The sequence below is a fragment of the Rosa chinensis genome, chromosome 2 (assembly GCF_002994745.2).
Source record: "Rosa chinensis cultivar Old Blush chromosome 2, RchiOBHm-V2, whole genome shotgun sequence".
Classification (NCBI taxonomy): domain Eukaryota; kingdom Viridiplantae; phylum Streptophyta; class Magnoliopsida; order Rosales; family Rosaceae; genus Rosa; species Rosa chinensis.
Window position 1 is genome coordinate 76,310,908 of NC_037089.1, and position 144,179 is coordinate 76,455,086.

A 144,179-nucleotide genomic window follows, 5' to 3' on the forward strand; every position below is an offset into this window, starting at 1 on the left:
TCTTCTAGCTAACATTGAAAAATAGCAAAAGCTGTTACAAACAAATCTTCACGAGAGAAATATTTGCGACTAAATTCTCTCATACTTGCATAGTGTAGTGCTAAGGGAGCTGCACTTAGTGTGTCGGGTGGATGCTCCAGTTCCAACTTCTTTTTCAAAATGATCTGTTTGAGCTTACTTGACTTGAGCTGCTCCAACTTTTACACTTCAGCCTCAACCTGCAGAAAGAAAGTTAATACTATTAATTAGCTCAACATATTTCTGCTCCAAATATTGCTCAAATATTTCAATGCTTTCTGGCCTATAACCAATATAAGGGATATTGTTCCAGCACAAATATAGCCAAGCCTAAATCGACTAAATGAAACTTATAAATGTCACATTCCACATCATACAAAATGTAATTTTGCTATACTAAACCCTTAGCAGTTAAATCAAGCTTCTGCCTTGGTTTATAACTCATAATTTTCAATCAAGTATAATTAAGAATCTTAATTAAAATGCGCTTGATTTCATATGATCTTAGGAAAAGAAAAGCCATTATACACCATTAACCATAAGCATGCACAGAGGTATTTTCTCTCTAGTTTTGTAAAGGCCATATGCTCTGCTATGATTATAGAGGTTAACAATATCAAGCACGCCATATTCAAGTACATATACAATGCTGATATGCTAAATCTATCAAAACCCGGGTGAGTTTGTGTCATCCACTTTACCAATTCCAATCCCAAAATTAGCATATTTCATCTAAGAGACTATTTGTTTCTTTAAATAAACTAAATTAGGATATCAAAATATGGACAAAGTTCCCATGGTAGCTAACATGATACTACCTGCACTCAAAGCAAACTTAATGTCCATATTTTGATATCCTAACGCAGTAGTTCAAACCCAAGTTAAACTTACTACACATACCAAGACCTGCTCCAACCAAGGGGACAATCAATTACAACTTAGAGGTCAAAGTACTCACAGAAGCAAGCTCCAAAGCTGAGCATTGTTTACTACTTCTAGAGCAACTTGATTGTGTACCTGAATGAACTGGCTAGGAAGCTTCCTCTGACTGCTCTTATGTGGAATGCTAAAGTAAAAACCTTGCATCTTGTTAATGTGAGTTTCAAATTGTGGAAACTGAAATCTTTACACTACTTGTTAGAAAGATTATGTATAGCTGTAAAATATAAATTGTCCAAATGTTAGCATACATGAACAGAAGAGAGAAGGCTTACATGAACAGCACTATCAATATAAGAAGCTGCTTCGGACAGTCCTTTCAAGCTCGCCTGCACACCACAAACAACTAACCATAATGGGAAGCTATATTAAAATTCGCATGCTTCTGTCACTCAAGGTATTAGAAACAACTTGGTATCTAATACTCTGATGCAACTAGCTCCACACCACAAGAAACTGAACTAAACAAAGGTGTACTGCTTGAGAATATGGTTAGTGCTTTATCTGAATCAGAAAAAAAGGCAGAAAACCTAGCTTGAAGTTATCTATTTCCCTAAGTTCTTGTTTCTTTCTTTAATTGCATAAAGTACTGTTCTATCTAAATTTTATGAAGTATTACCATTTACAGATTAACTGCGATGTTGCCATTTAAATTTTGACAGATCGACATCACTTGTCAAAGTGAGGATGAAATGATCATCTCAAAAACATCATATTGCACTACCATGGTACCATATGGTTTCAAGACATAAAAATTAAACACTCATGAAATGTAAATTGACCAATATTTTAAACTACAAGTTAAAAAAGGAAAGAGTCTGACCTGACAAAGCTGATTGTTACTCTCATGAGAAAGGAGCAACAGGATTACAACAGCATTATAACTCCTAAATAGGGGCTACTGTTTTATTGAAGAGATCTAAGTACTAAATACTTCTTACTTCTGTTGTCAACATTTGTCTTAATCTCCAAAAGGTCACGCCTGATGGCCGAACCCCTACTCTATCATCCCTACCAGTAAGACACATTCCATTTATAAGGACTGGAAATGTGTGCATGCTAGGGGAAATAACTGGCCTGCACTTCCACACTATAAAAGCGTCTTTAGTTCATCTTTCTCTCTCAAAACATACCTGTGAAGGCTGTGATATACTTGGATACAAGTACATATACAATGATAATCTTACGGAAGACACTAAATGAGACAGACAAGTTATCATGATCTGGAGAATACTATGAAAAAGCACTATACCATTTTCAAAAAAAAAAAAATGAAGAAGCACTAAACTGGGGAAGTATGCAACAAGTGATGATCTGATATGAGACTAATCAATTTGAACATAAGTATATTAATCATTGATTATGTGAACATCCATGGCTAAGCCAGATAACATTGGAAGAGTATCTCCCAATCTGTAAACTAGATGTACATATCCATGTATACTTTCGATCAAAGCCAGAGAAAATATTCAAAAATGAAGATTAAACTCTTCCCATTCTAAATTTCTAGATGATTACAGATTACACTATATAGATGCAGAATAAAAGAGCTTCATAAACCCAGAGTACCACATTTCAATTTGCATATTCATTGTCATTTTGAGTACTGCATATTGTAACATGAAGCTTATAGAGTTCATTTCAGTCATAGTCATGGCCAAACAAATCTAGCCACTGCGCTTCAGTGGAGTGTAACTTTCTTTGCCATAGTATAGTAATGCTAAGTTTGTATGGCTAGATATCAGTAATGTACTAATCTATTTGCTGATTTAGAAATGCTAAAATTATGGTCCATGTATAGAACAATATTGTATTTTCTGATGATAGATTAATAAACAAAGACAAGAAATGCTCTGAAACGTCTACTGTTTTTAGGCTCCTGTTGGTGACTCGTGTATAGAGCCCTACGATTATCACTATCTGTAACCTCAAACAAAACCAAGAAAAACCAGAACAACTCTCACATCCCAGAAACAAGCAAATGGTAAATCTGAATTAAATTTAATTACCAATCACATCAAATTTGATAAACAAAAAGCACAAAAACAAATTGAAGAACTATTGAGTATAAGAACACATAACCATAAATCGCCCAAATTTGTCATATTCATCTTCCTCTTCCTGCACAAACCAGAAGGTAAGTAAATTTCAGTGACCCACTCTCCATAAACAGCAGAACCAAAATGTAAATTCAAACAACAACAACTAATTTGGTTTCTCAACCAATTAGCAAAAACTCCAAAATACACAGAAATTTCAAACCTAGTAACCAAGCTCTAGTCTTTTTGATCCAATTAGGTAACCCGATCAATTTCTATGAACAATGTATGCGTAGGGGTCCTATTTACTTATATATATAGTTTAATTTTCTATGAATGAAATACTAACAATTAGAGAAAAGGAAATACTGAAAATACTAACCTCGAAATCCAGAGTAGGGTCCATGCCTATGGAAGATCTGATTCCAAATTCACTCTGAAACGACGACGCACAGGGAGTTCCGTCTCGGTCAGGGGCGTCGGTGGCGCGCCTCCAATGGCTCGATTCTGCACTTCACTGCCATTGCCAATCGATACTGGAATTCAAATAGCTTCAATAGAAAGGGGGGAATAGGGATTCATTCCCTATTGGCTAGAGCAATGTGGTGGTCGGAGAATCAGAATCCATCGACAAAGTAAAACATGTGTGAACCCAGGTGAAGGAGATGTGGGGATTTGGGTCGGTATATAGGAGAAGAAAGTGGACTGAACCAGATGGAAGACTGAGAGAAAGGTTTCACGAGAGAGAGAGAGATAGAGATACTAGTTGCCGGCCCACAGAGAGGTCTCCGGCGTTAGGGAGGTAGAAGGTCTTGAGGGACTATTTGAGGGGAGAGATCGATTCTCGAAGAATGTTTAGGATTTAGAGAAATTGAAGTTCTTCCGGGGCCAGATCCATGGTTGATTCAAGACAGGTCGAAGATTTAGGGCCAAAGATCAAAAAATTTGGGGGAGATTTGGGGAGGGAGAGAGAGAGACAGAGACAGAGAGAGGGATATTGGGAACGGAAGAATGGTGGGAGTCGAGAGGTGGCAGAAGAAATGTGGAGTAAACCCTGGTCGAGAGTCGAGACTGTTGATTTCAATGAAGACTACTTAAGTTGTTTAGTGGGAGACTTCAAGTTTCTCCGACAACAGAACATTAATGGACCGTTGTATGAGTACATGATTACAAAGCAAGTTGAGAGGGAAAATTTTCTGCCTGTGACTACGAATTTCATTTGAGTGAAACTTTGCCGCGCTGTGCAATTTGTTTCCATGCTCAGACAACAGAACTATGACAATCTGTTGTACAAATTTGTGCAACTTCCACTAGGTGTACCTAGAGAATTTCTCAAAGTTCATGCAACATTCCATTACACAACAGACATAAAAAAAACTGTTGTGTGAATAATTCAAATTGAGCTCCTTCTGGGAGGGAATTATGTGCTCATTTCCCTCCATCTACGCCTCACATTCACACAACGGAAACTTCTTAATTCAGTTGTGCAATATCTTCCTAAAAAAAATTTCAATTTACTTATATTCACACAACAGAAACATATTTGTACCGTTGTATGATAGAGTTTGTGTTAACACACAACAGCAGATTTTAGTTCTGTTGTGTGATGAGTGTTGTGTGTTTCGACTTTTGTAGTAGTGACAATTTGTTAACTCATTGAAACATAACTGCAAATAAATTTCATGGTATCGCTAAATAGTCTATGAAAGGCATTTTGTTTGGTTCCACTCGTACTATGAAGTTGGTTTGTATAATCATAATATTAGGATTCATCATGACATATAATCAGTCCTTTTGTTTCTTCTTTTGTTGAGTTGGCCGCAATTGAAAATTTCCTGACTACAAAAAAGGGAAAATAATTGATACTGGTCAAAGATGGAAAATTATTGGCGTCCCTACTACGTACTCATTGGTGATGGACCACCGTACGTCCAAAACATATATACAGTGACCTCACTTTTTTTTTTAATACAGTGACGTCACTTTATGCGGTATACCTATATTGTTTTTAGAAAGGGCCAAACGGCGGCCCTCCCATAACAAACCCCTAAACCCTGTAGAGTCGCAAAATGGAAGCCATGAATGGCCTTAACCTCCTGTCTTAGTTACAAAGAAAATTTAGAAAATACTAAGCGAGTCTTATACTAGAATAACCAGCTAAGCTTTCTAATTCAATTAACCTCTACAATTAAGACACGTTACACTGCATTCTTATGATGAAATACTTTTGATTCTCAACACTCTCAAGTCTTGACTATTAATTAATAAAACCGTAGAACATAAAGGGAGCGCATGCATCTGACTAGATCAAGTAACCATGTATGTGCAATTTATAGTAGGAGAACTAAGTTAGCTTTGAGGAGAGGAGCTTCAGTCTTCTTCTATGTAGCAAACAATGAAATACCAGTTATTAAAAAAAAAACAAAATAAAGCCTTTTGGGTTAGCCTAAGTGATGGAAGAGGATGGGAAGTCGTGGTCAATAGTTTAATTGCCTCCGATGTAACAAAAAATAAAGTAAATCGTGATCATCAGTCTAATATTGAAAAAAGGAGGCATAATACGAAAGCTTGCATGAACAATTCTATATACATCTTACGATTTGTTCTTTCTGCATGTACCCCATGTAAAATTATTCATCCTAAAATAGTTGTGTATCTCATCTTTTGCTCCATCACCACCAATTGATAAGTTGGTTCAATTTCTGTATGCGGTCCTTGATCCCATCGTGCAGTTAGTTCTGGCATTCTCTTTCAAGTCTAGTGTTAATTAAGTAGGAAAAAAAAATTCCCAATCTGCATGTGTTCGTTGTAGTTGGAGTGTCTTCGATAAGTTATGAAATGCTCTGTTATTCATGGAGTGTCCCAATGGACCAACATTTTTCATGGCGAGAGTCATCATTGCGGTTGTTACGACTATATAATTAAGACCTCCAATAATGTGTTTTTCTTTATTTTTCCCCATCTTTAGTAAAGTTATTTTGAGATTATGGGTGCGGGTCGAAGTTTTGTTCGCAATTGTAACGACTAAGAACATTTTCTTATACTCAAATTCTTCTTTGAAGTTGTTTGTTAAATAATAAAAATGAAAGAGAGCAGTGTACAAATAGTCGAGAATATCGCAAATGGTAAGTTTCACCGGAGGGGAGAATTGTCGTTTCAGAGTTAGGAAATAGAAAGCGATGGATTAGTAAAGTTGAAAAAAGAACAAACAATCCTTAAAGCATGCTTAGTTAATGCTACTAATCACTAATTAGTCGGTCGAAGTGGTAGTAATGTAATATGCCACACAAAACAGGCCATGAACAAAGCACAAGATGCCTCCGATGGAAAGAAAATGATGGTGTGTGAAACCACATGAAGCTCTTGACTTGTGGTTCGACCAAGTCCCTATCACCAGCATCGACAATCCAACGGCCAGAATGATCCTGATCATCATCAATCACAAACACATTGATCAGATTAAGAACGAGAAATTAACAGTGATCTAGTTTAATTAATTAATTAGAAATTAATTCTAATTAACCATATATACCAGGTGAAGACGAGGCATGCGAGTGAGAGTTGTCTATTAGGAGGAGCCTTTTGGAGCTCTTCTTGAGAGCAAATGCAATTGTTGCAGCCACCAAGCAAGTTAGCAATGACATGAGCAAGAACCAGAAGTCCTGCTGCACCTAACCCTAGCTTGAATGCCGGATGGCTTGGCTCTCTACACTCAAAGATCCATAACCTTAATTGTTTCACCTATTCAGGAAATTAAGGAAAAATTGGAATATTAGTTTGAAGTTACAAATGAGGAGTCAATTTTTTAAGCGGATCAAGCTAAACATGAAGAAAGAAGAAAATGGTTGAAAAAACAAAATTAGCCTAATTCGTATTGATTTCAAGGGTCCGAGGTGAACTTTAAAATTGACATTCTATACGTACAGTTCGTCACGTGATAGAGTAAATACAAAAAGAGATACATTTCAATATCTTAAGAAGTTGAAAGCCTAAGATAATTGTCCCGTTTGGCTACTCTCAGGTACAAACTCGATCGATAACCTTTAGATATATAATTTGATTATGAGGACAAACAGGGACAGAGATCAAAAATGGTATTGAAAGAGTGGAGGAGTCAATATACACATACCTTGTTTTGTTCAAGTTCAGCTTCGATGCCGAGAATCCCAGCTCCGATGTCCATGGCCACAATCAAGAGACAGACAAAGATGCCTCCTATTTTAACCATTCTCACGCTCTTTCTCTCCACTCTGATGTATTCCGCTAGTTTTAAGGCAAGAAACAAAGCTCAGAAAACTGGGAGCAAATTGAAGATCGAGTAAGGGGTATTTTTATATGTATGAAAAAGGGGATGTAGTAAAGCAAGGAGAGAATGGATTGGCTTAGCTAGGTGGGATAAGTGGGAAGAAAAGCTTCTTTTGTCAACACAGTGCTCAAGCTTTAGCTTTAGTTTGCTTTTGGGTCTTCTTTCTCTTCTCTTCTTTTTCGGTGTTGGATTCCTTTGATGGAGGAGCAAGGAAAGTAGAGTATAAACCAGCTCATGGAGGAGCGTGCCTAAGCATCTCTATATGCCCTAGCCCGCTGCCCAAGATGAATATCGGTGGGTAATTCTTCGATCCAGGACCTAGCTTTTTGACTTATAATATGAAAGCTTTTAATCGAACACCATATATTCATTTGGATTTTGCACCAACAGGTCTTGTCTCATCATTTGTTTTCTGTGCAGGCCTCAGAAATTGTAGTCGCGTTTTCACACATTAATGTACATAGCAATAGTACGTAGACCAAATCATTCAGATAGACTAAAAGATCGAGTTCGATCTCTCTAGTCGATCTCAACCCACACTCATGCAACCTTAACTTTAGCCTTTAGGGCATCCATCGGATTCTAATCATTCTATAGAGGAACGTGTTCCAAATTTTCTGACCTTGGAGAAGGAAAGAGAATTCGATTTTATAATAAGCAATTAGTCGAATCCCGAGAGGTACTAACTGGGGATTTCCAAGTGCATATGAGCTATGAATTATAAAAACCTTAACCTCGAGATCATCCTCCTCCCTCTCAAGAACGACTCACTCTAAGAGAGAAATCAATCATGGTTGACGGAACTAAAAAACGATGACAAAAATTATTTTTACAATTAATTTTACAAAGTCAGAAAACAATAAAATTCATTGAAAAAAATTTGTTTGATGTTTCGGTGTTTCCCTCAATTTGAACACATTCTAAAAAGCATGCTCTATAAATGTTGAGCTTATGGTACAAGAAAAATCTTTTGACATTCCATTACATTCTACAGTTGTTCGTATGTCATGTTTCTTATTCTCACCATTGGTAAAGTATGATTTTTAGAATGTGTTTCAATTCAAAATAAACTTTTTTACATTTTTTTATATTAAAATCTCTAATTGTTTCATCAGCAAACAGTGTTTTCTAATATATATTTTTATCAATAAAATAGTTGTCGGCCATCGTTTATCTTCAATATTTTTTTTGTGACTCGGCAGTACAGATTTATCATGCTGGCGAAGTTGTATAAGTGGCTAAGCATCAGTCCATTTCTATTCTACAATGATTCAATGAAGATTCAACGGCTTGAGACCAATCTATTTTCCTTGGCACTTGGGCAAAAAGTCAAAGTTCTTCACAGTTTGTCAAAAATGACTGCCAGAAGAAACCAAAATATTTCTGATACAAACGCGCTGGGGACTCGATATTCTCAAATCTGCGAGCATTAGTTGGGTTTTCCAAGTTTGTGAATCCACCAAATTGTAATATGGGCTCATGTGCAGAACATTCTTCGATCTTTATTAGGCCCAGATGAATCCTAGAAACTGATGACCCAGCAAACTGGGCAAGGAAAAGATTGCATGATAGGCCCATTGAAGCCAAGAAATAATGAGGTCCCCTAAAAAAGTGCATGATAGGCCCAAACACATGGGAAAACAACATGGAATTAAAACAAGTGTGAACTTGGAGTTGGAGGGATTCAAATTTGCTCACCACCAATTCTTTGGTGATGATACCACCACTCAATACAAAACTGCTATGTGTTATAAAACATAATTATAGTTTATCATGATGTTTTATTAAAAAACTATATTTTAAATATTTAATTAATTTTACATAACGTGACAAGTTTTAATTGAGTTGTGATATCACTACAGAATAAAAATTGTGAGTAAATTTGAATCCAGAGGCCAAAACACAGAAATAGTAATTAATATTAATTCTTCATAAGATCAGCTTTTGTTTCTCTTAGGCCAGGGAAATCAAGATCAAGCACAATGTCACCATCACAGAACCCATAACCAAACAAGACAAAATTTCTTACTCGCAGTTTTGTAATTTCTCAAAATTTTCCAACTTCATTTCAAATTTCAAAGCAAAACTTGTACCTAGCTGCTACTTCTGCTGCCCCTAATATGCCTTAGGTACCCAGCTATAGCCTAATACTCACTAGTCACTACCCAAAAAGGGCCAAAACCAGCAATTTTTCTGTCCATATCTGATTCTGATCCCACTGACTTACGTACCAACTTCAAAAAGTAATTATTAGTCCTAATAGAAAACCTAAACCCTGCAGATTGCAGCAAAATTAGCAGAGAGGCTATATAGTTAATCAAGCTTAATTAGTGGTAGAGGCAGAAGCAGAAGAGTCAATGAAGCTAGTAGTAGTAGTAGGATAGTAATGGCCTGAAGCAGAGACCATGGCAGACCTGATGACGCTCTTCTTGTTCAGCAGAGCCAGCTGCTCCACCGAGAACACACACCTCCCGAGATCCGACATCCTCATCTGCGCCACCGGCGAGTTCACCGCCACTTGCAGCATCTGGCTCCGGCTCAGCGTGGACAGCACCTCCACCTCACCGCTGCCGCCGCCGACGCCGCGTGTCAGGACCGGGAGGGAGCCGGCCGAGTCGGAGGCGACGATGGGCATGGCCTGGAGGGCGGCGACCTGAGCCTGGAGGAACCGGACGTAGCGGTGCGCCGCCTCGAGCGTGGTGGCGTTGTCCATCTTCTTCTCCCACGGCAGCAGCTTCTGCAGGCACCGCATCTTGTCGCTCAGCGTCTGCCGCCTCTTCCGGGCCAGGCTGCTTCCACGTGGCACCACCACGGGAGACGGCGGAGATTCGGCCGGCGTCGGGTAGAGCTGGTAGGAGGAGGCCAGGGTTTGGTGGTCGAGGAGGCGAGGGCGCTTGTAGGGAGAGTGGTCGAGGGAGAGGAGGTCCGGGAGGTGGTTGAAGATGGAGTAGTAGTCGATGAGGGACGACGTCTGAGCCGAAACGGCACCGTATTGTGGTGGCTGGTCCTGGTGGTGGTTGTGAAAGAGCGGCGGTTCGGTTTTGGGAGCGGAGAGGCTGCAGTAGTTATCGGCGAACAAGGAGAGAGGGAGTAAGGGCTGGGTGGTGTTGGCGGCGAGGATGGAATGGAGGTTGACGGGGAACATGCCGGTGAAGGTGGCCTGAGTTTCCTCCGGCGACTTGCTGCTGCTCTCCTGATGCAGTGACATCAAGATCTCTTTCTCTGTTTTCTCCATTTTTTATTTTGAGAAAGAGACAAAGAGTCACAGAAATGAAATGAGCTAGGCTGTGCCTAATTCCTATAAAGATTCGTTATATATAGCCTCGAGAACAGGGACGTTATTCATAGCGAGGGCACACGTGTTGCGTGGGGACTGGCGAGGGTATTACTCAGTGGCTAGGGTCCGTACTCCTACTGGGCTCTTTTTCAGGCGTAGGCCTCAGACCGTCCGGCTTTCCTTGTCGACCGTTTGTCTCTTTGGCTGCTAACGTCACGGCACGTGATAATCTCGTGGAGGGTGTACGAGCTTAAGGGCATTTTGGGGAATTCAGGGCCCAGACATTTTCTGATGAGCAAAAGAGACGATGTGGGGACTGGGCGTGGCTCTGCGTTTTTTTTTTTACAGAACACAGAAATGGCCTCTTGGAATTTTTTGTCTTGTAAGGAAATTTGGCTGGGTATCTGTTGGTATCCAAAAATTATTGGCATTCCACCACCAGCCACAAAACTCTTCCACATTAACCATGTCAAGTCCAAAAGTGATTTATTTAATTAATTCCTTGAGAAAAGCTGTTGAAAGCATGTGTGGTGCTTTGCTTTTTAAACATGCACTAGGAGACCAAGCAAGCATAAATTGTTTAATTGCTTTATGGAGATAATGCTGTCAAGAAGAATACAAGCTGAAGAATATTGCAGGTCATGGTGTGCTCTTCCTCTTTACTGTCGTCCACTTTCATCTCCTTCACATGCACAACCTTGCCGTCCAAATCATGAACTCGAAAAGCAAGAAGAATTGTTTAATTATATTAGTGTTGGTCTTGTTGTCAAAGATCGATCAAGTCTGAAGAACAATATCAAACTCTATTAAGGTGGCCTTGTTCATCTTTATGGAAACCTTGCGGTCGAAGATCAAAGTGGGAGACAATTGCAGCTGGGTTTCCCATCTTAGTTTGTTGTCTTGCCCAAACATAAGGCCCTACTCCAACCAAGCTTCGAGCGACTTTGACAGAATGGAATTCCTTCTTCCTGCTATATATACATGGCTACTCTGTTTCTGTTTTTGCATTGAAATAGTGTTGAGTTTCAATCCTTTGGTTGTAAAAGAGTCGGTCTCTTTGTTGCTCTGTTTTGTTCCATGTTGAAAACAGTTTGTAAAACAACCAGTGTGTCTGTCCAGTAAGGATTGCAGCAGTCATTGCAATCCCAGAGTTAAATGTGTAATCTGTTTTGATTAGTGAATCATTGGGTTCTCAAGAGTCACTGAGTTACAGCCCCGCAGTGATTTTGATCTCAATTGAGGTTTTCACTGCATGACCAATGTTGTTATATTATGCATATTCTCTGTTCTTGATTATGTAGAGATTATAATCTGTCATTCTTTCTGGAGCCTGTACATCCTTGTATTAACAGTATCTCAGTTACTCGCTGCTCCCCTTTCCAGGTGACTTCCGACGAGATCAGTAAAACTTCAATTTCCCACAGATAGCTTAAGAATGTGCAAGGTTTAGTGAAATGATTGATGCTAAACCTTCGAGATTAAGCGTCAATGTTCTATGGGATGGTAAAATTTTCATAACTAGCGCAAAAGATTACAAGCTGTACAGTCTCACACACCAACTTTTGCCCGAGCGTCGGAGGCAGAATGAGAATGTGGCTTCCAGTGTTCTAGATATCAGAATGGAGATGCAAAGGAAGCTGGTAAACACAAGCTTAACTCGGAAACCAGAAATCAGAATGGGAATGAATGGAGATCAGGAGATGCAGATGTTTTTCTGGACTGTAATTGACCTTGAGCTTGGTGTTACAGAGAGTGTGGATAAATCAATGGAGTTTATTTCACAATTTACAGGCCCCAATTAGAGGATTAAATTGCACCAAGTACTTTTCAACAGAAGAAAAAAAAAAACTAAAAACAAAAGCTAATGCCATGGACTACCTTTTCTATTTCTTTCTAAAATTAGACGGGACCAAAAACAAATGTTCTACCGCTAATAATGAATTACAGATTACAAAGATGAGCTGTACACAAGAATGAGAAAGCAGCGGAAAGGAATCATGTTTTGGAATGACTACCAACTACCCACATTTATAAGGGGAAGCTGTAAATTAAAACCGTAAATCATTCCAGAACACAATTTACAAAGCGTTGACCAGTTATCCCGCTGCCGGTTCCTGACGCTTGCAAAACTTCACCGATCCCACATAGCTTGATATATTGCAGGTCTGTGCTTTAACCAATGCAACATTTCTTTGTCCAAGAAAGAGTTATTCACAACAGCATCTAGCATTGGACTGCCAAGAACTTTTGGGGAGCTATTAAACGACCATATTCGATCCTTGGGCCAAGGTTTTTGGGGCTGCTTCTCCTGAAACATACCAAAATAGCCGAGTTAAACAACCAACAATATTAAGCAGAGTTAAACAGACACAAGTTTCCACCCGACTCCTGAATCCAGCAAAAGAAATGCTTTCCCGCTAGTTAAATCCTTGAACAGATAAAATTAGACAAAATATCACTTATCAACCAAGTCTACACAGCATGTAGACACAAACCGGAAAGATTATGTTGAGTAATAAAACATTCTAGACAAGATATTTAAAGCATTCTTTCCAACATGTATCTTACAAAATTTGCATTCCAGAAAGTCTCTAAACTGAAGACTTGACGAAAATTCCACAGAAAGTCTAAGTTGGTCAACAAAAACGGGTACACAATCTAAAAAGTAACTCTTCAATACAATTGAAAATGTAAATAAGGGCAGTGTTCAACATGGTATTTATCACAAGCGAAATCGGGTCAAGAAAATGATAAGACGCAAAAGACTCACTAACTAACGCATAAGACAAACCATTCTCTGCATTAAAAGGATCTGTTCTATTAGTTACAACGTTCACGCGTAGGTTGAGCCCCTAAGCTACCAATAATCAGTCTACCCTCTATTTATTTACATGTTCGGATCCTTTTAAACAAGTGGTCCTGGAGTTTTATAAGCAATGAAGACAAGCATTATAGAAGATACCTCTTGACCAAGGCATGGTTAGGAGTGGGGTTGATAGCATATTATTTCAAGAACTGAAAAGCACCAAAAAGTAAAAAAGACTCACCATCCTTGAAAGCATAAATTTGACAGCCTTTGGACCATAAACACGCTGCCGTGTAGGTTTCGAAATCTTGGCATAGAAGGAACCGATATCAGGTAATGATAAGCAACCCCTACTTGCTCTAGCCATACTACAATCTGGCTCTGCATTAGACTGATTATACCAAAAAAATAGCTGCCCTAAACAATAATTCTCCCCGTAAGTCTTGCAATACTCCTGAAAATCTGCCCCCGATTTGTTAGTGTAGTTGGGGCCCAAGTCAAGTGGACTAATGTAAACCGGCGGTGAAGTTACTGATTTGTATTCCTGAAAGTAAAATGAAGTATGATTTTTAGTCAGAACAGTAGAGCACAACTGAGTTAGAAACCTGCGAGGTTCTCATTAGAAAACCTTACCCGTATTCTAACGTAGCACCTTGTGTATGCATAAATATGGATCAAGTCAGCAGCAGCGTCATGCCGAGACTTGTATGTACATGGAAGATTCCGGACCTCATCTCTCAACCTTCCAAAGAAATAAAACCCATGAAGACAGCACCGCTTACAAGGTAAAGATTCAAGGCATTGCAAGAGAAAAGCATCCACTTACCATAGTAACGATCTTTTAAGTTCTTTCCAAATGTCATCTGAACTCGATGGATCATGAGCAAGCATCTTGGACTTGAGATCATTTAGCAATTGTTCCTCCACATGAGGAGCCATGCTCTGAAGGAGTTCCTCAACAACTGATCCTTCTCCCTTCCATACAAAGCCAACAGCTTCTTCTGGACTTAACCTCTCCAGTGGAGGTGGAGCATTCTTTGGGTTGCCAAATACGGAGCTCATAACATACCTCACCTGTAAATTTCACCAAGCAGAAAGTCATAAACACATAATACTGTAGATAAACCATAAAATAGCAAGCCCACCCAATAAATTCTTTTTATTATATACTTAACAAAAAAATAGGCAAAAAATGATGATGGGCTAGTTTATATAAAACTGAAAACAGCAATTACCTTGTCAAGAGTAACAGCCAAATTCTGAAGCCTTTGGTTGAACACACCCTCAGCCTGTGTCAAGCAATAAGCAATAATAACCCCATGTCACCCACAAGAGAGAGAGAGAGAGAGAGAGAGAGTCAAAGAAATTCACCTGAACCTCCGCGTCACTCTTCTCAACCTCAAGACATATATCTGAGAAATACTTCCTCTTTTCTTCTAAGTTGTGCTTTAAAATCACCTCAGGAAGCTTTGTTCTTTCGAAGTTTATGAACCTCACCTTCAAGCAAAATGATAGCAACAGCAAAATAAATGATTGTTGATTTCAAAATTAAAACCAAGCGAATTAGGAAACAGGAGGGAAACATACCAAACGAGCTGAATATGCAATCACCCAATCTGGCAACCCACCAAGCAAACAATTGCCTAAACCAGCTCTTCCCAGGTCAAGATAATCCTCCTCAGATACTGAATTTAACTCGCAAGCTTCCAGCATTAGATGATGACGATCCAGAATTCCATGCCAATCCTTCAGCACCTGATGAATAGCAAGACATTGATAAAAATTAGAATGAGAAACATAATGGAGATAGTGTACCACTAAAACTTCACACTGGTTGCACCAGCTATCTTTGGGCACCAATATAACGAGGTTAAAAGAAAAGCTTAATTCCCCTAACAGGTGCAGGTTTAACTTTCTAATACCTTCAGGAATGCTCCTTCGCCTGTCAAATTCAGGTAACTTCCCCGGCAAACTTGACTGCCACACAAACAAACTGATGCTTCATATTCTTCCTTACTCTGTCACAAAATAGACTTCAATTGTCAGATACAGTCATTTCTAGGAACACATGAGACCCATAGGCAAAAGAGTCAGACCTCCGTAACAGAGTTGTAGTCAAATGTGATCTCTTCACCATATTGAATTTTACGTACAGTGTAGATACCGATCTGGTAACGACCATCGACAGCAGTAACTCTGCACAAGAAACAGTAAATGTTTATAGAACTAGTAAAATTTGGCAGACTAAATTTTAGCATTATAATGCAACTGATTACTATAGGTACTTGTACCCTGCAAAAAACATAAAGAACCGCTAATAACACATATCTTGATGGCATACATCAATCTACTTTTTATTTCCAGCGTTTCCTCAGAGACTTAACAGCAGTGCTATAAAACTTATTGAAACGTGTGCAATCTAAAACTGCATATTCAGAAAATAAATATGCTAAAATGGCAACTTGTTCTTAAACCAATATATAAATAGTCTAAACATCATAAAGTACAAAAGCTGTAATTACGTACAAGCTAAAAGGTAACGTAAAACACAAGTAGCAAAAAAGAACTGTCAACTCGATGCAGCACCATATATCATGGGGATGTAACAGTTACAACACAAAACCGCAATTTCGGACTGCTTTGTAAAATTCCCTATATGCATGGTGAGACGAGCACGGTAAGGTGACTAACAGAACAAAAACAATAGAACTTACTTTGCTTCACAATTAGGTCGGCACGAGTGACAAATTCTACTTGCATAGTTTGCTTTATGCATGGCATCAACAACAACTAAATCATACCCATCAGCATCACCCTGCCAAATAACAATCAACGATCAGGTACAAATCAGCAAAGCAAACAGTAACTACCTATAAACTTAGGCAACAATAAAGCACCTTGGGCCTTTCAAGATAAATGTTGTAAAATTCCGGAGCTGGATCTTTACTGTTTTTCTGCAGAGAACGAATCCCATCTTGCTTCTCATACCATTTCCAAACAGGATATACCTGTAATTAACATTTTGAAGTACGGTAAGAGGGAATTTCATCAACATAGAAGAAGCTTTACTCTAAAAGAATAAACACAATAAAACAGTATCACTACACGTTATAAGAACTTTCCCATAACAACATCAAGGATTGCAGTAAAGGGGGTTCTTAGCAAAACATTGGATTGTCCACACCAAAAATTCACATCAGAAGAACTATTAAGAAATCATTTCATCTATAATATTAAGTAATAACTATCATAATTGATAAACACAATGAACATCAGATGCCCCCGTAACAAGATCAGATCTTGCACATGGTACATAAAACAGGACAAGGAAAGAATCAGTGAGAACCATGGCTTGCCTAAAATGACTCATAATTGCAGTTTCCCACCCACAAAACCAGACACACGTGATAGACTTTAGAAACCATGTTATTTTCTTTTTAGTAGTGACTGGGTTGAAATTTCAGGATAACAACTGGGAATGGATACACTAAAAGCAGTTCATTATAAAATGAACAAACTCAATAAGGAAAAAGAAATCCATTAACAAACATGCAGCCATACCTCCCCCAAAAATTCCACAACAAAATCTTCTTCTCCAAAACCTTCTTCTTTGTTGCAAACAACGCCGAGCCCCTATGACCGTAATAAGTTAATATCACAGAAGATAAAAGAATCAGCGTCAACTACAGGCATGGGAGAAATCCAGGAAGTAAGAAATCAAAAGGCAGGAAACAGCAATGGATGATGTGCATTTACCTTTCTATAAGCAACATATTTATCATCAGGGCGACTGTCTATGGCCTTCAAAATACCCTGGCACATTCTCACAGTTCGAATATCACTATCCTCTTCAGCAGTTTTCCGAATATCTTCAACAACGGGCCGCAAAGGATAGATCATGGGAGTAGTTCCGGTACCAGTAAAGTGTCTAACTTCCTTATTCAGGGTGCGAAGAAGCACATCTTCTATAAACAGATGCTTCTCTAAAAGAGGCCAATCCAACTCCTCTGGCATGGAATCAAGTAAAAGATTATGGCTGTAGGGATCAATTCCATAAACCTCTTGCTCTAGAACCTCATCTCCAAGCATTTTCCTGGGCTTGTAGTCCTTGACTTCAGGAAGTTCCATATCAGACTCCTCAGTTCCATTCTTCTGCGAATAAAGCTTCTCAACATAGTCATCCGGCAAAGATACCTGCATCTTCCGCTTTACATCCTCTTCATGCGATACAATAACATATTCATGAATGACTTCATATTTTCTCGTAACAGGAGGAACCAAGCTTGATTTGGTCATGCGAGCTCCCCACTCACGATCATCAGTCACAGAATCCGAACCCTCATCATGAGCTAAGCATCCATCTGCTGTTGATTGCCCAGGTTGACTCTGTGACCCAGATTCCAAGTCACTTTCTGTATCCGAGGCAGTACTCTCGGTATTGCTCTTGCTATCTTCAGATGACCTATCAAGATCATCAGATGTTTCACTTTCTGAATCCATAGATTTTTTATTCAACTTGGATAAACGCCTTCTGATTTCTCGATCAGATGCATATTCTCCATTATCCACACTACCATTCATAAAGGAACCATTACTCCTCAACTTCCTTTCAGACGTCTTATTGAGCTTCTTTTTACTCTTGGAGGCAGAAGAAACCCCTGCAAATGTATCATCTTCCCACGACTTGATCAGCTCATCCCTTGCATCAGAAGACTTGGAAGCCCCTTCCAAACGTGTGGCAAGTTGTATAAACAAATTAATAATGTGATTCAGGTGATTAATATCTCCAGCTTCACCACGATTCTTTGCTCTGAAAACAATAGAGTATATGTGTGTGAGAGAGAGAGAGAGAGGAGGGAGAAAGAATGTGAGACTTGTATCACTTGGGACAGAAATTGAAAAGAACTTACTTAATTGCATCCCTGCACATTCGACTGATATCCTCCTTCACAGAACTCAATCCTCGGCGAATGTAATACCCATTTCTCATTCTATCTTGAATTTCAGCAACCTGGTCAACCAAGAGAAGAAAGAATACATTTAATTTTTTTTAAGTACACTGGACATTATCAACTACATCCAAGAAAAAGATAAAAAAATATTATAAAAAAAAAGCGACTGCCAATACCTTGGGTACAAAGAAATCAGATGTATTCTCCTTCATGATGTCCTTCAGACTTGAAGCAACAAATTCCTCCATCCTCTTATAACCATTTTCTGATTTCTTAATGGACAACCGCCTCATACGAGCATCCCTAGATAGAATGGATGAGGACCGTCTAGCATCAAATAGTTTTGAACGTTTGTATAAACTTCCCCGGAATGATTGATTAGCTGAGTCTCTCTTATCCACACTATCAAAGTACACTTTGAGTTCACTAAAATCATCCATATCATTACCCAGAACCTTACTTCTCGAAACATAAGAAGATTTCTCACTGATATATTTCAGACTCCTTAATTTTGAATTGGATTCATCATGTATCTTTGTACCACGTGAGCTTCGGCTCTTAATCCAGTTCAGGTTCTGAAATTTAATGACCAACTCACCAAACTGGTTGCAACCCCTAATATCTATGGTAGATAGACAAGGAAGTGAACCAAGAATCTCTTCAAGAGTGTGGGGAGTGATGTTTGTGCAACCAATTAGAACCATAGAATTAATCTTCTCTTTGCCATAACCACTCTGCAAGCACAAAATAACATTAAATTCAAGAGGAAGTGAATATAATTCCAGCATATGCAGTGCCAAAAAAGAGCAAAGCTTACCATAATCTTCACAATCATGGAGTCGGTGCAGTTGGGACCCAAGGATGACAAGTCTACCTGTCTTGAAATATCCTTGTAAAAACTGACCGCAGCTCTCCAGTGCTTACAAGTCAGAGAAGCAATGGTAAGAGATTTCATGTCCAATCTTAAAAAATGAAAGACCCGTGCCAGCACATGTCCATCCAATAAACCCCAGCTTGCCATCTCTGATCCATAACTCAAGCTGTCTTCTCTGAAGAAAGAAGCATTACCAATTAGATCCTCAAATGCGGAATCATCCTTTTCTATTGTTTGCAAGTCCTCTTCTGCGTCATAGTCTTCTTCACTTTCATCAACCAGCAACCGAGTTCTTTTAGAAGAACGTGCATCACCATCTGCAGTTATCACAAGTAAATTAATGTGGATAGAATGAAACTTCATATTGAATATCAAAAGAAGATGAAAGGAAATGTAACTACAAACAAATCATATGTACAGGATAAACCTATGAGAGTATGGGTCAAAGGAGACAAGGCAAGAAAGAAGCGCAATCAATATATCAAAAATGTGCGAGTATGCGGGATGTAAATGGCAAATTGGACTAACAAAAACAAATATGTCTATATACAAAACTGTCCATGACAGTCCTCAACAGAAAAAGGTTAAGATCAAGCACGATCGTGACCGAAGAAAATAGTCTTCACCTTTAGAAAAAGAAAACTTGCATGAAATAAAGTACAGAAACAGAAACAAAGACAAAAGGTACATCAAATAATAGCTATGACTACATTACATAGCACACAAATCATGCTATATATTATGGATCACCACCTGTCACAAGGAGATATGAAAAAAAAGAAACATAGATGTAACTAAATTAGTTAAAATTTTAATAAGCTGCTGCACCAAAATCTCTTCACAAGTACGCAGCGAGTCAATAATAGCTGAATGGAGGCCATATACAATTCTCATTTTAGTTTCAACTTCTGTATCCTAGTACCATACTGCATTTCTCTAATGCAGAGATGTAGAGATGTTCACACAAAGCAAAAGACAAACAAACAATCATATGTCCATAATTACTGAGCATCAAAACATGATAAAAACTCCAAATTACTATTACCTGAATAAATTTTGCTCAGAAAAAGCAAGAGAAAATGGAAAGTTTTAGTGGTAGCATACCTGCTTTCCAGTACATGTGCTTGTCCAACTCTTTTTTTGGCTGCCTTGCATTAATCCATGGATCTAAAACCTCATTTATGGCTGCAGCAAACTCCCGACTTTTATAAGATTTCATCACCAATTCATGAAGCTTTCCACATGTATAACCAATGAACTGAGGGTGCAGATTCTGCAACCAACTCAAATTTGTTTTTGATTCTGCAAGTGTAGCACTTTGAGATTGCCCTGAAAAATTACTTGAGGTTCTGTTCTTCTCCTTATTCATTTTGGTAGCATCAGAAGTCTCAATGGCAGAGGTAACTGGAACCCAGACTTTATCAAATTTCCGGAACACACTGCTATGTTTCAGGATCACTCCTTGATCAACTAAGGCCTGTAGCTCAGAGAATGATGAAGGTCCTCGTTCATGCCCAGCACCATCAAGGTAGTACCAGTCTCCCAAATGCAATTGCAAGTCATCAACTGTGCCAATACGGTCTTTGGGGATTTTAATGGAGGAAACGCATTTGGAAGATCCCTTTGAGCCTCGGTCACCTACTGGTTTCATTTGAGAATCACCATCGCCAGATGATCTCTTGCCATCACTACTTGCGGAATATGACCGAGCAGACCTTGAAGGATGCCTTTCCATTCCTCGTGCTTTTATCCGCGGCTCAGAAACAAATGAACCGTGGTCTTTTACAACACATGCATTTATCTTGACTACCGGAAGGATAGTTCCTTTTACTCCTTTTATAACAGTTGGCTTACTTTGAGACACTCTATTAGCATCATCTGGACATGAAAAAGCCCAAGTAGGTAGATCAAGCCTTCTGTTCTGTGAAGGATAATACAGTTCATCTTTTCTTTGCCATCGAGGGTCTTCATACCCAGATTTTGACATCTGGCATAATGGGAAACCATCATTGACAACAAGTTTCTTTCTAGAAGACCTATCTTGCACACCTTCTTCGTTCCTTTTCCAATCACCACCCTTGCATGACCATCGACCAGAAAACCAGTCACCGGAATCACCACAAGAAAAAGCATCTTTGTCAGAGGGTAAAGTCAACCCTATTTCTGCTGCTTCTTTCATTTTAATGTCAGAAAATCGTGGTTCCTCAGTTTTCTGATCATTCTGTTCACCGATATGACCTTGAGAGAGACCTGAATGTCGTGAAATGCATATGTTCAGGCAAAAAGATAAATGCAAATTCAACAATTGTACATCTCATAACTTGTGTAATTCCAACTGTAAATATTTCAATCCAAAATGTAATTTCAAGTCCTATTTAACTCACATATATAGTGTCAAAACATCAATTTGTCATCCCACTTAACTTACATGTGCTGTAGTCTTAGAGCTTGTCCATAGAAGTATGAATATATAGGAAGATAAAGAATTGAACTTGGAAAAGAAATATATATATATATATACACACACACACACACTAGTTTTCTGCTCACATGCTCTCTGCATGTGTAAAATTTTTATAATTATTATATTGAGAAAAAAATGGGAAGTTATCTGAAATTATGGGTGGTTATTGCAGATATAGGTAGTTAACTATCTGAAAATTATTTATTTTATTTTTTACATAATTTTTAATTGTGCCATTTACCATACTACCCCTCAATTATTAAAAATTATCTAAAATTAATATAAGGTCTAAGGATTTTTTTTGTCTTTTCACACTAACTTTGGCTAACAAAGCCAAGATCTTCTCTTAATAATAGTATAGATAAAATAATAATATAAAATATATTGCAAATCCTCTTCTCTTAATAATAGTATACATAAAATAATAATATAAAATATATTGCAAATCGATGAGTAAACAATTCCAATCTATGCGTACCTTCACTGTTTCCCCATACTTCCAGTTGAGCAGATTCAAATGACATTTGCAGAACTTCTGCAAAATGAGAAAAAAGGTATAAGCTTTCACAACATAACCTCAGGAGAACGAAATTCACACTCCATAATTTGCAATCAACACTCCTTTCCTTTTTTGGTTGAAATTCTTATAAAAGACAAAATTTAAGTTACTAAAAAGGGAAAGATAGAGTGTGGATTGTAAAATGATAGTCAACAGTTTTCTTGTCTGAAAAAAAAATAATAATAATAATACTAAGGCATACCTCCAACAGCTTCAAGTTCCCTGCCAGGAATAACTGTTAAACCTTCCATCAGAGCCCCAACCCTTTCTTCAATGTGCAAATCTTCTAGAGGCTCAGAAGCAACATCTGCACACAACCCCGGTAAACTCCCACTCTGAGTACCATAGTGCCCAGTATGTCCAATATCTGCCAATAGATTGCCAGGAGCTTCTGGAGGGCTTACTAGTCCAGTTATCGAGTCCGATACAATGGATGGAAAATTTACGGTAATCAATGGCGAAACTGCATTTTCAACAGTTACCCACCTATCACTGTCTGAGTGCTTGACCATGTGATCGGACATCAGAGCTCCTTCTTCAACAAGTGCTTTAAGCTCACATAATTTGGAAGGCCCACATTCCACACCATAATAATCAAGGTAAAACCATTTCCCTGTGGATGAATCAGCAATCACTGGGACATGTGGTGGTGTGTCGCATATATCCATATCTTCTTCCATAGAAGGCAGCTCTTCAGGAGGGGCTGCACTAATATGAGAAGTTTCTTTGCAATTTATATTTGGACTTTGAGACGGTTCTTCTTTGTGAGACTCAGAATTGGTGTTTGTCTCCACAGTTCCATTAATGTCAAGAACACTGCTTCTATCCTGACATTCTTTGGCAGAGGAATTTGAGTCCGTTCCCGTGGGATCCTTCTGCACCAGCTTATCTTCGTGCGCTTTATATTGGGAGTTGCGCCTATCACTTGCTCCACTTTTGCGGCCTGTACCTCTATAACTAGAAGCTCTACCCCGGTCACCACGTGGTGACCGCTCCAAATAGTTTGGGGTGTGATCCCTGCGATCATGGTACCTAGGTCGATCTTGTGGAGACAAACTGCGGTTTCTGTGATCATAATTACGGCTCCGTTCGTATGGAGATCTCTCCAGAACATAAGGAGATCTGTCACGAACATATGGAGATCTTTCACGTCCATATGGTGACTTCTCGCGAGCATATGGAGACTTGTCGCGAACATATGGAGATCTGTCACGAACATGTGGAGATTTATCACGTACATACGGAGATTTCTCATGACCATATGGAGATCTCTCACGGCCATATGGTGATTTCTCACGGCCATAAGGGGACCTCTCTAGATCATATGGAGATCTCTCACGGCGCACTGGACTCCGGTCCAGGTGATCATAATACCGGGACCTGTCACGTGGGGACCGCTCAGAGAGACCTGGACTTCGCCCATGCCTGTCATAAACCACTCTGGAAGACAAAGTAGGTTCATAGTGCCTGGAAGAGTACTTGTCTGATGCTGGTCTAAAAGAAGGATTTCGATAAGATCTCTCCCCAGAACGGTGTGAATAATGCTCAGAGTGAGCAGAGCGATTACTTTCATCAGAAAGCTTGCGACTTTTTAAACCCGCATAATCCCCATAATCTCCATAGTGCTTCCGCTCACTACTATTTGAATCAGGACCATACCTCTTCAACCGATTAACAGAAGAGTAATCCTTTGCTTGATACTTACCATTGCTGTACTCACTGCTGTACTCATTCTTGTAGACACCCTCATCATCAACAATTTTGGAACTGATCCTCGTATTCCTCTCCTGGCCACTATCCCACCTGAAAGTACTCTTGCTGTGCTGACCCCCACCTCTACTATATTCTTTCCTTCTAAACCCGTCATCATTTGGATACTTGCCAGAAGGGGACTCAAATTTCCAGCCCCTTCCCCTGCCCCTCCCACCCATATCGTACCTGGCGGGCATTTTTCGGTTACTGTAGTCATCTCTGGCCAGCTCTCCTTTTTGCCATCTATCTGGAATATACTCACCTCTTTCAATTTCATCCTTGGGTGGTCTCCACGAGCCGAATTCAGCTTCACTATTTCTACTCTTCTCGGGATATATATCTGCCTTCTCTGCATCACCTCTACGCCATTTCCCAGAAAAAGACTCTCCCTTCTCCACCTCGCTTCTCCTCCATTTCTCACCCCCAATCTCCTCCTTCTCAACCTCGCTTCTCCGCCACTTGTCCGGAACAAATTCACCATTCAAAGTCCCCAATTCACCCTCTTCCACTTCCTCCTTCTTATCCTCACCATTATTTTCGACGTTCTCAACTTGCTGAGCAGCACTGTTCTCAGCTTCCTTCTCGGCTGCTTCCTTGGCACCACCACTGTTCTCTGCTTCCTTAGTAGTATCACTCTTCTCACCTTTAACCAATCCCAGCTCACTCTTCCCCGACTCTACGTTACTGTTGCTTTTTGCCTTGGGCTTCCTGACAATCCTCTTCTTGATCTTCATTACCTTCTTCTTAACAACCGGCTTGGAATTGAAGCCATTGTTAGCGGTGGTGGTAGTAGTAGTAGTAGCATTAGTATTAGTATTGCCTCCGCAAAGCGTAGTCTTCTCCGGAATTGGAAACCTGTCCATGATATTATGCTGCAAAGGCATGCATGCGACTCCTCCATCGCCCATGGAAATCCCAACCTCTTGGCCGAATTTCAAAACCCTAATTCTCCCCTTCCCCGGGGCTATCGATGCTCATACTGCAATTCGCTTCGTCTCCGCTCCGGCCCGGGAATCCCCGCTCCTGTTCAAAACCCTATTTTCCACAAATTCAACAAACCAATCATTACCACCCCAATGTAGGGTTTCCAATGTCAAGGACACTCATCCATAAAACCAAACCCAGGGATTAGCCTCTGAATCCATTAAGCTTCGGAAATCAAAACCCTATCCCGGAAACTCGAACAGAAAAAAGAAGAATTGAAATCCAAGGGGGAGGAAATTACCGTGAAATTGAAGGAGCTCAGTGAATAGATCGGCTGCGAAATAGAGCTGCGAGGCGAAGAGGCGCGTGAGGAAATAGAGTGAATGAAGATAGATCGAGAAAAAGCGACAAGGGAAAAGCTCGGACCCAATTTATCTCTCTGAGGAAAATCTCTCTGGGCTTTCTCTGTCTCTGTGCGTTCGTCTCTCTCTTGTTGCAGTTCTCGGTCTGAAGGAAAGACGAGGACCTCTCTCCGTGCTATTAATTTTTTTTCTTCTCCTTTTTTCGTTTTAATTTTATAAAGTATTGTGAATTTGTGAGAGAGTCGCGTGAGACTTTGCCAAAGTACTAAAATAGCCTTGGCCGTATTGGTCCACGTTTCATGAGGTCGCGAATTATGGATATGCGGATCGGGCAACGGGCAGCACTGGGATGGTAAATTAGAAATTAGAAAATATTATAATTATAATGAACATGCCTATAGCAAATTATCAATAAAACCATTTTTTTTAACTTTGAAGTCCAATGTTATTCAACTAGGTTCTTTTACAAAATAATATATATACAATTTGTATAGAGCCTGTTTTTGAAAAAAAAATTAAAAATGATTTTTAAAATAAAAATGAAAAAACAAAATTGTATTTTTTTTAATTTTAAATTACATACAGTAGTTTAGTGTCAAAAAAAAAATCTCCATATTTTCTAAATTGAGAGAAAGAAAAAGTGAAAAAAGTCAAATTAGTGTTTTCAATTTCTACGAGTAAACTGAAAATATTTTCTATTTTTATATTTCACGTTTTGAGAATAGGTTGTCAAATGCATTCTCACCCTATTTTCAAAAATGAAAATATATGATGAAAATGTTATTGAATACCACCTTGCTTTTTTTGTTTGATAACGGTTACTCTTTCTTTTTTAATTTTTATGTAATCGTTAGACTTTGAATTTAAATTTTTCGTGATTGAATTCATATTGACGAATTGATGGTCTTTATTAATCTTCCTATTATTCAATATTATTTACCAATGAAGGAAAAATGAAAAATTTATTGGGCTTAAAAATCCGGAAATTATTATTGAGTGAAGTGACCACAACTGTTGAATTGAGCTATGAGTTTAACTTTTTTTAATGTAAAGCTCTCAGTTGCTCACCCTATTTTTCGAGAACATATGAATTTACTTAGATAATATCTCTTATTGCTATCCTAAAAAAATGTGTAACATCATGTGTAAATTTGACTTTTCATATATTGTTGAATTTCCATAAAAATAAAAATGAAGATAAAATAAAGTTTTTAGATTACATTAAAAAAATAAAAACATCAGAGGTTAGCTTCTAAAAAAAGGAAACTTATAAACCCTTGTATTATCCTCCAAGAAAGTTGCAAAATTACTGCAATATGTATTTACTGTATGCAACATGGGGTATATGAGAAGGGTGTAATTGTCTTTTTGGTCGAACGGTGGGTTATCCATACGGGTATAGAATCTTACAAACAGCCGAGCAGGGTTATTTTGGTAAAGGCGGAAGGTTTTGGCGCTCAACTAGACTTGCGCGAAATATTATAGGATAAGTGGGGTTTGCAAATCGGAATGGAAGGTCAAAGTTGTTTTTAGGGTTGAGGCTTTCAGTTTGAGCAGTTTTAGCCCCGGTACAAGTGTACAACTTATTAAAATGGTTCACGTCCAAAATTCTTGGAATTTGTCAAAGGCCTCTCTGTCAAATCTTTAGGTTATTTGGGATTTTCTGGGCTGGAAACTAGGATTATGATCCTCCAAAACAATTCAGGCTCATGCATCATAATCCACCATAAAAATAAATCCAATCTCATTTGTTTCAGAAATTAACTTGGAGGCCTTGATAATTTTCCTAAGCATAAACAATAGAATCAATTCATCAAAATTGACATTTAGAGAAGGGGCATTATCCTCATCTTTATACAACAATTGCAATCGATAATTTACCTAAAAATCAGTTTTTGATCAAAATTTATACAACTAAAGAAATTCTTAAGAGTATATGTTTGTTCGAGTCAAAATTGGCACCACTTTGACGCACATCAGTACCACAAACACCAGCTCCACATCACTTTTAAAGAACCGGGGCTTTTGCTGCTTTGGTAATGATAGGATTAATGGTAAGAAGAGTGGTAAAAAAAAAAAAAAAAACAAAGAGGTCAAAAAGAAATGCATTATTATGTGCCTCAAATGATGATACCTAGTGTCGTTGACCAAAGAAAAAGATAAAATTATTTCTAGTTTTAGAAAAAGTGAGGGAATACACTTCAGACTATAATTTTGCAATGATCGTATGGAGTAGCTCTTTTTTTTCAACATTGATCTTATTAGTTATAACTAGTTCGCTACACGCAATTGTACATATGGACCTATGGTCCTATGGTCCAAAAAAAAAAAAAACCAGAAAAGTAATGGACCTATGGGGGTAGGTTGGTTGGGGCCCTATATTGATGCCCAGCCTCAATGCTTAGTTGCTTACCAAAGCCTAACCCAAGCCCAAAGAAGAACCAAAGTCCCAAAGCTATTGACCGGAGACCAGATCATGCATATCTGAAAAGTTTGAACTAATAAAACTCAACCAGATCGATATCACCTCAAACCATGAGTTACTGAGTTACTTTAATGGATTTGGATCGACTGCTCAGTGTCGATTTCAAGCACTTCTGTAGCCTTTGACGAGTTGCAGATTCGCTGAAGGAGGAAAGTTCCATTCTCAAGGCAACTGAAGGACTTCGCCTGAAGTTAATCCCACTACAGGCCAGCAGTCGCTAGGAAAAGAAGTCGGAAAGCGTCAGGAAGCAACACATCCCAGGCGAAATTACACTAACTGGTGTTGGAACGCCAGCAAGATGGACAATTTGCTGCTTGTCAAAAGCACGTCAAACACTTTTAACAGCTGAATGCTTGCAGGGAGGAAGCTTTGATAGGATTTTTAAGTTGTGCAATCATAAAACAAAATCAAATAAGTGGACACCTCGCCTTAGACGTTGCAGATGCTGAGTTATGTGCGGAGGATACAACCGAAAACGCCTTCAATCAAGAACATTACAGCTCCTGAACAGATGCATATATAATTATATACCATATCAGTTGAAGCAAAATCTATTCTTGATATATTCACTGATTGGTTTTGAAGCCATTCAGTGACTGACTTCATGAGAGAGGTCTATGAAGAGTTGGAGCCCCAACAATCACGTAAGAGGAAGATAACTCAACTGAATAATGTGATCTCAAAAACTAAAACTTCAACAATGAAGAAAAACAAAGCAATTTGAAACACAGTTGGTCTGTTGGTGCAATGCCCAATTCTATTGGATATATTACGTTCACGTGTTTCAAGCAAACCCACAGAGCAAGATCAATTGAAATAACACAAAGCAATAGCAAAACAATCCAAATGACTCCATCAGAATCATCAATTACTAAATCTGTTAATTACCTTCCTAATTAGGTGAGGAACGGCCTAACCCTAACCACTCAGACTTATATCTTTGTCATGCATGATATGGTCCTTTGAATTATGGATGCACTTCCACAAGATATTTTGAAGAAATATGGTTTCATTTGGATATTGAACATAGAAAAGACATGCATTTGATTGTGACTTTTGCGATTTTTACTTTAGGACATCGTTTGGATTAAATAGTAAAAAAGTAATTGCTTAATGACGGTTTGATTTAACCTTGTGTATGTTTTGGCTTTTGCCATTAACATCAATATAAAACATTTCCATTTGCATTTTACATGATGTATATGCCGGTTGCTGGATTAAGCTTGATAGCACTGTCTCTAGTATTTGAAATTATAAAGGAGACTTCTATTCATACCTCTTAAATTGGTATTTAGACCTCCTATTCTCAAACACAAAACTTCCAATCTTGCCCTTTTTTGTATCTACACAATTTTTTCCAATACAAGTCTACTAATAATGTCTTTTTTTTCATCACTTAAAACTTAGTTCATATCCATGACTTAACAGTTAATATCATTCACCTTGTAAGTTTGGATACTCTTATGAACCTCCTCCAATTTCTTAATAAAACATGTAATTTACAATACCACAGGAGAACTATTATCAAAATCAATTTCCCTAAACCCAAATCAAGCTAGCAACACAGTCTACTCTAGCCAAAAAAAAAAAACACTATAAAAAGATACCAAGATAACAATTAACGATCAACTCTATGAAGTGAAGCAATTAAACCAAACTAGAAAGAAACAAAAAGAATAGGAAATCGAAATTGTTTTTCGATCATTATTTTCTCGATTGTTTTTCACTATATTTTTTGTCCTTTATTCCATTTTACAATCTTTAACATTCTACCTTAACCAAAGTTGCCGAATAATCCTCATGTATGGATGTAAGAGAATGAGGGAGGGGGAAGGGGAGAGAAGAGAAGGTGCACATTTTATTTAATCTTTTTTATCTTTCATTTGTTTATTTTTTAGAATGGCAAAGTTGAATTTAAAAACTTCCAAAAATTGTTGGAGGTCCAAATATTATTTTAGGAAGTATGAATAGAACTTCCTAATTATAAATTCAAAAAATAATTATGTAAACTTTTTCACTAACAACTGATTTAAAAGGGTCGCCCGAAATAACTTATATTCATTAAGCTAAATAATACATATCAAATCTTTCGAGTTTACCCAAAACGGGCGACAATAAGACCATAATAATGGATTCGAGATCCGACCAGTGTTCACCACTAGCCTAGATTTGATTCATCTCTCAATAACTAAACTAAACAGTAAAAATCAAATTCACCATAAAAACAGCAAAGGGTTAAAAGTAAAAATTGCTTCATCCTTTGTGCCCACAATGTACAACTGTACAAGTACAACCAACAAAACTATGTGCATACAGAACCAGCGGTAAAACTGATCGCCGCCCTAATATTTATATATCTCCGGACGGATCAGAACATAAACGGCGTCGCCCAGTAAGCCGACGGAATCATCACCGGCGCCTTGACTTGGTCAATGCTAGCAACACTGCGGGACTTGGCCACTGTAGTCTTGGATGATGATCTGCCTTTAGAACTATTAGGAGTAGCATCCCCATCCTCCAAGATTGCGTTGAGAGCCGGCCGCCACTGCGTACCTGCAGACGACTCCAATTTCGGGGAACTCAACCTCCGCGAGGGCGGCGCGTGATCAGTACGCGCCTCCTGAGCAGGAGAAGGTGGTCGCCGCTTCGACGTCCCCGCGCGGTAGCAAGAGCGGAAATCAGAGAGGAGAGACTTCATGATGATTTTTGGGCTTGATTTGGTGGTAATGATGAAAGTAAACGTCTTATGGGTTTTGGTGAGATTGGTGTAACTTGTAAGATCTTTATATAGCGACTGTTCTTAGAATTCGATGAGGATGGGGTTATCCTTATCCGAAGCGTTTTCGGATTGAGAAATAAAGACGGTTATAGTTAGTCTTTATGAGCTGTAAATGTTAAAAGCCGGTTAGCAGGGGGAGGGGGAGTTGTAATTTGGGACCCATTTACCTTTTTTTACTCCGTGACTGATTTAGAGGGTAATCCTTATGATCTTATCCAGATATATATATCCATAATTATTTGATTCTAGACTTTTGGGTTGAGCACGCAATGAAACATGTCACCATCACTAGACTTGTAAGGAGGGCAAACCAACTCTACATCTTTCTTCGATGATCAAACACAACAACAAACTGAAATGACCTCTTAAAGCTTGTGATTTCAGGCTTCAGATGATGATAAGAATTGTCCCAACGTTAGATTAAATTTTTATTTTCCGTCAGAATTTTTTTTTTTAAATAGATTATTAGGTGATATTAACACCTCGTTAGCGGTCACTGTACAGAGTGCTTACCCACCCCATAAAGAGGAAGAGACCACTACATCCAGAAACCCTCAACCCGTCCCTCTATTTAAGTTTAGGATCATTAACCCAAAGCACTAAAATTGGTCAAACTTAACTTACTTATCCTTGTTTATTGAATAAAAAAGAAAAAGAAAAAAAAGTTAAAATCTATAGAAAATTACACACAAGTGTCATTCCGAAACTTTAATTAGTCATAAGTGTCATTCCGAAAATTACACACAGAGCCTCTCTCTCTAAAATCTAGAGAGAGAAAACAAATCTGAAAACACCATCACCCCTCCCCCTTCTCTCTTGCCCAGATCTTGATCCCTCTGGATCTAGATCGTCGGCTTGAGAGTTGGGGGTGGTCTCTCTCTCTCTCTCAGCTCGCTCCCTCCAGTCTCTCCGCCCTCAGTGGTGTGTCTCCACCCTTTTGTGGTGAGGTTTTCTTTGAGCTTTGGTCTCAGTTTTTAATCTTTTCATGTCTCTTTTCCATTTTATCTCTCCTTGTGCTTGCCCAATTTCTCATCAGATTTCCAGATCTATTCTCAAACCTCCCATCCTCCTCCATCTCAGACACCTCACCCTCTCATCTTCATCCGACTTTTCTCTTTTTCCACAACCCCATCTTCACTTCCAACCCTTGGAGTCTCGACAGGGATATGTTCCCTTAACTTCACACCTGATGATTGCAGCAGTACCGGCAAGCCACCGCAGTGTGTGGACATCGCCGGACCAGTGGTGTTGTGATGCATGGTGGTCTCCACCTCCACGACTACCTTTACTGAGTTCTATGTTTTTCTTGTTTCTTCCTGTGCATGCAATTTCAGTGTGGAGAATGATGGTGGAGAGTTATTTGGCCTCTGGAAGTCAAGCTTCTGTCGGAGCTCATCTGGCCATGGTGGCACCCACGGCGGCCAGCCTGTGTTGCAGCGAAGACTTTGGTTTTAGATCTAGGTTTTCTGGTATTTTGGGCTTTTGGGCCTCGACTTGTCAGTTAGTTCTAGTTTAGGTTATGGGTTGTCTATTGGGTCTTCGGGCCTAGGACTCCTACTTTTCTGTATTACCTTTGTAATATGAGTTTCATCTAATGAATGAATTTATTTGACCAAAAAAAAAAAAAGTCATAAGGCCACTTAATCTTTTTTGTATACATAAGGCCATTTAAGGCTTAAACTATTTTCAACCATGACAATTATACCCCTTCACCAATATGAGAAGAAATTTTTCTGATCTCTCACTTCGGTGATTTAGATCCATTCTCTCTCTCTCTCTCTCTCTCTCTCTCTCTCTCTCTCTCTCTCTCTCTCTCTCTCTCTCTCTCTCTCTCTCTCTCTCTCTCTCTCTCTCTAATTCCCAAATTGAGCCATAGATCGAATCTGTCTTCACCAATGCTCACCGGATCTCATTTCCCGAGCCATAGATTGAATCTATCTTCACTAATGCTCACCGGATCTCGTTTCCCGGCACTCTCGATATGCCGGAACTGAATTCAAGTGAGGACTCGACTCTCATCCTCGTCAACGTCACCGCCATTTAGGTTTTGACACCTTACTCATCGAGCTTCGGACAGTTTCGGAGTGGCTACGATAAGGTCATATTCGGGAGGAGATGCCGGTGGAATCGCAATCTAAGTTTTGGTTCAAATCAGTCAAGAGCTATTGTGTCTCGTAAGCCTCTGTCTCTCTCTCTTGAATGATCATGTTTTTAGTGCAATTTGTTTGTTTGGAGTTATTTGATTTGCAACTGTTTAGGATGATTCACTTAGATTGGTGGTGGAATTTAGGGGATTTTGATTTTCTAGGGTTTTGAATTTTTTGATCGGATTAAGAGAATGCCCATGGATATTGTATCATATAATAGTCATGAACAGAGAATGCAAGAGTTCTCAATTAAGAGAAGCTGGTGGTGCAATGGCTTCTCGAATATGAATATTGTATAGATAGGAATGGATCAGTAATATAATCCTGAATAAATGTCGAGTAGTTTGTGCAGATACTAATAAAATACCAATGAATAAGAATGAATGATATTAGGAAGACATTTATAATAGGCTGGGCAACTACTTGATTAAGCTTAGCATTTGATACAATATTCATATAGTTAGAATTTTAATCTGTGTTCTTTCTGTTAGTTTCTCATGGTGATTTGGGCATATTGTGCAGGCTAATTACAGGAGCATCAATGGACCCAGGGAGGAGATTGAAGCTCGCAAAATATGGATGATCCACTCTTGCAGCTCCTCATTGTGATGTGAAGCTAACAGTGAACCTTCGCTCTCTGTTTCTCTTCACTTTTTCAATCTTTTGGCCAAGTTGTACATGTGATTGAATCAGAGTTTTATTTAGCTGAATCTGAGCATAACCAAAGCTTTGTTTGGCTGATTTTGTGCCTAATCCAAGTTATGTGCCTATGTTTGTTCTGTTTGACTGATTTCTACTTTTAAGTTCTGTACCTATTTATTATTACACAGTGATAATAGCTTTTCTATATCTATGTTAGTATCTTTTCAAGCTAATGTCAGTATCTTCTGTTTTCATTTTAATGGATTTCAAGTCAATAGCTCTCTATAACTGTTATAGTGATTTTTCAACACAGTCATAGTAGCTTTGTATGTCTATGTTGGTATATTTTCAAGCTGATGTCAGAAGCTGGTGTCAAGCATGATTCTCAATGAAATTCAATTTTCTTTTTGTTGTGATTTCGTATCAGAGTAGCTTTTGTTGCTTGTGACAGTAGTTTTTGTTGTAAGCCTTCGACATTCTAAATTTATAGTTGTTTTAATGTTTCATAGTAGTTTTTGTGTTGGTTGGTAATAGCTTTTTCAGTCGGTGATAGTAGTTTTGTTAGTCCCTGGTAGTATTTTTTCAATCTTGCGAATAGATTTTGTTTTGCGTGGTAGTAGTTTTTGGTGTTGCTGTGAGTAACTTTTAGTGATGGTTAAAGTAGTTTTTGATGTTGGTAAGAGTAGTTTTTGTTGATATTGGCGAGAGTAGTTTTTGTTGCTGGTGACAGTAGTTTTTGTTTCTGGTGACAGTAGTTTTTGTTGCTGGTGATTGTAACTTTTGTTTCTGATGTTGGTGAAGCAGTTTTTGTTGTTGGTGGGAGTAGCATTTAGTGTTGCTGAGAGTAGTTTTTGTTGCTGGTGATAGTAACTTTTGTTGCTGATGACAGTAGTTTTTGTGACCTCACCGAAGGACTCATCAGAGTAGCTTTTGTTGCTGGTGACAGTAATATTTGTTGTTGGTGGGAGTAGCTTTTAGTGTTGGTGATAGCAGCTTTTGTGACCTCACATAAGATCGCCGGAAATTTCATCAGAGTAGCTTTTGTTGCTAGTGACAGTAGCTCTTGTGACCTTGCCGGAGGTTGCTGAAAATCTCATCAAAGTAGCTTTTTTTGCTTGCGACAGTAGCTTTTGTTGCTGGTGACAATAGCTTTTGTAGTAGCCGGAGACTTGCCTGAGTTGGCTGGAGATCCGCCGGAGTTGACTAGAGACCTCGCCGGAGAGAAGAGAGAGAATGATTGTTGACTTTTTACTCTAGTGGCATTTCTGTAAATATGTTAGTTTTTATATCTAAAATATAACACCATTTTTAATCTAGTGGCCCTATGAGGGAAAAAACTAGTTGGTGACCTTATGGCTAAAAAAACATTCAAAAATGCATTTAAATGTGACAGTAGATTTTTCCCTGAATCGTGGAAATAACTTCTTCATTATTGGATTGGTCAGACCAGGTCAGTCAATGAGAAGATGACACGTTAGGCATTATATGTTGTATTTCTATTGGATGGCCTGACCAATCCAATTGTCAGACAGCCTGACCAAAATCTTCTCCAAAATTATTGATAACCAAATCCAATGTTCAAATCGTTGGGCCTCATATGCCTAATTTCCACAGTTGGACCTCATACCTGAAAGAAATAAGTTGGGCCATGAGAGGTGTCCAATTTTCTTGAATTAAGGACTTGTTCATGTCGTTATACTACTGTAATATTGTATATTACACACGAAATGAAGTTCGATTTTGTAAACACGTCGTATGAGATCGATGGGTGAAAGGTACCTGTGTGTTTTCAAATTTGTAGATATCCTTACATGACAAGCATATAGGAACCAATTTGAATTTTGGAACTGAAGCGTGGGTGAATTTTCCTATGCTTAAAGAATTTTTATATATCACATCCAAGTTAGCATCACTGGCTACCTAGCTCATTGTTTTGACGTGGCATAAATGCTGTCTTACCCTACTCATTTATCTTTCAAGGCAACTAATTTCATAATTAAGAACACCAAACATTCAGGAGTTAGCATATATCGATCTCTTTGCCCCTTAAATAATTCAGCAACAAACAAATTAGTGTTCAAGGGTGCTCCATTGGTGTCCGCATATATTGTTTAATGCATGGTTTTCATATATTTGGATCGGAGCATTAGTAGATATCCCCATTCTGCATGTACCCAATCGGATGCTTCACTTGTTAGTGGGGATATACAATTTGTTCGCGATCGAATCGGAATTTCTGATAATCAATAGGATTTCATATTACGTCAACTACGCTTACTGGCTATAGTTTTTGGTCGACCTAATAAGATGTTATAAGTCAGTGAGCGGTGACATGTTGGTTAGCTAGTTTAACTAATACCGTGGAGGTCATAGATTCAAATCTCACTAACATCAAGGATAGAGTGGGCAGTTACATTATCGTTCAAAAAAATGTTGTAATTATTGTATGTAAACAAAAATTCATGATCAAGTAAAACCAATTATGTATGCAATTGCAAATGATTAATTAGTTCAAGTATACACTGGCGGATCTAGGTAGAGGGTGGGGTGGGCTAAAGCCAGTCCGAGATATTTGGGCTTTAAAAAAAAAATTAGATGTGTATATATATATATATATATTTTAATTGGGTATAGTCCATAGTGAAGCCCACCCGAAGTACTCTCGAGTCCTGAACTCGAAGTTTGGTATGGAGACTACGGCCTATTTGAACGCGTCATTCTCTAGTCTCTCCTCCTCCCCCTCTCATCTTCTGCGGCTCTGCCCCTCTCCACTTCTCTCAAAGATCAAGTCATATCTACTTCTCTTACTCACCCTCTTCAATTTGGGGCAATGAATTCAATGTAAGTTCAATTTTATTTAATTGAATCAATCCAATTTGGGGCAATTTATAGGGTTAAGAATTGATGTGAAATTCAATTTTTTCTGTTGTAGTGGATTGAAGAATGAAGGTTGTGGTCAAATTCTATTGCTCTAGTTGCGGTCAAAAGAGGGATAGTTGTTGTTGTGCTATCCACAACCATGGTAACTCTCTCTCTCTCTCTCTCTCTCTCTCTCTCTCTCTCTCGACTGAAAGTTCTTCGAGTTTTCACTAAATCTGTGGCAGTAAAGGCTTAAGCTTCTCTTGAGCTAGAGCTAGGATTTGATTCAATTAGTGAATATAGAATTGTTTTGACGAATTTAGTTCAAATTGATTTGGTGATCTGGAAAAGTTGTGTGTTTCTAAGAAATTGTGATTGTTTTTGTTGCAGACTAAGAGAACAAAGAAGGCTGGAATCTTTGAGAAATACGGTACGTTCTATTGAATTTAGAGAGATTTAAATGCTTTTTTTTTGTTTTGTGTATTTTGATGGCTTCATTGGCTTTGTGATTGTTTGTGCTTTTTCTGTTTTGTGATGCCTTTGTGATTGTTTGTGAGAAATGTGTGGGCTTTGTAGAAACTAAAGAGTTCAAACATGGAGAATTTTCAGATTATATATTCTTCTCACAATAGAGGCAAATATACAAGTTACAGCCCTATACAACAAAGCAACTACATCAATACACTAATTACAGAATAAGTTAACTAATCCTAATAGGAAACTAATTACAACTCAATCTCAATCAAACCTCAAATCACGTCATTCAACACTCTCCCTCAAGTTAGAACATAGATGTCAATCATGCCCAACTTGTTAGTTGATTCTCTAAATATTCGTCCACATACACCTTTTGTAAGAACATCGGCAAGTTGATCTTCAGACTTAACAAAAGGAAACCGAATGATCTTTCTATCAAGGTTCTTTTTGATAAAGAATCGGTCCACTTCTACATGCTTAGTACGATCATGTTGTACTGGATTATGCGCGATCTCAATTGCTGCTTTATTGTCACAATGCAAGTCCATTGGTTTTGTAAGCTTGTACCCCAAGTCTTTCAATACATTTCGAATCCATAACAATTCACAAACTCCATGAGCCATACCCTGAAATTCAGCTTCAGCACTAGACCTTGCAACTACCTTTTGTTTCTTACTTCTCCAAGTCACTAAATTTCCACATACAAAAGTAAAATAGCCAGAACTTGACCTTGATTAGTCTGATCTCCTGCCCAATCTGCATCTGTATATCCTACAGCTTCCATCTCACCTCCCTTGTTGAACAAGATACCTTTTCCTGGAGAGGTCTTCAAGTACCCAAGAATACGATACACTTCATTCATATGTTCTTTACTAGGATTATGCATGAACTGACTGACTACACTCACGACATATGCGATGTTTGGTCGAGTGTGAGAAAGATAGATCAATCTTCCCACTAAACGTTGATACCTCCCTTTATTAGTTAAAATTTGGTCAGGAAATTCACCCAACCGATGGTTCATCTCAATAGGTGTCTCTACTGGCTTGCAATCAAGCATTCCAGTTTCAGCAAGAAGATCCAATATGTACTTCCTTTGAGATAGGCAGATACCTTGACTTGATCTAGCAACCTCAATACCCAAAAAATACTTCAATTGACCCAAATCCTTCATTTCAAATTCACGTGCTAGATAGTCCCTCAGTGCTTTCATGTCTATCGGATCGTCTCCAGTAATAACCATGTCATCAACATATACAATAAGGGCCGTGAGTTTCCCTGATTTGCGCTTTATAAGCAAAGTATGATCAGAGTTGCTTTGCCTATATCCAAATGCCTTCATACTCTTCGTGAACCGTCCAAACCAAGCTCGAGGTGATTCCTTCAGGCCATATAGAGACTTCTTTAGTCTACACACCTTCTCGGATTCAGAGTTCATAACTCCGGGAGGCACATCCATGTACACTTCTTCTTCTAAATCTCCATTTAAGAATGCATTCTTCACATCAAATTGTTGTAGCGGCCAATTATGATTAGCTGCGATAGAGATAAGAATTCGAATAGTGCTGATCTTTGCCACTGGAGCAAACGTATCTTGATAATCCACTCCATACTTATGAGTATACCCCTTAGCAACTAATCTTGCCTTGTATCTGTCAATACTTCCATCAGCATTCAACTTCACAATTAAAATCCACCTACAACCAACAATTGTTTTTCCTCGAGGCTTATCAACAAGCTCCCAAGTAGAATTCTTCTGTAAGGCACTCATCTCTTCATTCATGGCTTTCTTCCATTGTTCATCTGATAACGCTTCCTGCACATTACTCAGAATAGATACAGAGGATAATTGATTCATAGTGCAGGTAAGTGATTCAGACAACCTATGGGTAGACACATAATTACCAATTGGGTATTTAGTTTTGGTTGTAATTTCAGGTTCGTATTGTTTCTTTGGGATACCTCTATTAGACCTCTGTGGATTATCAATAAGGTTAGGAGTAGGATTAGGATTAGGTAATCCCTGAGATGCGACATCCTGCGACAGTTCTTCAGTTGGCGGTGTTAGAAAGATATTGGAATCATGGGAAACCTCTACCATTTCAGGTTCATGATCCACTATAATTTGCTCTTCGGATCCTGATTTTCCAGTTTGATCTCCCCCTATCGACTGACCAGTTTCACTTCCTGAAATACTTGGGCTTCCAGAATCGTTTTCAGGTGAAGAGTCAATCATTATGGTGTCATCTGATCCGACCGGTTGAGTCTCAGTACAAGTTTGAAGTCTATTTTCCAAGTTTTCCAATTCTAGAAACTCCTTTTCAATGATCGGGGACTGCCCTTTAACTTGATGATTCTCCCCCTGAAGGGTAGAACCCGTGAAATATGCATCCGACTCACGAAAAGAGACATCGAGAGAAATATACACCTTGTTTTCCTCAGGACCATAACACCGATAGCCCTTCTGAAATTCAGCATACCCAAGAAAAATACACTTGCGAGCACAATGATCCAGCTTGCCTCGTTGATGTTGAGGTATATGAACGAAGACGACACAACCAAACACACGAGGCTCTAAGTTTGGCATTGCAGGAATGGTGAGAAGATGATGCATCTTGTGAAACGGTGTTTGAAACTCAATGACTTGGGACAGTGTACGGTTGATCAAATATGCTGCAGATTTCAAGGCTTCACCCCAATATACAAGCGGTACATTCATTCCAAAGAGAGATGCCCAGACAACTTCCAACAACTGCCTATTCATCCGTTCAGCCAAACCATTATGTTGAGGAGTATAAGCATTTGAAGTTTGGTGTTGGATCCCATTACTCATAAAGAACTCCGACAAGACATTATTAACAAATTCACCACCATTATCAGACTGAAACACATGTATCTGCTTGCAGTATTGGGTAGACACCATACGGTGAAACTTATGGAATACATCACAAATTGCACTTTTATGGGTAAGAAGAGATATCCACACCATACGAGTACATTCATCTATAAACGTAACAAAGAACTGAGCACCTGACAATGTAGGGATCCGAGCAGGACCCGAGACATCAGAATGGATGATACTAAAAGGTTATGAACTTTTAGTAAAACTTGGGGAATATGTAATACGATGGCTCTTGGCCAGTTCACAAACATCACACTTAAAATCTGAAACAATACACTTGGAAAATAAAGAAGAATTTAACTTCTGAAAGTAGCCGAAGGAGAGATGTCCCAAACGCCGATGCCATAACCAAACAGTAGCTTTTGCTTCTTCTACCCCTCCAACCTTATTTGCCTGATGAATCCTCTGTTCCCCATGCCACTACTTGTCAGGTCCAAATAGTAGAGATTGCCCTTTCTAACACCATAACCAAGAACCTGCCTAGTCAGAATGTCCTGAAACACACAAAAGTAATTCCAAAAAGTCACAATACATGCAAGTGCTAGAGTGATTTGACTCACTGATAAAAGGTTATAGTCTAGAGAAGGAACAATAAGGACAGAGTCTAAAGTAAGGGATTTAGAGAGATGGATAGAGCCCTCCCCGATTACTTGGGAAGAACCACCATTCGCAGTAAATATAGAAGTTTGAGATGAGGGTTTAAATGATGACACAATACTAGAATCATTAACCATGTGATCAGATGCACCAGTATCAATTAACCAAGTACTATTCGAAGAATTTGCCGAAAAAACTTTACCTTTACCATCCATACCTAACTGAGCAATGCTTGCAGAGGGGGGTTCTTATGTAGTGACTGCAACACCTTTACTCTTCTTCGCAGCTATATTCTTCCGTGGCTTCTTGGTGAAATCCCACCATTCCGGATACCCAACCAGTTCATAACACCTCTGCTCAGTATGCCCATTGTCTCCACAATAAGTGCACTCCAATGGGGGAAGACCAGTGCGGGGAGGCCGAGGTCCTTTAGGAGGATTAGAGAAACTCTGTGTTTGCCCTTTCGGATGATTAACAACCATGACAGAAGAATCAGTCACAGGTGTAGGAGCTCCCATCACCTGTTTATGAGTGAAAACCCGACGAACAGTTTGATAAGATTGCTCTAGAGTAAGTGGTGGATTTTTTCGAAGAATCTCACCCCGCACTCGATCATATATAGCATCCAATCCAGAGAGAAACATATGAACCAGAAGGCGACCTACATATTGTTTTAGGAGACCAATGCCTTCAGCACTTCCAGCTTTCACAGTAGTGCATTGATCAATCTCTTGGAAAACAGCAGCCAACTGATGCGCTCAAAGCAAGCGCACAATTTAACCCTGAAATATCGTTAGTAGTATAAGCAAATAGGGATCGTTCTATTCCGGGGATTGAGGGTACACCTGTAATTGTGTAACAAATAAAGAAAAGTATTATTTACAAAAATAAAATAAAGAATATAAATATATACAATTGTATAAACAAATAAAGAATTAAAATAATAAAGTATTATTTACAAAAATAAAATAAAGAATATAAATATATACAATTGTATAAACAAATAAAGAATTAAAATAATAAAGTATTATTTACAAAAATAAAATAAAGAATAAATATATACAAGTAAACACAAATAAGGGGGGGGATTAGGATTCTTAAAATTAAAATTAAAATAAATAAAATAAAGAAAACGTAAAAACATATATACAAGGGTGAATCGCAAGGAACAAAGATCAAAACCACATCTATATGCAAGAAATCCAATTACAATTCCTATAGTTGATTTTAAATGTCATGAGAGAGGAGTTGATCATGTGAAACATTCGAAAGCAAATGAGTTCCCATATTTTACTTTTCAATGCTAATTAACCTAAGCGAAAGCACCTAGATTAATCCTATCAAACATGCAATCAAGCCCTAGAAAGCTAGTCAATCATGACATGTTCAACGCATTAGACATAGAGAAAGGCTATCAACTCAAGTGTACAACTTAGTATGGAAAAGTCCACCTAATTGCAATCCTCTTTAATTAAATTCGATCTTTGCACAAAACCTTTACTACTTTGATTCAAGTTTACACAAAACGAAAAGTCGATTTCATGTTCTTAAACCTAGCACCAATTATATCAAAACCCTAAGTGTTTGCAACCACATAAGATTAAAATACAAAAGTTTTCTATCATGCAAATTTAATTAAACAAACCCACATAAGCAACATAAAAATCAACATATAGAAATCACAACTTTATCTCAAAACATATAAACGGGCTTTAAACTTTGCCCTTAACATTATTTGTTAATTAGAATTCATAGTTCTACAAATCTAAACAAAGAAAACCAAAAGAAATTACAAGGAAAAAGATAGAATTACACCATGAAGGGAGTGGATGATGAAGAGCTTGAGACGTTGATCTTGAATCTTTAAAGCAAGACTTCACTATCACGGCACAAGGTGGATGATGACGGCTAGGAGGCTTCATGGCTTCTTCTTCTCTTCTTCTCTTTGCTTAAAAATGCAGAAACTTAAAACTAGAGAATGGAGAGAAAAATGGAAAGGAAATGGAGAGACAAAGAAGATGAGATGGATGAAGGAAGATGTGTAGGATGAGAGGAGAAGGTGTTTATATAGGGAAGAAAAAGAAGAGTGAAATGATGAGTGGAAGAAAAATAATGAAAGTGGAGTATGAAAGTGATTTGTAAAATATGGAAAAGAAAGAGAAATGATGAAATGAAAGCAAAGCATGAAGGTGCAGCAACATGGAAGTGATGATGATCTATTAAAGAGATTGTAGAAAAAATATATCCAAGGAAAAAGAGAAAAGCATCTAGCTTTCTTCATGTGGGTGGGAAACATGAATATGTGGTGTTGAGCTGTTTTCAGGTCAGTTTCTTCCCCTTTATTCCTTCAATTATTTCTCCAACAAGACTTCATTATATTCCTTCGACTTCTTCATATGAAATGTTCCACTATGAGTGTAGATCATCTTGACAAATTTTCAGAGCTTCAATCCATGTGGTTGGGCCGGAAATGCTGCTGGACCTCTTACAGGTCCAGTTTTCCGGTTTTGCTTCTGTAGAAAATTGGGCTGATTGTTTGAAGGCCTTCCACTCATATTTTTCTCTGGTACTCTTCATAAGAAATGATCCTTTGGGTGTCTAGAATGGATCTGGAAGGTTTCAGCTCATTTGAAGTTCATTTGGTCAGGCGGCCGCTCCTTCTTCTTTGCTTGGCTTGGTTTCTCCTAGCCGGAGTAGGAATATGTGTAAAATTGATCTTTTAATACATTTCCATTTTTCTCCATCATTTCCAGGTAATTATGGACCTAACGCTCATTTCACCTTCATTTACTCCAATGTACCTAAAAATAGAAATTGAATTAAAAATCGATTCAGTTAAGGAATTAACTAAGCAAAATGTGAGGAATTAACTATTAAAATATCACATTAAAATGCTCCTATCACCAACTCATCGTAGTAAGTTGCAAGAGATCGACCATTCTGTTTTGTTGAAAAACACTTTCTATGCAATTCAAATATCTGAGTTTCATCTGAGGTGTCAGTATACATAGCTGCAAGAGAATCCCAGACTTCCTTTGCAGTTTCTAGACCAACATATTGATTCATTAAGGTTGTGGTCATTGAATCACACAACCAACCTTTTACCTTGTCATTTTCAGAACACCAATTTTCAAAATCTTCATTATCCTCTGCTGGCTTTGTCTTAGTGTCACTGATATACCCCCACATATTTCGACCATTGATTCGCACCTTCATGATCTTGGACCAAATGGCATAATTGTTCTCTGTCAACATGGTGCCAGTAGGGAAAGGTGAGTCGATCTGATTCGTAACATAGTTATGAACAACTTGAGGAGGGGTTGCACTTGATCCAGTAATTTGTGGCACGTTGTCTTCAGATTTGTTTCCCATTGAGCTTCAGATTATCTTCACTCTTCACAGGTATTGTGAAAAAAATAGGGTTCTTCGATTTGGGCTACGCAGTGGAATTTTCAGATTGTGGTGTGCTACTTCAATATGCTTTGCTTCGGATTCAATTCGATTCGCTTCACTTCGAGAGAGCAAGGTACGATTAGGAGTCGTCCTGCTTTGATACCATGTAGAAACTAAAGAGTTCAAACATGGAGAATTTCCATATTATCTATTCTTCTCACAATAGAGGCAAATATACAAGTTACAGCCCTATAGAACAAGGAAACTACATCAATACACTAATTACAGAATAAGTTAACTAATCCCAAATTCCCAATAGGAAACTAATTACAACTCAATCTCAATATATCTTGAATCCACCACTGCGAGTATACATGTATATATATATTCTGAAATGCATTGTGAACATTAGTTTTGCATGTTTTGGTACATATATTAAACACAAAACTGATGCCAAACGTACAGACATGGATTGATGAAATTATCTATAAATTTGAACTTTACTTAGTTTAAAGTTTAAACTATAATTATCACTCGCGGGACGATAAATATATAATTTATGATTATGGTTACGGGCATCTACCTGAATGTGATTTCTGCATGATTGAATGAATCACTTATGGTCCGGATATGGAGACAAAGGCTTTAGCACTGTACATTATTAATTATATACAGAACAATTCCTTTACCAAGAGTAAAAGAACGTAAAATCTAAATCACACGATTTTCGATTCGTCGGGTCGTCGACATCTATAGGAGTAAAGTGAGAATGACTTGTCTTACGTGCAGGAGGCTTTTCAGTAACAAGTTATTCAGAAGATATGTAAGTTCCAGAGTTGCTGACATTCATGAATTATGAATCCATGATGGTTCAAATCAGAAGCCGAAAGAACTCCATCTTGCCCTTTTAAGAAGATAGTCTAAGTATCGTAGTTAATGCATGAAGATTAAATCCCTTCTGCTGCTCCAGGTTAAAGTCATTATTGACATCTTAAACCGATCATTGCGGCAACTCAAGCATCAAAAGCAGTTGAATGGGTATAGTAAAGTTACATATGAACATAAAGATCGAGACTATTCACTGTTTTGTTCATTTTGCAAGAATCATGCTGCGGAAAATATCAATTATATTCGCCTTTTGTATCTAGTATGTACGTTTCGATGAGTCACTCAAAACTGCTAGAGTGCTAGTATTGATATGCAGTGTATAAGCTTGGATGAGTAACTGTTTTAATTTTGTCTAATTGATTAAGGGTTTTCTTATGGAAGGTCGTTCAAAGCGGCGGAACTAGAATTTAAAGTATGGGGGGGGGGGTCCAAATAATAAATCAAAATAAAGAATCTTGAAAATAATACTTAGAAGTATAATCAGTTAAGTAAAATATTTCCTTTCTGATATATTTCATAACTTTTCTTTAAATTTTGGATGGTTCTTTACTTAAAGATGCTTACGGTAACTTTATTAAGTTTCTCCATTTGCCATTGCATGGATTTAGATTGGTGGGAGGGGTCCAATCTAGTTAATTGCATCAAATTTCCTTCTAGTTCTTTGGGAGTTAATGAGTGTTAATTGCATTAGATTGTGTTTGAGAAAATCTTTGGGGGGGGGGGTCCGGACCCCTTCTACTACTATAGTAGTTCCGCCCATTCGTTCAATGAGGCCGTACTAGCCATGGTTTAGCCAGCTAGTACAATATACTCTATTCTTGTAAACCATTCTCATCTTATACTATCCATGGTTATAATCTTACCGAAATTCTCAAAATTTTGGGGAATTCTCAATTCTATGTATTCGCCCATTCTTGTAATCATTTTCACTACTCCTGTAATATGAAAAGAGAAAAGCAAAGGTAAATTTACCGTTCCTAGTTACTCCATATTACAGTCACTAACAAAAAAAAAATACCATACAAAACGACAAACATCCAATATTCTATACTCTATAAGCCTCTTCAATATGCTGCAGCTTCGTCTAGCTAGTTCTATTCTCTTGAAACGACGACTGACCAAGAATGTTGTTCTTTACTTAAGAACTTAAAATAAGCAAACAACACAACTAATTATAGAGGTTTATGCCAAATATTATTCTGCGGTCTTTAACCCATATAAGGGTGACATCTTTGTGAGCAAACCAAACTTTGTCCTATCGTGGGGAAGAGGTCTAATTTGTCTTTTCCTGTGGCTTCACATGCCACAAGAAACCAAGCTGAATAGTTCATCGTGTATGTGGAAGGATGGGAATGAAAGGTAGCCATCACAAAGCTCAGAGGCAAATCCATTTCCTAATTAAATTAGTATTATGATTCTGTCTTAAATCGCATTCCATGAGTACAAGTTCGACAAAAATTTGGCCGGCTAAGACAGCTTCTTTAACCTACTCTTCACTTTCTTCATCTAATGAGATTAATTTAAGGTTATGGTACATACGTGCGAAGTAATTAGGAATGGGCCAAATTAGCTTAGGGCCTTAATTACGAAGGACTCCTATATTTGCAATTTGACGAATAGGACATGAGCGTCACATGTGGTAATTAATGACGAATGTAGAAGATTTTTTTTTTTTTTTAAAGAGAATGTGGTAGATCTTTTTATTGTTCCAGCTAGTATCCAAACCTACGATGCTATTTCAAATTACTATTGAAATTGTACTAATTCATAATCATCGTTTATACCAAAACTGTGATTGCATAATTGTTTTTATAGATAGAAAAAGTTATATGAAAACTTCCTGATTCATCACGTTATTGCTTTAAATTTCTATACAACTACATTAAGCTTTATAAAAATTGCTCAAACTACTTCGTTTTAGATATAGACATAAACTTATAATAGCTCGGAAATTCAAAAGAATTAAAGGATTCTATATTGTATTATAATCACTAGAATAACTGATTTGTGCAGTTTTGCATCTGTAGCTCTATATATCGATTAAATTTCACACACGTACAAAACCTATTAAATTAGTTCGGACAGTTCAAGAAAAGAAAAAAAATTACAAACTAGCTACGTACAGTCAGTCATTCGTGCAGCTAATCAATCAATGTACTCTTGTCATTTTACCATTCCGAATTCGTTTTGTGGTAAATAAATATGTATGTGGATAATTAGGGGATTAGGGATTCACTCTCTGGCCAGTGCTATATATATGGTTCAAGTAGCTACCACATAAGCTAATTAAATACATAGCTCTCAACTCAATGCCTAGCTCTGAGCATGTCTCAGAGACACAGAAGCCATAAACAGATCGATTTCTCCATTACCCAAAAGACCTCATATCTCTATCTCTTCGACCTGTGAAATCTCACAGACCAACCAGATAAAACCCTAGCTCGATCTTCAATAATCCCTCCCACCAATAATTACAGGCCGCGTGTCCAGCAGCTGGCTAGCATCTATTACTCTCCCTCTCCATCTTCATTTTCCTTCTTCCCTGAGCCCCAAATTAACCCTAATTTTTGTTCCCTTTGATTTCTTCCAAAATAAACCAGAGCCATGAAAACTGAAGTGAGAGTAGGAAGTAGTACGTCAATTGCTGCTTTACAGAATCCGAGTCTCTTGATCAACAGCACCACCTCTCAGGGCTCCCTTACCGGTGCCCTCAGAGGGTGCCTCGGAAGCCTCGATGGGGCTTGCATAGAGAAGCTATTGCTTCACTGCGCGAGTGCCCTAGAGAGCAACGACGTCACTTTAGCTCAGCAAGTGATGTGGGTGCTCAACAATGTCGCTTCTTCTGTTGGTGACCCTAACCAAAGGCTCACCTCCTGGATCTTAAGGGCACTGATCTCAAGATCCTCTAGAATTTGCCCGAGTCTCAACAATAACGGAGGCGGCGGACCTAACCCTAGTACTAGTACTACTAGCACCATCGCGGCGGAGAGGAGGCTGATGACGGTGACGGAGCTAGCTGGGTACGTTGATCTAATCCCATGGCACAGGTTTGGATACTGTGCATCCAATAGTGCAATTTTCCAAGCAATTCAAGGGTGCTCAAAAATTCATATCTTGGACTTTAGCATTACGCACTGTATGCAGTGGCCTACTCTCATAGATGCTCTGGGGAAAAGACCAGAAGGCCCTCCTGATTCACTTAGAGTGACTGTTCCCTCTTGTAGGCCTCTAGTCCCTCCTTTGCTCAATGTGTCAATTGAAGAAGTCGGTCTTCGTTTGGGAAATTTCTCTAGGTTTAGGGATGTCTCATTTGAGTTCAATGTCATCGAGAACTCCTCTTCTTTCGAGTTGTTATTGAGCCAATTAAACCCTACTTCGTTAAATCTCAAGGACGACGAGGCCTTGGTAGTAAATTGCCAAAATTGGTTACGCTATTTGTCCGATGATGAGGGTAGCACTAATAGTGCTCGTAACAATTTTCTTAACATGATTAGATGTCTCAACCCCAGAATCATAGTCGTAGTGGACGAAGATTCCGATCTAAGTTCCCCGAGCCTCAGTTCGAGAATCACCACATGTTTTAACTACTTGTGGATACCCTTTGATTCCTTGGAGACTTTCTTGCCCAAAGATAGTAACCAGAGGATGGAGTATGAGTCCGACATTGGTCAGAAGATCGAGACCATTATCGGTTTCGAAGGGGTCCAGAGAATAGAGAGGCTAGAGTCCGGCGTGACAGCATCTCAGAGGCTGAGGAACGCCGGTTTCTTGAGCTCGCCGTTCTGCGAAGAGACCGTCGGGGAAGTGAAGACCTTGCTCGATGAACATGCTAGTGGCTGGGGCATGAAACGTGAAGAAGATATGTTGGTCCTGACGTGGAAGGGGCACAACTCGGTTTTTGCCACAGCTTGGGTCCCAAATCAAAACGGGTTAATGTTGGAGGATTAAAATTATGGCCGGTGTAAGTTGTGTGTGGCCCTCAAAGTGTCTCAGGGGCATGGACAAAGAACAAAGCATAATGGTTTGCTTTTTCTCTTCGTCAAAAGCCGCAAATGATTGAGCACAAGACAAGAAAAGGCAGATGATCATCATCTTGCGTTGAATAAAATTGTTTTTTCACGAGCAGTTTGTATTGAAGCCCTTGGAAAGCTAGCTATGAAATATGATCACATGAAAGGCAAAGAGAGGAATGGACGTGTTTGTCTTCGGTTATTATATGAGACAAAATGTGGCACTTTAATTTGTTTGCCCATCTGTACATGTGCAGGCTTTTGTTTCTTGAAATAGTACTACAATGAATTATTAAGTTTACTTATTTGCTTGATGGCTAGTCCTTTCTTAATCAAAATATATGGGAACGTACTAATTACATTAAAAAAACATTCTTGCACTTCATAGTGAGCGATAATGTAATTTTTTGTTTTGTTTTAGTGTAGTAATGAATTTTGTTCGAGAATTATCAAAAGTGTAAAAAAAAAAAAGAAGAAGAACCTAGCTCTTCAACTCCTTCGAAGAGAGCAGAGGGACGGCACCGGTGGTGCCCCTTGGGTTTCCTCCGTTTTTTCCCGTCGGACGTAGCAGACAAGACTCTTAGTCGAGTGGAGAGAAGCGGGGTTCAGGGGGGCTGATTCAGGAGGTTTGAGTGCGTGACGATTCGTCATTTGGTCATCTAGCTTGGATGCCGAAAGGCTTTCTGATCAGGACTCTTTCCATGTGAGTTGTGATCAAAGTTCGGTGAGGTCAAGGCAACAGATCGGCTTCGGGGTATTGGGTGTAGAAGATCGGAGTTTCTTTTCCAAATTCCGGTTGGTTTGCCGCAGGCTTGGTTCATAGAAGGTAAGTAGCGGAACTTGAAGGGGATGCAGTGCTAGAACGGCCAGCCGCATGAAACCTTGGCGGTGGCGGCGATGGATTGGCAGAAGCTGATTAGGGCTACTGCTCTTCTTGCTCAAGTTTGATTTGTTGGGCTTTATGTTGTGGGCTAGTAGGGAGGGTGTCTTGCCACCCTCATTGATCACTTAGTGATGGGAGTGGGCCTAGCCTAAGAGGTTGACACTCTGGGCATTTGGGTCGGTATATGGTTCAGGACAAATCGTTTTCAGATCAAGACTGCTATTGGAATTGACAATTATCTGGAATAAGATTGACATTTTTTTCAAGCGACTTATGGATAAGGAATTACTCATATTTGTTTGCTAGGAAGCGGCTCTATGTTGGTACCGCAATTGCGCGTCTGGCTAATGGGGATGCTAGTTAACGATTTTGCCCTAAAAGACACGAAGTTGTTCTTTATTTATGAGTTCGCTTTACAAAGCCGACTCAAATTGACTTGTAATGAGTTTACATTACTTAGATAGGAGTTTGGTCGTTAACCGGCCATTTTTCTGTCTTTAAGTGTATGTTAGACTCTGACTTGTTGGCTAGTTATCTAATGCTTACTTCAAAAAAAAGCATAACCAAAGTATTATTTAGTTGGTTGTGAGCTGTGATCTTTAGTTAATTATAACTGACATCGAGGAGGTTATAAATTCAAATTTTATTGAAAAAAATTTGTTGTTTATACTAAAAAGAGAGAGAGGATAATTTGGTTAGTGATATAAGTCCTCCTTTTGTAAGTATGAGGTCATGAATTCGACTCACAGATTAGTAGCTATTAATTTTTTTGTTATGAAATAAAAAATAACCTAATCATCGCTGAAGCATTCAGAGCAAAGAAAAAACATCGATCAAGGCCAAATGCAAAGACCAAAGTTCTCCTTCCTAGTCACCCAAGATGAGTCACGATAAAAGATGGCCGGTTGAGATCAAAGTTCAAGCGACCAAACCCGCTAACAAAATGTGAAACAGTCGGTGATCTTGATATACTTGTGCACCCGCAATGAGGCTACTGGCTACACCTCCCCACGCGCAAAGCCACAGTTGCAAAAACAAAATTGCATCATGACCAGTTGTCTCTAATCCAAAGTGAGAAGCAGATGAACAATATTAAGGGTACCGCAAATCATAAAGCCCAGAATAGATCTTGACATATCGTCAAGTCAATGTTGTGGCTCATACTTTAGCTAGTTTTGCTTGTTCTTCTTCTAGTTCTTTATTTTGGGGTTTAGAGCCTCCAGATTGTATTGTTGATGTACTTACTAAGGAGTTTACCCCCTAATTAATCTGAGTTGACAATTTCTCTAAAAAAAAAAAAAGATCTTGACATATCGATCAAGTCCCTATATATATGATTATAATGCTCCTTAATGACTGCTATTTAGGTAACTTTTATGAGATCACGATGATAAAAGTGGAAATAGTATGAAAGTAATAACACAGAAGCTGGCTTAAAGCTCCAACTCAATTAGTTTAGTAGTAACAAAGCACCACACAGTGCGTAACCTCGTGGAGCTACCAAATCTTGACAGCACTAAAAATGCAAAAGAAGGAATATTTAAAAAAATAAAAAATTCCGACCTACCGGATTCGAACCAGTGACCTAAGGATACCTGTCTTAAACAACTACAGTCCTCCGCTCTACCAACTGAGCTAAGGTCGGTTTGATATTAGGGGTGTCTTTCCTAATATATATAACTCGATTTAATCTATAGAACATGATTGGGCTCAATGCTTGGGCTTGTTTTTTTGGAAGGGAAGCTTGGGCTTTTTAGAGAGTATGGAATTGCTATCAGACTACCCAAGTTTGAGCACACACATATATGTAAGTTAATTTCTTTCTTTCAACCTTGTACGTATTAATAAATCTCATTATTGTATTTAAAAAAAAAAATCTCATTATTGTCTCTTCTAATATCCTAGTCTTATAATCTAAAATGTTATATGATAATATAAACACCGAAGATATCTTAAAAAATCAACAAAACACAAAATTTTTTTTGTCGTAACTATCAATCGTTTGAGAATCCAAATATTATTAACACAATTTGAACTTAATCAATGTTTCGTATATATGAACTTTTAAATACTAAACTCAACAAAAAACTTGGATTAGAAGGGTGAACAGAGAAAAAAATTATTATAGCTTGAGATTGTCATATTACATTTAAAATAAGAGCAGGAAGAAATAGGTCTCTGCATTTTTTTTTTCAGTAAACAATTTGACGTATAAACTTGGAGGGAATTAATCAATAGTTTTCAGTCATGTAGTTAGAGCTATGCTCCCATATTATATAGTTTGGCTGCTTTTTGTGTGAGTAACTTGACTTAATATTTTGATGGAGAATGAGGCGTAATTGGTTTACTTCTAATTTTATGAAGGATCTAAACTTGATGGAGTGTGATGCTCTTCTCTTTGTCTGGTGTGTGACAGGATTTATTAAGTCCATTTCTTGATGGTTAATTCTTTTCAAACAATAGATGAAGTGTTCTCTTTAATAAATAAATAAAAAAGGCTTGGAGAGTTGGAGGGAATTAAAATGTCATGATCTTTTGTGTGCGACCCGGCATTCAGAAATGAGGGTCCACACCCAAACACAAACGTCCAAATTTCTAACCCAAATCACCAGCAAGAAAATCTGATAAAGGACCCGAAGTGGGCATTTCAGTCAATTCAGGAAACCTAGCTTGGGAGGAGAAGATGGAATGAAGTCAGGGACTTGCAGCGAAGAACGTGGAATAAACCCATGGAGGGAAAGCGAGCACCAAGCTTTACTTCCAAGCTCAATGGTCTCCCCCAAGAATTAAGAATATCAAACATTAACATCAATATTTTACTTCCACTTTTACCATTTTTCCTGAACTGAGATTCATTTTCTCTGGGAATGTCAGAATGGGGGCAACTACTTGTATTAGTCTAATTAATTAGTAACACACACTTCAACTGCTCTATGGATGCATTAGTCAAATATTATATATCACTCTTTCCTGTCTTTATACTCTTTGTTATTTCACACTTCCTTTAGATCCCTTGTCTCTCTATACCCCAGTTAATTGAGGCCCGAACCAATAGTACCCATTTTTGCATTAACCAAAGAAGCCCTTCACCTCTTTGTGTTTGTCCTCTTGCCCACTTCAGAATATATGACCTTGTGTCATCTTCTTCCTCCTCCACTTCACTCCCAATCTGGCCCCTCTTCATTTCTTTGTCTTTGTTGGGTTGTTGAAAAGTTGCTTTCTTTCTCTTCTGGTTACAATTTCCCAGAAAAGACTCCTGATTTGAGGTGTGTTTGGGGTGTTTTGATCGTTTGGGTACAATGGAGGTTTGTTGTGATCTTGAAGTGGATGTTAATGGTGAGGAGTCTTTCATGGTGAACAAGGTGAAAACTTCTGAAATGCTTGCAAAACCTACTGTATATTTTGCATCTTTTGCAAGTTCTGTGCTTTGTGTATGTTCTAGTAGTTTTTTTTTTCATGGCTAAATTCCATGTTACCCACCATTTAATTTTTCATCTGCTCTGCATTGATGTGGGTCATGGTCACCTTCAGCTTTCATGCTTCTGTTCAGTCTTTTTTTTTTGGAGGAGAACTAGACGTTGAAATGAAAAGGGCAGCAAAATGCTTCTCTTTATTTTCCTTTTGCCTTCCTTCTCTCATAGTCTCATTTAATGGTGGTGTTTATGGCGCTATGGGCCTGGAATGTTCCCCCACCCTTTCTTTCACGAATTTGGATCGCTCGATTTAACATACATTTATTGCTCAAATTATTTCTACCCTTCATTGAAGGGATGACCCCTGATCAGTCGGCACACTTCTGGGTTGCCCTCCCCACAATTTATGGCCTAGAAGGACCTCTATTTGGTCTTTTCTTTCTTCCCAATTCAATGTGTTCATTCTCTTGGTGGGTTTCCGTCTATTCTGAATTGAGATTTTTTTTTTTTTTTTTGGTTCTGTTTGTTTCAGAAAGCCTTGATATTGCATAGCTTTGTGACCCATCTATTAGCTCTCTATGAGTTGCAAGTGTTATTTACTTTTTTTTTTTTTTTTTTTTTCAGCTAGCTAGTTCTCATCCAACACTGGCTTTTGATGACTATTTCTGCAGAGAGTTATTGCTTCCTATTCGGGCAAGTTGAGCAAGTTACTTGGCAAATCAAAAGGTTCCACAAGAAATCTTAAAGTTGTCTTCCATGACTTTCCAGGAAGGGCAGAGAGTTTTGAGCTCATTTCAAGGTTCTGCTACAACAATGGCAGCATTGACATAACTCCTTCCAATATTTCCCTCCTACATTTTGCTGCCATTTTCATGGAAATGAACATTTCTGTTTCCGGAGCACGCAATTTGTTTGAAAAAACCGAGAAATCACTTGAAGAGATGAGGTATTGGACTTGGTCTGAGCTCTTGATTGCTTTGAAGCAGTGCCAAGATTTACTTCCGGCAACTAATTGTTTGCCTCTACTTGAGAAATGCTTGGATTGCATTGTGGGAAGACTGGCTTTGGCCAGTGAAGCAAGTCCATGTCCTTCAACTTCATCCCCAGATAGCTCTGGCATTCGGTTTTCGTGTGACACTAGAAGCACCGAGAGCTTGAAAACCAGCTCCTCTCGCTCAACATGGTGGTTCGAGGATCTTCTAGTTTTAGGTCCCAATTTGGTTGAAATGCTGGTGAAGTCCATGGTTACTCGAAAGTTTGATCATGTTACTATCAGTAGGTTCCTCTTTTATTACCAGAAATCGAAGTTCTACACTGTCGAATCCGATGCCAAGCGCACTATTGCAGAAGCAGTCATTGATATGCTTTACATTCTTGATCAGAGCTCTGTTTCTTGCAAAACTTTGTTTTGGATTCTTCGTGTTGTTCAGAATATAAACATAAACAAAAGCAGCAGGAATAAGTTGGAGAGCATGATTGGCTCACAGTTGGATCAAGCATCATTGGATAACTTGCTTGTTCCTTCCCCACATGGGATCAATCACTTGTATGATGTCAATCTTGTTTTGAGGTTTTTGAACTCATTTCTGCTCGGAGGAACAGCAAAAGCGTCTCCTATGAGATTGAGGAAAGTTGGAGTCTTGGTGGATTTGTATATAGCAGAAGTAGCCCCAGATCCTTGTTTAAGGCCTTCAAAGTTTCTGGCTTTAGCCATGGTCCTGCCAGATGCTGCTAGAGACTCCTATGATGAACTTTACCGTGCCATCGATATGTATCTAGAGGTATTGCATTTATCTCAATTTTTTATTTATTCAAGTCATCTAGTTTCAATTACCTATAATTTTAGCCGTGTACATAAGTTATGATCGTTGATCGACATATCAAATTTGACAGCTTAGAACATTGAGACTAATTTTAGATTACTGTGTATGAAACTTCTTATGGATTGAACCGGTTTGTTATAGGTACATGGAGGATTGTCCGAAGAGGAAAAGATGAAACTCTGTTGTTTATTTAACTATGAGAAGCTCTCGGAAGAAGCTTGCATACACCTTTCTCAGAATGCAAAATTCCCATCAAAATCAGCAGTCCAAGCTCTCATTTCTCAGCAAGTCAAGCTTAAGAGCTTAGTTCATGCCACTAACAATCCCAAGTCCTATGGTGACTCCCCTTTTAGTGTCGCTGAGGTAGATAATGAGGGAAGGAATGATCATGATTCCAATGAACAACGCGTGCTTTATGCTGGAAAACTTGATCTCTCGGCTGACAACGAGAAACTGAGAGAACATTTACATGGTATGCAGTGGAGGGTCATGGAGTTGGAAAAAATGTGCAAGAAAATGCAAACCCAAATGGCAAAGTTCACAAAATCAAGAGTGTTATCAAGCCACAGTCATGCAAGATCTTTGCCCAAACTTTGTTCATGATAGTTTTGCATTTCATTTATTTTTATTTTTATGAAGTACCATATCTCATATATGTATAGCAAAAAGGAATGGGTGGGGGTTTATGACTTTTTGTGTTTCTAACAGTTTTCTTTCTTTTCTGCATAACTAAAGGTGAACTCTTGGTTGTATACAGTTACAGAAAGAGAACTGCTGTTGATTCATTTTGTTATGACTAGTCCCTATTGATTTTTCTGTAGTGGTCTTGGTAGAACATGGGAATTCAAGGTTAAGTCATTTTCCTCAAGTCACTCTCACATTGGGGCATTCTCTAATGCAATGCAAGCTGGAAAGCAGCTTGATGTCAAATTTGAGAGGGAATGAAAAGCTGAGCATAATTCATTATACTTTTCCATTCAAGGGATAAGCTGCATATTTAGCACATGAACTGTTCGCCCTTTTCTTAATCATCATCATCTACAATGTCCTCTATGTGAAACCCAAACGTCAACCGGTTATCCTTTCCAACTATTGACCGAATTTAATGGTTGGAATTTGAAGAGCTAATGTTCTAGAGCATTGTAGAATTTTTTACCGCATAAATTAAAGATTAAGGTTTCTTTTGTCTCAATTATTTGTCAACTAATAAAACAGAGAATAAAAAGCTAGTAGTAAGATATTATATACAAGTGGTAGTTGTTGTTGACTTGCCCCAAAAACAATCGAAGTAGGAAACTGAATGACAAGGTTCACTTATTGACTCCAAGTCTTCCTTTGCATTATTGACTGCAAGCCTATACAGAAAAACACAAGTTGACATGTACAACTCTCAACTCTTTGTTCTCTTTAGCTGTCAAAGAATCTAAGAAAACTATTCCTGAAGAGTGAAAACTAGAATGAACCAACTGTTAAAAACTGATTATTGTTATAGTGTATAATTATATAAGTAATTAACTAATTATTGTTTAACTAATTATTTTTATTTTTTTAATTTTAATTTTATTTTTATAGTGTATAATTATATAAGTAATTAACTAATTATTGTTTAACTAATAAAGAAAATATAATGCGTGATGCTTATTGAATTTCTGATCATGCCAAATCAATCAACTCGTATATTAACTTTTTTTTTTTTTGGGCTGAAATATGATTGGAGAGAGCAGAGCCTCCCAACCCGATTTATTAAAAGAGCTGGATGATACAAACAGAAGAAGGGAGGACAACGCCCATACCCCTAGCCAAAAAACAGAAAAACTATGCTATGCCATAGTCGATCAACAGATGAAAGCAACAAGAAAACTACAACTCAAATAAACCGAAAATTGGGAAGACTAAGTGAGTCTCGTCGACAAAGATCCAGAAGAAAAGGAGGAGCCTCATTCCACCACACCAAGCCTGACGATGACAAACCAACATTAGCAAGCGCATCTGCCACCTGATTTCCCTCTCTAAAAATATGAGAAGATTTTAATTGCATTTGCGAGATACGGTGCAAACAATTATCCCAAGCAACACGGAACCTCCATGGAACAAGATGGGGTGCACGAAGGAAATTAAGTACCATAGCTGAATCAACCTCAAGCCAAATGTGCTTCCACTCCCTAACCCAAGCAAGCTCAATTGCCTGAATAACCGCCATGATCTCCTCATCGACGGAACTAGGAATCTCAAGATTAGAAGCAAAAGCACCCATAAAAGAGCCCTGATAGTCCCTAAACACTCCCCCGCAACCTGTTCTTCCCGAAACACGTTGCCATGCACCATCTGTATTAATCTTCACCCAGCCCATAATTGGAGGAATCCAATTAACCTCAATAATCCTTGGAGACCGACGAGGACGACAACTAATTCCAAAAAATTTTAAGATTTGAAGCTCAACCACTGAATTAAACATACTTCCTGTGGCTAGTTTACTAGCAGCTTGAACATGACCCATAATTAACCTCTTCGTGGCCTCCACAGTAACCACACAATTATCATGCTTCATTTTGTTTCTAGCTCTCCATATAAACCACAAAGTAGTGGTAAAACAAATAAGCCAAACTTCCTTTACTTGGGAGCTACGACCAACACACCCCAAGTTTAATAAATCCAACAATGAAGCTGGCATATAGGTCAAATTAAAAACTACCACCCAGCTATCCCATAATGAAGCAGAGAATGGACAAGTCATAAAAATATGAATCAAAGACTCTTCATTTAAACCACAAAGAACACAGCGAGAAGCCAAACAAATACCCCGACGCTGCAACAAGTCCTCTGACAACACCCTACCCCGTAAGACCTTCCACACATGAAGAGAGATTCTAGGAATAATAAATTTTGTCCAAATAAGCTTACCCCAATCTGTGAGCGGAAGATGTGGGCGTAGGAAGTGAAAAGCCTCCTTCGCTGTTAGCACACCAGAAGAGGATGGAGACCAAATCAACTTGTCGGGTTTGTTAGGAACCATAGCAATAGGCACCGCTCTAATTAACTCACACAAGTCAGAAAAATGATTGTGGAGTAACGCAGGAAGACGCCAAGCTCCATTATGAATAAAATCTGCCACCAACCAATCAGCAATAGTAGACATATTTGTGTGAGGCCCAAAAAAATGGAGAAGAGGCTTTCCCAAAAAATTGTCGCGCCAGAAAGAAATTTTCTCACCCGAGCCAATAATCCACCTTGAGTTCTCCTGAATTAGATCCCAGAAGCGCCTCACACCCGGCCAGATAGAGGAACTAGCATATGAACGACGCAAAACTCCATTACGGCAAAACCGACCTCGAAGAAAAGAACTACCCAATGAAGGAGAAGAAAAAACCTCCCAACTCCGCTTAAGAAGCAGAGAGCGATTCAGAACAATCAACTGCTTAAGGCCTAGCCCACCCTCCTCAACCGGTGAACAACAAGTTTTCCAAGCAATTAAAGGGATACCACGCTTATCAATAGAGCCAGACCATAGGTAATTGCGACACCAGACTTCCATCCGACGCAACAAAGAAATAGGCCATTCATACACTTGGAAACAATAAACAAGCATGCTGTTAAAAACCGATTTCAACAATTGAAGACGGCCTGCCATAGAGAGTAGAGAGCCCATCCAACTAGAGAGACGCACCCGAATTTTATCCACCAAAGGCCGGAAATATGAGACACGAGGCTTCCCACGGAAAATAGGCACACCTAGATAAGAGAAAGGAAACTCCCCAATAGGAATGCCGAGAGAACTACTAATAGAATGCCTTCGGTAAAGAATGTGTCTGCTGAGAAAAGCGTGAGACTTAGACTTGTTAATTCTTTGCCCTGAATTAAGCCCATACTCCTCAAAGAAAGTCATAACCAACTCCAAACTGCGTTTATCTCCTCGACAGAAAACTATCACATCATCAGCAAATAAAACATGTGAAGGAGCCAATGCCCCCCTTGGGGAAGAAATAGGGTGCAACCGACCACTACTCAACAACTCAGAGAGACCCCTACTAAGAACCTCTTCTGCCAAGCAGAAAAGAAGAGGGGACAAAGGATCTCCCTGGCGCACTCCACGACCACAGGAAAAATAACCCACCGACCTCCCATTAATTAACAGAGAGAGTTTCGCCGAATGCAATAACACCTTAACCCAATGCACAAAAATAGGGTGAAAGCCAAAGGCCTCCAAAACCTTCAAAATAAAATCCCAGGAAAGAGTATCAAAGGCTTTGGCAATATCCATTTTAATTGCAACATTTCCACCATGACATTTGGAGTCCAATAGATTAATACACTCTGAAGTAGTAATAATGCAGTCCGCTATGTTCCGCCCTGGAACAAAAGCATGTTGTTGAGGAGAAATAATCCGTGAAGCAATGGAAGCCAGCCGGATAGAGATAATCTTTGGGATAATCTTGAATACGAAATTGGCCAATGCAATAGGCCGAAATTTCTTAATAGAGTCTGCATGATCCACCTTGGGAATAAGAATAATCAAGCTTGAATTAAAAGAAGGTGGCAATGAACCATGCTCGAAAAAAGACTGAACTGCCTCAATTACACAAGCACCCACGATCTCCCAACAAGAAACAAAGAAATGTCCATTAAAACCGTCAGGTCCAGGTGCATTGTCTGGGTCCATATTTTTCATTGCTAAGAAGATTTCCTCTGGTGATGGAATAGCTGTTAGAGCCTCATTTTCCTCGATAGTTACTAAAGAAGGAATGACACGACTAATGAGACCCGAATCATAACAATCTGCATGATTAGCAAAGAGGTGCGAATAAAAATCCACAATATGATTCTGAATAGTAAGAGGATCCTGAAAAACCTGATCACCATCTCTAAGTAGAGTGATGGAAGAACAAGAGCGTCGCACCCGACACATAACATGGAAGAAAGATGAGTTACGATCGCCCTCTGAAAGCCAACGCAACCGAGATTTCTCCTTCCAAAACATCTCTTGTAAACGCATGGACTCAGTCAAGTTTGCCTGAAGCTCACATTCCTTGGTAAAATCTGCATCAGACCCCCCAGTAGTAGAAATATGTTGTTGAAGAGCAACTAAATCTGCAAGGTCCGAGTCAACACGCCTGTGAACATTACCAAAAACTTCCCAATTCCAAGACCGAAGTGCTTGACGCAAAACTCTCAATTTATGTTGTAAAATTGTAAGAGGGTATCCGTGCACCGTAATTGCATCCCAACATTGCTTGACAAACCCATGAAAGCTACCATGCTCTAACCACATTCTCCGAAACCGAAATAGACTTTGATGTGCCCCAAAAGCATTAGAAAAAGACATAAGTAGTGGATTATGATCAGAGCATATCCGTGGTAAGGTGCAGCAATCAAACGTATCCCAGCTATCCATCCAAGCGAGATTTTCTAGACAACGATCAAGTCTTACCTCTACATTCCCCCTAACACCTCTCCGACGAACCCAAGTAAATTCAGCCCCTTTAGTGTCAGTATGAAAAAGTTCACAGATATCAGACATAGCTTGAAACTCCTCACAAGATCTCTGACAAACTGGCGCACCACCCTTTTTCTCATGAGCCCCAAGAATTGCATTGAAATCACCAAATACAATCCAAGGTCCAGAAACAAAGTTATTCTTAATAGAAGCAATATCAATCCAAAGACGACGCCGATTCTCCATACTTGTACGAGCATAAACAGAGGTTAGCACACAATTAACTGAATCAAAAGTCACCTGAATAGAGACTTGTTGATCAGACCTAGAAAGCACGTTAACCACATGATGTATAGAAGATTTGCAGAGAACCCACAAATTAGGAATAGAAGAACCCCTGTCATTTGTACACACCGCTACCAAATTCAGAGACCTCCAAAAACTAAGCGGAACCGAATCAAAAGAGACAAAAGGCTCCGAAATACACAACACATCAGGATTATTATCCATAACAAACTTTCTAAGAGCATTTTGAGTGGGGTCATTAGAAATACCCCGCAAATTCCAATAGAGAATCTTCATTGAGGAACACTTTTAGAACGATTAAGATAGGCTTCTCTGTTAGAAGCCAAAGCCACTTGTCTCTTCTGGTTTTTCTTTTGAGCTTTAGACTGAACCACTGTAAACTCACCCTCATGAACATCCCGTTCAGTTTCATCAAACCAACTATTAAGTAGAGTTCCCCCTCCCGTGGCTCCTCTTTATGGAGAAAAACCTCCGGTTTCCTGAAGATCACCAACCTGGGGAACCACATTATCCACCACCTGCAGCGTTGCACCCTCAATAGGTACACTCACAGTACTAACAACCAGCTCCACCCCACTAGCCTCATCTCTCATGCAACCTTCGGGAGTGGCCTCTTGCTCAAGAGGAAGCTGCAAAAGTGAGTTCACAGCTGACCTAACCTCATTAGGTTGTGCTAAAATCTCATCACACACTTATCCAGGCCATCCGTATCATGATTTTCCTGAACAATTGGCGACTTCTGCACAAAAGAAGGGCCTTCACCATCGTCCATAATCGGAGTAGGAGTGGCCTGAACAATAATCTCCTTACCGGGGCGCTGCTTCGGAACATACACCTGGGAAACAACCCTCCGTCGGGACTGTTTAGCTCCACGCCTTCTAGAGCGTCCGCGAACATACCTTGAATCAGTAGATTCATTGGCAGAGGGCTTTACAAATTTGCAATCCGTGACACGATGTCCCACATTACCACAATGGGAACAAAGGTCAAGAAGCTTCTCATAATCCACCGCTTGCACAAAAATTTCTCCATTCTTACGCTTAATCACAACCTCCAAAGGAAGGTCAACAGAGAGATCAACGTCCACAAGAACCCTAGCAAACAGACCATACTTGCGTTCCAAAGTGTTGGGGTCAATTTTCACGGGAGCGCCAATACCACTAGCAATCTCGGATAACGTCCGCGCTTCCCAGAATTCCAGCCCTAGATTCCAAAATCTAACCCACACCTGCGCATTCGTGTTCTTTTGACTCGCCGGGGAAAAATTCGGAACCCATTTCATAAACCTCAACGTACCAGGCTTGAGAGCGATAGCACCCTGCGCCCAAACCCTAGCCAGTGAATCTGCCGAGGCAAAATTGAACGAGTAATATCCCTTCCCCATTGGGATGATCGTCCAACTACCTAGACCGCTCCAAATAACCCCAAGCTTACGCTGCAGATCGGGTGGAGAATACGGCTTATCCCCGAAGGCCAATTGCAGGCGACCAAGCAACATGTGCTTACACTTATCCAGCCCAGACTGATAGGCTTCCTCAGATATCATAACAGTAGTTTTCCCATCCTGTACAACCGGCGTTGGTAAATCCACAATGGGAATGGAAGACGGGCGAACCACATATGTGTAGGATCTCTTTATTGAGGCCCCTTCATCCAAGAAAGTCCAAGGACAGATCACAGATGTGGCAGCCATGTGAAGTGCAGTCAACGAAACCCTAGATGGGTTTTTCTCTTAACATGCATGTACTCCCATTGTTTATCGAGTATCCAAGTCCCAACTCGTATATTAACTTCACCAAATCAATCAATAACAAATCAATACATCAGAATAGTAGCTACAACAGTTTCAAATCAATACACCAAAGGAATCAATTCCAAATCAATACACCAGAATAATAACTATAGTAATTTCAAATCAATATAAACCAAATCAATGCACCAGATTAATAGCTACAGTAATTTAAAATTAGTATACCGAATCAATCAATACCAATTTAATACACTAAAATGGTACTCATCCATCTCCTTCTTCCCACGACCCAAACCCCCAAATCCAACTTCAGAACGCAGACGGAGATGAACCATTGATCATGAGAGCCACCCCTAGGACCCATGACCCAACCCATAGAGATCGCTCTGGCACTGCAATAGTCCGCAGATCAGGACAACTCGAACGATGCCTCGTAACTAAACACCGTCAAAACAACGCTCGTCCTCGATTTTTGAAGAACAACGGCGAACTTATCGACGTCGTCGTCGTCGTCAGTGGCTTTGAAATACAACGATAATGAAGAGGAAAACAAAAACAAAAAAGCTAGCCTAATACAGCTAAAACGACCGCCAAGAAGCATTGCCTAGCATAAAATCGACTCGGAGAGGTGACGCCCAGCGCCTAGGCAGCCTCCTCAGCCGATTTTTAGAACACCGCCCACAACAGGTCTAAAATGAAAAACAGTTTAAATACTTGTTACTCCTCAAACGTTTCCCTGAAAAACAGTTTAGTCCCTCGTCTTTCAAATTAAACTGGATAGTCCTTATTCTCTCTAATTCTCACACAACATGTCTAAAATGACTATTATACCCCTCAGTTCCTTTTTTAATTTTTTAATTTTTTTTTAATCTCTCTCTCTCTCTCTTCAAGTTCGTATCCGACCTCGAGTTTATCCACTCGATCCACCGCACTCACTACCACTCCGCAGCGCTTGGTGGGCCCCCCTGCACCCCTCATAGAAGCTCCGTTGCCACAATTCCATCTGAACCTCTGTCGTTGTCCCCACTAAGCTCAGCCACCTCTCCTCCTCCTCATCCTCCACCACTCCCACCAATAAACCCCGCCACAACTGCAGCTTCCCAACCTAAAACTGCGTTGTGACGTCACGCCATTGGCCGTCGGAGCTCTACCGGGAGCTTCTATCTCTTAAAAGATCTAGTCCTACACCTCCCTCAAGGACCTCCTCCCCTCCTCTTCCTCCTTCGTCGCCGTCTAGTCCCCTACGCCCAACTTGACCACTAACTCCAGCTACGAGATCTCCATCCACAACTGCCTTGTCAAGCAGGTCGCCTAGGCCTATCTCCAGCCCGTGTCCTCCACTTGCGACGCACACTTGCTCCGCCGCCTCTGGCTCAAGTGCACCCCACCCCCTGCCTCTCCTTCATCACCCACCACCTCCTCCCCTTTCTCTCTCGTACTTCGTTGCCTTCAAGCTCAGCGCCGCCATCATTTGGGAATTTCATTTAGAGAGAGAGAGAGAAAGGGGCAGAGACAATTCGCTAGAGTGGTTGTTAGGTTTGCTGTCGGATCTTTTCCCCAATTGGGTTTTTCTGGAAACTTAACCGAAGGAGCTTGAACTGAAGCTGGAAGTTGTGGCGAAGAGACGAAGCCAGAGAGAGATGGGAAAGTATAGAGAGTAGTGAGGAGGACAAGATTGATCTGTGAGAGAGGGAGAGAAAGGCAGAAAAAATAAATAAAAAAAGAGAGAAAAATTAAAAAAAGAGAGAAAAAATTTAAAAAGGATATCAGGGGTATAATAGTCATTTTAGACATGTTGTGTGAGAATTAGAGAAAATAAGGACTATCCAGTTTAATTTGAAATGTGAGGGACTAAACTATTTTTCAGGGAGGAAAATTATACAATGTGTTAACGTATGACATGCATACAATTGCCTTAAATATAGTAAAATGAGTCATCAAAATAGTAATATTAGTCCTCAAAGTAGTAACATGAGTCCTTAAAGTGGTAAATTTTATTAGTTACCACATGAGTTCTCAAAATAGTAATATTAGTCCTCAAAGTAGTAACATGAGTCCTTAAAGTGGTAAATTTTCTTAGTTTACTATATGAGTCCTGAAAATAGTAATATTAGCCCTCAAAGTGATAACATGAGTCATTAGAGGGATACAAATAGTTGATGTATGAGAAATGTTAACATATCATAGCTTTACCGTTTCAGGGAAAAGTTTGAGGAGTAACAAGTATTTAATCCTGAAAGGAAATTGTAATTGAAGGAATTAAAACATGAACATGGCTTTTACCTTACGGTGCGTTTGGAATTTGGATGAGAAAATTATGAAATCCGTAGGAATCTATAAATGATAGAATCTTTAACTCCATCAATCTAAAATTCTATTAATTGCAATTTCTATTGTTTGATAGTATCTATTTAGGATTTGAAATGTGTAATAAATTAAGAAAGTTTAAAATGAATAAAATAGAAAAAAAAAAAACCTTGTTTTGGAAATGAAAATTGAATACTGCAAAGAATTTCGTAAATAACACATATTTTGGTGGAAATTGAAGTGGAGAATTTAATTAATGAATTCATTCGTTTTTTTCCACAGAGGAATTTAAAATTTCCAATCTGATAATGCCAAACGAGAGAATTTAAAATTTTCAATTAAATTCCATCATTTTTTTCCCTCATCCAAACACACTATTACAAAACACAAGGACTAAATGAAACCAAGCAATGTTAAATATTCATGTCAACCTTCATAGGTAAGTTTAAATAGGTAAAAAGGCCTAGATAACATAAAAATGTAATCCACGGAGTTGAAGCATGAACAGGCAGGGATTTGCCCTTACAGAACGTACAGAAGGATTCAAAAGAAAGAAACCTATTAATGTTTCCACCTAAATAATCTCAAGTAAAGCAGCAATTTCAATCATGTGAAATCACAATATCAACTTGCCTCAAACACTTAATTATAAAGAAAACATTTTCCATAAGATATTCTCCCAACAAATTAATGAATCACATTCTAATTCCGAGTTTCTGACTTGCACGCTTCTAAGTTCTAACGAATATTCATACCAAACCCTGCATTGGGTCTAGTTCTAGTGACTCTCCATTGTTACTATACCTACTCTCACTAATAATATGCAAATGATCCCCAACCAGGCATTTGTGTTCAATATTTTGACTAATAAAGAGGAACAAACTTTTGCTAAATCCATTATTGTCACATCAAGTTTTGTATGAATATAAATGTTTGACATCAGTGATCAAAGTTGTAAGCATTAACACGAGGATTAAAAATTGCAATTCGACAAAAACACAGAGACCGAAGATCATTTAAACCTTCTGTAAAACAGAGTTGATCGAGCTTTTGGTTTCAGCAACTAGACTCGATCCTTCATTGACGTAATAATAACATGGCGTAAGATGGAAGGAGATTCACTATTCACATGGACCTGAATTGTGTGTGGATATTAAAGGTTGGTTTTCCGGGTCAATCTGAATCTTGATGAAACCAAGATATAAACATGAATGGAATCCCATAAACCCTTTCCTTAGACGCCACTTTCTTCTTCTGCAAGTTCCCATGCCAGGTCCTTCTTTCTTAAATCCTTTATTGTTGTTACTTATAGATTGATCGATCCGCATTATAATATAAGCTAACTTAGAACTAAAGCATAAAGAGAACATACCACATTGATCAAGTTGAGGATTTCAATGAGGAAATGACTACGTGGCTATATTGATATAGTTAGCAACTAGCTACCACTGTATATATAGTTGAATATCATGAGTCCATGAGACCATGACCACGTCCACAGGAACCAAGCTTCTCATTGAAGCAACCTTAAGGTTAATGACATATTTTAAAAAAATACTTTTGTATTTCATATTTTCAAAAGGAGTTTGTTATAACAACAAAATATATAAGAAGTCGGTACTGCACTACTGCCTTGGTCTTGGGGTCATTGTGAAATATCTTCCTCGCTAGGTTTCTCTGCTTGCTTGCTGGCATTAAAGAATCAAAATTTGACAAAAGATGAAACTAAAAGAGAACTAAAGAGGGAATGTGAACAAGATGGATCCGATATTTGCCTACAAAATTTGTACACCCAGGATTAAATGTGGTAAAACTAGGTCTTGTACCCTATCCTTCCACCACCTAATGGGCCTGGCTCATCAGTTGGATATTCAAGTGGCCACATAATCGAGCTAGCAATAGAACTGAATGACGAAAATTGTTAAGATGAGGATCACACACACAATTAGCGATGTGAAAATCAGCACTAGAGGCAAAACAATGTTTCGAAAATCAGTGCCATCACTAGAAGGTGGTGGGGAGAAAATGGAAAAGGAAGAAGAGAGGCATATTAATGTGTATTTGGTCTAAGAGATCGAGATTTATCCATGTATATAAGGTATTGGGCCCCTTAAACAGTTGAACATTCATCGCCACTGCTACGTTACTAGGTGATTTGTGTAGACGTTTTTTTTAAGGACTAAATATTGTTTAGTCCTTGAGCTTTTGACCATAAAACACATCAGTCCGTGACCTTATAATTTCACACGTTTAGTCTCTGTACTTTAAAATTTCAGACCAATAGGTCCTTGCCGTCTAAAAGTCGCGGCGAAATGTCTATTATGCTCTCAGTTTTTTTTTAAAATAAATTTATTCCTTTCTCTTTTTTATTTATTCTTTTTTCTTTATTTTATTTATTCTTTTTTTTTTTACAAACAGAAAGAAAAAAGGGGAAAAAATATAAATTAATTAATTAATTTAAAAAAAATTGAGAGCATAATAGACATTTCGCCGCGACTTTTAGAAGGCAATGACCTATTGGTATGAAATTTTGAAGTACATGGACTAAATATGTGAAATTAGAAGGTCAGAGACTGAAGTGTTTTATGGTTAAAAACTCAAGGACTAAACAATATTTAGTCCTTTTTTTAATTAGCATTTGCTAGCCTTTAGTTCAGGATCATTATTAATACAATGATTTCCTCACTTAAAAAAAATAAATTGTCTTTGTTTCTTCTTACCTACAAATGCATGCAGTTAGGAGTTCTTTGAGTTTACTCATGGTGTTTGACCACCTGCGAACATTTTTGTTTTTTTTTGAGTAAGAGATAGAGATAGGGTGAGTCTAGTTAGACATCCCAATTTGCTACTTAGACCTCCTCTAATTTTTATAAAAATTTAATCACTTTTTTTCCCCTCTTCTAGAAAATACAAGATTTTGCCTGTCATATATCCAAATAAAAAAAATTACAAGTGAATATTGCAGCCGTTTGCAATCCCAACAGAGAAGTTCCAATGTGACATGTTTACACTATTTATTTGCAGATTCAATATGTTTTCTCCGTCGTCTCTCTCTCTACCAAACTTAAGGAATTACGAATTAATTTATATTTAATCTTTCATTCAGCAACTATAACAAAAGTAATCCAATGGGTTAATAAATTTGATGAGCAACAGAGGTAGCGAAAATCAGTATTCTACAATCCTTTATTAAAGAAATATAATTTCTATTATCATTATCAACATGCAAGCTTTGTTCTGCAACCAAAAAATTAACTCAAACAAATTCCTGCTCATTTGTTTTTGGGCTTGCGCCACCTACCAAATCGCAAAAGCTTTGCAGTCAACCTTAATTGGTACCCGGCATTTCGGCAACCAACTTGAGCTGAAGATATAAATGGATGGAATAGGAGGTTGATAAAATGGAATTCAAATATGTAAAATACAAATACGGGTAAATTAGGAAATTTGATGGACAAAAATAAAGAATGAGGTATAAAAAGCAAATTGGGAGGTCTGAATAGAACCACCCATAGAGGTATCATTCATCCCAAGGCCAGAACGGCCCTCACAATGATTTCCTCCACTCATTATCTGCCAATACATGTAGATAATTGTCTTTGTTTCTTCTTACCTACAAATACATGCAGTTAAGACTTCTTTGGCTGTGATGATTAATTTTACAGCTTTATGCCAGTCCTGCTTCAGAAAGTTGTGATAGAGAGAGTTGTCTTATAAAAAAATAAATAAATAAAAGACTTCTTTGAGTTTACTCTAGATGTTTTGACCATCTACAAACATTTTTTTTTGGTAGAAGATAGAGATATGATTCATCCCAAGGCCAGAATGACACTTATAAAAATTTCCTCTGCTTATTATTAGCCAAGCAGGTTCGGAAAGACTAGTACCATCCACTATTACAATAAAGCTCACTTATTCAGCAAGCCTACTATGATTACCATTCTAACACAAAAATAAATTTTAACGAGAACGTACTTCTTCGCCAATGCACTCTATTGTGATGCTTCAAAAATCACTTCAATTTGTTGCAAAACACGGCATAGCAGTTACGCTTTAAAAAGAAAACTTAATTCATCTTCAGCACCAAACACGAATTCAATCTTCTTGATTACCAAGCTAGCATGAAGTTTGCTAGCACAAGCCACCCAAACAAAAGCATGATGTATTAGACCAATTCCCTAGGGTCCAAAATTTGATACAAGCCCATCAAGCTAAATTGGGCCCAAAACCCAATAGCAGCTCATCTAGGAACATTGATTTTTTTTTTTTTGGAAAAAAGAAATTACAAGGAGAAATCTCTTTAGTAGTTAATGTGGCATCCACATATCCATGTCATTTAATGAAATTTTTTGATCGATTAAACTTTGTGCTATATTCACATAAAGTAAGATACATATGGTACCTTAAAAAGTGGTTCAACAAACATTACTAAAAAATAAATTATAAATATTAAAACATTGCAAAAAAATAGATAATGCTCAGGTGAGTTTTTACAACAAGTGAAAGCGAGGGTCTTGAGAAGAACTTCAGTACTTTCTCGTTGAGAAATATTATTGCTAAATTGATCATGGTACACCCAGACCCAGTTACATCCTCAAATCTTATGTCGATAAAATTTATTTAACAAATTTGAGAAAAGAACTTAATCTTATTCTCGTCAACAAATTTATTTGACAAGACCAAATTGATGTTCTTGGGAATTTGGATAATGTATAAAATTTAAAGGTGGGACTTTATTTTGAGCCAAACTAGTTGGGATTAGATATGTTTTTCCCCCAAAAGACATGAATAGAGCTCCATTCCACTAAACGGGTTGTACAATCACTGCTAGGATCCGGTTCTTTACTCTTTTATCCGGGGCACCAATCCCGTCTCCATATTGGTAGATACATTGGGCAATTCGAGCAAGGTTTGTTGCTGCTGCTACAAATTCTTTTGTGAATGGAGAAGAAGCACTATTGGCACCAAATATTAGTCCATCTTTGTTCATCTTCTTCCAAGTACTCTCAATCAAATTACTAATATATTTGTGAGCAGATTCCTCATCAGAAACAACACCACCACGTTTGATGCTGGATATTGAAGTTGCAGTTTCACCTCTCTCTAGTTCTGCCTACAGCGTAGCGCATTACCAATATGTTAAAAGCTAGAGAATAGATAACAAAGATGGAAATGAAGAGCAATTAATTGAAGGCAAACCTTCGAAGTAGCCAAATCATTTAAGAGCCGAAAAATAACAGATGGCCAACGCAAGAGATCATGGTGATTCTCTAAGCATTTAAGTGCTTCATCTGAGATATTTTGATTGAGTAGAAAGTAGGTATGGACCAGAATGACCACCCCGGATACTGATATCCATGCATTGGCAAGATATTCGTCAAATGTAGGTGTGTACTTGTTGTGACGCCACTCTGCCTCCGTTAACCAAGATTTGCACATATCAGCCCACTAAGAATCGATATGCAAGCAAGATGTTAGAGCACAGATCATCATCAACATATGGCCAATGTTGAAAAAAACTTGGACAATCACAAGACTCTAAAGCTTAAATATGTTCTTAAGGAATTGTATACATGTACTTACAGCTTTTGTCAGGTAAGGAAGAACGTTCACTCCTTGCTCCTTCAAAGTTTCGTAAGTCATTTCATTCACAGTGTTATAGAGAGCAAGGAAACAGAGCTTCAGCTGGTAGTCTGAAAGAATTTCCACAGCATTCACATCCCATCTGAATTACCACTAATTGGGATTAATATATAGTTATATACACATAGTTTAGCTCATTATATATAAGTGTATGACTAATGACTTGCTAGTTTACTTTTATTGCCCTTTTGGAAATTAGTCTAATCAAAAGATCGAACTAATTAATTACCTTTCAACAGCAGATGTGAATAGCTGTAGTTCATCCAAAGTACCATAAACATCATAGACATCATCAATAGTCGTTATTAGAGCACTGGCTTTAGTTATCCCTTTCCTAACATCGCTGAATTGAGGTTCAGACACTATACCAACTGACCAAAGGAACAACTCCATCAGTCTATCTCTGCTGAAGGACAACTTCTTTGCTAACCCCGTATCCTTCCACCACCTATTTAATGGAATGATCATTAAGGATTCTAAGTTAGTCTGCAATATTATGTACATATATAGGATCTACAAGGACCGCCATTAGGGGTGCCAAGTGAGGCAACCACCTCGGTCGGCCCCAAATTTTTTAAGAGCTCCTGCTCAATTCATCCCCCCTTCAAAATGCATGTTAGCCTGTCCTGCAAGTTAATTAATAACTAATAAAAATAGAACTGATAGGTACTAGTATAATCTATAGGTTTTATTTTTCACCTTGAAATATCTTTAAAATCTCTTTGGTATGTTTGTTGCACCATATTGTAATCTAGCTTGGCAAATTCAAGTAGCACCTGATTTTCATATGCCTTTTTACTGTATACCTCAATAAACCATCTAGCTTCTAATCTTTGCATTCTGTGGTGCAATGGCATCTCCAATGCATGACTCACTTGCTCTAATACACCTTTGTCTTGAGTAACATGCAATCTACTGAGGTTCTTTAGGTGCAGGCTGGTGAATGCAAGAGCCTCATCCAAGAGGGTTTCTCCTTCAATACCAAGGAATGAAGCTTCATACAGACTTAGCATGCCTTTGACATCTTTGCAATGGCAATCCTTAAAGTTGCCGTCACAATCCATGAAAAATTTGAAAACATCTGATGGGTAGCATACAAATGCATGTTAGAATGAATTGACATGTGAACTGATCAAAATCTACAGCAGTTTGTGAGATCAACCTAATTGAAGGGGAAAAAAAGGTTAGAATTAGATTCTACAGTCTGACATGTTTGAATGTGACTAGAACATAGATGATTGATAAGACAATAAGAAGAATGATCTAATTAATAGGAAATAAAAGTTTATGGGTGAGGATTCCACCCAATGGCGGTCTCTTTTTTCGAGATTCTGTGTAGGCACTTTGCATAAATGATAAATATATTATCTTATGAAATATCATCAATAATACATATATGTTAATTTCTGAATGAAAATTTTGTATCTATATTTTACCTCAACGATAAATCATATATATGTGACCCAAAAGGTAATTAAAAAAAAAGTCTTCGTATATTAACGGAAATAAGTTTCATAGAGTAAAATATATAGACCTCATTTACTTGTATGCTTGAATTCTCATAATGATACTTGCAAGAAGGTCATACATGAAAGTGGAGTAAAAATATCCATAAATGTGAATAAAATAAAGGCAGAAATATCAATTTGGTCATCGAACTATGGCTCGCTCGACACTTTGGTCATCCAACTTTTAAAAACTTCATTTTGGTCATCGAACTATATCATCGCATATCACTTTGGTTATTCCGTCTGTTTTCTCTGTTAACTCCAAGGGTATTTTGGAGATTTAAAGATTTACTCGCCATTTTTGTAACTTAATTCAACTTTTCCCGCCTAAACATAAAAACTTCATCCAATTTTGCCAACTTTTCCCTCTTATAATTCCTCGATTTATTAAAACAATATTTTTCTTCCTCTTATATTCCCTCACTTTGAATCATTCTCTTACTCGATTATTTTTCTCTATTTTATGCTTTGATTACTGATGATGAATGCATGAATAAAAGGAGCGAAAAGTTGGCAAAATTGGATAAAGTTTTATGTTTAGGCGGGGAAAATTGGATTAAGTTATAAAAATGGCGGGTAAAACATTTCATCTCCAAAATACCCCTGGAGTTAACAGAGAAAACTGACGGAATGACCAAAGTGATATACAGTGAGATAGTTCGATGACCAAAATGAAGTTTTTAAAAGTTGGATGACCAAAGTGTCGAGCAAGCCATAGTTCGATGACCAAAGTGATATTTCTCCCTAAAATAAATATTAACTAAGATATTATCCCAATTAATGAAGGGCATCTCCGAGTCTCCTACTCACCAATTAATGAAGGACACTTCAATGTACTGGCAAATATCTTAATCACATGCATATGATCTATTTTCTTATGTTATCACTTCAACAACTCATGCAATAGTTAGGAAAAATTTATTGTCAAGGCATTATATATTTGTTTGTATATCATGCATGTATTAACATATTATAGAATTTTTCTTTAATATAATATCTTTAATGTTTCTCATGAAGATATATAGAAGCATGATATTAGATGAATTGTCTCAGTTAGGTTGAAAAAGTGACATGTTGATGTACAAGTTTCTTCATCTCACCTACCGCCACAAAAAAAAATGATTTCTGGATTAATTGTCATTAGTTAGTTCCTAGCTACTTACCTTGGGAGACTTGAAACCCATGATGTCTGAGGAGCCTAAAGCTTAGAGCAGTGAGGTGAAGATTTGGAGTATCCTCGTCTGTTATTTGGTCAAGATTCTTTAAAACTCTATCAAGGGTTTCTTTTATACTGGCTTCAAATCGGTGTCCCAAACCTAGTCGATGGATGTCATCAATCAATTCAAGTGTAGTCTCTAGTGACTCTGCATCAATCATATTTTTCAGATCCTCCTCCATCAACTTCCACCTATTATCTCCGTAGACTTCTTTCTGCAAAATCAAACATATACTAGTTAATTAGTTGAGTAATATTGAAAATAATCACAGTGTGCATTGGATTGTAAACTTCATACATACATGATTACGATCATCAATCTGTAACGACTGAAGAAAATCGCAACTCCAAATACTTGGCTTGTAATTTGCTGTTAGTCTTTTAACATCCAGATGTGAAGTTTGAGCAGCAGTGCGACCGCTGCTCGCTAAGCATTGGTTAGACATTTGAAGAGCTTTAGATCACTCTCTACTATATAAAGGAGTGATGTTACTCGCAAGCGCACGAATCAATTGCAGCACAGAAGTGCAAGAGTGAGGTCGAACCCACAGAGACTATATGAAATAAGAAGAACTAATCGAACCAAAATTAATTTAACGCCAACCTAGTTGAAAAAAAAGTTGAATGTGATTTAGCTAAACTTGTAAAAATTAAAACAAAGCAAACAGATAAAGTATACCTTGATTACGAAGTAACTAAGGTATCGGATTCCACCACATTGCTCAATAAATTTCTAATAATCTAGAAATCAATCTACTCCTTGATCAAAATTTAACAATGAAGCAAACATGAAATGGCTCTAAAGTAGACTTTTCTTTGCTTCTTAATTATGAATACCAAAGCTTCGCATGTGCATAAACTTATTGAAACTACTAAAGATCAAAGTGTGTGCTAAGCATCCGATGTGAAACAAGCTCATTTGAATGACAAGAGATTAGAAGAGTTCATATTTAATAGTTTACAAAGTCAAGCATGGATTACTAAAATTGACTTCCAAACTACCAAAAATACATGACAGTAGAGGTGAAAGGAACAAAGATTTTATTAATTCGATCATTTTGAAGCAAGAGTCATCGGCATGAAAAAACATAATTATGGGAATCAATAGATAATTAAATAAAACTTATTTCATAATGTGGTTTCCTCCTTAACTTATTTAAGAAAATTAGCAATAAATAAATTGAAAACATGCTTAAAACAATATCATACATCATATAAAGTGTACCTAAAGAAAGGGAAGAACAAAGATCAATAATGTGTCTATAATTCTCTTCTCTCTCGTGCTCTCTTCTATTCTCTTCAAGGAAGCTCTATTTATAGTACAAGCTTGTCTTCATTGCAACATCATCCACGTGAAATTGACTTGCCTCCTTGATCTTCATTGCAACATCATCCATGTGAAATTGACTAGCCTTTTGTCCAAATTCTCAAGCTTTGATGGCACATGTCTTTAAACATAGACTAGACATGAACCTTTCTCTTTCTCTTTCTCAATTGCTATATTGATTACGATATTTTTTACACTTATTTTCCATCTGCAAGGGCGACAATGTACATACAACATTTGAATGATTGAAGAGTTGGTCCCCCGGTTCATGCATGCAAGCATGTGTCACACATATTCCATGTGGAAGAGCAACAAACTACGCACAATAATTGATGACCAAGATGAATACCAACACAACACAATTAATGGCATGGAAAACATTCCATCAATTTAAAATGTGCATATGGAGGCTACACGTGCTACTGAAACAATAAGGGGGTGTATTGTATATGGAATTAGTGGAACTTTTTAAGAAATCTATGGAATTTAAAAGTCTGGCTGTATTCAATATAAACTTTCAGCAGTCCATGAAAGTTTTAAGGTATTCGATTAGGATTTTTAAAAACTTTATGAATTCCACAAAAATCTAGGGGTATTCAATTAAGACTTTTTAAAATGAATAAAAGTTCAGAGGTATTTAAAATTTCATTCATACTTATGGAATTAGAAAATCAAGGATAATCATGGACTTTGTAGTATTAACTATACATATCAAATTCCAATAATTTTCTAGCCACAAGACCAAAGATTTGAAAAAGTCTATCAAAGACTTTATTTTTTATTTTTTATTTTTTTAAATCTATCAAAGTTTTCTATCTGTGCACAAAGAGGTTGGTTATCTATCGTCTCTCTTTCTTGTTTCTTCTTATCTTTTCTCTAATCTTTCATAATATCAATATTTTTTTTATTCCTAACATGTTCATTGTAGTTGTTGAATGTGATTTTTTTTGTTCAATTGTGATACTTGGAACCCTAATAGCAATAAAAAATGATTTATGAAACCCTAAGACCCAAATATTGTGGTCTACCCCTAAAACCTTGAATAGTGTTGCTATGAAATACTAGGTTTTGTCTTATTAAATAATTATTCTCATCGATTTGAATTTATATCATTGTTCAAGGAAAGCTTGAATAATTGAATTTCGATTGATTGATTATAGATCAAGACATTGATCAATATTTTTATGATATATGTTAATAGGTGAAAACAAAATTGATGAGAATAATTAACCATAAGCATAAAGTGATCTCTATTGTATCTTTAAGTTGATTGAGAGATTAGAAATGAGAACAAACTAGCTAGACAGAGTAATAATCATTTCATTTGAGTCAAGTTCTACTAGAAGATACTCGACCGTTGAATAGGCAACGAGTTATTATCTTGCTTTGCATTTGGATTGCATTGGTTGTGTTCTTTGTTTTTTTTTTTTATTTACTAGAAAATCTATAGAAGTCATTCATAATAAAGTATATAGATTTTCAAGAATGAATAAAAAGTTTGTTGCTGAAATCAATGGTTTTAAAAAATCAATGGCAGTCTATCAACTTTTTAAAGAGTCTATGGATTTTTCAAAAAGTCTGTCAATTAAAAAAAGTCTGCACAAATCCAAATACAATACACCCCTCTAAGAAATTGTGTTGCGCTTATTCATCTAATGAAAGGGAAAATGACTAATGTTAAAACAAGGACTCTCTTCATCCTTCCCTTTCTTCGTCCTTTCTCTTCTCTATACAGTTTTTGACCGGCCACAACCTACAATTTTATGAAAACACCATATCAAAACCATTGTAATTTCTTATGGAAACTTCATTTGGGGACATGGCTTACAAATTACATACCTTGTGGCTTGATTGACGTTTGATCTTTGCTGGGTAGAGTGAAGAAGAAACCAGATACAGCAAATAAAATGTTTGTTGAGGCCTAGAACAACCTAATTGGAATTGCCTTAAAGAACTAAACCCACCATATATAAAAGTTAAAATAGGGGCAGAACTACTCTAGTACTAGAAGGGGTCCGGACCCCCAAAGATTTTCTCAAACACAATCTAATACAATTAATACTCATTAATATTGGCGTGAGTCATACTTACCTTATTTATATAGATGTTCTATAATATTTTGTGATCTATAATATTATGTAATATTTGTAGCATTATTTGATTTACTACTTGCCTTAGGAATAGTACTTGTCTTATTAGGCACAATTGTAATTTGTATATAATTCATTCTTGTAAGGTAAATGAAATAGAGAATTATTCAGCCAAAATTATCTCTAGTTTTTTTGTTATATTTTGACTTGGTATCAGAGCACAGATCCGATCCTGGACTCTGACTCATTGTTCTTTGATCCTTGACCCATGTTCTTTGTGCTTGAATTTGTTCCTTGTCCTTTGATCCTTTCATCACTGTTCCAAGTACTTTGTTGTTTTTCCTTCCGCTGCATATTCACCATGGCTAAAGATCAAGACATTTCGACAGTGATCAAGCAAGATGGAGATGGTGAGACGTCTCATGGTTCCAACCAAATTTCTGTCTCCGTTAAAGATGATTCAACTGAAAGTTATGGAGGTGTCAAGCTCAATTGTTCTAATTACCGAACCTGGAAGAAGATGCTGGAGGCTCACGTCTGTGGAATTGATAAGGTGGGCTATGTTGATGGTTCAATTACTGAACCACCAATTGCAGCCAACAATTACTCAAAATGGAAGACTGCAAATGGCTCAGTAACCTCTATTCTTTACAAATCCATGATTGAAGATGTTTCATAGATGATTATGGGATGTAATACAGCTAAAGAAATCTAGGAAAACCTTAAGGAGATCTACATTAACAGAACAAAATTTGCCGAGGTTTATGAGTTGAGCACTCAAGCCTCCTGGATGACACAAGTTGGAAAACCAGTTGTCATGTATTTTGCAAACCTAAAGGGGATTTGGCAAGAAATTGATCTGATGCGTCCATGTCGCATGAAGTGCCCGGATGATGTCAAGATTTATAAGGAGGAGCAGGATCTCATGAGAGTTCATGTTTTTTTTTGGCTGGCCTAGATCCAATATTTGAGAATGCAAGGAGTTAATTACTTCGCCGGACTACCACACCAACCTTGCAGCAAGCCTTTGCTTATATTCGCAAAGATGAGACCCAGATGGCTGGAACTAGAGCAGTTACTTCAGAAGTTGCAGGCCTTGCAATACAATCGAAGCAATCTAATCCCTCAAGTAATCGGTCACTCTCAGGCAATTGGCCTCCTTCTTCGCTGCGTACCTCTCCTCAAGAACCTCCTCCCGGGTTCTCCTCCAATTTGACTTGTAACTACTGCAAGAATCCAGGTCACATCAAAGAAAATTGTTACAGGTTAGTTGGTTTTCCAGCAGGCTAATTTAATAGGCCCCGACCTCAGAACAACAAACCCAAGGGAAAGGTTGTCGTTCATCTTGTTCAAGACCAAGATTACTATGCGGTGACAGAACCAGATCACACCAACTTGGCTGGTATGGATACCGCATTAGTAAGTCGCGGTGGTAATGGTAAGATTGGAGTTGATTTAAAAATTTCTAGCTTTACTGGTGGCAATACTTAGATAATTGATTCTGGAGCATCTGACCATATGACCTATGATCGTAGTTTCTTCCTTTTTCTCAATCCACCCTCTATTTCCTCTATTTTCAATGCCAATGGTGATTCTTTTCCTGTTTTAGTCATAGGGTCTGTTCGTCTCACCCTTTCTTTGACACTACATAATGTTCTTTATGTCCCTGATCTCTCTCATCATCTCATATATGTGCCTCAGCTTAATACTCAATCTTGGTGTTCTGTAATATTTTTTTCCTTTATATGTGATTTTTTAAGACCTCCTCACTAGGGAAATAATCTGCAGGGGTTATCTGAGGGGTAGACTATTTCATCTGGATTGCATGTTCGCTGGAATGATGCCGGAGAAGGCAGTTCAAGCAGCTTTGATTTCGACTGGGGTTACTAATCAAGTTGAAGAATTATGACTATGGCATCGGAGATTGGGACATCCTTCCTTTAGTGTCATGAAGAAATCTATGCCATCCTTGTTTCTGGGCATTGATAAGTCTAAGCTGCATTGTGAGTCATGTGTGTTAGCTCAAAGTCATCGTACTAGTTATCCTTTAAGTACTACTAGGAGTTTTTTTCCTTTTAAGCTTATTCATTCTTATATATGGGGACCTTCCCATGAGTCAACCTTGTCTGGCAAACATTGGTTTGTTTTATTTATTGATGATTATACCCGTCTTACTTGGGTCTCTTTATTGAAACACAAATATGAAGTTTTCTCTGCCTTCCAAGAATTTTTTGATCTTGTTCAAAATCAATTTGGAGTCAATGTTAAAGTCTTTCATTCTGATAATGGGGGAGGAGTTTGTCAATTCTCAGTTTCACCAATTCTTTCGTTCTCATGGGATTGTTCATCAAACTACTTGTCCTTGAACCCCTGAACAAAATGGGGTGTCAGAAAGAAAGAATCATCATGTTCTTGACATAGCTCGGTCTCTTCTATTTAGTGCTCATATGCTGAAGTATTTTTGGGGAGATGCAATTCTCACTGCTTGCCATCTCATCAATAGGCTACCTTTTTCTGTTCTCAATGGTCAAACCCCCTATACTGCCCTTTCAAATCATGTGTATGTCCCTTCGTTTTCTAATCTCCCTGCTCATGTCTTTGGGTGTGTAGTGTTCGTCCATGTCCCTAAGAATCAACGGTCCAAACTAGATGCCATGGCATTAAAGTGCGTATTTATGGGCTATGGTGTTAATCATAAGGGCTTCAAGTGTTTTCATTCTCCTACACAAAAAGTTAATGTTACCATGGATGTCACCTTTTATGAGGATGCATGTTATTTTTCTTCCACCAATCCTTCACTTCAGGCGGAGAAACACACTTTTTTGGAAGAGAAGTCTTGTGAGATTAAAATTCAACCAATTGAAGATGATGATCATGTAATTTCGAGTCCAACAATCAATCACCAGAATGCCAGCGATCGATCACTAGACAGGTTCGAAGAAGACAGTAGCCAAACGATCGATGGTTCCATTCCTAGCGATCGATCGCTAGAAGAACCAGAACACGACGTTCAAAATTTAGCAGTCCAAGAAGGCCAAGGTCCTCCACCCCTCTCAGATACAGATAACCCTTATCAACCAATCCCCGAGGAGCTTCCAAATCTTGAGGTTAGTGGTGTTTTTCTAACTCTGATAATAGTGATAGTGTGTATGTTTTGCCTCTTAAGTCCACCTGTGGTAAACCACCTCGTCAATATGAACCAAGTTTAGATGTTAAGTCTAAGTATGCCATGGCTAACTTTGTATCTATCCATCGATTATCAAAATCTCATGCTTCATTTGTGAATCAAATATCCTCTGTATGTGTTCCCAGTAAAGTGCAGGATGCTCTCAAGGATCCCAAATGGTCTCAAGCGATGAATGAAGAGATGGAGGCATTGGAGAAGAATAATACTTGGGAGTTGGTGCCACCTCCACAAGAAAAGAGAGTTGTTGGATGTAGATGGGTGTTCACTATCAAACAGAATGCAGATGGTTCAGTGAACAGATATAAGGCAAGACTTGTTGTAAAGGGATATACTCAAACATATGGCATGGATTATGAGGAGACCTTTGCTCCAGTAGCAAAGATTAATACTGTTCGAGTGTTGATGTCTTAGCAGCTAATCTAGATTGGCCTTTGCAACAGTTTGATATGAAGAATGCCTTTTTACATGGAGAGCTATCTGAAGAAGTCTATATGGATCTACCACCAGGATATGAGGCAAGCACAAGAGGAAGATTTGTGTGTAAGTTGAATAAGTCCTTGTATGGACTCAAACAATCACCATGAGCTTGGTTTGGTAGATTCTCTCAAGCCATGTCTCGTTTTGGGTACAAACAGAGCAACTCTGACCATATGTTGTTTCTGAAAAGCCGTGAAGGTAAATTAACTGCATTGATTATTTATGTCGATGATATGATAGTTACTGGTGATAATTCAGAGGAGGTTGAAAGATTAAAAGATCTGCTTGCATTAGAGTTTGAGATGAAAGATCTTGGTTCTCTTAAATATTTTTTGGGGATTGAGGTCGCCAGGGGGAGTTCAGAAATTTTCTTGTGTAAGAGAAAATATGTGCTTGACTTGTAGACAGAGACAGGAATGCTAGGTTGTAGACCTGCTGATACTCCTATTAAGCATAATCATAAACTGGCTGAGTACCCTAATCAAACTCTTACAGAGAAGGCTTGGTATTGGAGGTTAGTTGGCAGATTAATCTATCTCTCACATATTCAGCCAGACATTGCATATGCAGTTAGTGTTGTGAGTCAATTCATGCATAATCCAAGTGAAACTCATATGGAAGCTGTGATCCATATTTCGAGGTATTTAAAGTCTACACCTGGAAAAGGCTTGATGTTTTCAAAGCATAATCATCTGGATGTTAGTGGTTATATAGATGCAGACTGGGCAGGTTGTGTTATGGATAGAAAATCCACTTCTGGTTACTTTACTTTTGTAGGTGGTAATCTTGTTACTTGAATAAGTAAGAAACTAAAGGTTGTGGCCAGGTCAAGTGCTGAAGCAGAGTATAGAGCTATGGCTCATGGAGTTTGTGAGTTACTTTGGTTGAGAAATTTTCTTCGTGATCTGGGATTTAAACCCAAACGAGCCAGAAATTTGTATTGTGATAATAAGGCAACGATGAATATTGCTCACAACCCAGTACAACATGACAGAACTAAGCATGTTGAGGTCGACAGACATTTCATTAAAGAGAAACTTGATGCTAAACTTATCTATTTTCCGTTTGTCAACTTAGAAGAACAGTTGGCTAATGTTCTCACTAAGGCAGTATCGAGTAAGGCATTTCACGACTCACTTGACAAATTGGGCATTTGTGATCTGTATGCGCCAACTTGAGGGGGAGTGTTAACGTGAGTCATATTTACCTTATTTATGTGGATATTATGTAATATTCTGTAATATCTGTAGTATTATTTGATTTACTACTTGCCTTAGGAATAGTACTTGTCTTATTAGGCACAATCGTAATTTGTATATAATTCCTTCTTGTAAGGTGAATGAAATAGATAATTATTCAGCCAAAATTGTCTCTAGTTTTTCGTTATATTTTGACTATTAACTCCCAGAGAACTAGAAGGAAATTTGATGCAATTAACTAGATTGGACCCCTCCCACCAATCTGAATCCATGCAGGGGAAAATGGAGAAAATTAATAAAGTTATTGGCTGGTAAGCATCTACAAGTAATGAACCAGCCAAAATTTAAAGAAAAGTTATGAAATATATCAAAAAGGAAAAATTTTACTTAACTGATTATACTTCTTAGTATTATTTTCAAGTCTTCTATTTTGATTTCTTATTTGGACCCCGCCAAACTTTGACTTCTAGTTCCGCTAACTGAGTTAATTATAGATAACCATTAGCTTTTAATTTAAACTTCCTCTTTCTTATCAAGTTTCAATTGAATTTTTTTTATTGAATTTGTATTTATGTTAAAAAGTTATATCTAGAAATACCATATATATATAAAACAATTGAGATACTGTATATATAAAAGTCATGAATTTAAATAATATATGAAATTTTATTATTTTCTACTATTATGAATGATATATTAGTTATTCGGGTTAGCCATGTCTCGACCTAGTAGAGCTCTGCTAGGGTTGGGACAGCGCCGCCTTCGGGTTTGGCCTCTCTGTACCTCTCTCCACCCTGCATGGAGTGCAACTACGTCGTCTCTTTTGGGATCGCCCAAATCAAGGCGGGGTATATCTGTGGCTTCTCTGTCGCAGAATTCTTCTGTGCCATCGTTGCTAATAGGACTGAGGATCTGGTCTTTTCTGGAGCGATTGCCTCTTGCTGTGCAGGCCTGTGCAACCTCAGGGGAGTGGAGTTATGGTGGCTCGTCTAGGCCACGGCTTGCGCGGCTCAAAGGATCTGAGGTGCAGGTAGATAGGGTTAGAGCATGGAAGTTGTGCTTGAAGAGATGGGTTTTGTACGGGTCGGGTCAGTTTCTATTCAAGTCTCTCCATGGATGGCGGCACTCTCAACATGGTTGTCTTCCGGCCGACCGGCTTCCTCTGGTATGGGGGCAATGTCAACTTGCGGCTCCAATTTCATTTTTCCGGGTTGTCGACGTTGGGTCTAGTCTTTTGGACCCCCGTCGTCAGATGTCTGGAGATACGGTGTGGAGGTGCTTAGGGGTCAGTTACCGACGTTGGCGCAGATTGGGTGGTGGTGCAGGTGTCAGTGGCGGGCAAGTCAAAGACTCTGTTGAGTTGATTGCAAGGGCAAACCCTAATTGGGGTTGGGCTTTGCTTTGGTTTTCTGATTTGGGCTTGGGACTTGATGGAATGGCTAGGGCTGCAGTATGTGATCCAAGTGGGTCTTCTCTATTCTGGATCCGGGAGACTTTTTTTGGGCTCCAAATTTTTCTATATGTTGGAATTGCTTCTTTGGTTACTTAGGTAGAATATTGCTCTCTATTCAGCGCATTTTTTTGCGTGGAGTAGGCAAGATCGGTCGACCATATAGAATATTGCTCTCTATTCATGGGAAAAATAATGATGGAAATAATGACATGTGCATGGAAATGATGGATGAAATTTCCAAAAATTGACGACTGCCTTTTACACGTCCGAGGTAATATAGTTGCGAATCTTTTAGTGCCCCCTCATCACATCAATGTGCTTCTTCTATTATATTAAATTTATCTATTTATACAGTTACGAGTTTTTCTAGCACCTCTTCATCACATCAATGTGCCTCCCCCATTATATTAAAGTTATTTATTTGTACAGCTATGAGTCTTCTAGTTCCTTCTCATCACATCAATGTGCCTCCCCCATTATATTAAACTTATTTATTTGTACAACTATGAGTCTTCTAGAACCTTCTCATCACATCAATGTGCTTCTGCTTCTCCCATCATATTAAACTTATTTATTTGGAGTATTACTAGTATTGAACAACATGTGTCAAAACAAAAAAAATAAACACCATGTAAAAAATAATATCTTTTCCTTTGTGTGTTTTTTTTAACTAAACAATTCTCATTCAACTCAACTCAGAATAGCACGGATCCTTGCCATCTATGGGCAAGTCTAGGACGTGGCATGCTAGTACTACCCATTAGACAATTAGTGCTCACATATTCAAAAGCGAACCTGTACACTATGAAAAGAATACATAGTAAATAGGCTACATTTAGATCTAAGATAACCATAGGTGCATTTAGTTGAATTAATGATCCTCCAAGATCCCAAATACGAAACCCTAAAGAAACATAGTGTATATGTGTGGTCCACAAAAGAGCCTAATTCCAGCAGGTACACACAACAGGTTTGGGCGCCCAAGCCCATTTGAATTTAGCCCCCAAACTGATTTGGGCTATCGAATCCTTCTGGGCTCCCAAGATGATCTGGGCACCTAACTTGCTACACCCTTGCCAAACGCAGCAGACGCTGCCATCTTCTCATCTCCGGTCACCTTGCCGGCATGCTCTGCATTCACCAAGGCCTGGCTTTCTTCCATCAATGCATCTGCAAAACGATGCACGACGACTATCTCCTCCACTCCCACAGATTGGAGAACAAAGATTCGCGCCGCCATCAATCGGATTCGGGTCTCGGCCCCCACATCTGCAATCGGAAGTGCAGCGAGCCATGATGCTCTGTTTTGGTCACCAAAAGCAAGCCTCTGCCATGGGTAAATCAGAAGACCGTCAAGCCCAAACCATCGAGTTTTCAAGTCATCAGGAGGTTTGAGTCGCCCTCTCCTCGGTCGGATCCTTATCCCAAAATTCCAAGCCCCCTATTTTGAATCTCACCTAGATCGATTCAGTGAGATATGATTCTGGGTAAAGCCACCAGTAGTTGGATTTTATGGGTTGTAGTCGAGAGGCATCAATGTTGGAGGGCTGCATGCCAACAACCTGATATGGAAAGACCAAAAGAGAACCTCCACTTAGAGAGGAGACCGGCACCGATCTCCACAATTGGAGCACCACACAGTGGCGGCTAGGTTTCGAGAGCCACATGCTCATTTCGGTGGTCTTAGGTTTCAATTATCTTTTCCTTTGTGTTTGTTTCCTGAACAACATGCGAAACTCTTTTATGGCCAAATAAGTGTTATAATTTAAAAAATTGATGTCTTTCTCTCTGACTCTCGCGAGAGAGGGTTCCCGACGGCAATTAGATTTGGCTGGTAATACACATCCTAATGTTTTCCCTAATTAAATAATATAACTCAGTCCATTGATGGACTATGTCAAATATGGTGCATGCGTGCCTTGCAAGAAATCAAAGATGAAGTTCAATTCAGTTCAGATAGAAGGAAAAAGTGAAGGACTATTGATGCATGTATTGAGAAATAGCTAAATTGAAAAATTAGAAATTCTTAAAGTTTCTTAATATGTAGTAGGAATTTTTTATGTGCCATTTCTTTTATGTGTTTCATCAATTATTTATATATTCACAGGGCCTAAATTGATGTCTAGAAAAATTATTATTTTGTTAAAAAGTATTGACTTACTTTGTAGAGAGTAAGAAACGTATAAAGAGAGATGAGGGGAAAATAGAGAAGTGTCTTATTCAGTCTTAGAGGCCTCCCTTATATAGAGGTAGGGTTTACATGATAAGTGTTTAAACTATTGATATATTACATGTAGGTCCCTAACTAATAACGTGGACAGCCACATAAGAAATAATATTTACAACACTCCCCCTTGGATGTCCACCAATTGATGATGGCATTGGACGCGCTTATTGTTGCCTCGTTAAAAACCTTGTCAGGTAACAAAAACCCAGTGGGATAAAAATAACCCTGGTCGAAGGACAAAAAGAGCACAACACGCATATGTCCTAGGTATCATGTTTCTTGATGCTCCCCCTGATTGCAATCTCCCCATGATCTTTGCATGCGTCGCTTGATAGCTTCGAGAGTCGTCTCAATCCGATCTCTTCCACTAACTTCTGGAAGTACACTTAGGTAGAGATTTGGTGAATAAATCAGCCAAGTTTTCGTCGGATCGAATTTGCTTCACTGCAATTTCTTGATTCTTTTGAAGCTCATGAGTGTGAAAGAACTTTGGCGTGATATGCTTAGTCTTGTCACCTTTGATGAATCCTTCTTTAATCTGAGCAATACAAGCAGTATTGTCTTCATACATGACTGTTGGTTTGTCAGTTACTGAAGGTAAATCACAGGTGCTTCGAATGTGGCGAATCATGGATCTTAACCAAAAACATTCTCGGTCAGCCTCATATAAAGCAATTATTTCTGAATGATTAGAGGAAGTTGCCACGAGTGTTTGCTTAGATGATCGCCATGAAATTGCTGTGTCTCCACAAGTAAAAACATATCCTATTTGAGAGCGACCTCTAAGCGGATCAGAGAGATATCCTGCATCAGCATATCCAACAATCGTGGGATTATCAACAGATTTATTTGTGTAGAATAAACCCATATCTGTTGTACCACGAAGGTAGCGTAAAATGTCTTTTATGCCTTTCCAATGGCGTGATGTTGGAGTAGAGATATATCTTGCCAATACACTAACTGCAAATGCAATGTCTGGTCTTGTACATTGTGCCAAATAAAGTAGGGCACCAATAGCACTAAGATATGGTACTTCTGGACCAAGGATAATTTCGTCATCTTGTCTTGGACGAAATGGATCTTTCATAGTGTCAAGACTCCGAACAACCATTGGGATACTCAGTAGGTGAGCCTTTTCCATACCAAATCTCTTCAGAATTTTTTCTGTATAAGCAGATTGATGGACAAGAATCCCATTATCCAAATGCTCAATTTGCAGCCCAAGGCAATACCTTGTTTTTCCAAGGTCTTTCATTTCAAATTCTTTCTTTAAATATTCAGCAGTTTTTTCAAGTTCTGAAGAACTTCCAATCAGATTCATGTCATCGACATAAACTGCGACTATTGCAAAACCAGAATTTGATTTCTTAATGAACACGCAAGGGCATATAGGATCATTGACATATCCTTCCTTAAGTAGATACTCACTGAGGCGGTTGTACCACATTCGTCCAGATTGCTTCAATCCATATAAGGATCGTCTCAGTTTGATTGAGTACTGCGTGGTTTTGTAGTTGCTTCAGGCAACCTAAGTCCTTCTGGGACTTTCATGTAGATATCAGTATCTAACTCACCGTATAGGTATGCAGTAACAACATCCATAAGTTGCATATCAAGTTTTTCCGAAACTACTAAACGTATTAGATAGCGGAATGTGATAGCATCCATTACGGGAGAATATGTTTCCTCATAATCTATCCCAGGCCTTTGTGAAAAACCTTGCGCAACAAGTCGCGCCTTATATCTTGCAATCTCATTTTTCTCATTACGCTTTCTCACCGTGGGGGCAGGAGTGAAACCCTTTGATCCTCTTTATTTAAAAGAAGAAAAAAAAATACCCATTTATATCCAACCGGTTTGACATTGGGTGGTGTTTGGACAACAGGTCCGAAAACACTGCATTTTTCTAGAGAATTTAATTCAGTTTGGATTGCATCTTTCCATTTGAGCCAGTCATGTCTCTGTCTACATTCATTAACAGAGCGAGGTTCAGTGTCATCGCCTTTTATTATTTCAGTAGCTACTGCGAATGAGAATATATTGTCTATAATCATATCTCTACGATCCCACAACTCATTGGTGTACACGTAGTTTATGGAAATTTCCTTATTTTCAGGTACCTGAGCCTCTTCATGGGCTGGTGTCTCACTGATGTCATTTTCCTCTTCTGTAGTCACAGAATCATGAATTGTGGATCGGACATTAATGTCTTGCCCAATATTCTCTTCAGGGGCTATTTCATTAGGATTCAGATGTGCCTTTGTTTTCCTCTTTCTAGGAACTGAATCTTTTGAACCTACAGGTCTGCCACGCTTCAGGCGTGCAGCAGATGGCTCATTGGCCGCCACATTATTTTGTCCAATTTGGACATTAATTCTTGCCGGTGCATTTATTGCTGGGATATGTGATCTTGTCACTTTTGGTGTGTCAGTGAATGCATCAGGCATTGTGTTAGCAATATTTTGAAGGTGCAGAATCCTTCGTACTTCAATTTCACTTTCTTTAGTACGAGGATCAAGATGAGATATAGTGGGTACAGTCCACATTAATTCACGACGTTCATTTGGAATAGTCTTATCTCCCCCTAACGGCGGGAATATTGTCTCATCAAAATGGCAATCTGCAAACCGTGCGGTGAAGGTATCACCCGTCATCGGTTCTAAATACCGAATAATAGATGGTGAATCAAAACCAATGTAGATTCCCAATCGACGTTGAGGGCCCATTTTTGTTCGTTGTGGCGGTGCAATAGGCACATAAACAGCACAACCAAATGTTCGAAGGTGGGAGATATTGGGCTGGCTCCCAGAAACAAGTTGTAATGGGGAATATTGATGGTTGGCTATGGGCCTCAACCGAATTAAAGCTGCTGCATGCAAAATTGCATGTCCCCATGCAGAAACTGGCATCTTTGTTTTCATTAGCAAAGTGCGAGCTATTATTTGAAGTCTCTTAATAAGAGCTTCTGCCAAACCATTTTGTGTATGAACATGAGGAACTGAATGTTCAATTTCAATTCCCATAGGCATGCAATAATCATCAAACGTTTGAGATGTAAATTCACCAGCATTGTCTAAACGAATGGACTTGATAGAGTAGTCCGGGAATTGAGCTCGTAATTTAATTATCTGAGCAAGTAGTTTGGCAAATGCCACATTACGGGTAGACAAGAGGCAAACATGTGACCATCTTGTAGAGGCATCAACTAGGACCATAAAATATCAAAATGGTCCACAAGATGGGTCAATAGGTCCACAAATGTCCCCTTGAATTCTTTGTAGAAAAGATGGGGATTCGATATCTATCTTTGCATAAGATGGTTTAACCACCAATTTCCCATGTGACCAGGCTTTGCAAGGGTTGCTTGGCAAAACAATATGTTTAGTCATCAATGGATGTCCATTGGAATTTGTAATGATCCTACACATCATGGTGGATCCAGGGTGACCCAAACGATCATGCCAAAGCATAAATGTATGTTGATTTTTGAACTGCTGGTTCACAACATGGTATGCCTCAATTGGTTGAATGGTTGTGTAATACAACCCAGATGATAGGGCAACCAATTTTTCCAATATATGCTTTTGGCAGTTTTTATTGGATGTAATGCAAAGATATTCCACATGATTATCATTCGTGGTCTCAATGTGGTATCCATTTAAACAGATATCTCTAAAACTGAGGAGATTTCTTCTGGATCTCGAAGAATATAAGGCCTCTTGAATGGACAATTGAGTTCCATTGGGTAGCCTAATGTGGGCTCTTCTGGAGCCTTCAATCAGGTCTGCAGGACTTGAGATAGTAGTCACATTGGCTTTAGAAGGCGTTAAAGTGGAGAAATAAATCCGATCGCGAAGGATCGTATGTGTAGTGGCACTGTCAGCAAGACATATTTCTTCTCCATCCTTCATAAGTTGAGAGCATCCAAAATCCATGTTTATGCCTTCATAAAAGAAATAATAATAATAATAATTAATTAGTTTGATTAAGGCAGTAAAACATGATATTATAGATCATTTATAGATAAAAACAATTTAGTCATTCATTTGGGTACGAGAGAAAAATATATATATATATATATATAAATATATATATATATATATACCCATCATAATTCCTTGACGTAAAAAAAAATAGATGCATCATAGACCACATGCAATTTAATTAATGAGCTCCAGAAAAAAAAATAGGGAGGTCCCTTATGCAAATTAATGCATCATAGACCACATGCGTCATAGACCACAAAAACATATGCAATTTAATTAGATGCATCATAAACCACATGATAGAGCAAAAAATATCCAGAAAAAAAAAACTTCTTTTTATTGCCTTGCAAAATAGCTAGGAACAAACCAAACTAAAAAAAATCAGAGGCCTAAACAAAAGGTGACTAATGTAGGAAGAAAATTAAAAAAAAATGCCTAAACATAGGCTGACAACTAGTAGTCGTCAAGAATTCCACCACTGGTCATATCATCAAAATTGCTTCCATTGTTCGCAAAAAAATCTGAGACATCGAGCGGAGTAATGTCTATAGGCTCAGATGAATCCCAAGGGTCAGAGTGGTCAATGTAGTTTGTCTCCACATGTTTCTTTTTCAAGGAAGCTTTGTAGAGGGCCACCAAATGGTCTTCTGCACGACAGGTGTTTCGAGTACATCACGCCATTGAAACATTGATATGATGCCGTATATCTCCATAAACCCTAATATGCATAATTGATATAGATTATAAATAAACTCATAGATCATGAGTTATAGTTAAGAGCAACAACGTTGCACTATAAACTCGTAGATCATCATAGAGTTTTAAGAAAAATAGCAGAGCGTGCTGATAACGTGTTAAAAAGTATTGACTTACTTTGTAGAGAGTAAGAAACGTATAAAGAGAGATGAGGGGAAAATAGAGAAGTGTCTTATTCAGTCTTAGAGGCCTCCATTATATAGAGGTAAGGTTTACATGATAAGTGTTTAAACTGTTGATATATTACATGTAGGTCCCTAACTAATAACGTGGATAGCCACATAAGAAATAATATTTACAACATATTTTAAGCATTTGGCGAGGTTATTATTTTTGTACACTAGCCTGAGTTAAGACTAGATGCATTTATTATTTAACCGAGGTTATTAATTTATCTAACATTTGTTTATCGAGATTTTAGCGCAATGTCAAAAGCACTTGTAGATGGTTGTGTGTGTATCAATACTTGTAAGCTAAAAAGCCATATTAGTATCATAAACTTTCCTCAGTTGATTTACCTTATTTTGAGATATCAATTGACTTTGGTTTTTCGATTTTCAGGTCTTTGTTATGGTTTGCTTCCCCTAGCTAACAGCAGCTTTAATCCAACCTCTATCGATCGAGTCAAGGAGCTCCAACCTTGTCTTGTGAAAATCTGTTACTGCCTGCAAGAGGGTAGCTTAATTGGTTAAACCAAGGTGTGGCGAATTGTGGCTATTTGCATAATGTGTTTGGTTTTTTGTGATCAGATCTGATCGACTATCTAATCTTCACGTCAGGCGTTGGTGGTAAGGATGAGATCGACTTTGCTCAAGGAGACGAGGTACCGCAAAGTAGACATCGGATCGGGGAAAAAAAGGATAGAATTAGATTCTACAGTCCGATATATTTGAATGTGACTAGAACATAGATGATTGATAAGACAATAAGAATAATTATCTAATATATTAATATGAAATAAAAATTGATGGGTGAGGGTTCCAGCAAATGTTGGTCTCTTTTTTCAAGACTAAGTGTAAGCACTTTGCAAACATGATAAAACATACTATCTTATGAAATTTCATCAACAGTACATACATGTTAATTTCTGAATGAAAATTTTGTTACAATATTAACAACAAATTGTTCATAAACATGTAACAATGTCCTAAATTGAGTAATCATCTCAAACAAAACTAAGATTACACTTAATTAAAATGACTCATATTACCAAAACTAACATTTGTTTTCATATTTGTAAATGTGTATGTGACATGCATGTAAGTACTTGAGAATTTCCTGAATTGAGATTATTTATTTCAAGGTATTAACGTAGTGTTTCTATTTCTCGCAAAGTTTTATGAAGTACTGTATCTCATATATGTATAGCAAAAAGGAATGGGTGGGGGTTTATGACTTTTTGTGTTTGTAACAGTTTTTTCTTCCTTTTCTGTATAACTAAAGGTTAACTCTTGGTTGTATACAGTTACAGAAAGAGAACTGCTGTTGAATCATTTTGTTATGATTAGTCCCTATTGATTTTTCTTTAGTGCTCTTGGTAGAAGATGGGAATTCAAGGTTAAGTCATTTTCCTCAAGTCACTCCCACATAGGGGCGTTCTCTAATGCAATGCAAGCTGGAAAGCAGCGTGGTGTCAAATTTGAGAGGGAATGAAAAGCTGAACATATTTGATTACATACTTTTCCATTTAAGGAATAAGCTGCATATTTAGCACATGAACTATTCCCCCTTTTCTTAATCATCATCATATATTGTCTACAATGTCCTCTATGTGAAATCCAGATTGTCAACCGCTTATACTTTCCAACTATTGACCGACTTTAGTGGTTAATGTTTGAAGAGTATTGTTGATGTCATAATTTGGTTCGACAAATACTTTTGACTTTTCAACCCATTCCACGCGGTACGCGTTGAAATGTCAAAGAGTCCACGTAGGACTCTGACCTTTCAACGCACTTAAACCTTTCATCGAGAAAGAAAAAATAACTCTAAGATGGAAATAATCATGACTAGCGAGATGCCTCACTTTGGTACTCCAAGTCTTCAACCTTGGATCTCTACCTCTTAAGTCTTGGACGGTCACCATGTGATTGACTCACCATCTTGGATGGCAAGGCAAAAGCATATCACGACCTCACTACTAGAATAGCACAGTCCAAAGGAACCAAGAGTCTCAACCCCCAAGACCAAGAGTCCGACCCCCAAGCTTAGAAGCCTCGACCTCTAAGGATCATGACCACGAGCTCCAAGGCTAAAGCCTCGACCTCCAAGCTCACGCACATGTAATCTTCATGATAAGACATGGAGCACCAATCAAGAAGCAAATCTTACCTAATTGGACAAGTGTCACAATCCCATGACCAGCATGGCCACGAACGTGGGTTGAAGATGATGTTATTAGAAGAAACCATAAAATGGTGACATCTGTCACCCACTCTGCCACCCACTCGACCAAACCCATGCTGATGGCATGTCAGAAAAGGAGCTGACACCCTTATTTTCGGGGCCAAGCCCATACTCCAACAGTGTACCTCAACCACCTCCAAGCCCTATAAAAAGAAGGTCTCTTCCTTCATTCGGGGTCTCAGAATCACTTTCCAAAAATACCAACAAAGCTTCTCCTCCTTCTTACTTTCTGATTTGATCATCGGAGCCTGATAGGCCAGCACCATGTTGAATCGACCAGTCAACCCTATGGAGAGAAGATAAACCCCACATCTAAGATCTTACCCTACTACCCCACCTAGGACTTCAACTTTCTCTTCTCTCTGAAAGCTATGCCAAAATGCATAGTCCTTTCCATAGAGCTCCGCCAACATCAGGTGGAGGAAGCCCAACATGAGGTGGAGGGAGCCCAACATCAGGTGGAGGAAGCCCAACATCAGGTGAAGGAAGTCCGAGATGAGACTATCAGTTTCACCCAACAAGGAGCTTGGGAGCCCAACATCAGGTGGAGGAAGCCCGACGTGAGGCCATCAGTTCAACCCAAGAAAGGAGCTTGGAAGCCCAACATCAGGTGGAAGAAGCCTAACATCAGGTGAAGGAAGTCCGAGACGAGACTATCAGTTTCACCCAACAAGGAGCTTGGGAGCCCAACATCAGGTGGAGGAAGCCCGACGTGAGGCCATCAGTTCCACCCAAGAAAGGAGCTTGGAAGCCCAACATCAGGTGGAGGAAGCCCAACATCAGGTGAAAGAAGTCCGAGACGGGACTATCAGTTTCACCCAACAAGGAGCTTGGGAGCCCAACATCAGGTGGAGGAAGCCCAACATCAGGTGAAAGAAGTCCGACACGGGACTATCAGTTTCACCCAACAAGGAGCTTGGGAGCCCAACATCAGGTGGAGGAAGCCCGACGTGAGGCCATCAGTTCCACCCAAGAAAGGAGCTTGGAAGCCCAACATCAGGTGGAGGAAGCCTAACATCAGGTGAAGGAAGTCCGAGACGAGACTATCAGTTTCACCCAACAAGGAGCTTGGGAGCCCAACATCAGGTGGAGGAAGCCCGACGTGAGGCCATCAGTTCCACCCAAGAAAGGAGCTTGGAAGCCCAACATCAAGTGCAGGAAGCCCAACATCAGGTGAAAGAAGTCCCAGACGAGACTACCAGTTTCACCAAACAAGGTAGCTTGGAGACTCAACATCAGGTGAAGGAAGCCCGAGGCCATACCTTCAGTCATAAGTGCACGACCAGGGCTACTCACGTAGTCAAACTAATCGAAGGAAAAGATAGGCCAACTTGAAGAAAACAACCCCACCGCTTTACACTTGGATTTCAACGGAACTTCCGTTGACTCGTTGATGCCGAAATTGGCACCAACAAGTATTAATATTTTAGAGCATTGTAGGATTTTTTACCGCGTAAATTAAAAATTAAGATTTCTTTTATCTCAATTATTTGTCAACTAATCAAACAAAGTATAAAAAGCTAATAGTAAGATATATTTTTTTTAAATAAGCTAATAGTAAGATATTATATACAAGTAGTGTAGTTGTTGTTGACTTGCTCCAAAAACAATCGAAGTAGGAAACTGAATAACAAGGTTCACTTTGTAGAATAGCTGTAAATCTTATGTAATTATGATTCTTATTTATTTAGGTTATCATGTAATTATAGGAATGATTGTTTCCTATTAGGGTTAGACTACTTCTCTTGTCCTTATATATATACCCCTTTGTGGGATGAATAGTATTATTATTGAAAACCCTAAAATCAAAGTATTCTTTTCTACTTGGTATCAAAGCAGGTTCAATCCTTTGAACTTGCCTGCATCCTTTGAATCCTAAATCCTAAATCCTGAATCCCAAAGCACACCACAAACTGCTGCGTACCACCACCATTAAAATCAAGCCATCCCTGAATTTTTTGAAACCCTAGAAAAACCAAACCTGAAAAAAAAAAAACAAACAAACCCCAAATTCCTCAATGGCCGTTCAACGCCGACTAGGTCCTCCTCCAGGCTTCTCAGGTCCTTCTCCACGCCGTCCTCATGACAAACCAAACCCATACGCAAACAAAAAATGTGTTGTCTGTGGGGAAGTAGGTCATACCAAGGAGCGGTGCTATGAAGTTATTGGCTACCTTGATTGGTGGTACTTCACCAGGAAACCGCGAAAGAATCCGGGCAAGGCGGCTATTGCTACTACAGAGGAAGAGCATCTCGACAATGCCTCCGCTAATGTAGCGCAGTCAGGTATGAAGGGTAAGGCTACTTTGAATAATACATGGATAATTGATACAGGTGCATCTAATCATATGACCAATGACCCTAGTCTTGTGAAAAACCTTAGACGTTCCTCTCAAAATATTGTCTCTATTGCTGATGGTACTCCAACTCCGGTCACCGGAGAAGGTTCTATTGTTGTATTTGATACCTTAACCCTTGAATCTGTCCTAGTTGTTCCCTCACTAGCTTATAATCTCCTATCTGTTGGTCAGATTATTTTAGCACTTGCATGTATTGTGACCTTCTATCCATCTTTCTGTGTGTTTCAAGACATTCTGACTCGGCGGATTCTTGGTTATGGTGTTAGAAGGGGAAAATTATACTACCTGGATATGACAGAGACTGGAGAAAACCAGAAGCATCTTTTGGGGCAAGCTAATCAGATTAATGGGTAGAGAATGCAAAGGAAGCAGTATGGTTATGGCATCACCGTTTAGGTCATCTATCTTTTAGTTATCTTAAGAAGCTGCAACCTCATTTGTTTTCGGTTGTCAGTGATTTGGATTTCCATTGTGACATTTGTGAACTGTCCAAGAGCCACCGTATTTCATATTCACCAAGTCTTCATAAAAGTCCTGTTCCTTTTATGAAAATTCACTCTGATGTCTGGGGTCCTGCAAAGATTCCTTCTCTTTCTGGAGCTCGGTATTTTGTAACGTTTATTGATGATTGCACTCGCATGACATGGGTGTCATTCCTGAAGAATAAGAGTGATGTATTTGGAATGTTTATCGAATTTCACAAAATGGTGGCAACTCAGTATCAACAATCCATCCGAGTGTTTCAGTCTGACAATGGTAGAGAGTTTGTGAATGGCCCTATGATTGAGTTTTGCCGGTCACATGGAATTCGTCATCAAACCTCCAATTCTTATACTCCTCAACAGAATGGGTTAGCAGAACGGAAGAACAGGCAGTTGATGGAAGTTGTTCGTGCTTCCTTATTTGGCATGAATGTACCTCGGTCCTATTGGGGAGAAGCAGTAAAATCTGCAGCATATCTTATCAACCGTACTCCTTCACGGGTGATTGAGTTTCAGAATCCTCATCAGAAGCTTCATACATTTTTGACCAACCCTTCTATGCCTAATTTGGAGCCCCTGGTGTTTGGGTGCACAGCCTATGTTCATATTCCCAAGCCTTAACGCAACAAGCTTGATCCCCGTGCCCGTAAGTGTATCTTTGTTGGTTATGCTGACTTCCAGAAGGGTTATCGATGTTATGATCCCCTTACTGGCACTTTACATGTCTCTCTTGATGTTGTTTTTCGTGAATCCGAGCCTTATTACTCAGGGGGAGCTTCTCAGTCTTCCCTTCAGGGGGAGAGAGGTTGTGAAGGAAATCCTCGTTCTATTATTGATTTTGATGTCTTTGAAGACTTGGAAAATTTGGAGGATACATTTTAGGGTAGAAAAAATTTGGAAACAGAAAATGCAGTTGTCGAACAGAGCATTGTGAATTCCGAAATAGACAATGCGACTGCCGAACGAAGTGTTGCGAATTCCGAAACAGAAAATGCCACTGCCGAACAGAGTGTTGTGAATTCCGAAACAGAAAATGTAACTGCCGAACAGAGTGTTGTGAATTTCGAGACAGAAGTGACGACTTTTCTGGATAGTTTGAATCAAAATCAAGACGTATCTGAAGCTCACACACAAGATATTCCCCCTTCTACATCACCAACTGAAGATCCCGGTCAGAATGATCATCCTCAGGTACCCCTAAACTTTAATGAATCTTCTGGGTTAGAAAGTGTCGAACCTAGGAAATCACAAAGGGTTACCAAGGGAATTCCTAAGAAACAATATGAACCAGATATCAAAGCCAAAGCTAAATATCCTATAGCTAATTTTATGTCTAACCATAGGATTTCTGGGTCACATGCACTTGTTATTGATCAATTATCTACTGTATCTATTCCTAGTAACGTGCAGGATGCATTGACGGATCCAAAATGGACAAAGGCGATGAATGAAGAATTGGAAGCTCTTCAAAAGAATGCAACATAGGAACTAGTACCTATGCCGGTTGGAAAGAAGACTGTAGGGTGTCGTTGGGTATTTACTGTGAAGCTTAATGCAGATGGAACTATTAATAGATACAAGGCGAGGTTGGTTGCCAAAGGATACACACAACGTTATGGGATTGATTATGAGGAGACTTTTGCACCTGTGGCAAAGATCAATACTGTTCGGATTCTAATCTCACTTGCAGCAAACAAAGATTGGCCCTTACACCAGTTTGATGTGAAGAATGCGTTTCTTAATGGGAATTTGGAAGAAGAAGTGTACATGGATGTGCCCCCAGGTGTTAAGAATTACCCAAGTGAAGTTGGCAAGGTGTGTAAATTGAAGAAGTCTTTGTATGGCCTGAAGCAATCTCCAAGAGCCTGGTTTGGGAGATTTTCAAAGTCCATAAGAGCCTTTGGGTACAGACAGAGCAATTCTGACCATACCTTGTTTATCAAGCGCAAGAATGGTAAGATTACAGCTCTTATTGTGTATGTTGATGATAAGATTGTTACAGGGGATGATCTGAAAGAGATGAATGAGTTACAAAAGTATCTGTCAAAGGAGTTTGAAATGAAGGATCTGGGGCAACTGAAGTATTTTCTGGGTATTGAAGTTGCGAGGTCTAAGAAGGGAATTTCACTGTCACAGAGGAAGTATGTTCTTGACTTACTTACTGAAACGAGGATGCTGGACTGCAGTCCAATTGAGACACCCATTGAGATGAATCACAGACTTGCCATTTATCCTGATCAAATTCTAACTGATAAAGGAAGGTATCAACGTCTTGTAGGAAGGTTGATTTATCTTTCACATACTAGACCTGATATTGCTTATGCTGTGAGTGTTGTCAGTCAGTTTATACATTGTCCTAGTGAAGAACATATGGATGCAGTTTTTCAGATTTTGAGGTATTTGAAGATGGCGCCAGGTAAAGGATTACTGTTTGAGAAAAAGGATGAATTGGAAGTTTGGGGATACACATATGCAGATTGGGCTGGTGATAAAACTGACAGGCGTTCTACATCTGGGTACTTCACTTTTGTAGGAGGGAACCTTGTCACTTGGCGTAGCAAGAAACAGAAAGTTGTGGCCAGATCAAGTGCAGAAGCTGAATTTCGAGGTATGGCACATGGAGTCTGTGAAATGTTATGGATTCGTAATGTCCTGAAAGATCTAGGTTACAAGCTTAGACAACCTATGGATTTGCATTGTGATAATAAAGCTGCAATTGAAATTGCACATAATCCAGTTCAGCATGATAGGACAAAGCATGTGGAGGTTGACCGTCATTTTATTAAAGAAAATCTTGACAGAAAGGTTATTCGTTTTCCATTTGTAAACTCAGAAGAGCAGTTAGCTGATGTTCTTACTAAAGGAGTGTCCAGGAAGATATTCGACAGCTCAGTTGACAAGTTGGGCATGATAGATATCTATGCACCAACTTGAGGGGGAGTGTAGAATAGCTGTAAATCTTATGTAATTATGATTCTTATTTATTTAGGTTATCATGTAATTATAGGAATGATTGTTTCCTATTAGGGTTAGACTACTTCTCTTGTCCTTGTATATATACCCCTTTGTGGGATGAATAGTATTATTATTGAAAACCCTAAAATCAAAGTATTCTTTTCTACTCACTTATTGACTCCAAGTCTTCCTCTGCATTATTGACTGCAAGCCTATACAGAAAAACAATTCTCAATTCTCTGTTCTCTTTATCTGTCAAAGAATCTAAGAAAACTATTACTGAAGAGTGAAAACTAGAATGAACCAACTGTTAAAAACTGAGAGCAACCTTTCATGGGTAAGTTTTGAAAAGATAAAAAGACCATAGGTTTTAAAAAAGAAATTGTAATTGAAGGAATTAGAGCATGAACATGGCTTTTCCCTTACAGAACACAAGGACTGAATGAAACCAAGCAATGCTATTCTACATTATTGACTCTAAACCTAAACCCTGATTCAATTCACTGGCCGTTAAATATTCATTGCAACCTTCATGGGTAAGTTTGAATTGGTGAAAAGCCCTAGATAACATAAAATTGTAATTCAAGGAGTTAAAGCATGAACAGGCCGGGCTTTGCCCTTACAGAACGTACACAAGGGTTCAAAGAAACCTATTAACATTTCCACCTAAAAAATCTCAAATAAAGCAGCAATTTCAATCATGTGAAATCACAATATCAACTTGCCTCGAACACTTAATTATAAAGAAAACATTTTTCATAAGATATTCTCCCAACAAATTAAATAAATCACATATTCTAATTCTAAGTTTCTGACTTGCATGCTTCTAACGAATATTCATACCAAACCCTGCGTTGGGTCTAGTTCTAGTGACTCTCCACTGTTACTATACCTACCCACAACCTACTCTCACTAATAAATTGTAAAATATGCAAATGATCCCCAACCAGGCATTTGTGTTCAATAATTTGACTAATAAAGAGGAAGCTAAATCCATTATTGGCACATCAAGTTTTGTAATATAAATGTTTGACATCAGTGATCAGAGTTGAAAACATTAACACGAGGAATAAAAATTCCAATTTGACAGAAACACAGAGACTGAAGATCATTTAAACCTTCTGTAAAACAGAGTTGCGCTTTTGGTTTCAGCAACTAGACTCGGTCCTTCATTGACGTAATAATACATGGCGTAAGATGGAAGGAGATTCACTATTCACATGGACCTGAATTGTGTGTGGATGTTAAAGGTTGGTTTTCCGGGTCAATCTGAATCTTGATGAAACCAAGATATAAACATGAATGGATTAAGAGTCAATAGAGACAAAATCCCATAAACCCTTTCTTTAGGCACCACTTTCTTCTTCTGCAAGTTCCCATGCCAGGTCTTTCTTTCTTATATCCTTTATTGTTGTTACTATAGATTGATCGATCCGGATTATAATCAAGATTCTAAAAAACGCTAGGCGCTAGTCGGGCGGTAGTACGGGGCCTAGCGCCCAGGAGCCTAGGCGAAAGCCTAGGCGGGGACTAGGCGGTTTTCTTTTTTTTTATTAATTTTATTTTTATAACACATATAAATAAATAAGTGTTAATTAATGTGTGTGTGTTTTTTTTCCTTTTAAAACATTTCTTTTTTCTTTTGGTCTTAATTATCTCCACTCTCTCTCCCCACCGAATCAGTCTTTCTTTTGGTTTAAACTTTAAAGCAAATGTCAGATACTTCTTATCTTATAGTATATAAGATAATATATATTTTTATTCTTTGTATTTGAAACCAGCATGATCTTAATCCATTAGTGTTGACCTTATCTGCAAAGCATATTTAAACTATTTACTATTTAGATAAACATAAGAAGAAATAAAGAAAAACCAAACCTCATTAGCCTGGGCTCTTCGCTTCTGAAGATTATCAATCAAACCCAGCACCATCAAGCTCAAGCTGTAAGCTCCAAGAATGTCTGTAATCTCTCTCTCTCTCTCTCTCTCTCTCTCTCTCATTGGTTGATTGACAGAACCACCACCGTCCGATCAAGACAGTACCTTTCTTCTTCATTGCTTCTTCAATTTTATTTTCTGAGTTTTGGCCTACCATGTCGTTGCCTGAGAGAGTGAGAAACTCTGAAACTGAGAGTCTGAGAGAGAAGTCTGAGATTCCCATACGAAGTCGAAGCCGAAGTCTGAAAGAAAAAAAAAAAAAAAAAAGGCAAAGCACCCAGCGCCCAACGCCCAGCGCCTAAAGCCTGCCTAATGCCGCCTAATACCGCCTAGGCGGCCGCTGAGATGCCAAACGCCCAGATGGATCGCCTAGCCTCTAATCGGAACGGTGAAGCCACGCCCAGCGCCTAGGCGCCGCCTAGTCGGCCGCCTAGGCCGATTTTTAGAACATTGATTATAATACAAGCTAACTTAGAATTAAAGCATAAAGAGAATTAATTAACATACCACATTCCATGATTTCAATAAGGAAATGGCTAGGTGGCTATATTGATATTATTAGCAACTAGCTGCCTCTGTATATATAGTTGAATGCCATGAGTCCATGACCACGTACACAGGAACCAAGCTTGTCATCGAAGCAACCTTAAGGTTAATGGTTTGGACCCTTTTCTTAAAAATACTTTTGTATTTCATATTTTAAAAGGAATTTGTTACTGCGCCCTTACAAGACATAACAACACAATATATAAGAACTTAAGAAATCGGCACTACTGCCTCGGTCTTGGGGTCATTGTGAAATATCTTCTTCGCTAGTTTCTCTGCTTGTTTGATGGCTTTAAAGAATCAAAATTTGACAAAAAGAATGAAACTAAAAGAGAACCAAAGTGGGAATTTGAACAAGATGGATCCGATATTTGCGTACAGAATTTGTATACCCAGGATTAATGTGGTAAAACTAGGTTCTGTAGCCTATCCTTCCACCACCTAATGGGCCTGGCTCATCAGTTGGATATTCAAGTGGCCGCATAATCGAGCTAGCAATAGAACTGAACATAATCGAGCTAGCGATAGAACTGAATGACGAAAATTGTTAAGATGAGGATCAAACACACAATTAGCGCTGTGAAAATCAGCACTAGAGGCAAAACAATGTTTCGAAAATCAGTGCCATCACTAGAAGATGATGGAGGAAGTGGAAAAGGAAGAAGAGAGGCATATTAATGTGTATTTGGTCTAAGAGATCGAGATTTATCCATGACTCCATGTATATTTTTTTTTTTTACTTTTTTTTAAAGAGGATCAAAAGATTTCACTCCTATTGTGACTCGAACCCATGACTTCGTAGATAGGTAGTGGGCCCCTTAAACAGTTGAACATTCATCGCCACTGCTACGTTACTAGGTGATTTATTATCAAGTAAATGTTGAACATACGGGGTTAAATAGCTGAGATAATTTAGCTGATTATAGAAAAATCTTACAGTTTGTTTAGTGAATTGAAATTCGAAACATTAGTGACTATTACATAAAATTATATAAGGAAACTCGAAATAAATAAAATAAATTTAAATTTATCATGATTCTCGTCCAAAGTATCCAAATTTCTTACCAGTTGAAAAAACAAACAAAAAAAACTCTAAAACAAAAGTCACAAGGTTCAACTCTTGAAGATGTGGATCGAATCTCATCAGGATTGCATTTTTTTTCCTCTGCAAACAATATCGTTATGTTGTTAGATGGTTGGACCTTCTTGCCTTTGCGTTGTTTGTCATTCAAGAACAATAGAGTTATGTTGTCGTCAATTCCAATAGTTGCACACAAGGAATCCGCCTAATATCAGGAAACATACGACACCTAATACCACATATGTACGAATATCGTGTCCTGTCATAGCTTATCAAGAGAGAGAGAGGCAAAGAGCGCTAGAAAATAAAGTATAGCATTATAATTGATTGATTGTCTGACTGTTTGTATATCTTTCGAGTTAATCTTCTTCTTTTTTTACGAAAAGAGGTCAGCTCATTATATATATTCAGAAAGCAATACAAAAACGAAACACCCCTATGAGATCGATAGAAAGAATCGTTCCTTAGGGAACCCTAAAACCTATTCTGGAACAAGAATAAGATTCAGTAAACCCCTATTACACCCACCTTTTAGGAAATCCACGCACCATTATTTCAAACAAAAACCTAGAAACTCTTAAGCGAGTAAATTAAAATGATCCTCAGAGCAATTGGTTTTTGCGACCTAAGAAAAATTTAAACAGCACTTTGGGCCATAGAGACCCAATCCATCCAACCCCCTAGCAAATAGGTAGACCAAACCATGCATAACCCCAGTCAAAGCCCAAGGATGAGGCTCTCCATCCAGTTTGAGGCCCAAGTGGCCCAAATACGCGAAACCATCGACCACGTAGGAAACTTGAGAATCCCCAGTATCCCTGCAGTCCTCTGCTCCGCCGGCCACCATGCCACCGTTACGAACATAACCTCCGGCATCACCCCAAGGAAGACGCCCTCAGCCAGCCCATTGTAGCTAGTCACAGCTACACCAACATCACAACCAAATGTCATCTGAGATCCATCATAACCACCAACACTTAAAGAAGAAAATTTACTCCGACCACCGTCAAACCTATTTGCCCAAAGTCGAGGCTTTGCGACCTCATCCGATGGAGGTCTAGCACCGCCGGCTCTTGTACCCACTTCAGGTCCTCTTACCGAATCCGCCTCAAAAACCCGAGAGAGGGTCCAGTCGGCATCCCAAAAACCAAAGCCACCAGTAGCCGCCACCACTGGATCGGAGCCCATAGCCATAGCAGGTCCGCAATTCAACATGAGCAGGAAAAGAAGTCGAAACCCGAGTTCGACAGGTTCAGAAGCACGTTGACGAAGAGGAACTCCGCCTCCATCCTTCCCAGGCTGACCAGTGAGAGATGAGAATCCATCCACCCAGGCCAGAAACTTGGCGCCACCACAAGCAAGCCCTAGCGAAGCCATATTCTTCTGAGTTAATCATGAACTTGTCACCTTCTTTATAGAAGAAATACTTTTTCAAATAGGGACAATATTTTTTTTCCTGATTTGTTTTAGCACACCTTCTTTTGAAATTACACTAAAATCTCGATAAACGAATGTTCGATAAATTAATATTTTAATAAATGAATATTTAATAATCTAGAAAGAGTTTATGTTTTTCCTAGTTGAATTATATAACTTAGTCCATTGATGGACTATACTAAGAGCAACTCCAACAGCTTCCCTATAATTTTTGTATTATAGAGAAGCAAAAGTCAAACCTTTAGCCTATTTTTCTTCTCCAACTCCAACAGATTCCCTAGTTTACAGTAATCTATAAAATCTCTATATTCTTCTTCAAAATTTTGGAGTTTGCTGTAAATATAGAGAATTTGGTTTTCTCTCTCCTCACTTTCCCTAAAATAGAGATAGTTATAGGGAATCTGTTGGAGCAAAAGAGGCTTATTTTTCTCAATAGAGAAAAATCAAAATATAGGGAATCTGTTAGAGTTGCTCTAAATAAGGATAATGACCATTTACACAATTTGAGCCAAAAAAATTTCCACTTACTCCACAAAGAGTTTTTTACTCCAATTTACCCAATCTAACATCTATTGACAGTATTGCCCTCATTTTAATTTATAAATTACACTCATATCTCTCTCTCCTCCCCCCTCACCGATTTCTTCTCTCACCGGAGACTTCTCATGCCTCCTTCCTTCCTTCTCCCCAATCCCACTTCCTTCTTCCTTCACTCTGGTGAGTTATGATCTTCCGAAGGCGGTTCCGATCAACGTCAACAGAATCCCCATGGCGGCTGTCGTCGGACATGTCTCTATTCCTGATAAGTTGTCGTTGCAGGTGGTCCAGCCGGTTTTGGCACCGGGTTTGCTGATGAAAATGCGTTTTCAAAAGAGCTCAAGGCTTCCCAATCGATGGTGTCTCCGACTTCGGTGATCGCTTTCGATCGGAGAAGCGAGGATGACATGACGAAGGAGTTGGAAGGGTTGGAATCGGCGACAGTTTCGCCGACATCGGTGATTGGATTGGAAGAGTGAGCTGAGGAGAAGGGGGCTAGGTGTGCCTTGTCCAGAGAATTGAGTAGCTCTGGAGGGTTGGAATTTGGGTCCAGGCTTTGCTCCAGGTCGGGGCTCTAATGCCGTCATTCAGGCTTCTCTTCTTCCCCCCCCCCCCCTCTTTCTGGTAAAATGCATAGGAGGCCTCCAACATCGTCCATGTTGTTGCGGTGGTTTGTTTCTCCAAAAAATTGGCTGATTTCAATATGGGATGTTGCTAGTAGTGATTGTTTTGTTTATTATGATCTGGTTGAGCAATAATAAGATTATTGAGGGGCGAAAAAACGATTATTGGAAGGCAATAATAAGATTATTGGGGGGCAAAAAAATAATTATTGGGGGCAATAATTAGATTATTGGGTGCCAATGAAAAGATTATTGAGGGGTAATAATAAGATTATTAGGGGGCAATAAAGTTAGACGCTGGATTCCGGTCATCGATTCGATCACCAAAGTATGGCGGCTGGTCACCGAAATTTGGTGGTCGGTCAACGGAATCCGGCTGCCGGTCACCGGAATCCCGCCACAGCCCACCGGAATCCTACAAAATCTCTCTCTAAGTGATAAAGGAAGAGAGGGCAAAATTGTCCTAAAAATAAACAAAAAAGAATATAAAAAAATAACTTAATTGGGTATTAGGACAAAATATATATATATATATATATATATATATATAATATTGTGTAAGTGGGCAATCTCTTAGAGTGTTTGGGTAAGTGAGGTTAATTAACCCCAAAATTGTGTAAATAGTCATTATCCCTACTAAATATGGTGCGTGCGTGCCTTGCAAAAAATCAAAGATGAAGTTCAATTCGGTTCAGATAGAAGGAAAAAGTGAAGGACTATTGAAGCATGTTTTGAGAAATAGCTAAATTGAAAAATTAGAAGTTCTTAATGTTTCTTAATATGTAGTACGAATTTTTTATGTGCTATCTCTTTTATGTGTTTCATCAATTATTTATATATTCACAGGGCTCTAAATGATGTCTAGAAAAATTATTATTTTATGCATTTGGCGAGGTTATTATTTCTGTACACTAGCCTGAGTTAAGACTAGATGCATTTATTATTTAACCGAGGTTATTAATTTACCAAACATTCGTTTATCGAAATTTTAGGGCAATGTCAAAAGCACTTATAGTTGGTTGTGTGTATATCAATACTTCTAAGCTAAAAAGTCATATTAGTTCCATAAACTTTCCTTAGTTGATGTCACACCCCGAACTTGAGGCATGACTAAAGTGATGGTTTAAGTCGAAAATATAAGTTCGCTGGAATTTTTTTTTCTCAAGCTGAAGACTTTTAGAAAGAACCAAAAATGTAACCACCAAAATTTTGGTTGGGTTATCTTTAAAGGAAGAATCATTTTGTTAGCAACAATGAAATGGAACTTGAGAATTAGAAATCACATGAAGTTCAAATATACTTTCTTTTCAAGTATCTAGAAGAACTACACCAGTAATACACCAAAAAGATGCAAAAAGCTTTAAGTACAACTTTCTTTATTTGGTACTGCTGCCTTCAAAGTTTCAAAGTGAACTATACAATCTTAAAAACATAATACTAAACAGAGCATTTCATTTTGTACAAAGGCAAGTTTAGTTTCGAAATCATCCATCACATATAGCATCGAAAGCTTCACCAGGTTATCACTTCATAGCCAGCCAAACTATTGTACCACTTCATAACATGATAACCACAAACTCAGTCTCTCAAATCAAATTTGACAAGGGATCCCTGCCAAGAGAACAAAGGTATTTGATCAATAAACAAGGCATAGCCAACGCACCATTACAAAGTAAAACCAAGCAAACTTCCACTCAAGAAAGCTCCAGAATATCACTTAAATGTCCACTCATAGTCTCATAGACTACCTGAAATAAAACAACAAGAGCGTAAGGAATGAGCTTCACAAGCTCAGTAGGTACGACAATAACAATCCTTATAACTAAGATTCTAGCCCAGCATGTACCAGAAAGCGAAGGACAGAAAACATGCTTTTATTTTATTCTTTAGCGTAAGAAAAATAACTACAAATTGAGGTTAAAGCTCAATAGTTGCTGCTGTACTTGTGAAAGAAAATCAGAGATCCAAAGTAATATAAAATGACAAGGAAACACTACTCAAATATAACATTGCAGCTAAAGATGTCAAAGATTTATCAACTTGAATAAGTCACTTTGCCATAAATACCCAAAAGAGAAGAAGGCTGAAATTAGAGACCACTTGACAGCAAGTCCAGTAGATAAGGAATACTCATTTGAATCCAGATAGGAATAATTCAAAAACCATAAAGCCTTTTTCTCTTCAAAGAACTCTTCAGGAATTTTCTAAAATCCTTTCTCTTTCTCGTTTGTAAATTTCCAGAAGTAAACTTTCAAGAATGGTTTCCAGAACACTGAAACTTGAATCCTTGAAATCCTGGTTAGAGCCCATTGCTCGCATTAAGGCCACCGAGCACACCTTGTACAAGCAGATCCTGATCAAGTTTTGGGTCTTTCACCCTAAGGAGGCACAATTCCTACTTAACTTTTTCCCGGGCCTAACCAAATAAAAATCATTACGAATTCAATCCTTTCTTTCCCTGAAACCTTTTTGTTTCTCCAAACCAAACGGACCATTCAAAGGATTTTCAATAAGAACTTGAAATCCCTTTTCAAACTGTAATAGGAAGCTGCCAAGAACTGACACTTTAGCTTAACTCTGTTTTCTTTCAAGAAACAGAACTTTAATAGATCAAATCTTTATGTAAAGATCAAATCAATAAATACAGATAAAAGATTGGACTTTATAGGAGCAGCTGAAATTTATTAACAAGAACACATCTTCAATGAGGTATACACATGAGACTAGTCGGAGAATGGAACTTTGCTTCAAAATAAATTCATAAATGAAGTTGTTTTCAGGACTTGGCGTGAAGCATGTCGGAAACCATATTTTCGATAGCAAAGCCGAAACATGTTGTAAATATTAATGTATGGTTTTGAACAAAGCCAGCAGCAAACAACTTAGGCTTTCCAAACTGTCGGAATAGTGTTTACAATAGACAATAACCAAAGGGGGAGAACTTGACTAACAACGAACCAGCAGTAAAAGCATTTACACAAAATCGCAATGCAATGCATTGAAGTATAATAAAATAGGAGTAGCCTTTTTGAAAAGAATGTCAACGAATTATGAACATCTTTAAACAACGATCAAGTGGTAAGGAGTGAACTCAAGTGCAGCCACACAAAGATTGATTTGAAATCATAATTCCAAATCGTTTGAAGCATATTGGAAACAAAATAGACTTTTGGTATTGAAAGGATGCATAAATTCTCTTTGCTGTATTTTAGAAAAGGCACAATATAGGAGCTGTGCAATACTCAACAGCTTGTCCAAGTATGAGGGGATATACATTGAAAACAAGAGTAAATCAGTAAATCGATTGTTAAAATCCTTGTATGGAAAGGAATGAAACTGTTGAGACAAAAGTGTATTTCAAGAATGAAGAATCAAGAATGGAATGGAACTGTTGAGACAAAATCGATTGTTAAAATCAAGAATGAACCATTTGATTCAAAATTTGACTAGAACAGTTGAGACAAAAGTGTATTTCAAACCAACCTTTCCAAAGTTAAACTCAAATTCAGTCCCACAAATCACTCTTTAAATGAAGGGCTAAATACTAGTTACTACCCTGTGGTTTATGTCCAAAATCAATTCAGTCCCTGGACTTCTAATTTCATCAAAAACACCCATGCACTTTCAATTTTCATCTAATAGGTCCAATTTGTTAATATTCTATTATGAGTTCAAGTTATAGTTGGATTATTTGTTAAAAAACTATTTATTTTATAATAGAACTCACTCCTAAATTGACTATGTAGGCCATCTCGACACCACATCATAAAACATAGGTCATATATGAGCCACGTTAACAAGTTAAATAACTTCAATTATTGGAAAACTAACAAATTGGACCTATTATTTCAAAATTGAAAGTGCAGGGGTGTTTTTGATGAAATTAGAAGTTCAGGGACTGAATTGATTTTGGACCCAAACTACAGGATAGTAATCAGTATTTAGCCTTTAAATAAAAGCCTTTACTTATTGCAAACAGGACTTAGAAGGTCAAATTATTTTGTGGCAACAAATTTAGTGAAAGGAGAATGTAACAAACATGTGATGTGGACAGAGTTTAATGAGATACATGTCTCAGTTGATTAGAGCATAAGTGGTTATTCAAAGAATTAAACTTTATTTTAATGAGAATTAATAAATAAAAAGCTGATTCAGTTTCCCTCAAAGCTTGATGAGGAAATCAGTATTTTCATTTGAAAATCAAACAAACGATACAAATCAATATATATATATATATATATATATATATATATATAGGGCCCTTCTAGTGAGGGATCCCTTTTTTTGGTCTTTTATAGGGATAGACATTATACTAACTTTTAGATCATATTTTCACATCTTAACCGTTCAGTTTTTAGGTCCTAATGTATAGATCACTTCTGCAAATTTTCAGCTAATTTGGTGATCGTTAAGGCATCCAAAACTGCAATTTACCATTATAAACATGAACAGTTCCAGTTCGACAGATTCGGTCCGTTCGTGTAACTTGCAGTTTTGGATGCCTTAACGATCACCAATTTGGCTGAAAATTTTCAGAAGTGATCTATACATTAGTACCTAAAAACTGAACGGTTAAGATGTGAAAATATGATCTAAAAGTTAGTCTAATACCTATCCCTATAAAAGACCAAAAAAGGGATCCCTTAGTGGAAGCCCTCTATATATATATATATATATATATATATATATATATAGATCCCTATAAAAGACCAAAAAAAGGAATCCCTTAGTGGAAGCCCTCTATATATATATATATATATATATATATATATATATATATATAGAAGCCTTCCAATGAGGGATCCATTTTTTGGTATTTTATAGGGATAGGCATTTTACCAACTTTTGGATCATATTTTCACATCTCAACCGTTCAGTTTTTAGGTCCTAATGTGTAGATCACTTCTACAAATTTTCAGCCAAATCGGTGATCGTTAAGTCATCCAAAACTGCAATTTACACGAACGGACCGAATCTGTCGAACCGGAACCGTTCGTGTTTATAATGGTAAATTGCAGTTTTGGATGCCTTAACGATCATCAAATTGGCTGAAATTTTGCAGAAGTGATCTACACATTAGGACCTAAAAACTGAACGGTTGAGATGTGAAAATATGATCCCAAAGTTGGTAAAATGCCTATCCCTATAAAATACCAAAAAAAGGAATCCCTTAGAGGAAGGGCCCTGTATATATATATATATATATATATATATATATATATATATATATATATATATATAAAAGTTCGTTGCAGCAACCAAAGTTTTGGAAGGAGAAAACGCAGACCCATCTGGTTTCTTATGGATGCTTAAACTATCCAATATAGTCACAAGTAAAGGAAATTGGCTTTTTATTGAGCGGAACTGAAGATGGTGTAAATATTGAAGTATAAAGTTTCTTTGCTGCAACCAAGTTCTTGTAAGAGAAGAAAGAAAGAAAAGAAATGGATGTGGCTACCTGTTCAGACTTAAAAATAATTTTCAGCAAGGCTAGACAACAATAAAACTTTGCTTTAAGAGACTTCATGAGTGGGAATTCCTTTCAAAACTTAATGAAGACATGTTTATTAAACATCCATATCTAAAGACTCCTTTCTACATAGAAAACTTGATAAGAAAATTCTACTAAAGATGAGAAGAGGATAAGAAATAAAAATTATGGACCAAATCTGCTGTACATGCTTTGTGAGAAGAAAACAAATTAAATAGTAACAATAGTAATAGTTCTTGGGCATGCTTTGAAAAATTTCAGCAAATTATGATTCAAAAGCTAATTCCAATGTGCTGTCAAAAGACTAAGGTGATATATAATCAAGAAGAAAACCCACTTTTGATAGGCAAACCCAGACATGACGCAGCAGCTATATATATAAGTTCTTTGCTGCAAACTAATGATATAGTTCTTGTGAGAGTTCTATGGTAATGTCCAAAGACCAAAACAAACAAACAAATAGTAGGAGCGTCAAATATATTGCTGATTGACCATTCCATAATTTCAGATTGTGAACAACACCAACATTCCAAAGAAGAACACTTTTACCCATATGAATTCGATCAAAACTCAAACTTGGTAAATCATTGTCTATACATATAGTAAATCATTGTGTATAGAATTATAGAGAAAGCATCTCAAACAATTGCACCAAGCATATACCAAGTTAGAATCTAAGCAATAAAGAAAGTTCTGTTTTCCCTCCCTCAACCCTTCAAAATCAGCAGCCAAGAGAACCAAGCAAAAGCAAACCAAGCTCAACACCCAGCTTGTACCTTAGCAATCCAAGTCCCGTAATTGAGATTCATGATGCAAATCATACTTCCATTTATTTCGAAAGAGCTGAATCAAGATGACTAGTTTGAGAAAGACAAGGAGGTAAGAGAAAGATTGATGGACAGAGGGGAGATTAACCAAAGTGTCTCATAGCAATTTGGGTGGCTGGATGCTTCTAATACTACACCTAAAATTTAACACATGTGTTGAACAAAGCTAATAACCCAAACTAAAAATAATAAACTCAATTTTTAACAATATGAGCAAAACACAAAAACATAAGAGAGTAAGGAAAACAATTTTCCTAATAAAATTTAATTAAGACTAGGTCATCACAGTTGATTTACCATATTTTGAGATATCAATTGACTTTGATTTTTAGATTTTCAGGTCTCTGTTATGGTTAGCTTTCCCTAGCTAACAACAGCGTTAATCCAATCTCTATTGATCGAGTCAAGGAGCTTCAACCTTGTCTTGTGGAAATCTGTGTACTGCCTGCGAGAGGGCAGCTTAATTGGTTAAAGTAAGGTGTGGCGAATTGTGGTTATTTGTATAATGTGTTTGGTTTTTTGCGATCAGATCAGATCTGTGATCTAATCTTCACGTCAGGCGTTGGTGGTAAGGATGAGATCAACTTTGCTCAAGGAGGCAAGGTATCGCGAAGTAGACATCGGATCAGGGAGAGGTGTCTTTGGTTTGCACCTTGGTTGTTGGATGAGGTTGCAGAGGAGAAATGGCCAAGTTTTGCTAAATGGGTCGCCCACCGAGTGATGAGTCTGCAACATGGCAACATTGTCAGCCACCATCTCAACCAGCGCTAGGATGGCGGTGCATATGGTGTTGGCAGGGCCTGTTAGATAAATGGCAACTCGGGCAGAACAATAGGCCTTTTAGATCTTTGTTGGCCTTGGGCTTGCTTGGTCGGGCCAGGCTATTTTGGAGGGTGCCTTAACACCCTAATTCATTACTTAGTGTATAGCATCTAGGGTGGGAGGTCTCTCTAAAATCCTCCCAATCTAATTTGTACTACAGAAAGTCTTCTATGAGTCTTCTTAGAAGTATTAACTATTTCTCATACTGCAATCGTGTGCTCGATGTGAGGTACTGGGTAGCACCATTTGCAGATGAGTTGGTTTTTTTTTTTCGTAACTATAAATCCTGTGTGCATCATTATTCCTATAATGAGTAGTATTGTTATTGGTAGATTCTACTTGCTTCTAGAGTTTGTGAGTGGTTTGTGTACAATTCTAGCCTTATCATTATTAATACAATGATTTCTTCAGTTAAAAAAATAAAATTGTCTTTGTTTCTTCTTACCTACAAATGCATGCAATTAGGAGTTCTTTGAGTTTACACAAGATGTTTGACCACCTATGAACAATTTTGTTTTTGGAGTAAAAGATAGAGATATCATTCATCCCAAGGCCAGAGCGGCACTCACAATGATTTCCTCTACTCATTATTTGCCAATACATGTAGATAATTGCCTTTGTTTCTTCTTACCTACAAATACATGTAGTTAGGACTTCCTTGAATTTTTTTTTTAGTAGAAGATAGAGATATGATGCATCCCAAGGCCAGAATGATACTTACAATGATTTCCTCTGCTCATTATCAGCTAAGCAGGTTAGGAAAGACTAGTACCATCCATTTTTACAATAAAGCTCACTTGTTCAGCAAGCTACTATGATTAGCATTCTAACACAAAAATAAATTTTAACGAGAACATACTTCTTCGCCAATGCACTCTATTGTGATGCTTCAAAAATCTCTTCAATTTGTTGCAAAACACGGCATAGCAGTTACGCTTTTTAAAAAAAAAAAAAAAAAACTTAATTCATCTACAGCACCAAACACGAATTCAGTCTTCTTGATTACCAAGCTAGCATGAAGTTTGCTAGCATAAGCCACCCAAACAAAAGCATAATGTATTGGACCAATTCCCCAGGGTCCAAAATTTGATACAAGCCCATCAAGCTAAATTGGGCCCAAAACCTAATAGCACCTCATCTAGGAACATTGATTTATTTTTTTTTTATTTTTTTTTATTTTTTTTTATTTTTTTGGAAAAAAGAAATTGCAAGGAGAAATCTCTTTAATAGCTAATGTAGCATCCGCATATCCATGTCATTTAATGAAATTTTTTGATAGATTAAACTTTGTGCTATATCCACATAAAGTAAGATACATATATATGGTACCTTAAAAAGTGGTTCAACTAACATTACTAAAAAAATAAATTATAAATATTAAAACATTGCAAAAAAATAGATAATGCTCGGGCGAGTTTTTAAAACAAGTGAAAGCGGGGGTCTTGAGAAGAACTTCAGTGCTTTCTCATTGAGAAATATTATTGCTAAATTGATCATGGTACACCCAGACCCAGTTACATCCTCAAATCTTATGTCAATAAAATTTATTTAACAAATTTGAGAAAAGAACTTAATCTTATTCTTGTCAACAAATTTATTTAACAAGACCAAATTGATGTTCTTGGGAATTTGGATAATGTATAAACTTTAAAGGTGGGACTTTATTTTGGGCCAAACCAGTTGGGATTGGATCTGTTTTTTTCCTAGAAGACATGAATAGAGCTCCATTCCACTAAACGGGTTGTACAATCACTGCTAGGATCCGGTTCTTTACTCTTTTATCCGGGGCACCAATCCCGTCTCCATATTGGTAGATACATTGGGCAATTCGAGCAAGGTTTGTTGCTGCTGCTACAAATTCTTTTGTGAATGGAGAAGAAGCACTATTGGCACCAAATATTAGTCCATCTTTGTTCATCTTCTTCCAACTACTCTCAATCAAATTACTAATATATTTGTGAGCAGATTCCTCATCAGAAACAACACCACCACGTTTGATGCAGGATATTGAAGTTGCAGTTTCACCTCTCTCTAGTTCTGCCTTAGCCGTAGCGCATTACCAATATGTTAAAAGCTAGAGAATAGATAACAAAGATGGAAATGAAGAGCAATTAATTGAAGACAGACCTTCAAAGTAGCCAAATCATTTAAGAGCCGAAAAATAACAGACTGCCAACACAAGAGATCATGGTGATTCTCTAAGCATTTAAGTGCTTCATTCGAGATATTTTGATTGAGTAGAAAGTAGGTATGGACCAGAATGACTACCCCGGACACTGATATCCATGCATTGGCAAGATATTCGTCAAATGTAGGTGTGTACTTGTTGTGACGTCATTCTGCCTCCGTTAACCAAGATTTGCATATATCAGCCCACTAAGAATCGATATGCAAGCAAGATGTGAGAGCACAGATCATCATCAACATATGGCCAATGTTGAAAAAAACTTGGACAATCACAAGACTCTAAAGCTTAAATATGTTCTTAAGGAATTGTATACATGTACTTACAGCTTTTGTCAGGTAAGGAAGAACGTTCACTCCTTGCTCCTTCAAAGTTTCATAAGTCATTTCATTCACAGTGTTATAGAGAGCAAGGAAACAGAGCTCCAGCTGGTAGTCTGAAAGAATTTCCACAGCATTCACATCCCATCTGAATTACCACTAATTGGGATTAATATATAGTTATATACACATAGTTTAGCTCATTATATATAAGTGTATGACTAATGAATTGCTAGTTTACTTTTATTGCCCTTTTGGAAATTAGTCTAATCAAAAGATCGAACCAATTAATTACCTTTCAACAACAGATGTGAATAGCTCTAGTTCATCCAAAGTACCATAAACATCATAGACATCATCAATAGTCGTTATTAGAGCACCGACTTTAGTTATCCCTTTCCTAACATCGCTGAATTGAGGTTCAGACACTATACCAACTGACCAAAAGAACCACTCCATCAGTCTGTCTCTGCTGAAGGACAACTTCTTTGCTAACCCCTTATCCTTCCACCACCTATTTAATGGAATTATCATTAAGGAGTCTAAGTAAGTCTGCAATATTACGTACATATATAGGATCTACAAGGACCGCCATTAGGGGTGCCAAGTGAGGCAACCACCTTGGTCGGCCCCAAATTTTTTTAGAGCGCCTGCTCAATTCATCCCCCCTTCAAAATGCATGTTAGCCTGTCCTGCAAATTAATTAATAACTAATAAAAATAGAACTGATAGGTACTAGTATAATCTATAGGTTTTATTTTTCACCTTGAAATATCTTTAAAATCTCTTTGGTATGTTTGTTGCACCACATTGTAATCTAGCTTGGCAAATTCAAGTAGCACCTGACTTGCATATGCCTTTTTACTGTATGCCTCAATATACCATCTAGCATCTAATCTTTGCATTCTGTGGTGCAATGGCATCTCCAATGCATGACTCACTTGCTCTAATACACCTTTGTCTTGAGTAACATGCAATCTACTGAGGTTCTTTAGGTGCATGCTGGTGAATGCAAGAGCCTTTTCCAAGAGGGTTTCTCCTTCAATACCAAGGAATGAAGCTTCATACAGACTTAGCATGCCTTTGACATCTTTGCAAAGGCAATCCTTAAAGCTGCCGTCACAATCCATGAAAAATTTGAAAACATCTGATGGGTAAAATACAAATGCATGTTAGAATGAATTGACATATGAACTTATCAAAAGCTACAGCAGTTAATGAGATCAACCTAATTGAAGGGAAAACAAAAGGTTAGAATTAGATTTTACAGTCCAACATGTTTGAATGTGACTAGAACATAGATGATTGAAAAGACAATAAGAAGAATTATCTAATTAATATGAAATAAAAGTTTATGGGTGAGGGTTCCAGCCAATGGTGGTCTCTTTTTTCGAGATTCTGTGTAGGCACTTTGCATAAATGATAAATATATTATCTTATGAAATTTCATCAATAGTACATATATGTTAATTTCTGAATGAAAATTTTGTATCTATATTTTACCTCAATGATAAATCATATATATGTGACCCAAAAGGTAATTAAAAAAAATAGTCTTTATATATTAACGGAAATAAGTTTCATAGAGTAAAATATATAGACCTCGTTTACTTGTATGCTTGAATTCTCATAATGATAATTGCAAGAAGGTCATACATGAAAGTGGAGTAAAAGCATCCATAAATGTGAATAAAATAAATATTAACTAAGATATTATCCCAATAAATGAAGGACATCTCCGAGTCTCCTACTCACCAATTAATGAAGGACACTTCAAAGTACTGGAAAATATCTTAATCACATGCATATGATCTATTTTCTTATGTTAGCATTTCAACAACTCATGCAATAGTTAGGAAAAATTTATGGTCAAAGCATTATATATTTGTATATATATCATGCATGTATTAACATATTATAGAATTTTTCTTTAATATAATATCTTTAATGTTTCTCGTGAAGATATATAGGAGCATGATATTAGATGAATTGTCTCAATTAGGTTGAACAAGTGACATGTTGATGTACAAGTTTCTTCATCTCACCTACCTCCACAAAAAAAAAAAAAAGATTTCTGGATTAATTGTCATTAGTTAATTCCTAGCTACTTACCTTGGGAGACTTGAAACCCATGATGTCTGAGGACCCTGAAGCTTAGAGCAGTGAGATGAAGACTTGGAGTATCCTCGTCTGTTATTTGGTCGAGATTCTTCAAAACTCTATCGAGGGGTTTCTTTTATACTGGCCTCGAATCGGTGTCCCGAACCTAATTGTTGGATGTCATCAATCAATTCAAGTGTAGTCTCTAGTGACTCTGCATCAATCATATTTTTTAGATCCTCCTCCATCAACTTCCACCTATTATCTCCGTATACTTCTTCCTACAAAATCAAACATATACTAGTTAATTAGTTGAGTAATATTGAAAATGATCACAGTGTGCATTGGATTGTAAACTTCGTACATACATGATTACGATCATCAATCTGCAACGACTGAAGAAAATCGCAACTCCAAATACTTGGCTTGTAATTTGCTGTCAGTCTTTTAACATCCAGATTTGAAGTTTGAGCGGCAGTGCTACCGCTGCTTGCTAAGCATTGGGTAGACATTTGAAGAGCTTTAGATCACTCTCTACTATATAAAGGAGTGATGTTACTCGCAAGCGCACAAATCAATTGCAGCACAGAAGTGCAAGAGCGAGGTCGAACCCACAAGGACTGTATGAAATAGGAAGAACTAATCGAACCAAAATTAATTTAATGCCAACCTAGTTGATAAAAAAGAAAGTTGAATGTGATTTAGCTAAACTTGTAAAAATTAAAACAAAGCAAATAGATAAAGATTTCCTTGATGATGAAGTAATTAAAGTATCGGATTCCACCACATTACTCAATAATTTTCTAATAATCTAGAAATCAATGTACTGCTTGATCAAATTAAAAATGAAGCATACATGAAATGGCTCTAAAGTAGACTTTTTGTTGCTTCTTATTATGAATACTAAAGCTTCGCATGTGCATACACTTATTGAAACTACAAAAGATCAAGTGTGTGCTAATTAAGATGTGAAACAAGCTCATTTGAATGACAAGAGATCAAAAGAGTTCATATTTAATATTTTACAAAGCCAAGCATGAATTAATAAAATTGACTTCCACACTACCAAAAATGCATGACAGTAGAGGTGAAATGAACAAAGATTTTATTAATTCATTTCAAAGCAAGAGTCATAGGCATGAAAAAACATAACTATGGGAATCAATAGATAATTAAATGAAACTTATTTCATAATGTAGTTTCCTCCTTAATCTTTGTTAAGGAAATTAGAAATACATAAATTGGAAACATACTTAAAACAATATGATACATGATACAAAGTGTACCTAAAGAATGGGAAGAACAAAGATCAATAATGTGTCTATAATTCTCTTATCTCTCTCTCTCGCTCTCTTCTATTCTCTTTAAGGAAGCTCTATTTATAGTACAACCTTGATCTTCATTGAAACTTGATCCATGTGAAATTGACTTGGGCCAAATTCTTAAGCTTTGATGGGACTTGTCTTTAAACATAGATATTTCTAGACATGAACATTTCTCTTTCTCAATTGCTTTACTGATTATCACATTTTTACTCTTATTTTCCATGTGCAAGAGCAACAATGTATGTACAACAATTCAATGATTGAAGAGTCGGTTCCTAGGTTCATGCATGCAAGCCTATCTCACTCATATTCCATGTGCAAGAGCAACAAATTACGTACAATCATTGATGACCAAGATGAATACCAACACAACACAATTAATGGCATGGAAAGGATTCTATCAATTTAAAATGTGCATGGAGTCTACACATGCTACTGGAACAATAAGAAATTGTGTTGCACTTATTCATCTAATTAAAGGAAAAATGACTAATGTTAAAACAAGGACTCAATCTATTATATAAAAATAGATAAATTGTTTCCATATTTTTAACATTTTATTGATTTAAGACAAACACTTATAAAAATACAATAACAAACTAAATAACCCAAAATAATAAAATTAAGTTACTAACAAATATAAATTAGGATATTAACATGATATAAAATGCGCTCATCAAGGAGAAATTAGGCAACAAGAAGTAATTTTTGGTGTAAGCGTACTGATCATGATCAAGTACTACTTGCAAATCTAACATTTTTTTTTCCTTTTTAAAAGAGGTAGGATTTCACTTCTACCTCCATGGTGACTCAAACCCATGACATCGATCTTAGGTAGTGGGTGCTCTTACCATTGAGGTAACACCACTTCATCCGGATCTAACATTTAATAGTTGGGAATTTACATATATATAGACAAGAAAAAATCACAAAATCCCTGAGATTTAAGTCATTCAATACTTTAGTACCTCAATTAATCTTTACTAAATAACTTTCATACATCCCTTTAATAACGGTGTTAACTTCTTTGCCATGGATATTTTTGTTTCATGTATTCTACTATTCCTTGACCCTTATCTAGGGTTTACATTTAAGTGAAAAATTTATACTCAATAAAGGAAGAAAGAAACATGAGGAAAATCTTAATTTAATTCCTTACTAATGTAATTTCCAGATCTATTGAAAATGTTTTGTTCTCCTTTTCTGACTTCATTTCCTCTCCTCTCACAATGGTTTTGGTTTTTAAGGTTCAGCAATCTTTTATGCTCAATTTGGGATTGAGATTCATAATTTAAGGCTGGGTGTTCCATTAAATCTCTCAGATTGACAGAATTAGCCATACCCATCAATCAATTTGGCCATAATTCAATAATATTTGAATGATCCCCAGTGAACGAAAAGAAGAACACATCACAACCTGATTTGTCATGTTGTTGGGTAGGGAAGATTTTTCATGATTGATTTTGGAGAAGAACGAGAAAGAAATGGGTCAATTTGATTGATCTGCAGAGAATAAGAAAGAATAGAAGAAAGAAAATAAAAGGAGAAGATGGCGGAGAGGAAAATAACAACACATTGGGGAAAAGACAAAACTTATAAGACATAAAAACATTTCAGATGTGTTGTAGACCATTAGATCTAAGATTGCCATGTGTCTTAATCTCCTTTATAGCTTAGGAAACTCAGCTAAAAATAATTTTTAGGAGAGGATCCTCTCCCGCCTAAAAGAACTAAATCCACCATAGCAGTTAATTACGGATAACCATTAGCTTTTAATTGAAACTTCTTTTTTCTTATCAGGTTTTAATTAAGACTTTTTTTTACTGCATTTATATTTATTTTTTTTAGTAGAAGGAGGTCTGCCATTTTATTCAATAAGAAAAAAGCAATATTACACAGTGACCCGCCCCTGTGGGGCCGTCAGAAAAAGGCACTGCTAAATGCAGTACCACTCCACCACTCCACCTATTAAGTGAAGCTCAGGAGGGAGTAAACTAATAAAATACTGACAATAAATTTTTTCCACAGCATCTATCAGTAGACTAACTGACAACCTCAGACCAATAATCCATGCAGTTCCTCTCGAGTATAGATCCCAATAAAAATAAAAAGTAAGGCATCGAGACGAGAATCGACCTGGATCCCAAATTTTTATAAGAAATCCACTGGGATCCCAAATTCAGATCCAGAACAGAATAAGCCCACAAGCTGCCACCTTAATCAAACCATTAGGGCCCAAGTCCAAGTCAGAAAAATAGGCCAAAGCCCTAGCCCAATTAAGGTTGTCCCTTTTAGCCAAAGCCAAATTGTTGGTGATCCTACCGCCGCCGCACCAAACTACCACCACGCCTCCAATCACCCTGTACCACTGAACCAGAGATCTCCTGACCCCCGTACCACCAGATGACCCATGCAGAGAAAGGACGCTGGCATCCACCGTGCCATCAATCTGTGGGCAACGAGGGTGTGAATCAATCCATCCATCCAAACCAGCGTCGACGTCTCGGAAGTCAGACCTCCCAATCAGTTGATCCATTTGCCGCCAGACAACCAAGGGATGCTGGTAGCCAGAAAACGTCCTCGATGGGGGTGCCTTTATATTTATGGTAAAAGTTATCTCTGGAGTTTCAATTAAAAAAAAAAAAGGATTAATTTCAGTTTACCCCCCTGAGGTTAGGGGTCGTCATCATGTTAGTCCCTAGAGTTTCAATTTAATCAGTAACACCCTTATACTCTCCAAATTCATCAGCCGTGTCCAATTTCTACTATTCCGTCCAATTTGGACCGTTAAGTCTGACTTTTGAGGGCTAAAATTGTCATTTCAAGACAAAAAAAAATAAAAAAAAATAAAAACAAAAAAATTGTTTTTTTTTTTTTTTTGCATTTTTTTTGTATGTTTTTTTTTCCATTTTTTTTATTTTCTTGTTTTTTTTTCTTTTTCTTAGCTTATTATTATTATTATTATTATTATTATTATTATTATTATTATTTTAATTTTGTCTTCAACTTATACACCACAAGTTATAATAGGTTTATAAAAACAAAAAAAAAAACTCTAGGTGGTCAAAAGCCGCTCGCTGGTCTACAATATTTATGATATATCTCCGACAAAGCAAAGAATTTTAGGATATATCTGTAAAATATAATAGGTTTATAAAGTGAAGAATTTTAGGATATATCCCCAATAAAATGAAGAAATATCTATAAAATATGATTAAAAAAATAAATACATATATTTCTTCACTTTATTGGGGATATATCCTAAAATTCTTCACTTTATTGTGATATATCTCCGATAAAGCGAAATTTTTTATATTTTAAATCTATTATAGGGTTTAAACCTATTTTATATTTTAAACCTATTATATTTAAACCTATTATATTTTAAACCTATATTTTAAACCTATTATAGGATATATTTTACACCTATTATATTTTATAGATTTATTTTACAAATATATCCTAAAATTTTTCTCTTTATCGGAGATATATCACAAATATTGTAGACCAGCGAGCGAGTTTTTAACCACCTAGAGTATTTTTGTTTTTGTTTTTACAAACCTATTATAGGGTTTATTTGTAACCAGCCAGCGAAAAATTTTAGGATATATTTGTAAAATATATCTATAAAATATAATAGGTTTATAAAGTGAAGAATAATAGGATATATCCCCAATAAAGTGAAGAAATATTTGTAAAATATAATTAAAAAAATAAATACAGATATTTCTTCACTTTATTGGGGATATATCCTAAAATTCTTCGCTCGCTGGTCTACGATATTTGTGGAACATCTCCGATAAAGCGAAGAATTTTAGGATATATCCCCAATAAAATGAAGAAATATATGTATTTATTTTTTTAATCATATTTTATAGATATTTCTTCACTTTATTGGGGATATATCCTAAAATTCGTTGCTTTATCGGAGATATATCACAAATATCGTAGACCAGCGAGCTGCTTTTTGACCACCTAGAGTTTTTTTTTTTTTTTTTATAAACCTATTATAACTTGTGGTGTATAGGTTGAAGACAAAATTATTTAAAAAATAATAATAATAATAATAATAATAAGTGAAGAAAAAGAAAAAAAATGAAAGAAAAAAACAGAAAAAAAAATGCAAAAAAATAAAAACGAAAAAAAGAAAAAAAAATTCTTTTTTTTTTTGTCTTGAAATGACCATTTTAGCCCTCAAAAGTCAAACTTAACGGTCAAAATTGGACGGAATAGTAGAAATTGGACACGGGTGATGAATTTGGAGAGTACAAGGGTGTTACTGATTAAATTAAAACTCGAGGGACTAACATGATGACGACCCCTAACTTCAGGGGGGTAAACTGAAATTAATCCAAAAAAAAACTATCTCTAGAAATACCGTACATATCTAAAACAATAGAGATACTGTATATATAAAAGTCATGGATATGAATATTATATGAAATTCTATTATTTTCTGCTATTATGAATGATATATTAATTGTTCGATATTCAAATATGTTATATTTTAATACAGATTACAATATCAAATAGGGAGATTTTATTCATATCTCCTAAATTGATATTTGGACCTCTCATTCTAAAATTTACACAAAATTTTCAATCTTGCCCTTTTTTGTATCCACACAATTTTTTCCAATACAAATCTACTAGTAATATATATTTTTTCAAAAATGCTTGAGATCCCAAATAATTATACCAAATGATGTGGCAGGTGCCATATCATCAAACTATTTTTAGCATGTATTCTTATATTTTATTTTTATTCTTTAAAATGGAAAATTCTTTAAAATGGAAAGATCAATAATTAAAAGTTATTGTTGTTTAATTAGAAAAAAAAATGTATATGATAAACAACAACAAAAGGAATGAAGAACCCTAAACCAACCTCTTAAATCATGCATGGAGACTTTAACATGCAACTATAGGAAAATGCCTCCAACCAAAACAAAGTAAATAGAATACAAAGTTGTGTATGGATTAATTCATTAGTTCATTGGCAATTGAATAATGATCTATTCATTAGTTCCATGCAGATGTGGTTGTTTTGTTTGAGGAAGGGAAGTAGCAGATTTGGTTGTTTGGTGAATCACGTTCTTCTTTTTTGCAAATTAATTAGTTTTCTAGATAAAATCAATGAAATTTGCTGAAAATTATTAAATTGAATATTGTGACACGTAAGACGCCAACTCAGACACCATGTCATTTGGCATTGCTTTTTGGTATAATTTTTTGGTGTCTGTAGCACTACACATATTTTTTTTCATCACTTAAAACTTAATTCATAGCCATGACTTAACATCATTCACCTTGTAAGTTTGGATACTCTTATGAACCTCCTTCTATTTCTTAATAAATAGTGCAATTTACAATACCATGGGAGGACTATTATCAAAATCAATTTCCCTAAGCCCAAATCAGGCTAGCAACATAGTCTACTCTAGCAAAAAAAAAAAACTATAAAAAGAGGGCAAGACAACAATTAACGATCAACTCCATGAAGAGAAGCAATTAAGACAAACTAGAAAGAAACAAAAAGAATAGGAAATAGAAATTGCTTTTCGATCATTATTTTCTCGATTGTTCTTCTCTATATTTTTTGTCCTTTATTCCATTTTGCAATCTTTAACATTCTACCTTAATCAAAGTTACCCAATAATCCTCATGTATGACTGTAAGAGAATGAGGGAGGGGGAAGGAGGGAGAAGGGAAGGTGCAGATTTTATTTAATTTTTTTAATCTTTCATTTTGTTCATTTTTAGAAGGGCAAAACTGGATTTTAAAACTTCCAAAAATTGTTGGAGGTCCAAATATCATTTTAGGAGGTATGAATAGAACTTCCCTATCAAATAACAAAGCCACAATTTTTAGTCTATAGTTTAGACACGCGAAACAATATTCAAAAGTAAAATACACAGATGAAATATCAATTTAACTTTTTCTTTTCCAATAAATATAGTTTTCCATCTCATATAGTCTCATAACATATATATTTTTTTTAGTTTTAACAATATTTAGAAATGCTAGTCATTTTTTGGTCACATTTTAGCCAAAATAGCTAAAAAGTCATTTAGGCTACCAATTTTAGAAATATGTCTGACAATTACATATTCTTCCGCTACCATGTACAGATAGTCAAGAAGTTTTGATGCAGTAAACATCATGGTGATACATGGGCTATGACTATTTATTCGACATGTCATGCTCACTTATTAAAAGCAAACCTATTCAACTATGACCAATAACGCATAGTATTAGGCTAGTATAAGGAAAACTAACTAAAAATGGGCATAGAACCTAATAATTTTTCTAGACCCAAGAACCAAGCTCATATTTCATCCCCAAAGCTCCAGGCCCAACCAAGAGCTTGGTTTAGATTTGATCCCGAACTTGGGGAGAAGCCCCTTAAGTCCAAACCACTATCGATCTGCAGAAGCAGACCGCTGCTGCCATCTCTGGCAAACCAGAAGCCGCATTCACCAAAGAACATAGGACGGCCAGTCAGTCCACCGTCATCGCCCTCTGTAACTCACCACTAGTGTTGTGGCCCTAGAACGAAACTAATTAGGCCCAAGTGACAACCTAGGGCCGCCACGAATACCACAGCCAACCCCAACCAGATCCGCGCAAACCAACCATTCTGACATCCTCGCTGCACCAGCCCATCTCTGATTCAAATAAAGTGACTTGGATCCCATCCGCCCCATCAAAGTAGACATCTCCAAACGAGGAGACGAACCCGATCCATCGCGTCGTGTACTGAGACACCAACGCCAGGCCACACCATAGCCCGCCTTGAATTGAAGAGTCTCTGATAGTGGAGCTTCCCACGAAGGGAAGCGGCATTAGGGTTTCGAGAGAGAGAGCTCTCGACATAGTTTGGCTTCCCCAATGTTTTAATAAACCTAATGTGTCTGCATTAGTAGTCTCTATTTTAGCTGGTTTTGAATTTATAATATTTTTCAAATGAAGATTAAATAGTTTAAGTGCATTTATAAATTGCATAAAATAATTGAAGATAGACTCATCTTGCTCTCTATATTTAGGAGCGAGATAGCTAAAAGTTACAATTAAGAGCTAATTAGGAGTCTTGTGCAGCTGCTAAAATAAATAAAGAATTAAACATGTTCTTAAAAATAGCTAAGAAACCAAAACAGATAATCTACTACAAAAGCTCTGATATGGTTATATGTGGCTTTATAGCAAATGATACAGAACATAATGGATGTCTAAAATAACAACAATAGATACTGCTACAAAGCAGTGTGTAATATGGGGAGGCTATTGCCCATATTTTTCTAGTAGTGTTTCTATATATGCAGGAAAAAAATGATGTGCTTTTGACTTATGCATGGAAAAAGCAATGACGGAACTTATGATATATGCATGGAGAAAGCAATGATGGAAATGATGACATATGCATGGAAATCAAGGATGAAATTTCTAGAAATGGACGACTGCTTATCTGCCTTTTACACGTCCTAATGGTAATACAGCCGAGTCTTCTAGTACCTCCTCATCACATCGATATGCTTCCCCTAATATAAAGCTCTTTTATTTATACAGCTACGGGTCTTTCTAGCTAGTACGTTCTCATCACATCAATGTGCTTCCCCCATTATATTAAACTTATTCATTTGTACATATACGAATTTTTCTAGTACCTTTTCATCACATTATTACTAGTCTTTCTAGCTAGTACGTTCTCATCACATCAATGTGCTTCCCCCATTATATTAAACTTATTCATTTGTACATATACGAGTTTTTCTAATACCTTTTCATCACATCATTACTAGTATTGAACAACACGTATCAAAACAAAAAACAAAAAACAACACGTAAAAAATAATATTTTTTTCCTTTTTGTTTGTTTCCTGAACAACACATGAAACTCTTTTAAGGTCAATAAGTGTTGAAATTTGAAAAATTGATGATTTTCTGTCCGACTCTCGTGAGAGAGGGTTCCTGCAGATGACTAGGTTTGGCCAGTGAAAAATTGATGACTTTCTCTCCGACTCTCACGAGAGAGGGTTCCTGCAGACAACTAGGTTTGGTCGGTAATACACGTCGTAATGGTAATACAGCTAGGAGTTTTCTAGTACGTCCTCATCACATCAATGTGCTTCCACCATTATATTAAACCTACCAATTTGGAGTATTACTAGTATTAACAGCACGTAAAAAATAATATTTTTTTCCCTTTCGTTTGTTTCCTAAACAATGCGTGAGATTCTTTTAGGATCAATAAGTGTTGAAATTTGAAAAATTGATGACTTTCTCCCTGACTTCTCGACGACAACTAGGTTTGGCTGGGAATACACGTCCTAATGATAGTATAGCCACGAGTCTTCTAGCACCTTCTCATCACATCGGTGTGCTTCCACCATTATATTAAACTTATTTATTTGGAGTATTACTAGTATTGAACAATGATGCGCTCAAAGCAAGCGCATAATTTAACCCTGAAAATATCGTTAGTAGTATAAGCAAATAGGGATCGTTCTATTCCGGGGATTGAGGGTACACTTGTAATTGTGAAACAAATAAAGAAAAGTATTATTTACAAAAATAAAATAAAGAATATAAATATATACAATTGTATAAACAAATAAAGAATTAAAATAATAAAGTATTATTTACAAAAATAAAATAAAGAATAAATATATACAAGTAAACACAAATAAGGGGGGGGATTAAGATTCTTACAATTAAAATTAAAATAAATAAAATAAAGAAAACGTGAAAACATATATACAAGGGTGGAACGCAAGGAACAAAGATCAAAATCAATTCCATGTAATCAAATTCGATTCAAACCCTATAATTGTTCTTCCAAGTCATGAGAGAGGAGTTGATCATGTGAAACATTCGAAAGCAAATGAATTCCCATATTTTACTTTTCAATGCTAATTAACCTAAGCGAAAGCACCTAGATTAATCCTATCAAACATGCAATCAAGCCCTAGAAAGCTAGTCAATCATGACATGTTCAACGCATTAGACATAGAGAAAGGCTATCAACTCAAGTGTACAACTTAGTTATGGAAAAGTCCACCTAATTGCAATCCTCTTCAATTAAATTTGATTCTTGTCCAGAACCTTTACTACTTTTGATTCAAGTTTACACAAAATGAAAAGTCGATTTCATGTTCTTAAACCTAGCACCAATTACATGCAAATCCTATAAGTGTCGACCCAAATAAGATAAACATATAAAAGTTTTCTATCAAGCAAATTCAATCGAACAAACTCACATAAGCAACTTAGAATCACAATTATGGAATTCGAAAACTTTATTTAAACATAGAAGTTGGGTTTAAACTTTACCCTAAACATTATTGTTAACTAGAATTCATAGTTTTACAAAATCAAACAAAGAAAACAAGAGAAAGGATATAATACACCTTGAAAGATGAATGATAAAGCCTTGAGACGAAGAACTTGAAGATCCTTGAAAGCAAGCAATCTTCTAGGGACGACACAAGGGTGGATGGCGGTTGGGAAATTGATGTATTGCATGGCTTCTCTTTCTCTTGGCTTGAAAATGAAGAACAAGAAAACTAGAGAATGGAAAAGAAATATGGAGAGGAAATGGAGAGACAAGGAGATGGAATGGATAAAGGAATGTGTGACTAAGGAAAATGGAAAGGAAATGGAGAGACAAAGAAGATGAGATGGATGAAGGAATTGGTATAGGAAATGGTGACTAAGGAAAATGGAGAGGAAATGGTGAGACAAGAAGATGAAATGGATGAAGGAATTGGTTTTAGAATGAGAGGAGAAGGTGTTTATATAGGGAAGAAAAAGAAGAGTGAAATGATGAGTGGAAGAAAAATAATGAAAGTGGAGTATGAAAGTGATTTGTAAAATATGGAAAAGAAAGAGAAATGATGAAATGAAAGCAAAGCATGAAGGTGCAGCAACATGGAAGTGATGATGATCTATTAAAGAGATTGTAGAAAAAATATATCTAAGGAAAAAGAGAAAAGCATCTAGCTTTCTTCATGTGGGTGGGAAACATGAATATGTGGTGTTGAGCTGTTTTCAGGTCAGTTTCTTCCCCTTTATTCCTTCAATTATTTCTCCAACAAGACTTCATTATATGCCTTTGACTTCTTCATATGAAATGTTCCACTATGAGTGTAGATCATCCTGACAAATTTTCAGAGCTTCAATCTATGTGGTTGGGCCGGAAATGCTGCTGGACCTCTTACAGGTCCAGTTTTCCGGTTTTGCTTCTGTAGAAAATTGGGCTGATTGTTTGAAGGCCTTCCACTCATATTTTTCTCTGGCACTCTTCATAAGAAATGATCATTTGGGTGTCTAGAATGGATCTGGAAGGTTTTAGCTCATTTGAAGTTCATTTGGTCAGGCGGCCGCTCCTTCTTCCTTGCTTGGCTCTGATTCTCCTAGCCGGAGTAAGAAAATATTCAAGGTTGACTTTTTAGTGCATTTTCATTATTCTCCATCATTTCTAGGTAATTATGGACCTAACGCTCATTTCACCTTCATTTACTCCAATGTACCTAAAAATAGAAATTGAATTAAAATCGATTCAGTTAAGGAATTAACTAAGCAAAATGTGAGGAATTAACTATTAAAATATCACATTAAAATGCTCCTATCAAACAACACGTGTCAGAACAAAAAAAATATATAAACAACACAAGTCAAAACGATTACCATTCCATCACCAAGGATCCGTTCCATTTTTGAAACTTCTAAACATTTCCGAATGTATTTTTTATTACCGTTAGTAGTCTGTGATGTATGAAAAATTTTATCCTATGGTCTCTGACCATAGTACACATGGTGATTTGAATTAATGTTATTGATTCATATCACATGTACTTGTTGCTGTTGTTAATTGGTTTAATTTTTTTTTTAATCAAAGATTTAATTAATTTTTTTTTCACATCTTGCAATGACCCTCACCAAATTAGTACAATATTATTGGCTTGGACTACTGCATAACAATGTCACGTGGTAATCTGGGACCATAAAATAATTATTCGAGATGTATGGTACATTTTTGCAGAACATGGAGACTTACATTACAATCAATATAAAAAGCAGAGTTAGAGTTGATTGATCAATTATTCAATAAAATAGACTTATGTTACAATCCTATAAGATGTGTATCAAGTCTCATCAGGGTTACATTGTTCATCCTCCGAGAACAACATCGTTACATTGTTAGACGGTTGGACCTTCTTGCCTTTGCGTTGTTTGCTCTTCGAGAACAACAGAGTTACGTCGTCGTCCCTTCCAATAGTTCCACGTAAGAAATCTGCCAAATATTACGAATCCTATGACACCCATTACCACGTATGTACGAATATCTTGTCCTTTCATAGTTTTTTTTTTAGTTGAAAAGGTCATCCATTGAGCAATTCATCAAGTAGTACAATAATGACTTGCCCGTAAAGGCAGTCAGAAAAAGTCATCACACAGAGTACACATAAAAAGTACACTCACAACAAGCATACCACTACACACACCCCTAGCACACCCACCTTTTAGAATTAAGCGCAAAAACAAGAGAACAAGCTACCCCAAGAACAAATAAAGTACCCAAGAGGCAATCTCTCTCTCGTCGATCTTTCTCACACAAGTAGAAATAATAACATTGGAAGAGGTAGTCATATCCTCAACCATCGAAACACCTACAGTCTCCCCATGTGGATTAGGAAGGAAGCACAAATCATCCTCACCCACCATATCATGCTTACTCGCTGAGCCCTCCGAAGAACCCAGTCCATCAATAGATCCCTGAGGTGTTTCTAGAGAATCGGTATCACCTTGGACTTCTTCCACTAGCAATTTCAGAAATCTTTTCCGACCCTTCACTTTGGATCGAGGCTTTACCACTTCCACCTCCTTCTCCACACCTCTATGCTTATTCTTCGAGCCTTTGGGGCGGCCTAGTTTGGTCTTTTTAGGGGAGATCAACAGAAGGCCTTGTTCTTGAGGAAGCAACAGAGCAATATCCTCATTAACTAATAACTCCGGTGCTAGAATGGAAGGGAGTTGCTTTCCGAGTTTCAGCAGGATAAGCTCTGTTTGTCGTTTATGACCAATGAGCTCCCCCCTGCATCAGCTACCAAATAGGGGATTGGCAGAGGGTCATTCATCATCAGCCCTGAAGCCTGAAAACCAACCGTAAGATGAGAGAAGAATGTAGCCTGGTTCCTATGCTTAAGAGCTTTTGCTGCTACATCTTGGGTCATAAGTCCTAGATCACCCGAAATCCTGGGCTGGCTAGGGGACGTAACCACTCCAGAAACCCTAGCAGTTGGAGAAGGACGGGACGCATCAATCACCGTCGTAATCGACAGGTCAGCCATCGCACCGACTAAAACCCTATTTGGCAAAGCCATTGCATTGACTGGAACCCCATCCGACAAAGCCTCATGCTCCTTAACAAAAAGCATATCACAGCCCTCCACATCATGGATGAACAGACCGCAACTCTTACACAACCCCTTAACCCTTTCATACACGAAAGACAAATTTACCGCTACAATATGCAAGAAAGAAAACTTACGATAGAAACAAAACCGACGTCTAGTGTCGATCACCAGTCAGATTCGTTGCTCTTCATCCATACAGCGCAACGCCACCTTATCAAACTTCACTACCTCCCTAGTAGCAGATCAGATCATGGACAAAGCAAACTTGTTTTGTAGCTTTGGTGGTAACCCACGAATCGCCATCCAGATCTCCATTGTATGAAAAGGAACTAAATCAATGGGAGACACCCCATCATAAGGTGCATCAACCAGCATGGTATTACGATAAAACCAGGGACCACCATTGAGATATCTATTCCGATCTTACTCATGATCAAATTGGAATACAAATCTCTTCCCCACAGCCTGCACAAAGAGACCTTGCCTCATCCTCCAGATGGTAGTGACAGATCCAACTAAACCAGCGGAATTAGGATTACGAGATAGAAATCTTCCTACCATATAATGATGATTATCCTGTAGAGCCGTCGCACCAGCCGCCCAAGATCAATATGAGCCTCATCGGACAGAACGAAGGTCGCAGCCAAGGTGGAAGAAAGATCCGCCATGGAAGAAAAGAAGAAATTGTCCGTCTACGATAAACCCTAGCAGAGAAACTTCAAGGTCAACATATCAATAGAAACATCAGTAATTTAGTTGTTTTGAATACAAATTTTTAACTAATTAAAATGAATAAATGGTGGAATTTTAGAACGACAGGTCGTCATTACTTGGATTGGAGTGGGTGTCATGTAGCTGTTGTTGGACTGCCTTGCCATTTTGTTCTCTGTCCTTTCATAGTTTATCAAGAGAGAGGGCGCTAGATATAACACTATAATTGATTGACTCTTCGTATAACTACTTAGAACTTGTCACCTTCTTTTCTTTTATAGAAGAAACAGTGCTTCAAATAAGGAGAGTATTTTTTTTTTCCCGTTTTGTTTTAGTCCGCTATCTTTTGCTTGATTGTGTAGGATTATCAAGAATCGAGGAATATAATTCTTGGAGTATCTAGACATTCCTAGTACAAGAATGGAACTTCTATCGGGCCCCTTAAACAATAAAACATCAATCGCCCCTGCTATGTTGCTAGACGATTTGTTTGGGCTTTTTCTTTATTATCATGGGGCTTGGGAAAAGGGTCCGCGGTTGATCTGCATCTGCTAAAACAAAAGGGGTTAAGTAACGAGGTATACGATGTCGTTTCTCTAAAATGGAGAGGAAGACTCGAGCAAAGTAGACAAAACAAACTAGTTGCAGAAACATCAAAGTAAGTTTCGTCTCCAATTCTGAACTCATCTTCGTCTTTCAATCTTCGTTTCATTGCTTATTATTCCCCTTTTATCAATCTTATTATTCTCTTAGGTATTTTGCATTTTCTTTACTGTTTTAATCTGTCTAATTGATTGCTTGGGAGTTTAATTTAGTAATTTGAAGTTTTTGCACATATGGGTTCCCTTGATCTGAATATTTTATGGTTCACCTTTGCCTGATATTGTATGTACTTTTCAGTGGACTTTGTTATTTCAGAACCTTTGCTAGTTTGCTTGGAATATAATTATGGGAGTCTGTTGATGATGATTTAAACTTAGAGACCTAAATAGTTATTGCTGGAAAGGCTGTTAGTGTTGTCATAATTAATCCAGAGAGCTCAGTGTACTATCTAGATCTAAAATATGCTTTGAAATGATGGAAATGATGACATATGCTTGGAAATCATGGATGAAATTTCTAGAAATTGACGACTGCTCGTCTGCTTTTTACACGTCCTAATGGTAATACAGCTGAGTCTTCTAGTACCTCCTCATCACATCAATATGCTTCCCCTAATATAAAACTCATTTATTTATAAAGCTACGGGTCTTTCTAGCTAGTACGTTCTCATCACATCAATGTGCTTCTCCCATTATATTAAACTTATTTATTTGTACAGATACGAGTTTTTCTAGTACCTTTTCATCACATAATTACTAGTATTGAACAACATGTATCAAAAAAATAAAAATAAAGAACACGTAAAAAACAATATTTTTTTTCCTTTTTGTTTGTTTCCTGAACAACACATGAATTTTTTTTAAGGTCAATAAGTGTTGAAATTTGAAAAATTGATGATTTTCTGTCCGACTCTCGTGAGAGAGGGTTCCTGCCGACAACTAGGTTTGGCCTATAATACACGTCCTAATGGTAATACAGCCAGGAGTCTTCTAGTACGTCCTCATCACATTAATGTGCTTCCACCATTATATTAAACCTACCTATTTGGAGCATTACTAGTATTGAATAACATGTAAAAAAACAATATTTTTTTCCTTTTTGTTTGTTTCCTAAACAACACGTGAGATTCTTTTAGGGTCAATAAGTGTTGAATTTTGAAATATTGATGACTTTCTCCCTAACTTCTCGACTACAATTAGGTTTAGCTGGTAATACAGGTCCTAATGATAGTACAGCCAAGAGTCTTCTAGTACCTCATTGATAGGAGCATTTTAATGCGACGTTTTAACTGCATTTCCCTACATTTCTTACGTTATTTCCTTATTAAAATCCTGTTTAGGAAAGTTTCCATTCTTTGATTGGGAAAGTTCCTATTTGTAGAAAATTTATATTTTTGTAGTTTCTATTTATCTTTTTAGTAAGTTACCATTTTTCATTTTAGGAAAGTTTCTATTTTTCTTATTAGTTTCTATTTTTAGGACCTCCAAGCAAGTGGAAAATCTTGAGGAGGAAAATCAAAGTTGCAACCAAGTGGAAAATCTTGAGGAGGAAAATCAAAGTTGCAAGCAAGTGGAAAATCTTGAGGAGGAAAATCAAAGTTGCAACCAAGTGGAAAATCTTGAGGAGGAAAATCAAAGTTGCAACCAAGTGGAAAAACTTGAGGAGGAAAATCAATTCAAGTTGAACAAGTGATAAACATGTGGGAAGATATTTTTTACAAATTTGTCTAACATATCTAGCCCTTCATTTATGTTCATCTCCACCCTCCATTCATCATTTTTTGGGCTATAAATACACTTCTCCTCTCACTTTCCCACAGACATTCCTTCATCCATTCCATCTCCTTGTCTCACCATTTCCTCTCCATTTTCCTTAGTCACCATTTCCCAAACATTCCTTCATCCATTCCATCTCCTTGTCTCACCATTTCCTCTCCATTTTCCTTAGTCACCATTTCCCAAACATTCCTTCATCCATTCCATCTTCTTTGTCTCTCCATTTCCTTTCCATTTTCTCTCCATCCTCTAGTGCATTCAACATTTCAAGCAAGGCCAAGGGAGAAGAAGAATTGCCGTGAGCATCATCCTCCATCACCATCCTTGAAGCTTGCTTTCGAGATTCAAGAGACCACATCCTCAATTCGTTCATCTCATCTCCATCTCACGGTGTAATCCGATTCTCCTTTGTAACCTTTGCTTTGATTTCGTTGGTTTTGTTCTAGTTGACATATGTGTTTGAATGAATATTAATTTCTGGAATTTTATGATTAATTGAGAATTTTCAGATTCATATTATTGTGATTCGAAGGTTGCTTATGTGGGTTTGTTTAATTAAATTTGCGTTATAGATAACTTTTGTATTGTAATCTTATGTGGTTGCAAACACTTAGGGTTTTGATATGAATGGTGCTAGGTTTAAGAACATGAAATCGACTTTTCGTTTTGTGTAAACTTGAATCAAAGTAGTAAAGGTTTTGTGCAAAGACCGAATTTAATTAAAGAGGATTGCAATTAGGTGGACTTTTCCATACTAAGTTGTACACTTGAGTTGATAGCCTTTCTCTATGTGTAATGCGTTAAACATGACATGATTGACTAGCTTTCTAGGGTTTGATTGCATGTTTAATAGGATTAATCTAGGTGCTTTCGCTTAGATTAATTAGCATTGAAAAGTAAAAAATGGGAATTCATTTGCTTTCGAATGTTTCACATGATCAACTCCTCTCTCATGACTTTGATGAACAATATTAGGGTTTGAATCAATTTTAATCATATGTTTCGGTTTTTGATCTTTGTTCTCTCACTCCATTTGTATTTTTATGTTTTTGCATTTTAATTATTTTGTTAACTTAGTTTTATTTTCGAAAAAACCAAAAACAAAATCCCCCCTTTTTCGTAAATAATGTTTATACTTGTGAATATATTTGTGAATATTATACTTTGTTTTAATTTTCTTTATTTGTTTCACAATTACAAGTGTACCCTCAATCCCCGGAATAGAACGATCCCTACTTACTTATACTACTAACGACATTTCAGGGTTAAATTATGCGCTTGCTTTGAGGCGAGTCAATTTTTGGAGCCGTTGCCGGGGATTGAAAAATCACTTGCTAAATTGTGTCATTTATTGTATATATTTGTTGTATATAAATTGTTTGAAACTTAGTTTAAATTAACTAGGATGTTATTTATATTATTGAACACGAATTTTAATTGTAGGTTGTAAATTGAGAGGAATAGGTGAAGTCTCTTTTGTTAATATTGGCCTAAACCCCTTATTGGTACCTAGCTCAGGTCCCTTAAGGTTGAGGGCGGCCTTTATTAACACTTGTTGAACTGTCTTCACACTTATGAACTTTTTCATCTTAGTAAGTATAGCCTATGTGGAATGGTGTCTAGGAAGGGGACAACGTTCATGACGGGTTTTTGAATCCAGAAGTGCTTGCAAATGGGCATAAACCACTATGTGGGAGTAGCTCATGCCAAAATGGATTTTTCCTCTCGTGTTCGCCCTCCCCCACCTGGCCATTTCAGTAAGGTTGCCCAAAAGATTTGAAAGGGAGTTTGTGTCTAGGCGACTATACTTGGGCCGCACGTTCACTTGATTTACCGCTTGGAATTTGATTCGATATCAATAATGTTTATAACAAAAGAAATACTTGTGAATACTCTATACGCGTAAATTATTTTGTTGTTTCACACTTTAAACTTGTAAAAATATTTTTCACGTTTTATACTCACTTGAGTACTTAACTTGTGTCTTATGTACAATATACTTGTTAATTATACTTGTAGTTTGTAATTAATAGTTATACTTGTTTTTATTTTGTATTTCTTTGTTAATTATAGTTACTAACTTTATTTAATGTAGGTACTGTCTGGCTGCAAGACGTAAAATACAAGCGCTACTTGGGAGGCAACCCAATTCAGATTATAATCAGATTTGCTTTCTCTTTCCCTATTTCTTTTTATTTTTCAATTTTTCTCTATTGTTTTTATTTTAGGATTTGTTTTCGTAAATGTCTTCTATCTATGCTTACTTATTTCATTGCATGCTTTTAATTGATTACATTGAGGACAATGCAATATTTAAGTGTGGGGGAAGGGATTTACACTTTTATCTTGAGTCATATATATTGAAAATACAAACAAAAAAAAAAATCGAAAAATGTCAAAAATTTAAAAAAAATTTCGTTACTTTTGTTTTTGTTTTTGAGTCTTAGGATGCCCTTTCAACTGTCTAGGATAATTCTATATCTCTAAAATCATGATTAAAAGAGGATCACAAAACTGAAATGATTTTTAAAATGGTATTCTTTGGTTAATTGAGATATATGAAAAATGCATGCATGTGTAGTGGATATGGATTTCGTAACCTTGGTACAGAATATGAGCATGCTAGGATGAGTTTTGATTCATAAAAGCCCATGTGAGATATTTGAGCCATGTCCCTTTTTCTTAGAGTGATAAATGAAAAACATATTCTTAATTTCTTGGCGATGTTTTGATGATCTCATTATTCTTTCATTTGATTGATTGCTTGCCATAGATTAAGTTTGATGGACTAGAAAATGCTAGAATTCGCTCTTGTGCTTGTTGAGACGTTTGTCAATATATGGCCCTGATTCTGGAAAGGATAGAGGCAACCTAGGAATTACCACCATTGCCAAATAAGCATGTGTCCCTATTTGTGCCCGTCGTGGGACTCCCTTAGATAAACCCCTTTGAGCTTACATTAAGCCTTTTCTTTCATCACCCTTAAATCCTTAACCCTGAACCTTAGTATAGCTACACTCCTACCCTTTGTTCTAAAACTTAGCGGAGCTATATTTTGGGACTTTACTTGAGGATTTGGCATTGAGAAAGAAGATTGAGAAGAGGTGAAAGTTCAAGTGTGGGGGTAGACTTGTCCATGAAAAAAAAAAAAAAATTTATGTGAAAGCCGTGAAAAAGAAATGAAAAAGAAAAAAAAAATGTGTACGGCTAGAAAATGAAAAGAAAGAAAAGAAAAAAAAAATGTTTATGGATTTTAGTCCCCCATACTTAGTGATTTTGGAGTTTACTTTGAACTGAAGGCCCACTACAGAAAAATTTGGCCTTTGTCCATTCCACTATAGTTCTAGGGAAGTTTACAATGAAGATTTGGCCCAACATGAAGACATTAGGCCCTTTTATGTTACCTCTAGGGAAAGTGACGTTTTTGCAATGCCTTGGTGGATTTCTTGAGGTCTCTACATCTACATGTGCTCTGCTAGGTTTTTAGGACACTTTGATAAATCCTTACCTTTCATTTCTTTAAACCTTGAGCCTTAGCCCCATTACAACCTTTGAGAAGACCTTCTTGATCCTTAAGATGGGACAGCCCTTGATGTGGAGATGAGTTACAAGAGTTGAACCTATGGCTTGGGTCCATCCGTGCAAGTAATTGATATCCTTCATGAGATCTTTTCAAAAAAATTATATTCACAAAGTGCTTTTCGTTTCTTATATATGTGAACTATTTGATTGCCTCAAAATATTTTCTCTCACATATAATTGAGTGATTATAAGCTTTTAAGCATTGTCTTGAATTCTGAGAGAAGAAAGAGTGGATATACCTTGTGAGGATATGAATCATACTTGTTCGAAGCATGCTTAACAGAAACCATCACCATTATTACAACCAAGTCCTACTTGTGTATGTGTGGATTATATGTTTTAATTAACTCTTGAATATCTACATATTGATTCTTGATTGAGTGCTAATCTTGATGTTGTGAAAGTAGGAGATTTCTGAGACAAAAAGTTGAAGGGCAATAGAGTCATTGTTTTTATAGAGTCTTTAATTTTCGTTGAGTCTTAGTGTGTGTCTTAGTGTGATTTTGCTAAGGGACTAGCAAAAGCTAAGTGTGGGGGAATTTGATAGGAGCATTTTAATGCGACGTTTTAACTGCATTTCCCTACATTTCTTACGTTATTTCCTTATTAAAATCCTGTTTAGGAAAGTTTCCATTCTTTGATTGGGAAAGTTCCTATTTGTAGAAAGTTTATATTTTTGTAGTTTCTATTTATCTTTTTTAGTAAGTTACCATTTTTCATTTTAGGAAAGTTTCTATTTTTCTTATTAGTTTCTATTTTTAGGACCTCCAAGCAAGTGGAAAATCTTGAGGAGGAAAATCAAAGTTGCAACCAAGTGGAAAATCTTGAGGAGGAAAATCAAAGTTGCAAGCAAGTGGAAAATCTTGAGGAGGAAAATCAAAGTTGCAACCAAGTGGAAAATCTTGAGGAGGAAAATCAAAGTTGCAACCAAGTGGAAAAACTTGAGGAGGAAAATCAATTCAAGTTAAACAAGTGATAAACATGTGGGAAGATATTTTTTACAAATTTGTCTAACATATCTAGCCCTTCATTTATGTTCATCTCCACCCTCCATTCATCATTTTTTGGGCTATAAATACACTTCTCCTCTCACTTTCCCACAGACATTCCTTCATCCATTCCATCTCCTTGTCTCACCATTTCCTCTCCATTTTCCTTAGTCACCATTTCCCAAACATTCCTTCATCCATTCCATCTCCTTGTCTCACCATTTCCTCTCCATTTTCCTTAGTCACCATTTCCCAAACATTCCTTCATCCATTCCATCTTCTTTGTCTCTCCATTTCCTTTCCATTTTCTCTCCATCCTCTAGTGCATTCAACATTTCAAGCAAGGCCAAGGGAGAAGAAGAATTGCCGTGAGCATCATCCTCCATCACCATCCTTGAAGCTTGCTTTCGAGATTCAAGAGACCACATCCTCAATTCGTTCATCTCATCTCCATCTCACGGTGTAATCCGATTCTCCTTTGTAACCTTTGCTTTGATTTCGTTGGTTTTGTTCTAGTTGACATATGTGTTTGAATGAATATTAATTTCTGGAATTTTATGATTAATTGAGAATTTTCAGATTCATATTATTGTGATTCGAAGGTTGCTTATGTGGGTTTGTTTAATTAAATTTGCGTTATAGATAACTTTTGTATTGTAATCTTATGTGGTTGCAAACACTTAGGGTTTTGATATGAATGGTGCTAGGTTTAAGAACATGAAATCGACTTTTCGTTTTGTGTAAACTTGAATCAAAGTAGTAAAGGTTTTGTGCAAAGACCGAATTTAATTAAAGAGGATTGCAATTAGGTGGACTTTTCCATACTAAGTTGTACACTTGAGTTGATAGCCTTTCTCTATGTGTAATGCGTTAAACATGACATGATTGACTAGCTTTCTAGGGTTTGATTGCATGTTTAATAGGATTAATCTAGGTGCTTTCGCTTAGGTTAATTAGCATTGAAAAGTAAAAAATGGGAATTTATTTGCTTTCGAATGTTTCACATGATCAACTCCTCTCTCATGACTTTGATGAACAATATTAGGGTTTGAATCAATTTTAATCATATGTTTCGGTTTTTGATCTTTGTTCTCTCACTCCATTTGTATTTTTATGTTTTTGCATTTTAATTATTTTGTTAACTTAGTTTTATTTTCGAAAAAACCAAAAACAAAATCCCCCCTTTTTCGTAAATAATGTTTATACTTGTGAATATATTTGTGAATATTATACTTTGTTTTAATTTTCTTTATTTGTTTCACAATTACAAGTGTACCCTCAATCCCCGGAATAGAACGATCCCTACTTACTTATACTACTAACGACATTTCAGGGTTAAATTGTGCGCTTCCCAAAAGCGACATCACTCCTCATCACACGTTTGTTTCCTAAACAACACGTGAGATTCTTTTAGGGTCAATAAGTGTTGAAATTTGAAAAATTGATGACTTTCTCCCTGACTTCTTGACGACAACTAGGTTTGGCTAGTAATACATGTCCTAATGATAGTACATCCACAAGTCTTCTAGTACCTCCTCATCACATCAGTGTGCTTCCACCATTATATTAAACTTATTTATTTGGAGTATTACTAGTATTGAACAACACGTGTCAGAATAAAAAATATATATAAACAACACAAGTCTAAACAATTACTATTCCATCACCTCCTTGTGGACCTAAACAAAGTCTGGCAAGATGGGCTTTGACGACGGGTCTGGTGCAACACCCCTGAAGCAAGGTGGTCAGGTTTGAGGTGCCTTGTGGACCTAAATGAAGTCTGGAATGATGGGCTTTGATGACGGGTCTGGTGCAACACCCCTGAAGCAAGGTGGTCAGGTTTGAGGTGCCTCGTGGACCTAAATGAAATCTGGCAGGATGGGCTTTGACGACGGGTTTGGTGCAACACCCTTGAAGCAAGGTGGTCAGGTTTTTGATTCTAGGGATGTCAATGGCAACTTGGGAGGGACTGGATTTTGATCCGCTTCACTTCCAAGCAGCGACGCCGGTGTCTGGGGGCAACATCAATCTGGACTCTAGGTGGGCTCAAATCATTTTGGTTTCGAGTTTTCTTGGATATCAGCTTGTGGGGCTCATGGGTGGTTAGATTTTTTTTTGTCGGAGGCATCTGGGATCGGAAACGACTTGGTCATGGTGGCACCGGTATGGCATCAACGTGGTCGTGGTTATAGCCACCATGTGAAAGAGATGATGCATTAGGCTGGTTTTGGGCCGTTTTTGCTAGGGTTTGAGAGGGACTACTCTTTGGGCTGCTGTCAATTGGGCCTGAGTGAATTGGGTTTAGGGTGAGCCCTAGGCCTACCATTTGGGCTTCTATTTAGTTAGTTTTTTCTTTCTAAATAATTTCCTTTTTTAGGAAGCTATGCACTCTTGTGTTAGTATGGTGCCTATTTACTGTGGTTTGTCATAGTTTTTAGGCTTTCTTGAATAAGGGAGCGTGGATACCGTCAAATGATCGGACCTAATCTATGTATCGCTGTGGTCTACCACAATCTTTATCTACCCATTTATGGTAGAAGGAGAATACGTAATGGTCATTTCTGGCATGAGTATTAATATATCGACATGATATTCTTCAAAAAAAGATTACTATTCCATCACCAAGGATCCGTTCCAATTTTGAAACTTCTAAACGTTTCTGAATGTTTTTTTTTATTATCGTTAGTAGTCTGTGATGTATGAAAAAATTTATCCTATGGTCTCAGACCATAGTACACATGGTGGTTTGAATTAATGTTATTGATTCATATCACATGTACTTGTTGCTGTTGTTAATTGGTTTAATTAATGTTTTTTTTTTATAAAAGGTTTAATTAAACTTTTTTTTTTCACATCTTGCAATGGCCCTCACCAAATTTGAGCAATATTATTGGCTTGAACTACTGCATAACAATGTCACGTGGTAGTCTGGGACCATAAAATAATTATTCGTGATGTATGGTACATTTTTGCAGAACATGGAGACTTACATTACAATCAATATAAAAAGCAGAGTTAGAGTTGATTGATCAATTATTCAATAAAATAGACTTATGTTACAATCCTATAAGATGTGTATCGAGTCTCATCAGGGTTACATTGTTCATCCTCCGAGAACAACATCGTTACATTGTTAGACGGTTGGACCTTCTTGCCTTTGCGTTGTTTGCTCTTTGAGAACAGAGTTACGTCGTCGTCCCTTCCAACAGTTCCACGTAAGAAATCTGCCAAATATTATGAATCTTATGACACCCATTACTACGTATGTACGAATATCCTGTCCTTTCATAGTTTATCAAGAGAGAGAGCGCTAAATATAACACTATAATTGACTGACTCTTCGTATAACTTCTAAGTTATGAACTTGTCACCTTCTTTTCTTTTATAAAAGAAACAGTGCTTCCAATGAGGAGAGTATTTATTTTTTTTGTTCCCGATCTGTTTTAGTACGCCATCTTTTGCTTGATTGTGTCGGATTTTCAAGAATCGAGGAATATAATTCTTGGAGTATCTAGACATTCCTATAGTACAAGAATGGAACTCCTATCGGGCCCCTTAAACAATAAAACATCAATCGTCCCTGCCACGTTGCTAGACGATTTGTTTGGGCTTTTTCTTTATTGTCATGGGCTTGGGAAAAGGGTCCGCGGTTGATTTGCATCTGCTAAAAGAAACGGGGTTAAATTGCGAGGTATACGATGTCGTTTCTCTGAAACGGAGAGGAAGACTCGAGCAGGGAAGACAAAACAAACTGGTTGCAGTCTCCATTTCCGAACTCGTCTTCGTCTTTCAATGTTCGTTTCACTGCTTATTATTCCCCTTTTATCAATCTTATTATTCTCTTGGGTATTTTGCATTTTCTTTACTGTTTTGATCTGTCTAATCGATTGCTTGGGAGTTTAATTTAGTGATTTGAAGTTTTTGCACATATGGGTTCACTTGATCTGCATATTTTATGGTTCACATTTGCCTGATATTGTATGTACTTTTCAGTGGACTTTGTTATTTCAGAACCTTTGCTAGTTTGCTAGGAATATAATTATGGGAGTCTGTTGATGATGATTTAAACTTAGAGAGCTAAATAGTTATTGCTGGAAAGGCTGTTAGTGTTGTCATTGATTAATCCAGAGAGCGCAGTGTACTATCCAGATCTAAAATACATTCTGTGTTCATTAGTAAAGGCAATGAACATTGAAACAAAAATGAAGTCTGTCTTCTGGTTTTGTTCTGGGGATATACCAGCACCCTACATTTGTTTCAGCCACGAGGCCGATGCTTACATTTATTCTTCTTTTATTGTATTACTGTCTCAGTGTCTCCTCTATTTTCTCTTCACTTTGCTGTTGACCATCGTTTTATGATCTCTGGTTGTCATTTGCACACCCAGTTTGCACTCTCTGTATCAACCTCTCTGGAAGAGCCACTCGAGGCATATTAGGCATATTTTACCATATCTTTGCCTAACATTGAAATTTTAGCAGATGGCAGAGCTGGCTGCTCGGAAACATGTTCAATTCATTCTATCGAAAGCAAAGGTCGAATTTGAATCCAAGTACACATATAGATGTTTTGCTTGACAGATTATACATAATATTGACAACAAGGTAATGCTATTTCAGGAAAAGGATTCTTATGAATCAGTTCTGATGGAGCATATAAGATTGAATGGGGCATATTGGGGTTTGACCACTCTTGATCTTCTTGGAAAGCTTGATACTGTCGATGTCAATGAAGTTGTTTCAGAGGTCCTCCAGTGCCAGCATGAATCAGGTATTTAGCTTATATAAATTTCTTCCGAATAATACTAAACTTGTACTTTTATCTTCATTGTTTCTTTGGTGATTTGGAGTTGTAAGAAGAATGTTGATTCAGTGTGGTTTATGCAGGTGGTTTTGGTGGTAACATTGGACATGACCCACACATACTTTATACCTTAAGTGCCGTGCAGGTTTTGGCCTTATTTGACAAGGTTGATGTTTTGGATACCGAAAAGGTTGCAAATTGTATCCTTTGGCATATATTTTTATTCTAAACTTTGAAATAAATCTGCATTACCTTTTGAATTGGTCAATGGTATTAGAAAAATTGTTACATCTTGTGTTGAGAGGCTGCGTATAAATCAGAGCTTACAGAAGTATATTGAACAGAGACAGGAATTTACTAACTATGCAACCAACTATAGAAAGGAGTGTGAATGAATTTAGCAAATTTTGTCTGGCTTAACGTTCAACTCAGATGTAGCCGGGCTGCAAAATGAAGATGGCTCTTTTTCAGGGGACATGTGGGGTGAAGTTGATACGCGGTACTCTTTTGATTTCCTTTCTGTTTGGTATCTTATGATTTGTTAAGTTACCGTTCCTTTTTTGAAAGCATGATTGACTAACAGTTTATTTTCTGTTGTTAAATGAAAGATATTCAAAAGAATAAAATAAAATAAAAAACTACAAAGCAACTAAGAAATATTTTGTTTTTAAATAATTTTTCTTCCTTTTTTAGGTTTTCGTATATTGCTATCTGTTGTCTAGCATTACTACATCATTTGGATAAAATTAATGTGGAGAAGGCTGTATACTACATATTAAGTTGTAAAAATCACGATGGCGGATTTGGATGCACGCCTGGTGGAGAGTCTCATGCAGGTCAAAGTATGTTATCTACCCAGAAACATTTTCAACTCTGTTTTGTTATGCACACACCTGGTGGCGCTGTTATTCACTCTCTGTTTAATGCTTCATCATACCGTCATGCATCCATTTTTGGCTTCTTTTTCTCTCTCTTTTTTTTTTCCTTTTTATTTGTTTGTAATTTTTCTTGTTATATAAGTTCTGTTTAGATTTTACAGTAGGTTCATTCTTAGGATAGATTCAATCATTATCAATCAGTTGTTTTTGGAGGAGGCAATTTCATACATTATTCAAGGTGTTTCCTTCTTTTCTTTTCAATGGCAATAGCACCTGTTCTTGCTAGTTAAGTTTTAAGCTTAGGTTGTCAGGCTGTCATTCTTTTGTCTTTATTTTGACTTGAAGTATTGTCAGTGACATAGTCGATTTGTTTGAAAGATGGATCTTGTCATAATCTTTTATTCCAGAATAAAAATCAATAATCATGAACTGGTGCAAGGCCTGGTTGAATTTGTCTACTGATTTATTATGCCATATGTACAATCTGTTGACAATTTGACAGAGTCGATTTGTTTGAAAGATGGATCTTGTCATAATCTTTTATTCCAGAATAAAAATCAATAATCATGAACTGGTGCAAGGCCTGGTTGAATTTGTCTACTGATTTATTATGCCATAGGTACAATCTGTTGACAATTTGACAGAAAGGTAATTTAACAGAAACTGATCTTCAGTGTAACTTATCTGGTACATTGATCCATAACTCCTTAAATCTTCTGTCCCAAGGACATAGATGTATCTTCATCTTAGTATAATGCAACCACATCTGATCCGGTAATGAATAGTGATCATGCCGTTTTATTATCTATAAGTCAATATTAACTCAAAACTGATGTTCTGCTTTATCCATTGTGATGCAGTTTTTTGTTGTGTGGGTGCTCTAGCTATCACGGGGTCTCTACATTGTATTGACAAGGACCTTCTTGGATGGTGGTTATGTGAGCGGCAAGTGAAAGCAGGAGGTCTTAATGGTCGTCCTGAGAAGCTTCCTGATGTGGGTGTTGTATTGTATTTTTTTTTTTTTTTGCTGAAATAAAATTTTTGGTGTTTCTTTTATCATTCTTGAACACCTTGATATGTTCATGATTCTTTTTTTTTCTGCTTTGGTGAGTCTTAATGGCCATCCAGAGAGATACTGATGTGCATGTGGTTCATAATTGAAATGTTTCTGTTAGCACTACTGGACTTTTCTTCACTGCATTTGTGCTTCATTTCAGGTGTGCTACTCATGGTGGGTTCTATCTAGTTTGATCATGATTGATAGAGTTCATTGGATCAATAAGGAAAAGCTTGCCAAGTTCATTTTAGATTGTCAGGTTTTACACAACCTATTTGTACGTTTGGAATTTAGGAGTTTCGAAAGTGAAATTCTAATCATGTGACTGAATTTAAATGAGATGTTGTGGTTAATTATTAAAAATTGCAGGACATTGAAAATGGAGGAATTTCAGACAGACCAGATGATGCATGTGATGCCTATCATACATACTTTGGTGTAGCAGGTATACAATTGCTTTGGTTCTGCCTTTATTTATTTTCAACATTTTGTTACTT

The 144,179-nt window shown here is 37.4% G+C and overlaps 9 protein-coding genes, 1 non-coding gene and 1 pseudogene across 17 annotated transcripts in view; 3 read left to right on the forward strand and 8 right to left on the reverse strand.

Annotated features, from left to right (window-relative positions):
- Window positions 1–6,075: 6,075 nt before the first annotated feature.
- LOC112188845 lies at window positions 6,076–7,736 on the reverse strand. The gene is made up of 3 exons (XM_024328069.2): window positions 7,126–7,736; window positions 6,529–6,737; window positions 6,076–6,421 (listed from the first exon to the last, which is right to left on the reverse strand). Exons 1-3 carry the CDS (start codon window positions 7,222–7,224, stop codon window positions 6,247–6,249), a joined length of 483 nt encoding a protein of 160 aa, XP_024183837.1. The 5' UTR covers window positions 7,225–7,736; the 3' UTR covers window positions 6,076–6,246.
- A 1,889-nt stretch (window positions 7,737–9,625) lies between these two features.
- Window positions 9,626–10,537, reverse strand: LOC112185031 (transcription factor bHLH117). The gene has a single exon (XM_024323241.1). The coding sequence runs from the start codon at window positions 10,535–10,537 to the stop codon at window positions 9,626–9,628; it is 912 nt and encodes a 303-aa protein (XP_024179009.1).
- A 1,892-nt stretch (window positions 10,538–12,429) lies between these two features.
- LOC112187300 (histone-lysine N-methyltransferase ATXR3) lies at window positions 12,430–25,467 on the reverse strand. 2 transcript variants are annotated; one of them, XM_040514689.1, is made up of 21 exons: window positions 25,337–25,450; window positions 25,212–25,257; window positions 22,437–25,021; window positions 22,154–22,210; window positions 20,316–21,461; window positions 19,155–19,528; window positions 18,514–19,071; window positions 18,296–18,396; window positions 17,142–18,195; window positions 16,947–17,018; window positions 16,283–16,393; window positions 16,100–16,200; window positions 15,482–15,581; window positions 15,308–15,403; window positions 14,973–15,140; window positions 14,757–14,882; window positions 14,621–14,674; window positions 14,212–14,459; window positions 14,019–14,127; window positions 13,627–13,929; window positions 12,430–12,887 (listed from the first exon to the last, which is right to left on the reverse strand). In XM_040514689.1, exons 3-21 carry the CDS (start codon window positions 24,892–24,894, stop codon window positions 12,711–12,713), a joined length of 7,413 nt encoding a protein of 2,470 aa, XP_040370623.1. In that variant the 5' UTR covers window positions 24,895–25,021; window positions 25,212–25,257; window positions 25,337–25,450; the 3' UTR covers window positions 12,430–12,710. The 2 variants fall into 2 exon arrangements, with proteins under 2 accessions (XP_040370623.1, XP_024181811.1); XM_024326043.2 differs by having other exon boundaries at window positions 25,212–25,467.
- A 21,253-nt stretch (window positions 25,468–46,720) lies between these two features.
- On the forward strand, window positions 46,721–48,771 carry LOC112187506 (scarecrow-like protein 32). The gene has a single exon (XM_024326338.2). The coding sequence runs from the start codon at window positions 47,046–47,048 to the stop codon at window positions 48,387–48,389; it is 1,344 nt and encodes a 447-aa protein (XP_024182106.1). The 5' UTR covers window positions 46,721–47,045; the 3' UTR covers window positions 48,390–48,771.
- Window positions 48,772–50,891: 2,120 nt separating this feature from the next.
- On the reverse strand, window positions 50,892–50,979 carry TRNAY-GUA. Its single transcript is given in 2 exon segments — window positions 50,892–50,927; window positions 50,943–50,979. It is a non-coding gene; the product is annotated as a tRNA-Tyr (tRNA).
- A 1,120-nt stretch (window positions 50,980–52,099) lies between these two features.
- LOC112190936 (BTB/POZ domain-containing protein At3g22104) lies at window positions 52,100–55,536 on the forward strand. 4 transcript variants are annotated; one of them, XM_024330449.2, is made up of 3 exons: window positions 52,100–52,696; window positions 53,419–54,528; window positions 54,712–55,536. In XM_024330449.2, exons 1-3 carry the CDS (start codon window positions 52,634–52,636, stop codon window positions 55,171–55,173), a joined length of 1,635 nt encoding a protein of 544 aa, XP_024186217.1. In that variant the 5' UTR covers window positions 52,100–52,633; the 3' UTR covers window positions 55,174–55,536. The 4 variants fall into 4 exon arrangements, with proteins under 4 accessions (XP_024186217.1, XP_040371637.1, XP_040371636.1 ...); XM_040515703.1 differs by having other exon boundaries at window positions 52,104–52,696; window positions 53,372–54,528; XM_040515702.1 differs by lacking the exon at window positions 52,100–52,696 and adding an exon at window positions 52,757–53,217 and having other exon boundaries at window positions 53,372–54,528.
- Window positions 55,537–56,437: 901 nt separating this feature from the next.
- On the reverse strand, window positions 56,438–62,000 carry LOC112185032. Its single transcript, XM_024323243.1, has 3 exons — window positions 60,996–62,000; window positions 60,802–60,936; window positions 56,438–60,577 (listed from the first exon to the last, which is right to left on the reverse strand). Exons 1-3 carry the CDS (start codon window positions 61,998–62,000, stop codon window positions 56,438–56,440), a joined length of 5,280 nt encoding a protein of 1,759 aa, XP_024179011.1.
- Window positions 62,001–68,878: 6,878 nt separating this feature from the next.
- Window positions 68,879–74,064, reverse strand: LOC112187983 (tricyclene synthase EBOS, chloroplastic). 2 transcript variants are annotated; one of them, XM_040513682.1, is made up of 8 exons: window positions 73,957–74,064; window positions 73,034–73,335; window positions 72,679–72,946; window positions 70,707–71,088; window positions 70,237–70,455; window positions 69,948–70,089; window positions 69,564–69,812; window positions 68,879–69,477 (listed from the first exon to the last, which is right to left on the reverse strand). In XM_040513682.1, the coding sequence occupies exons 2-8, from the start codon at window positions 73,175–73,177 to the stop codon at window positions 69,169–69,171; spliced, it is 1,713 nt and encodes a 570-aa protein (XP_040369616.1). In that variant the 5' UTR covers window positions 73,178–73,335; window positions 73,957–74,064; the 3' UTR covers window positions 68,879–69,168. The 2 variants fall into 2 exon arrangements, with proteins under 2 accessions (XP_040369616.1, XP_040369617.1); XM_040513683.1 differs by having other exon boundaries at window positions 69,335–69,473.
- Window positions 74,065–85,058: 10,994 nt separating this feature from the next.
- On the reverse strand, window positions 85,059–87,600 carry LOC112185033. The gene is made up of 2 exons (XM_024323244.1): window positions 86,530–87,600; window positions 85,059–86,150 (listed from the first exon to the last, which is right to left on the reverse strand). The coding sequence occupies exons 1-2, from the start codon at window positions 87,598–87,600 to the stop codon at window positions 85,059–85,061; spliced, it is 2,163 nt and encodes a 720-aa protein (XP_024179012.1).
- A 24,796-nt stretch (window positions 87,601–112,396) lies between these two features.
- On the reverse strand, window positions 112,397–116,897 carry LOC112185034 (annotated as a pseudogene).
- Window positions 116,898–140,632: 23,735 nt separating this feature from the next.
- Window positions 140,633–144,179, forward strand: part of LOC112185499 (geranylgeranyl transferase type-2 subunit beta 1) — a 4,119-nt gene continuing 572 nt past the window's right edge. The window contains exons 1-9 of one of the 3 annotated variants that reach the window (XM_040513382.1): window positions 140,633–140,738; window positions 141,426–141,479; window positions 141,564–141,714; window positions 141,831–141,947; window positions 142,180–142,246; window positions 142,441–142,589; window positions 143,486–143,619; window positions 143,843–143,959; window positions 144,052–144,127. In XM_040513382.1, coding sequence (XP_040369316.1) covers window positions 141,426–141,479; window positions 141,564–141,714; window positions 141,831–141,947; window positions 142,180–142,246; window positions 142,441–142,589; window positions 143,486–143,619; window positions 143,843–143,959; window positions 144,052–144,127 — 865 coding nt within the window. In that variant the 5' untranslated portion in view covers window positions 140,633–140,738. Of the gene's footprint in view, window positions 140,739–141,422; window positions 141,480–141,563; window positions 141,715–141,830; window positions 141,948–142,179; window positions 142,247–142,440; window positions 142,590–143,485; window positions 143,620–143,842; window positions 143,960–144,051; window positions 144,128–144,179 lie in introns of all 3 variants that reach the window. The other 2 variants (XM_024323755.2, XM_040513383.1) reach the window with 2 other exon arrangements.

Coding starts and splice junctions, on each gene's coding strand:
- LOC112188845 (XM_024328069.2), bottom strand. CDS start 7,224: ATGGTTAAAATAGGAGGCATCTTTGTCTGTCTCTTGATTGTGGCCATG. Junction 6,738..7,125: donor CTGAACTTGAACAAAACAAG/GTATGTGTATAT, acceptor TTTCCTGAATAG/GTGAAACAATTAAGGTTATG. Junction 6,422..6,528: donor GCATGCCTCGTCTTCACCTG/GTATATATGGTT, acceptor GATGATGATCAG/GATCATTCTGGCCGTTGGAT.
- LOC112185031 (XM_024323241.1), bottom strand. CDS start 10,537: ATGGAGAAAACAGAGAAAGAGATCTTGATGTCACTGCATCAGGAGAGC.
- LOC112187300 (XM_024326043.2), bottom strand. CDS start 24,894: ATGGGCGATGGAGGAGTCGCATGCATGCCTTTGCAGCATAATATCATG. Junction 22,211..22,436: donor GGAACTTGAAGCTGTTGGAG/GTATGCCTTAGT, acceptor CTCATTTTGCAG/AAGTTCTGCAAATGTCATTT. Junction 18,196..18,295: donor ATGTGCAGGGATGCAATTAA/GTAAGTTCTTTT, acceptor TATTGTTTTCAG/AGCAAAGAATCGTGGTGAAG.
- LOC112187506 (XM_024326338.2), top strand. CDS start 47,046: ATGAAAACTGAAGTGAGAGTAGGAAGTAGTACGTCAATTGCTGCTTTA.
- LOC112190936 (XM_024330449.2), top strand. CDS start 52,634: ATGGAGGTTTGTTGTGATCTTGAAGTGGATGTTAATGGTGAGGAGTCT. Junction 52,697..53,418: donor AGTCTTTCATGGTGAACAAG/GTGAAAACTTCT, acceptor CTATTTCTGCAG/AGAGTTATTGCTTCCTATTC. Junction 54,529..54,711: donor CCATCGATATGTATCTAGAG/GTATTGCATTTA, acceptor GGTTTGTTATAG/GTACATGGAGGATTGTCCGA.
- LOC112185032 (XM_024323243.1), bottom strand. CDS start 62,000: ATGGCTGCCACATCTGTGATCTGTCCTTGGACTTTCTTGGATGAAGGG. Junction 60,937..60,995: donor CGGATGGCCTGGATAAGTGT/GTGATGAGATTT, acceptor TCACTTTTGCAG/CTTCCTCTTGAGCAAGAGGC. Junction 60,578..60,801: donor TGGATAATGTGGTTCCCCAG/GTTGGTGATCTT, acceptor TCCTCAATGAAG/ATTCTCTATTGGAATTTGCG.
- LOC112187983 (XM_040513682.1), bottom strand. CDS start 73,177: ATGTCTAACCAATGCTTAGCGAGCAGCGGTCGCACTGCTGCTCAAACT. Junction 72,947..73,033: donor AGATTGATGATCGTAATCAT/GTATGTATGAAG, acceptor TTGATTTTGCAG/AAAGAAGTCTACGGAGATAA. Junction 69,478..69,563: donor ATGATTTGGCTACTTCGAAG/GTTTGCCTTCAA, acceptor GCTACGCTGTAG/GCAGAACTAGAGAGAGGTGA.
- LOC112185033 (XM_024323244.1), bottom strand. CDS start 87,600: ATGCCAGTTTCTGCATGGGGACATGCAATTTTGCATGCAGCAGCTTTA. Junction 86,151..86,529: donor AACCGGTTGGATATAAATGG/GTATTTTTTTTT, acceptor TATGGATTGAAG/CAATCTGGACGAATGTGGTA.